The sequence below is a fragment of the Poecilia mexicana genome, unplaced genomic scaffold (genome assembly GCF_051168715.1).
Source record: "Poecilia mexicana isolate PSO_F unplaced genomic scaffold, ASM5116871v1 scaffold_5, whole genome shotgun sequence".
Classification (NCBI taxonomy): Eukaryota; Metazoa; Chordata; class Actinopteri; order Cyprinodontiformes; family Poeciliidae; genus Poecilia; species Poecilia mexicana.
Window position 1 is genome coordinate 6,291,371 of NW_028263374.1, and position 142,197 is coordinate 6,433,567.

Below are 142,197 nucleotides of genomic sequence, written 5' to 3' on the forward strand. Positions count from 1 at the left end.
TTGTTCTTTCTCTTAGATTTGTTAGACAGTTTTTCCTCCACCTACTGATCCACATGTTGTTGTGTTTCAAACCCTGTTCTCTTTTCAACATCTTCCAGCAAATGTGTCTCTGTTTGTGTTGAAATCGTTTTATGGATTGGTTCTGGTTGACTTCTTCTTTCCTGTTCATCCATCCTTGGTTGTGTTGAAATATTTATATTAACTGGTTGTGACTCACAGCTGGTGTCCTGTTCATCCATCTCAGTTTGTGTTGAAACACAACTGATGTTGACTGTTTTCACTTTTGGGCTGTTTAGTTTGTTCTTTTCATAAAAATTAAGCTGTCTCAAACAGCGTTCATAATTTTGTTCAGCCAAAATTCTTCTTTCTATTTCCTCTGATAATGATGCCTTCGTATTTAACATGTCATTAAGAAGAAAATGTATGTTTTGCTGAAGGTCAATCATTGGTCTAAGTAAGGTTTCCTGGTGAACTGGACAGGGATAAAACCAAACCATGGGCATTTGAAAGTTCTTAGGACTTAGATTTTCGCAGTCTGCAGCTTCTTCAGTTTGTTCGTCTGGATTTGTTCGACCTTCATCTGAGACCTCAGGTCCATCCTCTGCCTGGCAACTTACTTTTAGTGGAGTGAATTCTGGGTAAATGTTGGGTGTATGATTTATTGAGCCAAAATCACACATCCAGTTTCCAAATGTAATCATGTCATTCCTACTGATATCATTCTCTCATGATGTATTCTATACCCGCTTGGACTTAGGTGGCCGTTTCTTCTCTGTCTGAATCTTAGAGTGTGATTCTTTGGTGACCGATGGAGTGTCAAGGTTCTCAGTATTTTGCACTGAAATATTTTCATCTGCAGGAGAGCATGACACCAACAAAAATGGAAGAAGCTGCACTGATTGCTTCTTCTTACCTACTCGTGGCTCTGTCTCTCCTTGTTCGTCAAATGAATAATCTTGCATTCCCAAATCTACTTTGTCCTGAGTTGTCACAATGTTTCCCATTGAATCGTTTTGAATTTCATCACTGTCAGGAAAACGTTTCTTATTCTTCTCGTACCATATATTGAATGGCACCGTCTTCCTCTTGTTTCGCCTGGCTTTGGATGGCTGAACTGTTCCGGTCGTAACACTGGATGTTTCAACTTGAAGAAAACGCTGCTTTGACTCCATTGTTCTAAGGTAAAAGATTTTCCTACAAAACTCAGTAAAATTCAGGATCTGAATGTCAGTTGACCCAAACTCACTAAGAATAAAACCACAAAATGAAAACAAACTCCTTCAGTTCATGACAGGTTTCCTAACCTTCCCCGCATTGATAGTCTGTAGGGATATTCCCTCCAACTATGAAGCAATAATTCCTCTCCTGCTCATGATCCGTCATATATTGATACTTCACGACAGCCCGCTCACCTGTGATATAAACGATGATCATCTCTAATAAAGTCCTGCGCGTCACTGCCCTGGCTCATCTCCATTACCATAACCCCATACGCACGCACTCTTGTGAGCCTCCAAGATTACAATTTTGAACGCTGTCTCTTTCTATTTCGTCCACTGTCGGGTTTGCTTGCAGCGCGCACCGTGCAGCCACAAACAGCCGGGTTATTTTCCATAAGCTGCTTTCTGCTGGGGGCTTGTTTCTGTTGCAAAGGGAATCGTGTCTGCTCTACAGAGTCGATCTCCACAGAGGAGGAAGTGGCTTTAAAGCATCTGTGATGGCTTTTGGTCGTTCATACAGATCAATGGCAGTAAAATCCATGGAAATCATGTTCATTCAAATAAATTTCTCCCGCTTTTTGACATTGACTTCTGCGGGAATTTGTCTTTGAACCATTTGTGATATTAGTTGCATTGAGTAAATAGGATCATGTCAGCATGATCAAATCAAATCGCATTTTGTCTTTGAAACCATCCAAAGAAAAACCAGGTCACCTGGAGTCCTGCTGTCAGCATCGGAAGAGCAGATTGAAAGCACTTTGTGTTTCTTTGAGGCTAACAGATGGATAGATGGAGGAGGTGTGGCTATTTCAATGTGGTTCCACAATATTTATGTGAACATAAAATTGGAATAGCATCGACCGGCATGTTAAGAAAAACAGGACAAATCATACATCGTTTGAAACATCATATAGCTTACTACATCTCAGTCTTACCTCTTGACACATTGGCATTATTTTTGAACTTTGGTAGCTATTCTAGAATCTGGGAAGAGTAATTTCACAAAACCTTTTTCAACCCCCAGGAACGGGTTTCTGCAAACCTTCGCAAATATGCATTAAAACTCAGGTAATTAAAACATTGGTAAGTTATTTAAAACTCAAGAATTAGCTCTGTGGAACTGTTAGAACAGTGATTTGGTACTTTAGGAATAAGTATTTGGAACTCCATTAATAGCTATTTGGAACTTGGAGAACAATATTGGGGATAAATATTTTGACCTCTGGGATTGACTATCTTGAACTTTGATCATTTGGAATTTTAGGAATAGCTACTTGAAAATGGGGATAACTATTTGGAACTCCGGATTAGTTATTAGAAACTCTGAAAGTGGCTATTTGGAAAATTAGGAATAGCCATATGAAACTCACAATATGGATTTGGGTCACTGAGAATACAAATCACTGGTGGAGCTCTCTGCATAAGTTTGCGCATCAATGTACAGGAAGTTGTAGCTGACAAGATATAAACATGCATGTTTTGGTGGAAATTATTTGTATCTAGTGTTACAACATTTTAACATTAAGTTTTACATTTTCACGTTCCAAAACAGCACAGTGTTAATGTTTGCTAATTATTGGAGAACAAACATGAATTCTCTCATAATCTTGATTTGCCTATTTTTACGTATAGGTCTAAAGTGAAAAAATGGAAATCAGATAATATAGGTAAAGTTATGTTGAATAATAATCCTGAATCTAGTTGAGGGATACATTTATTTTTATGATATATGATGGCAAAATCTAAAGTTTTATCCAAAATAGGCTGTTTGCTCAGTGTGTGGACAGGACAGATAATCAATAATAATGATGACCAAATTTATAACAATCCCTGAGGGATTGTTATAAATCCCTGAGAGATTTATAACAATCTGATGACACAGGCTTTATTTTATTACAAAAGTGACTCAGGTTGTCCAGGGATTTGAATCCAAACAGCTAAAACTAGTGTAAAATGCTGAGAAAAGTGCTTCCTTGATGGCTTTTTCTTCAAAGTTATCTAATTCTGAGAGTGCCGCAGCTCAACTCATTGAGAACAGGCTAAAAGCCAACGTTTAAAATACACTCATCGCTGATTAGGGGGGTGGCGACTAATTGCACCCGCAGGAAGCTGTGATTTAGAGCAATTGCAATCGCGGCCTCTTCATCTGAGCTGACGAGTGAAAGCTTCTAAATCAAGTGTTTAAAACACTGATGACAAAACACCACAGAAGAGCATAAAGTCCCTAACGTTCACGTCTTCACTCATCTGCAGAACAGCAGCGAGATGTTCAGTCAACAGATGGACTCGGTTTTCAGCCGTCCTTTGTTGCTCCAGCAACCGCACTGGAGATCTCACTAACGAGAACAAAGGTGATATGACACTGGAAGTTAGTTTTGTCATGACAACATGCTTGCTTCTGCGTCTTAACAACAAAAAAGAAAAAAAGAAAAGGTCCAGAACTGTTTTTGTTATGTGGAAAGTAAAATAATGCTCTTCACAGAATCGATTGAGAGGTACACATTTGAAGTTTCAAGATTTATCACCTAAAATGGATTTCAAATTTTACCACAATATTTTGTTGCACTTTGATGTTAACGGTTAAAATGACAAAAACTATTTATTACTTCTTTGTTTTAGTAGTAGTAGTTTATCTGACTACATGGCACAATTTTAGCTCCACAAACAAAGGTTGCTCTTGAAAAACATTCCTATTTGTAATACACTTCACTAGGTCACCAGTCATAAAAGAAGTGTGATTTGTATCATTAAACCACTAACAGTAATGGCATTTAATCAAATTTTATATTTATTAATCCCGACAATACAGACAGTTTTTTTTTTTAAACATCATTAATTAGAATTTATTATGAGAAGAATAAATCCCATTTCTTATCATGATAAGAAATTTATCACGATAAATAATGACTGACACAATAAATGCCCAATTCTAACCTAAAATACCACTAAACAGCATTTAAGCTAGCGCTAACACAAGAGTTACAAAGGGTTGGAATACGTTTTAAAAGAGCAGTGCAGACTAAGTTTTGGTTTTAATGGTGATAAATAAGCTGTGGCAAGTCAAAGAGAGAGGAAAACTGATGAAGGAACAGACGAAAAAACATTCAGGGGTGAGATGAGACGGGCACGCTCAGAAATGACGGTGTGCAGAAGTCAGCCCCGCAGCTGGCCTCGCCGCCTCGTGCTCCCAGCCGGCGTGATGGGGAGCAGGCTGATTGCCACCAGAGGCTTCAGATGAACACAGGACAGAAATGGAAATGCTCACCATCGGTGAAGCAGAGGATTCTCATTTGGAAAAGGGGCACCTGAAAGTAGGCTACCCGAAACACCTGCTGGAGAGGAAATTTTAGACAAGGGCGGGGAGTAAAAGATGCCGAATGAAGGCAGGAAGCGAAGAAGTGCTGGTAAACAAGCTGTCCCAGAGAGCAGAGGTGGCAGTTTTTTCCACTCTAAAGTCTTACATCAGCCTTCCTCTACAACAGCTCACGGTTTCCTGGTTGCCAGCGGCCCCCAGAAGGCTGCTTCGGTCTCTAGAGGCTCCGCTCATGATTGCCTGAGTGAAACGCTGCATGATTACCGGGCTACGCACTCAGGGTACATTAAGGAGCAAAGGTGGAAAGATATTCCCTATCTTAAAATCACAGCAGCAGAGCAATCTGATCACCGAAGGATTACACGGAAACCAACTCATTTTCACCTTCCTACAATAATGGCCTCAGTCTTTTTTTTTTTTTTTTGCCAAAAGTAAAATCACTTTAGAAAGGTGGCGTTGTGATACGTTGGTTTTCCTCCAGAGATCGTTGGATTATTTTTTAAAGTTTATTTCTAGGAGATTTGTAGCTCTAGTCTAGTGTGATCTCAACCCGCTGCTCTTTAGGCAAAAGTACAGTTCAGTTACTATTTTTAAAAGCACCACCGTCTAATTAAAGGGCTGCTCATGTGGCACAAACATCAGCCCGTGTGACGGTTGCTGAAAAGCCTCACCCTGGAGAGGAAAGAGCTTTGAATGTTCTCCATCTTTAAAAAAAAAGTCCAATTAGACTGAATCTTTGAGGTTAGCTCTCTGCAGACAGATCATTTTCTAAATGCAGATAAAAGTCTGGCCACTCTTGCTAACTAGCTGAGTGTCTAGATATGATTAATGTGGCTTTCCACCCTGGGCGCCATCATTTCAGAGAGCAGCATTAGCAATCAAAAAACTTACTGCTTCCACCTGATCAAGTTCTGTTCTGCTCATTGATGCTGAAGTTGGTATCTGATTGAGAGGTTCCAGCTTGGCTCTATTACAGGGACATTTTACTGTTTTTATTGGAATCCGAACTACATTTGAACATCTCATGTTCATTATCTAAAAATACGCCACACCAAATAAACTTCTGAACATCATGTCACAGTAATGTGACAGTATAGTTCATTCAGTTCAATATACACACACCACCAGAGACTCAGATTTACAGATAAAATCGCAAATGTAGAGTAGCACCACTTTCTACACACATCTGATGCGCAGTGCTTTTCCCCTCCAGTGTGTGGAACCAGAAAGTGTGAGACAAGAGGACGCCTGGCATGTATAATTGAACAGCTTTGGACACATCGGCTTCTCCCAGAGGCAGCAGCTCAAAGATTAAAAAAGATGAATGGCAGTGGAGATAATCTCGCTATTCCTGCGTGACATGCTGATGTAACAGGTTGTCAAAATGACAGAGCTAGTAATAAGAGATAAAGAGGGGATACATGAATGGAGGATCCATCAAGGAGCGGGGTTATTTTGAGGAATTTGGTTGGAAATAGAAATGCTGCGAATCACAGAACAAAAAGATCACGATTGAATAACAATGGTAACAGTATGGGATGTGTAAAGTGACAACTGAGCCGATCATGTCCTCATGACTCTGTTCATTGTGACTTGAATACCTTAAAAAATAAAGACAATTTTTGCATCAGAGAGCGTATTCTTTCCCCGAGGTTGCTTTTGGAACATGGGAAGTTTTTTATGATCTGTGTATCTTACAGGAATGCTGCAAGAACTTCAGACTGAAATGTGTGATGAATGAGACAGACAACACATTGAGATAGATCAAACATGAAGCGCCGTGCAAAGTATTTACATCCTTTAACTTTTCTATAAACCAACAAATCTACAGTGCAGTCTATCTAGAGTTTAACATTTTCTTTTATTATTGCGTTATTCCAAGTTTTATTAAATTATTTTCTCTCCTCAACGTTATAAACATTTTGACAATACCGACAATGTTTTTTGAGATTTTTGCTAATTTATCAAAAACCGAGAACCAGTAAATCAGCTTTTGCTTGATACTTTGTTGATGGCAGCAATTAGAGCCTCAAATCTTTTTGAACATGGAGCCACCAGCTTCCAGTCACCTAACTTTATGCAGTTTGACCAGATTTTCTTTCTATTTCACCTCCAGCTCTGTCAGGTTGGATGGGAAACATATTTCAGACACTTTCAGATCTTTTCAATGATTGTTCAATTGGATTCAAGTCTTGGCCACTCCAGTCCGGTGAGCTTGATACGGACTGCCATGTGCCTTTTGTTAAGGAACAGCTTCGGTCTGGCCACATAAATAAAACACTAAAAATACTTAACTTCTGGAGGGTGAGTTTCGTGAGAAATTGTGTTTTTTTTTTTGTTTTTTTTTCCACTGTGTTGCAAATGAAAACAAAAAAAAATGATTTAAGGACCATCTTTCGGAGGATTTCTTCTGCCTTCCAAGCCCTCATAGGCATTTTAAACAATTTGTTCTGAATGATCCTAAAACTGTTTGTAATACTGTAGTTTACACAAAATGAGGCCAAGTTCCACTTTTCCAAATCATTTTTTTTTCTTAATCCAGTTAGACCCTTCCCCAAGAATCATTTACAGTTCTATCATCACAGAACTAAAACACAAATGGTTAAATCACAAACAAAAAAAAGACAGTCACGAGAGTGTGATCTGCCAATTTTTATGCCAATTACCGCATAAAGCACAAAAACTAATTCCTACAGAGCCCTGCGGGGTACAGCTGCACCAGTAAAGTAAACCTCCTGCATACGGAGGCTGAGCACGCTGCTCGAGACTGTATGTTTATTGGAGACAGTGATTTAAACAGCTTTCATTGTGAACCACGCGCTGTTTTATGCACAAATGAAATGTGTGCTGTTTCTTGAGGAACGATTTGTTTTAGACTTGTCCCTTTGTAACACCGGTCCATTAAGAAAAGCAGTCATTTACACATTAAAGCTATATGCAGACCTCATTTAGACACGAGTCAATAAAAACTCTATTATCAGTTAGTTATTAGTTATTATCAGACACATGTTGGTCTAAGACGGAGCTTAAAATCCACAAAATAAACTCAGCAAAAATGCCAGGAAGCAAAACTCTAAAACAGCTTCATTTGATTTATAAAATAAACTAAGCTTTAACTATGAACCAAGCAAAGTAGCAAAAGTCCAAGATGATGAAAGCGTGAAAAGCGCAGCACCCACCGAAGTCTCGCTCTGCTGTAGCAGCTGAATAACCAGCCAACTAAAATACATTTTACAAAGCCTCTAATGGTTCCTGTGATTCCTCTGACTTTGTTTTTAAAGACCTCGCTGGTACTGAAAATAGTTAACTTTGAGCTCGCTTCCCATGGTAACAACTTCCAACCCAGCAAGTGCGGCGGCTGCTATGCATGGTGCATTCGCTGATCAGAATATTTTTATTGTTTTTTTTACTTGTCTCTTTTCTTTTAGTCCAGCTAAAAACCATCCAAAAGCAGTCAACAGATGTCACTGCATCTCTAACGTTAAGTAGAAAAGAGAAGGCGTTCTCATCATGCATGTCTCTAAAGAGTCTTTACAGATGGAAACAACTGTGAGAAGGAAGGATCTCCTATAGAGGGGTGTGCTGCAGTGGATCAGCAGTAGCCTCTGACTGAAGACGCTGTGTTGTCGAGTTACTGTATTATGAAGGTTGTTCAGTCTGTTCTTAATTTTATTCTTCTCCCCACAATTAGCTCTAGAACAGTGATCAGAACAGAGCTTGGCTTTCTCCTGAGCTTGTTAAGTTTTTTTTAGTCACTGGGTCCCATGTTGCTATGCTAGCTGATGATGTCAGAGGAAACTACACTCTAGACAGCAGATTTTTAAAATATAAAGATTTAAGGACCTAAACTAAGCAGGCAACATACACATCTTACATTAACAGTAACATATTTTTGGCACTAATGGAATCCCTACCAATACATAAGCACACAGCAGATACAACATATGCCCCTTAAAGATTCACTTTCCTAAAATAATGGCCTAAATCTCACCACACAGACTGTGGGAGAACCACAGTGCTGGTTCTGTTGGACCTCAGTGCAGCTTTCGACACTGTTGACCATGACATTTTACTGAATCGACTGGAGAGTTGGGTCGGACTCTCTGGTCCAGTGCTCAACTGGTTTGAATCTTACATAAAGAACAGGAATTTCTTTGTTTCAATCGGAAACTTCTCATCAGAGAGGTCAAAGGTCACATGTGGGGTACCCCAAGGCTCAATCCTAGGACCCCTTCTTTTCAATATTTATATGCTCCCGCTGGCTCAGGTTATAGCAGGAAATAAGATTAGCTACCATAACTATGCGGATGATACACAGCTCTACATCACGATGTCACCAGGTGACTCTGAACCCATCCAATCACTGAACAGATGCTTAGATCAGATAAATGTGTGGATGTGCCAAAACTTTCTCCAGCTGAACAGAAACAAAACTGAAGTTATTATCTTTGGACCTAAAGAGGAGCGAACTAGAGTCAATGCTCAGCTTCAGTTATTACAACTGAAAACCAGGGATCAGGCCCGAAACCTGGGAGTAGTGATGGACTCTGACCTGAACCTTCAGAGCCACATAAAGACAGTCACAAAGTCGGCCTTCTATCACCTGAAGAACATCTCCAGGATTAGAGGACTAATGTCTCAGCAGGATCTAGAGAAACTCATCCATGCGTTTATCTTTAGCCGTATTGATTACTGCAACAGCATCTTCACAGGTCTGACTAATAAATCAATCAAACAGCTGCAGCTGATCCAGAACGCTGCTGCTCGCGTTCTCACTAGAACCAGGAAGATAGAGCACATAACACCAGTTCTAAAGTCCCTACACTGGCTCCCTGTAGCTCAAAGAATAGACTTTAAAATACTGTTGTTAGTTTATAAATCACTGAACGGTTTAGCACCACAATACATTAAAGATCTGTTATTGCTGTACCAACCGTCTAGACACCTTAGATCTTCTGGTTCTGGTCTGCTCTGCATCCCCAGAACCAGAACCAAACGAGGAGAAGCAGCATTCAGTTTCTATGCACCACGGATTTGGAACAAACTTCCAGAAAACTGTAAAACAGCTGAAACACTGGGTGCCTTTAAATCTCAACTTAAAACCCACCTGTTTACAGTTGCTTATGGCAATTGATGCCTTCAATGTATTTGCGAGTGACTGGGAGTCATTGCGCGTATATAAAACCCTGTAAATTCTAGACTAACAGGTAACCAATTAATGCACAAAATCCGCGTAGGACAGCGAAAGTCCTAGCGCAAAATTTTCGCGAAACAGGCGGACGGAGCCTGGTGCTGCAAGGCTGGAGGCCTTGTCCTGTTAGGCTGTGATTTTATCTTTTCTTTTTATCTTTTTATTACTTTCTTTTTCTTTCTCACTGTTTAACCCTGTAAATTCTAGACTAACAGGTAACCAATTAATGTACAAAATCCGCGTAGGACAGCGAAAGTCCTAGCGCAAAATTTTCGCGAAACAGGCGGACGGAGCCTGGTGCTGCAAGGCTGGAGGCCTTGTCCTGTTAGGCTGTGATTTTATCTTTTCTTTTTATCTTTTTATTACTTTCTTTTTCTTTCTCATTGTTTAAAATTATGTAAAGCACTTTGAAATGCCTTGCTGCTGAAATGTGCTATACAAATAAAATTTGATTGATTGATTGATAAATCATTTTTTGCACAGTTTTTTTTCCATCTTTTGGCAAAAAAAAAAAAGGTGGTGATATTTTTTTTGGTGGTGGGGGGTCAAAATTTCTTTTGGCAAAAAATGACTTGGGCCATTATTTTACACACAAGCCCATTACATAAGCACGCTACATAGATAGATGTTTACGTTTACATTTTTGACACTAATGGAACCCCACATTAAACTTCACCCAAAGTCTGTTGCCCAGTGAGACGGGCAAATGTGTTTGACATATTTCTACTGCTTCTAAAATCTACACTCTTCTCCTTTTCACATTAAAAATACAACCACAAATGTATTTAACTGTCTGAACTGATGTTTTCTTTTTGTTATTTATTGCATATAGAAAAACAAACCAACTTTAACAATAAATAGCCATTTTCACTGTTTATTATAATAATCCTCCACATTAGTAGGAGGTTAAGTGTCATAAAGCTCCCCTCATTAGCACAGTCACTCCTGCAGTACGAAATGTTAAGTAAACAAGGAGGCATTCATTAAATACCTCCACTTTTCTCTTCATCCGAGGGTTGACATGCCGTGCTTATGTTCAAATACTTCATTATGATGCAAAGTTATTCAAAGAGGCTCCCTAAAATCCTATCAGGCTGTCAAATCAATCAAAGGAAGCTGTCAAGGGAATGAAGTTTCTGTCATCTTCTGTTGCTGGAAGCGTCCAATGTGGCATGATTTGCGGGGTTTAATTTAATGGTCAGATGTAATTAAAGAAGGTTCCAGGTGCAACTTGTGGATTATGAATAAATCAGAACACGCTGTCTCTTGTTCACGTGTTTGGCCTGGTCAAACCTGACCTCAAGGAGTCCGTTCATTTTTTTTGTGTGTAAAAAAAAAAAAAAGTTGACCTCCATCACCTGCTGCAGCAGCGTGGGCACAAAGCAAATGGAGCAATGAGTCTCATATGAAGGTATTTTAATACTTTGGTGCAGTGAAAAATACACTTCATTTTTTACTACATTTAAGATCTTTAATTTCCTGTTTATCTGTGAAAGTCTAACAGTAGTTTTGTGTCTGTGAATGGTAAATAGTCACAATTTACTTTGTTTTTCCCCCCAACATAGGTATGTATCATTTGTTCTGGGCCATTTGGGGGGGGAATGTCAAAGTGTAACTTTTTTTTTTTTTTTTTTTAGAATAAATACAATTTGTGCACATTTTACTTAAGAATTTGAAGAGGTGCAATTGCTGTATGTCAAATGTAAAATTGCAAAGCCCCTCTATGATTTTTCTCTCTGACTTCAACTTCTCAGCTACAAGGCACAAATCTTTTTTCATGAAAAATACCTTCATACTCTCTTCACATTACTTGGATCAAACCTGAGAAGCAACAACAAAAATGGATGAGCAACAAAAAATAAAAAAAATAAAAATAAAAGCAACACGAGAATATACAGCAAAAAGTGCTTGTGCAACAGAGAAATCGAGCTGTTATTGGAGAACTCTCTCCAGATCAGCCACCATGATGGAGACAAAATGTCAGTTAGATATTTGCAGGCCACTGCTCATCCTCAGCTCAATTGGCCTGAGAGAGAGAAAAACACACACACACACCTTCGACCACGCCACACACATAGCGGCGCATGCACTGAGTAAGTTGCTCTCCAAAGACTCCTGCTTATAGTCCACACTAAATGGCTTTGTGGTGAGGCTGAAAGCAGAGATGATGAAAGTCAGGAGTGTAACACGGAGCTGTGAATGTTTGATACCAGGAGATGAAGTGCGTCTAACAAATCAGCCACAGGGTCCTCAGGTCGGTCAGCTCTATTTCTGTCCTGCTCACACAGACCAGTCAACGCACCTCCATGAGGGACGGACTGCCGTCCTTGGACGATTTGTGATTGTGAATTTCCCAGTAAAATGGTACTTTAAAAAGTGTTCATGCCCCTTAAGCCTTTTTCCTTTTCTTTACATTACCAAAAAATGTCCCTGTGTTTTATTGGATTTCATGCGATAGACCAACACAAAATAGACTATAGGAAAAAGATACAATAATGAGAAAAAGTATTTACCACTTTACGGATTTGTTTGCACAACGAAACAAATAAACTCATTTCCATATTAGTTCATCTGCACTTTGCACACAAAAACATTAATCTCTGGGACTCAGCTCCTTCCTGAATTGCAAGATGGCTACATGGTGCTTACACTTTGTATTGAAAGATGCATTATGCAACTGTTATAAAATAGATTTTTACATATTTGTTAAAACTGTCAGCATGTTGTGATAGCATGAGACGTGCAATCTGTGTGAAAAAAATCAAACTCCTCCACCTCCTTGAGCTACTATATTGCCTTCTGAAGAAATTCACCGCTTCCTATAAAAAACGACCAATTGGAGTCAGGGGCTGGGACTTAGTGCTGTCAATCATCCTCGTTTACGCTCTGCTCAGTGTGCTGAGAAACAACTTACCGTTACGGGAAAACAGTTTATCCACTGTTGAGAAAATAAATTTAAAATAAGCTAGTTTTAAAACTTAACATGCCTTGATTCAAATGGCCTAATTATAGTTTTCAAATCAGTAACATATTCTGGCTTTTTGACCTTTATGTTACCTGTAGTTACAGCACATGGTTTGCTAGGATCGTTTGAACTGCCTTTTGTCTGTGGGAAAACAATACAGTAGAAGTTCTAGCTTTCCACACTCATCTGTGAAAAGCCGTAAAAACAGCAGGGGTTCCTGGCTTGAGACAAAGGGTCAGAGATAGCTCCTGGATTGGATGAGCAAAGATACGCCTTATTTGAATAAATTAAAGAAAAGCAGATAAAACTTTCCAATGCAGAGTAACAAATCAGATTTTGCTCTTGCAACTTCTCCAAAGACGTCTTTGCTTTTTGTTTGTCGTTTCCATCTTTTGTCTTTTTCTCTCTCAGGTAAATTCATGTGTTCTTTGTGCTCTGAGGTTTCTGATGTTTTGTGATGTGTTTGTCTGGTGATAGTTTGCATCTGTCTTGAATAAATGCTGATTATTGTGACGCTGTTATCCCTGCGTGATCTCAGTCCTTGCGCACAGCATTTTTCTGAACCCGGGCATAAGAGAGGATTTAACGAGTCAAAAGGTTTTTAAAGTTCAAGACTTTCTCCTCTCTTAACTCCACCGTCATTGGTGGTCATGCTAACTAGCCTTAGCATTCACAACAACATCTGTTCACAAATTGTCTCATGACATACTGTTCTAAAACGAATGACTCCATGCAGTAGGCTGGGCTTGCTTAGACAAATCCTTTTTTTTTTTTTTTTTTTACCAATTGACATTAATGACCCACTGAATTTGCTCTGCTTTCTGGGTTATGAATGTGATCCCATGACTTTGCTTTTTCTTGCTCATCAAGGCAGAAACTTCAACTGAAAGTGCAACAGCAGAATATAAAATATGAAAATGCAGCACCAGTTACAGCTATAAAAAGCATGCAGCACCTACGTTATCAGCCTACAGAGTTACGTCGTGATGGGAGCATTATTTATGCAACGTGTTTTATATGTATTAACAATAATCTTTAAGTACAGTGTGGCCATAAGCAAGGATGGGTGTAACTGTCCAGCATACAAGCCTAATAAACTGGGTTAAGTTTGAAAATACTGGATCAAGTTGGTCCTTTTTTTAGAAGTTCAGGTGAGTAAAAAATATGTAATTTTCTGCCACAGGTAGTGAGAAGCGGGAAAAAATTAATATTCAGAGGCATAAAGCTTTAAAAAAAAACACTAGAGACCACCTTAAGGGAGAGGATAGATAAGAGAAAAAAATCCAAGTAAATTTTTTTTTTTTTTACTAAGTTTTTAAGAAAACACCTCTCTCTTTTTCACATTTTATTTGCACAAATCTTCAACTGATGATAAACAAGAGAAGATTATTTGGTCGGATTTATCGCGTCTACCTTTCAGCCACTTTGCACCGAATGAAGCCAGATCCATTATTCAGGTAGACTTTCCAAATGCTAGCTTCAGGTTTGAGGGGAGAGCATGGGAGCTCTAAGTGTTGCTTCCCATGCCACCTGAATTATTCATCACACGCATGAAATATGGAGCCGAAACAGCCGGCCGCTGAAAGGCAAGAGAGAGAGAAGGTGGACAGAAAGTTGTCCAGCAACAAATTGATGAGGCAAGTCAACTGAATGAGGATTAGAGGTCAGCTAATCAATCTGGCCGACTGGAATCAGTCAAACACACACGCGCGCGCAGGCTTTCTGTCTTCAGTGTTTTCCTCCTTAATGTTGCAATCAAAGCTCTCCGCAGCAGAACAGAGCTCCTACCACACGCTTTCATCAAGGCTTCTCCCTTTTTCTTTCTTTGCTTATCTCCACCTCCACACCGTTGCCAGCAACGCCTCCCTGCTCACTCGCTCCTCTTGCCGCATCTCATGTAGTTTCTCTTCGTCTTCTCTACATCCATTTCTTTAGTTCTTTTTTCTTTCCTCACTATTTTCACAAATTGTTTTGTGTCAAAATCCGCACTATGGGCACCATGTTCAACTGGCTCTGATGTCAGTGTCATTTTCTGCCTGAGGGTGAATAATAAGCAGCTGTGGAAACATCCCAGCTCCACCTAAAATCCATATTTTGTTTACAGATTTTTCCCATATGTTTATATGAAGCCCTCTAAACTTTTTCCACATTTAATCACAAATTGTATGCATTTTATTGGGATTCTGGGTGATTAGATCCAACACTGAAGAGTTGTGTGCCGGGTCCTGTGCAATCCGGTAGCCAAGCAACGACATTTTGTGGCCAAATTCACAAACGTGTCTTTGTGCAAAGACAATAAAGTAGAATATTCTTACTATTCTACAAACAAAAATTTGTAGAGATTTTAATTGGATTTGTAAATTCAATTCTGAATCAACTAGAACTTCTTTTGGTGTTTGTTCAACTTTGTTGTTATAAACCAATCAGACTTTCTGCTTTCATCCTCACCTATGATCACTTTGAATGGCTTGAGCTGTAATTAATGAAGAAGAAAATCTTTTTATTTCCAAATAAATAAATCACTAAAATTAAAACAACTACTTTTGGTGGCAAATGCCCCAGGGTCACCAGTTTTGCACATCTAGAGACTGAAACCTTTGGCTGTTCTTCTTCTCTGCTGAACAAGAAGCTTTCCTGTTACCAGACTCTCAAACGTGATCTGTACGGTTCTTCTAGTGACTGCGTTCACGAGTTTGCTCTTTGTATTTTTTTTTTCTGTGAGATATGCAACATGTATCTACAACCAAACTCTGCTTTAAACTTCTCCACAAACTCAAGATCTCCTTGATCTCCATGATGCTAATCACTCACTAATGTTCTCTAGTTAACCTCGGTTGTAATTGCAGTAAGACAATAAGTTGCACATAAAATTGTATCCAGGTGTTTCAAAATCAGGGGTTCTCTTTTTGCCTTGTAATTATTCTACTTCTGTTGGTACATCAGATTGTGTAACAAATGAAATGCACTAAGGTTTGTGTTTCTTAAGTACAAAATTATGAAAATTGGTGTGAATTTTTTTTTCAATGACTTAAATGCATAGGAAGTAAAGAAAACAGTAAAGAAAAATCTTATTTTTTTTCTTTTCTTTTTCTTACTGTGTGTGGCTGTAACGCAACTGGCAGTTCCTCCCCCCACTCCCCCCACTCCCCCCCCCCTCACGCCCCCACTTGATCACCTGTCCCCCAAAATGTCTGTGCACGCCACTGGAAGCAATTATTCGTAACCAGCTACTTGTTGATTAACACGGTATAAAATCCGCCAAGCCTTCAACCACAGTAATTACCACACATAAACCTCACTTGAAGACGATTTGAAACGGCGTTTTTAAGTCCTGTTGGTTTGCGCGGTGAGACACAAACGCATCCAAGCAGCCGGTGCGCAACTGTGGTGAGCGCATCTGCGGGAGGCTCCCCGAGGAGCGTGGGAGAAGCACAGTCCGTGTCAGGCATCCCACTCCCACAGACACAGCCCGAGGTTCCCAATAAAAACCCAGATTCCTCTGCAAAAAAAAAAAAAAAAAAAAAATCAATATGCGAGCACGCTCTGTGCCGAGCGGCACGCAGAGCGATGCGCCGCTCCAGCAACGAGCACGCATCCCGTAAACGACGAGAAGTTGAACGCAAATGTTAAAAGCGCCGTTTGTTCACGTTTTAGACACTTGAAAGCAAAAGTCGGGACTGCGTGAAAGTTCACCAAATGCAATACGGAAGAAAGAGCTTGACCACAATTATAGAATCATAACACAAAAATCGCAGTTTTAAATATTTTTATGAAGATTGATGTCAACTATCACCACGCTACTTGTTCTCGTTTTAAAAATAAATCGCAAACAAAGCATGAAATATCCGGTTAGGGATGAAAATCGTCTCACCTCCCGCGTCCAGACCGCGCGCTCAGTGATGCATGTCTGCAACCTGTGGGCTGCCTGGCTGGGAGAGTTGATGTGAAGCTGGATCCCGGCTCGGTCCTGTGGTGTTTTGTGTGTGCGTTTTTTTTTCCCCTCTGTGGATCAGCAGCAGCAGCAGCAGAACAAACAGCAGCCAAGCGACCCAATGAGAGACAGAAGAGCTGCAGCATTGTCCGCAGGCAGAGCTCAGGCTCCTGCTGGATCCTCCGGGGACTCTGCTATCAGCATGACTTTCACTGACTGGCTGGTGGAGGAAGAGGAGGAGGGCTACACCATATCTATATTGTTATAAAGTCCAAACCACATTTGCAACTCATTTAGACTTGAGAATTTGAACTTTTATCTGGAATCTGTTCTGTGTGTTTGAACTAATTGTATACCAGGTTTTTAAAAGAAATGCTCATAATTTAGATGTGGAATAACCACAGGAGAATGACGTTCCTGAGGTGAGCTACAGGCTCAGACTCCAAAAAGATAAAAATTTATGTTTAGTCCTTTTCAGAAAAGGTCATTATTAACATGAGCTTTCTTCTCAAAGTTCCTTCCTTCATAAAGCATTAATAAAACATTAAGCCATTCTGTCCATACTTCAAAGTTAACTGCTTTTTTCAGTGCTTAAAAGTTTAAAGCTATTCAAAAGGAAACTGCATTTGAACATTTTAGGAAATCTAAAGTTCCTTCAGAAAGTGAGTTTCAGCAGATAACAGGAAGGCTGAATGTATTACAACCAGTTAAGAATTGAGTAGATTTACTTGAGGAACCTTATAAAACAAATGTAATACTTCAAGTAGTTTTACAGCACTATTTTTTTTTTACTTAAGTATTGCTCCTCTACAAACCTCTAGTTACTTTACCAAAGAAAAAGCTTGTTTTAACCAAAAAACACAGAGCACAGCAAATTGACTTGACTAAGATCTTTTTCTTACAGCTTCATTTCATTCAAAAACTTGAGATGTTTTAAATTGTAAATGAAATGTCTTCTACATTAATAAAACCCAGGAGACAATATACATAGCATTTATTGTAATTCACACATTTACACTCAAGTACCAATTCTTCCCCATATATATAAAAAAGGAAAAATTGTTTTAAAATACAGACAAGACTGGGGGAAAAAAAAGAAACCAAGTTGACATGAAAGGGTGCCACATTTGCTCAAACCCTAATGAATCTGACATTTATCTTCTTCAGGATGCAGACACCCAATTTTGTGAAAATCTGTCCTTCATTTGCTGCCTTCCTGAAAAAGTGTTGCTTCCATCCCCAGTTTTATCCAGCACCCCAAACCCCTTCCTCCTGCTGCTGCTGCTGGTCGTTCCCTGTATTCCTCCGTCCTCGTCTTCCTCCGGTTTTCTGAGGCGGAGCTGCAGGCTGCAGCTGACAGGACGGTACGGACCGGGCGACAATTAGGGAAGCGTGGGAGAGACAGCCGAACCTGTTGCCAATTACAGCGACCATGATCTGGAACGGCGCATAAAGCTGGATTAATGGGCTCCCAGAGCGCGGCGCAACTCACTCCACAGCTCACCCAGCTCCACCATCAGGCACGGAGATAAAACAAGGTGCTTTTATTCATTACGTTTCCGTGGGAACAAGTTATACACAGAAGTAAAAAAAAAAAAAAAAAAAAAAAAAAAAGTGCATTCATAGGAGCAACTTGTCAACTCCAATATTCAAAAACAAACTGTAACAGCAAAAAAAAAGTGAAGTTTTAAAGGTATGACACAAATCTAACCGGAACTGTTCAGTGTGTGTGAAATCTACACTGTGACCTAATCAAGGAGGAGATGGCATGTCTGCCTGCAACTTCAGCACATCAGCAGTAGGAGCTCTTCCCCAGCAGCATGCTCTGAAGCTGCCGAATCCGGCTCTCCTGCGGCAGCGCCAGCCTCTTCTCGGCACGCTCCTCTTCCTCCAACAGCTGCTCAATGTAGCAGGAGGAGCCCAGCAGGATGTGGCCTGTGGCCTGCATGGAGAAGATGGTCCATCGCAGAGCCTCCCTACGGCACAGAGCACAGGCAGAGTGAGGAGGAGAGCGGGGGGGAATAGGACCGTTCCTCGTGCAGCAGCAGAAATACACAGCTCCGACATACATATGTAAACATATATACACCATTTGGATTGGTTGGGTGCAGATTAATATGCATACGGAGCAACAACCAAAAAGTACCTGGTACAGTGGGCCGCAAAAGCATTTGCACCACTTAAACATCTCCATGTTTGTCACATTACAACGGTAAACTAATGGGTTTTATCAGAGACCAACAAAGTAGTGGGTAAGTGTGAAGCTGATGTTTCACAAATAAATCTGAAGTTCATCGTTTTCATTGTGTTAAGCATCCAGCTGCTTCATCAATACGTTGTACAACCAGCTGACTCTGCAATTACAACTGGAAACCAGTAGAGGCGCACTTCTACCAGCTTGGAACAGGTGAAGACATTCTGTTGTCCGTTCTTCGCTAAATAGTTCAAACTCATCCTGGATAAGACTGTCGCAATAGGTTTTGCTGGATGATGAAGAGTCCTAGAAATTGTTGCGATAAATAATGTTTTGAGACTACTTTAAATTAGTATTATGATGGTATAATAACGGGCGTTTTCCCTCTCAAAGACAAACTTTAACTTTGTACAGAACATTCCAGAGTAGAACTGGATAACATTTTGAATATCGTATAGAAAAATTAATTTAAAAAATAAAAATTAAAACATAAGAAAAAAACTACACACAACCAAAATCAAATAAAATGGATCTAAACAAATCAATCACACCTTGAGAAAAAAAAAAAAATATTAGAATGATATCAAGCTCATGTTAACTTATGCAATTAAACAATGATTAATTGTGTACTGCGACAGGTTTAATCCTGGATTTAGAGAACCTATTACGACTTCAAAATCTTGGAATTAGGTCTAAACTTTGACAAATATTTTTGTCCTCCATTTTGTGCTCATCTTATACATAAAATACCAATAAACTACAGTACACTGAAAAGTGTTTGTAGAGTTAAAAAAAAAAGGGGGAAAAAAAGCAGCCCAAAGCCATTTTTAGCCCTGCTTCCTCAACCTGCTCTCCAAAACCTCTCATGTCCTTTCAACAGCAGAGAGAGTATCACATTTGACAAGTCTGCAAACCGTAATCCTCTTTGTCCGAGGCTCCGTATCAAAGCTGGAAACCAGCCGATCCAGGCAGTGGTGACATAACACCTCGGAAAATTAATCTCACTAAAATCTGACCTTTGTTCTTCTGTCAGCTCTCTGTATTGCCACCAATAGAAAATGAGCTGATAAATTCCTGTTTTGTCTATTTAAGGTGCATCTAATAATCCTGGAAATTGGTGCTCAGAAAAATAATAAAAAAGGTCACCAAAACACATCTGGAAAGAGGGGAACTGGCTCCAAAAAAGCAATTTAAAGATTGCTTTGTAGTTTGAAGATGCCAAGTCAACCATTTTTTTAAACAAGCCCAAACTTTATATTGACTCAGTTCTACAGGAGTTCATTTAAAAGGTCAATTCCTTAGGTGGGACACAGCAGCTCATCTTTAAGTTACTAAAGTAAAATATTAGACAGCAGTTCTGAAAAGGCCTCAGAGAGAACATCCCAAGTTTGGAGCTCATGAAGCACCATTGAATCCATCCATTAAAACTAGAAAACAGCACAAGAAATACAACTTCCTGTTTCACTTTGCCACATAGGAAGCACAAGAAACATGCGGATCAATTTGAGAGTACACTCCAAACCAATGCCATGTCGCAATCAGCACACCATTCTTATGGTGAAGCAGGGTGATGGCAGCATCATGGTGTGGAGCTTAATCACTGCAACTCCATTTAATTTTGACCAGAGTTTAGGTTTTTGAGATGTTCCGTTGGATTTGTGTAAACTGCGTTTAGAGTTCATGCTAACTTGAATGACGGATTCATCTTTTGCACTTTGACAACTCAAAAGATGATTTCATATGTAGTCAGGGCACCATTTCAAAAAGGCCTTTAAAAAGGTTATTTGCATTATAATTATCAATGGTGCACAAAATCCTTTCTGTTTTTAAGATTATATAGAGCAATTTCAACTTTTTTGTAAAATCACATTATAGATTTTACGAAAAAAAAAAGGTTTATGTTATAGAAAACCTAAACTTTACACAAAAATATATTTTTTAAAAACTGACGTTTTGAAAAAAAAAAAAAAGTGCTGCAGTTATCAGTAATTTTATGCTGCAACAATCAAAGAGACATGGCAACATCCTGGAGGGACTGACTAGGAACTCCTAATGAAACCCTCGTCAGCTAATCACCTAGCATCACCCATGTGTCACACGAGCTGAACTCCATGCTTGCTTATAAAGAAACTACAGATAGTTTGTCGATCAGAAATCCTGTTTTTTTTACCTGCAATATTCAAATAAAGTAAAATCTCTACTATACTTTTAAGACTCACTTGAGCATCTTTTTGGCTGCGTAGCATCGCAGGTCGTAGGACACAGTGTAAGCACCGTAGAATGTCGCTTTCACGTTAAGGCAGCCAATGAAATCCTTGGGGTTGTTTTTGTAAAGGTCCAAGGTCAGTTTAGCCACATCTGTGCGGGGCTTCTGTAGGCACTCGATGGTCTGAAGTCTGGAGGGGCAGTTCTATAAGGAGGAGGGGAGACAGAAGAGACATCGTTTGGTTGGAAGAACATTTTGTTGGCATTTCTGGAATGGAAACCCCAGTAAACATTCATAAGGAGGAATTCAACCTTTCCCTTTAATTATTTTATTTTATGAAGACGCCTTATGTTGATTATCTCAGTTTAAAAGGGCAAACCACATAATTAAAACTGTTTTTATTCTTTAGGTTAAATATCTAACATGCATGCACCTGGATCGCAACGCCTGACATTTCCCTACCAAACAAACAACTGGCATTTTGAGGCATGGACAGACTGCTGAAGAGTGCCATCTAGTGGCCGTTACAGTGAACAAGAGTCTTACAGGATGTAGACTCCACTTTTGTTCCTTCTCCAGAACCATCAGAACCGTGTTCTCCGGCAGCGTTTGGAAGAACTCCTCGGTTTCCACGCCGGTGCCGTCCTCATCCAGAACCAAGGCGCTGACGCACTGCAGACTGAAAGAGTCGCTAACCTGGAGCCAGCAAAAAAAAAAGCAGACAGTCAGCACAGTTAAAAAAAAAAATTATATATACACACACACATATGATGATAGACTTTATAAATATGCTAAAAATGTACAGCAAAACTGAATTTAGATGCATCACAGGATATTAAAATCCAGGTGGTCTTCTTTGAGAGAGAGTCTGACAAACCTATCAAGACAGACACTTAAACCAGAGGTACAATGGAAGGGTTTAGGATAGAAAAACAACAATTTGAAAGATTTGGGCAGATATCTGATATTAGTATTGCCATTTAAATGCCGATAAACAATATACTGTAAAGATTTCTACCCTGATACCATGAAAATACAACCACATGACTGACATTGATTCTCCGTTTCAGTAGTCAACACCCAACAGTCTAGATCTGAATCACCATCATATGACCAAACGAATCCTCCATCGACTACCATTAACTCAGCACCAGGCTATCCTTGCCACTGCTAAGTCTTCAGCTTATATCTAGCTTTTCCCCATCTTCTCACCTTATTTGTCAGGTCTAGGAGCGTCTCTGCCATGATTCCCTTCTTCACGCTGCGGTCCACATTCGTTACCCTGAAGGGTTTTGGTCGAAGCGTCCGACCCGAAAGCAGCTGGGAGGTCATGGAGGCGCTGGCCGAGACGCTGGACGTCACAACCCTGAAGAAAAAACAAAATGGTTTGAGTGGAAACCTGCTCCTTCAACTTAGCAATGCCTTGATCGTGCAGGCTAATGGAGGACAGGCCTTACTTTGACAGGGAGGATGGAGTCAGAAGGCTGAGAGACTTCATGGCATAATCCATGTGAGCAGATGCAGACCTGCAATTATAAGCAGCGTTGGTTGACATCTTTCTATAAGCTAATGGTGACAGCTCAACTTGGTAACTCAATACTTCAAATAAAACCCCAAATAAAATGGAATCTATTCCTCAGTTCAGAACAATGTTTGACCGTGAAGCCCAAACAGTAAGTTAAAACAGTCTTACATTTTGAAAAATGTGACTAATACCCAGCAGCTGTCCTCAGTTTTCTCTCAAGGGAAATCGTCACACTTTCTTCCTCCAATACCGATCCAACCTCAGTTAGACTCCTCAACCACCAACACGGATGCTCTCCCTGTTCTCTTGTCTCTTCTTCTTGCAACACTCGGTGACTGAACTTTGTGCTGATGACTGCTGAGCTGGTGGCGAGTCGTCAGCTTTATTGAGAAACTCTCCACGGACACTCCCACTGACTTTGGACCACACTTTGACCCAGTAGTACTGGCCACCCAGACAGAAAACTACACATACTGCAATTTTTATTTTATCCTAATGCATTCATGAGAGCTCAATACTATGTTTTAATTTAATCATAAAATAAATTAAATGTTAACTTTGCAGGCTATAACATTTCAAGCGCATTCAAACACTTGGTAGCTTTGGTGGACTTTATATTTGTGATCAAGATCCTAAAGCCCAGAAAAAGGCAAATGGAAAAAAAAAGTGGGTTTATTGCAACAGAAGAAAAAAAAAAGTCCAGTCATCATTTTATACTCTTACTTTAGCGTTTTGTGAATGTTCCCATGCTTTAATTTAAACCTCTAGTCTCTGACTAAAAGGCAAGCGCTGTACAAATCCGATACCGTTCACCGTTTCACTGATGTCATGTTGACTCAGTGAAACAACACTAGTGTCGAGTCTAAACTCATTTAGAAACTCTGATTTTAAACGTGGGATCAATAAATTAAGCAAGTAGTTCCCCGTTTTACTTCCGTTCAAATAATGAGGTAAGCAACCTGTAGTCATTTTTCGCTGATGGACTTCAACTTGAGATTTATGGCGCTGATTATTTACTGTGTCAGAGGTCACGCTGACTTTAACAGTGCTTATGATGGGACGGATCAATTCCCCGCATTAGGTCATGGTTAGTGTACAGTACATGCCAGCTAACACACCACCGCTGTGTCTGTCAGCTGCTATAAAATCAGACAAGGGGTGTTCAGAACACCTGGTTAATTATCATGGTTCACCTGGAAAGGGTGGATAATTATTATTAAAATTAACATGGGTCTAGGTACACGGTACTCTGTCGAGATATTGACAAACGAATCACAAAATATGGATAAAACATGATACAACATTTAGGCAGAGCAGGATAATGGGGAAAGCAAGAAGTAGATTTGACCATAAGAGACTCCAGAAACTTCAATAGAATGTTATTTTAAAAAATACCTTTAAAAGGTCGGAAAAACACAGAAACTTACTTTTCCTGTGTTGCTCAAGCGAAGAAGTTCTTCCAAACGAGCCTGCGTCTAGGTCCGCACCATTTACACGCCGGCGCAGGTTCGCGGCAGAGGAAGTAGGCGGAGTCTGCAGTACTTGAATTGGCACATCAGCTGCCTGACATAGCGCAAGCCGCCAGCATCCGCCAAGTTAAGGTTGCAAAAACAATACCCTATGCTCCGCAAAAAGAAGAAAAAAGAAAAAAAGTAAAGAAAGATTGGAAAGCTCTCGAGTATTTTAGCTTGTAGCCATTGAGGTTATGTATCTGTTTATTTCATGTTATTTTTGGGGTTGCACTTTTTTTTGTTGGCAAGTGAGGACACAATATTTCTTATTTGCTCTGAGACTTTCTCTCCGTTTCAACACCATCTCCCCCTGGAACCGCCTTCACCGCTTACGGCTGGTTTCTGTGTCGGGACTCAGACGTAGGAGCGGACCTGATGTCTGATTAACACCTGGATAGCGTCAATTAAAGGATATATTTCCAGTCTGCAGTTTTCTGCAGATTATTATGTTTTTTAAGTTGCGTATTAAAACATAGGGTTTGTGCTTATGTATAAAGTGCATTTTATACATAAAATTAATAAAATTGATTTTTATACAAATGCATTTTAAAGCAAAAATACATTTTAAAGCACATACAACAAAAATACATTTTAAAGCAGGGCCATGCAGAGACCTTTGGAAGGGCCGGGGCTCAAAGTTAGAAAGGGGCACATTAGAAAAGATCTTAAAACACCGTACAACAACATAGCAACAACCTATATTAATCAAGAATCTAATATTTAATCGGATCATACTATATCATATGTGGGGACAATGCAAAGCAAATGTAGTCTAGTTTCCCCGACAGGCATAATGTTGCTGTTTCTGCTGCTGACAGAGCTGGAGGACTGAATTGATCTGAGACTGTAGTTGTTAAACAGACCATAGAAGAAAAGTTTGCTGGTTATGAAATAAGCAAATGTTATGCTATTTTGCTAAATAAGCCCTACTACTTCTGTTTAACCTCTAACAACTTGGCTGTGTCTGCTTTAAAGATCAGTAAAGCTCAGTCAGGTTAACTACGTAATTGTTTGATGTTAGCATCTCAGAGATCTAGAATTGTAAGACAGAGATATCAAGGCAAAGAAAACTGTAGCTGCGGGTAGGGCCCTCCAGGCATTCAGGGGGCCCTATAAATGGTTGAATTGTAACACAGACCATAGATCTAAACCTGTAGCAGTCATTTATTGAAAATTACAATATTAAATTTTCTTTAATGCATTCAACAGAGAAAAAATGTAAAAAAAATAAATAGTACATTTAGGATTTAATTAGGAAATTTACTTTGTAAAAGTGCAAAGAACCATCTTGATAGTTTGATTGTTGTATTTAAGCTGGGTTTGTTCACAAGTTTTTTGTCGGATGTTTACGCCTCCTTTTTTTCTACAATGGCCCTAATATGTTTGTCGTAGTAACCCTACTGAAATAAATCCTTGTTTAATTAAGAACTATAAAATGATAACTGGAATAGCTCCACGCGTGACTTATTTTTTTCTTTCGCGCCTGCGCATTAAGTCCTTACACGCTTGCAGGCGGAGTAAAAAGTAGTTCCCACCAAATCCGTCTTTAGGAAAAATCACATTAATTTAGTTACTTTCTAAGGTGCACTCGTTAATATACATTATCTAAAGTCACTGAAGTATTTAAAGTATTATACCTGACTTTGAGAATCGATTTTAAAGCATAAAGGTCTGATATCGGAGGAATAAATATTCCAGTATCAATCCGCACAACACTTCCACCCGTCAAAAAGCGAAGAAGAAGAAAGAGTTCTCTCCATTAACGGATTGGTGCTTCCGGCTCAACTTTACTCGTTGGCTTATTAGAAAGCTGTATTTCGATAAAAATGAGGGAAATTCTCCATCTTCAAGCTGGTCAATGTGGCAACCAGATTGGTGCGAAAGTAAGTAAACGTTCATTTTTAAAAATGACACCTAATTCGTTGGGACACCACAACTGAAAAATTACATTTAGTTTGGGCGGGCTTCTAAATTCTAGCTAGCTTAGAAAAAAAGACAGAAAGAAAATACAGGGACTACTAGCTAAATGACAATATATAGCCATGCAAAATGAAATAGCATGTCATTAATCCATTTTACATTGTTTAGCACCGTCTGAAAATTTACATTTAGGTTGAGGCCAAAAAAAGTTAACATAACCGCCAGCCATTGGTTTCCATTACTTTCCCGCTCAACCCGTTAGTTTAAACGTAAATTTTCTTCTCTCTTTGGTTGTAGTTCTGGGAGGTAATAAGTGATGAACATGGCATTGACCCAACCGGGGTATACCACGGAGACAGCGACCTGCAGCTCGACCGGATCAACGTTTATTACAACGAGGCATCAGGTTTGTTCACACTTCGCTTCACAGTGCAGTTAGTGGAGGAAGCGCTTTAGTACCGTTATCACAGGAGGGCCGTTATATCGCCTCATTAGACTTTTCAGTGACGCACTAAACTATGAGGCGTTGCCATGGCGAAGGGGTAGAGCACGCGACCAAATACACGGAGGTCTCAGTTCTGGAGGTGGTCCGTCACGGGCTCGATTCCCGCCTGACGACCCCTGCCGCATGTCCTCCCTGTCTCTCGCTTTCCTGTCTAACCAATCTCAAATGAATTAACACGCAATAAAAAAAAGCTACCAGTTGCTACCATTTTTCCCGAATTATGAGTGCATATAGGTTTCTGACGATTCTTCTTCAAACAGTTTATACTTCACATTTTCCACAAATCATTTTTGATCCATTCATTACAATGTTATCCCGATTTTATTTATCAATCAGTTAATGATGTTAATGATTTTGTGTGAATATTATATGTCTCCCCTCTCTCTACTAGGGGGAAAATATGTCCCTCGTGCTGTGCTGGTCGACTTGGAGCCAGGCACCATGGACTCTGTGAGGTCTGGACCTTTTGGCCAAGTGTTTAGACCTGATAATTTTGTTTTTGGTATGTATTTTCCCATATAAATAAATGAAACTGGATATTTAGTTTGTCAGGCTTTTTATAGTAAGCTGACTTTTTAAAATAAAAAAAATGAAATACTTTTATCTGTAACAGGTCAGAGCGGTGCTGGTAATAACTGGGCTAAGGGCCACTACACTGAGGGAGCTGAGCTGGTGGACTCGGTCCTGGATGTGGTGAGAAAGGAGGCAGAGGGCTGCGATTGTCTGCAGGGCTTCCAGCTCACCCACTCCTTGGGAGGAGGCACCGGCTCTGGGATGGGCACGCTCCTCATCAGCAAGATCCGAGAGGAGTACCCAGACCGCATCATGAACACATTCAGCGTGGTGCCGTCACCCAAGGTTTATATCATCACCTTCCTTAAATAATGGCCCAAACGGGTCTCCTGTCCCAAAATGGTTTTAGTTATTTCTTTATGTTGCCTTACTCATCTTGTTTGCAATAAAGAGGTGGTGTTGTTTTATTTTATTTCATTATTTTATTTATTTATGTTTTTGCCAAGATCATTCTTGTAAAAAAAAAATATTTATGTCATAATTTTAGGGAGGTGATGATGTTCACTTCTGTTCAGATATGATGCTCTGCTTCCTCAAGGTGTCCACACATACTTAAGACTTAAATTCATGTGTCTCAGTGTAAGGCTTTGAGATGTCTTAAATTCACCACAAAATATATATATATATGTATATATAGACTTGTGAGAGTTAAGTTTGCCAGTTCCCTTGCTTGCTACCTTTTTTATCGTTTTTTTTTTTTTGTTTTTTCAATGTCCATGCTGGTGAAGTGTAAATTTGTCGCCATTTGGGTGGACAACATTCGTCTTCTGTTGCCAACCCGTAAGATTCTATGTGTGCTGGGTACAAAAAAAAGACTGTAGTCAGCAGTTTGTAGTACGAGAAGCACAAAGCTGTACATTTCTGTTGTGATACAGGTCTTAAATTTCATTCATAGTCATCTTAAAAAGTCTTATATTTGGTGAAACCTTCAGAAGTCCTCCCAGCCTTAAACTAGGTTCCATTGTTCTGTCTGTATTCCCCTGCTGGCAGGTGTCAGACACTGTGGTGGAGCCCTACAACGCCACCCTGTCCGTCCACCAGCTGGTGGAGAACACTGACGAGACCTTCTGCATCGACAACGAGGCGCTGTACGACATCTGCTTCCGTACGTTGAAGCTCACCACGCCCACCTACGGCGATCTGAACCACCTAGTGTCAGCCACCATGAGTGGCGTCACCACCTGCCTGCGCTTCCCTGGCCAGCTGAACGCCGACCTGAGGAAGCTGGCCGTCAACATGGTGCCGTTCCCCAGACTGCACTTCTTCATGCCGGGCTTCGCGCCGCTGACGAGCCGCGGCAGCCAGCAGTACCGGTGAAGACGCTCAATCCACCCTTAGATTAGGATTATCCCCCACTTCTTTACATACTTAATTCCAAGTGAATGTCTTCTCTTTTCCGAGGGCCCTGACCGTCCCTGAACTCACCATGCAGATGTTCGACGCCAAGAACATGATGGCGGCGTGCGACCCGCGCCACGGCCGCTACCTGACGGTGGCCGCCATCTTTCGCGGCCGCATGTCTATGAAGGAGGTGGATGAGCAGATGCTGAACGTTCAGAACAAGAACAGCAGCTACTTTGTCGAGTGGATCCCCAACAACGTGAAGACGGCCGTCTGCGACATCCCGCCACGTGGCCTCAAGATGTCCGCCACCTTCATCGGAAACAGCACGGCCATCCAGGAGCTGTTCAAGCGCATCTCAGAGCAGTTCACCGCCATGTTCCGCCGCAAGGCCTTCCTTCACTGGTGAGTTAGGGTTAATCAAACGCTAGTCTGTTTGCCTAGAGAGTTCGTTTGGTGAGGTGTGAATGTGCTATCCAACTGACGTGGACCAATAAAGCAAACTGGTCCTCCGAAAAACCTAGGTCTCAATTTGGTTGAATGAACTCTGATACTGTTCAAATTCAAATTCATATGTGAATGCAAGCGTCCCAGAGACCTCTCCAAAAGCTGGAAGCCAACGTTAACGCAGGGCATTCTGGGTAAATGCATCCAAAACAAACACATTAGCAGAAGAAATGGCTCATGGTCAAAGACAGAAGCAAAATCCTACAACCACTAAAACCTGACGTCACTCCATTTGTTTACTTTTCATGAAGAAGGAAGTAGTGCTCAGTGTTTCCTTCTAGTTTCATTCAGTAGTTTTTCCCCCCTCCTTGATCCAAGGTTTTTCAACAGGTTTGGTCTGTTTGACACAGTACAGTGTGAAAGTGAACCGCACCATCTGAAAATATAACAAATGTTGCAACTTTGATCCTCAATCTAACCGAGTTTATCAGGCTATCAGGTGCACTACAACACAGTGGTGTTCCAGTGCAAGCCATAGATGCTAATGTTGTCTCGTCACAGGTACACCGGCGAGGGCATGGATGAGATGGAGTTCACCGAGGCGGAGAGCAACATGAACGACCTGGTGTCTGAGTACCAGCAGTACCAGGACGCCACGGCCGAGGAGGAGGGCGAGTTTGAAGAGGAGGAAGAAGACATGGCCTAAGCAGCTAATGTGGCGGCTTTGCTCCTGGGCAACAATGTTAGATTTCAGCGTTTCTTTCTTTCTTTGTTCAATGTGTCAAACCAATGACACTTAAGGTGTGGTAAATGTCACCAGCTTTGCTTGTTCTAAAAGTTTTAGGATTGCTTTCAGGCCTTGCAGAAAACATGTTAAATATTACATTACATTGCCCTGAATTCTGTCCTGTAGCATTTTGAATGTTTTGTACATTGAAGCTTTAATCTGTAAGCGGTTTGTTTTTATGTGGTAGCTAATTCTTTTAAAATTGGAATTGTGATGATGAGTGTTTTTCTGAATGTTGTAACTTCTCCAGTCTGACCTCCACATTGACTACTCACAGTACATTTCTGTAAAGCTGTTGTGGTTTCATTGATATCAGTACATTAATAATTTGATGGTATGTTCATAGAGTTTAAATAAAAGTTTTTACCGTGGTACTAAGCTGTGGATTAGTGATTTTGTCAGTTGAAGCCATATGAATAAATACTTGAGCAATTCGAGGGGATTTCAATGCTTTCATGTTGAAAATGAAGGAAATAATCTGGACGTTACGGAGCCTGTGTATAAAGGGCGACATCTGCTGGCCAAATGGCAGCATTGTATTTAATCGGAGGGAATTTTTGAGCCTTATGGAATTGAAGTCCAGCACATGCGCAGTAACATGATGTAATGATCTGAAACAATAATAAAACTAAACTGATAGAATATTTTCAGATCCATCACCAACAGCTGAAGTTGGTGATGAACTGCAGAACTCTGGATCCTGAGGAGATGGGGACATGCTCCTTAAAACTATTTTTGGCCCAGTATTTTCACTTAATCAGAGCTACTGAAATATTATGTAAAGTCATTGCATATAGGTACCATACTCCAAATAGAAACTAGTATCCTTTTTAAACCAGCAGTATTTTTACAGTACGTTCTTGTGTTGCTATAAAGGACAACAAAAATATTCTTTTGTTGCCCAGTCATTACAGCACCTAATCGTGCATTCAGGATTCCTTTTCTGTGTGGACAGACCAAGTAGCTCCTAACTCCATAGTGAAAGTAAAATGTTGCATAATTAAATATAAATAGGTATAAACATCTGAGAAGTGTGGCGTGCATTTATATCCAGCCCCTTTTTACTATTAGTTGCATAATCTACAAATCTCCCTGCATGCATAATCCATTACATTTACGTCCCGTTTCTCCATAATTAATTAAAGCTACAGTACTCTGACATGAAATAATCCAATTCCGTGCTCAGCGCAAAACAGAACAAGCTGAACGTAAATCAGGCGAGCAGCTTGTTTCCCCACCGCTGCTTCAGATCTTCCGCTCGGAGCAGGAGCGCAGATGACTCATCCGCGCAGATATTCGCCTAATCAAGAGCAGATAATGCATCTAACTTAAAATAGCAGCGGCATGTTAGCCAAATTTATTAAGTATTAAGTGAACAAAGGGTCCGCAGAAAGGATCTGTTCTTCCCTCAGAGGTCAATATCCTGCCAGGGCCTTTGTCCCGCTGTCGCACAATCAGATACCGCCGTCGGGTGACGCAGGCTCACTCAGCCGGGCTCTTTACGGGCTGCTGATGCTTGTAATTACGCTGAGCACGGCTGATATCAGCACTGAAATAAGGAGGAAAGCGTGATCATCACATTGGATTTAATTGAACAAGTTTTTTTTTTTCTTTCAATTTAAGATCACACATGCAAACACGAGAGACGTCGTTTCACACCACAGTGCAAACAAAACGCCAGCCACCAATGTTCACAGCATCGCGCGGGTACGTGGCACACGCACGTCACTCTGTCTGGTTGTTTGGACTCCAAAGTCAGTAAATGAGGTGAAGTTTAAGTTATTTAGCATAAGTAGAAAAAGTTGCACAGAACAAAACACGGATCGTAGTGACAGGATTCACCCCAAACTGAGTTAGTTTGAAACAAAGATTTATGTTACAAAGTCTTGTTTTTAGTGATTTTTCCCAGAGCCGGTCCAAGGTCGAATGAGGCCTTGAGCAGAATGTGATTTGGGGCCAAGCTTCCTGTCAAACCCACCTTCAAAAAGACATGTTAAGGTATTTTTGAAATAGAAAATGTTTACGACACCAATAACTTTTGTCTTTTTTGTTGTTGTTGTTGTTTTTGTTAATGCTAGTTTTTTTGCTCTTATTCTAAGTGCATTTCACTCAAATATTTTTTATAGTTTTTCCTTTTACAATAAAAATTGTTTTGTTTCTTTTTCTTATTTTTACCTTTTTGTCTGTTTGAAATAAATAAATATTCTCACAAATTTAGAAAAAGAAAAAAAAAATTTGTACACGCCAATACACTGAACATGATTATTCAGGCTTGTTCTGAACTTGAACATTTCCTAATTATTTTCAAACAAAACAATAAAAAAAAATTAAAGTTTAATTGTTCTGGAAATTCCAATTTGTGTTTTAAACTTAAAATGTGTTTAAATTTTATTTTAAATATTCTCAACACAGTAATTCTAAGTATTAAAAGATTTAATCTTTGAAAACTGACGCATTCCTAGTGGTTTCGGAGCCTGAGCTGCGTCTTGCTTCGCTTATGCCTCGGGCCGGCTCTGGGTTTCCGTCCCTCTGGCTGCTTTCATTTCCTCTTGCCGATCCTCGCCATGAGTTCCGCGTTGGCCGCTGCCTTCGTCCTCATGTCCTGGTTCTTGGCGAGGTCTATGAGGACACTGAGGATGCTGGTGGGGACATCCAGGGACAGGGCGAAGCGGGAGCCCTGCTGGGCTCTCTTCGGCACCCGGGATGCGGGGCGCGGGGCTCTGGCCTGCCGCAGCACCAGGTGATGCTCTGAACGGAGCAGTGAGTTCAACACGCCGTCGCGGTTCAGGAAGTCGACGGCCAGGACGTCTCTTTGCGTGTCCTCGTCGAGCCGGGCGAGGGCCGGGCGGCTCACCTGGCCCTGAACGCAGCAGGGCAGCAGCAGAGCCAGGCAGAGACACACACACACACTCCTCATGGTGAGCACGTCTGCAAGAAGAGAGAGAGAGAGTGAGAGAGAGAGAGAGAGAGAGAGAGAGAGAGAGAGAGAGAGACACACACACACACACACACAGAGACGGTTTTAATTTTTTTTTTATTGACCAGAACTTTGCTCTTTCAAGTCTTTCATAAGCGCAGCAGCAGCTCCGTCCCTTCTTGTGCAAGTGACTCCAATTCAAAATTGATTTTTTTTAAATGTACTGTGCTGATGGAATCTAATTTGTGTTGCTTTTTATATAAATAATAATTTCTGCTGAAATTCCTTACTTTCTATTTTTTCTACATACCGTAAATGTACCAAATATTATATATTACAAAGAAAATAAATTCCACTTCCTGACAGTTTTTAATGTATTTGCACACATAAAAAAAAACAACTCCTGAAAACGGATCACAATCAGTGTTTCTCCAAAGTTTTTGAAAAATTTGTTTATATGAGATACCAGGGAAAAAACACTTTTTTTGGACAAAACTGTAATATAAAAGGTAAACACTTCTTAAAAGTTATTGATACTTTTAAATGATCCAATTCATTAATTAAAAAAAAACATATGTATTTACATATGTTTTTCTATGACAAGCTTTTTTGTTTGCGTGTCGAATGAGAGCAGGATGCTGGACCTTCCAGGTTCAGAAAACTTTCGAAAAATGCAAACATGTGACAAAACTATCTTCAACTCTTATCCAACAAAGGTCATGAAAGCAGAGGACACTCAGCACTCACTCAGGAGGGAAAAGCTGACGGCGTAACCAGGAGGCACCTGTTGCTCCTCTTGCGATGATCACCTCCCTGTGAATCTGCAGCGTCCTCCTTCTTCTTCCGGCCTGTCAGATCTTCCTCTCCACTTGCTCGTCCTCAGCCTCTCTGGTCTTCCTCTGAGCCGCTGCGTCCATCCCCTCTCTGTTTATCTCTCACACCCGGGCGCCCGCCCCTCTTTTCACTTCCTCTGTACTCCAATCGCCGTCTTTCTCTTTCTAAAAATAACGTGATGCTAATCGCAGAGTGGCTTTGCTTTTAATTAGTTGGATATCTGCTCCGGTTTGGAGTCAGAGCGCAGAGCCACGTCAGATTGCACATGTTTCATGCGAGATGTTGATTTGACAGCTGATTTCGGGCAGAGAGATGCAGCGAGGGTGTGATTTCTGTTGTGGGTTATATAACCTGTAGGGAAAAGGGTGTGTGGAAGCAGACTTGAAATAAATATGTATCTAATCACTTTGGGCATTTTTATAGATGAATGTGGGGAATTGCAGCATGCGAGTGTCTCAACATCAACAACAAAACTTTAACTTTTTGCAAATTTTTTTCATGTTTTTTTTTTTGCTGGAATTTTCTGTTAAAAATCAGAATGGCGTTTGTATTCTCCCCCCTTCTTACGGTGATACACTTAAATAAATAATAATAATAATAATAATAATAATAATAATAATAATAAAATAATCTAACTGCTTCTGGAAGTGACTTCCATAAGTAAATAACATCTCTATCCTTGAGGCTCAGAAAACATTACCAGCATTTGCAACTATACAAACCGGAGAAAATATTAATGAAATTAAAAGAAAAAAAAATATACCATGACAGAAGAGCTGCAGTTCAAAGCAGCTTTAAATGCTGTGATCACCGTTTAAAACTACTGATCACAGAATCTTTTCAATCCAGTCTGGCGGAGAATGGCCTAGTCAAAGTTTAGACCTCAATCCAAATGTTTATCTTTAGCAAAACGTAATAAATGCTGATTATAGTTTGAGCTATAGATATGTAAAATTGGTATACCAGAACAGACTTGCAGCTGCACGCCTCGCTCTTCAAAAAAGAAAGAAAAAACGCAGTACTTTTATTGTTTTGCACTGTTTATTGAGTCCCAAACAACGCGATGAAATACATTAGTGCGTAATTATAACGTCACAAAATGTAAAAAAGCTCAAGTTCATAAACATCCGGGCACTAATTTTAGAGTTTTTAAATAACAGAAGCCAGAAACACACGGAGGATTTAAAAAAAAAAGCAGCATCAGAGACTAACTCCCGACGAGAACAAGGAGGAGAAGGAAGAGGCTGCAGGCCCAGAAAAGAAACCCAGCGCGTCCTGAGTCACCTCACCTCTACCCCATCAAAGGCCTTCTCCTCATCTCACTAATGATGCAGAACGGTAACAATATCCAAACCCCGCAGCGCCGGGGGATGATCTCAGTAACGTGAGTGCGGTGAATAAACGCAGTGGGTCGGACCAGCAACATGTCTGCCATCGATCCATCAGAACCCGAGGAAACTCCACCATCATATGAAGGATAAAGTTTGGAACACCGGGTTTTATCGTGAGATTTTAATGTTATTGTTCTGAATGACTGTATTATAACTTTTCTTTTAGTGGGAGAGAATGTGAATGAAAGTTATTCAGCTTTATTTTATAACTGCTTCTAACATTTTTACGCTTCAGAAGATTCACTTTAATCTAAATGTTTAGGAAATAGCAATGATTATGAGACTGTCTTGAATTAGAAAAGGAAAAAAATAACCTCCCTGCTCAATCTACCAGCATTAATGAAAATGAAATTTAAAAAATACCACAAGAGAACAGCAGGACATAAAAGCAAAAACTAGCAGTGATGAATCCTCTAGTATCAAAATAACCTCCAGTGACAATTCAAAAATAATTTATACCAATATATATATAATATATATATATATACACACACACACACACGTATAATGTTGACTTAACATACATTCTGCAAGAATCTCCAAATGGTCGTCATGGATGGTGAAACTGGGCACAGGAAGGATTTACTGTAGCGGTCAGTCTTGCAGAGATTCGGAAGAAGCCTCTGACCGAAGACTGGTGCTAGAATGATGGCTAGCTACATGCTAACAGCTCAATTTCCAGGCAGTAGAGACAATATTCCAACGTCTCCAGCAGGACAGTCAGTTGCTGTCAAGTTCTGCTGATCCGCTTCATCGTTAAATCTGTCGGCCGTATGGTTAGAAAGCCAGGCTGATCTGGGAAGTACTTCAAGTATTATCTGAACTTTTGAGATGTTAATCAGATGCTCCCAGTAGTGGAAAAAAACAAACAAAAAAAAAACATAATTGTCCAAAGTAAAGAAAAATAAAATCCTCCAGCTGCACACCGGTTGAGTTTGCCATTTTTGAATTGAGGTCAAGAAATAAAACAATTCACTAAAGCTTTATTGTTTTTATTTGTGTCTAAACGACAACTTCTGGTATGTACAATAGTGGACAGAAAACAATTGTTTACAGAATGTATAAATATTCTCTCGTTGCCCCAACTTGGATACTGGCTGAATTGCTTTGCAAAGTTAATCAAGAATTTATGTTTGTCCTCGCTGCAAGTTTCTCAACAACGTTTCAGATGACAAGTGCCTGCAAAGTACAATCAACACACGGAGAATATTTGAGAGACTCCGACCGGCTGCTTCCCCGACGGGTAACTAAGGTACAGAATGGGTGAGATGAGAGGAGGACCCTCGGGTGACAGAAGAAAAGGTAGGAAGAGGACGAAATGAAGAGCAGCGGATGTTTTCCTAGAACCGGAGCCAGTACATGGCGCTGCGCATCCTGTTGTAGTCCGGTAGCTGCTCAATGGGACCTGGTGGAGACGAGGAGGGGACAGGTTAGAGCGCGTACAGCGACCCGGTTCTGATCCTACAAGAACGGGAAGGGTGGAGAGCTCACCGACAGCAGCCACGGCAGGACACTTATCGTAGATGTATTTGGAGCAGATGTCGCGCACCATCCTGGGAGTTACAGCCTGGGAGATGAGAGGAGGAGGAGAAAACTCTTCAGACGAGAAAGTTGATTCATAAAAAAAAAAAAAAAAAAAAAAAAAAAAAAAAAAAAAAAAAGGATCTGCAGCGTGCTGTGGAAAGACGACTCACATCGATCCGGGCGCTCCACTCTGCCAGAGGAATACGACGTCCGTAGTTCAGGACGTGTCTGCCGATGTCGTCACAAATCGGTGTTGTGCCTACGAGATCGAGTGGTTGTTAGCTTAGATTGATGTGCGGCGTGTAGACTGAATTGTAGACATCCATGATAGCAAACCTGTAGCTCTGGGGCCACATTTAGTGTGTGTGTTTGTGTTTAGCTTTCTATTTAGGACTTTCCCTAGCATATTCTTATTACTAACAGGCCTTATGAGGGTCGAAGCTCTGCTCTAATGTGGTGGACCTCCTTCTTTAAGGCTATGGATTAGGATCGGAGGTTTGGTGTGAACTAACCTTTGGCTAAAGTTTGGAATATGCTGCTAATCTTTAGGGTAAGAATGGAAGTCGGTGCATATGCTAAAAAAAAACATCCTACCAAGTATATGTGGTCTAGTTTCTACTGCAAATATCCTAGTATACTTGAAATTAGACAAAAACTAACAAGCAAACACTCAGCAGGATGAAGAAGCTTGTTTTAAGTCAATAATTCCTTAATGTTAATGAAAAAGTACTAGCTATAGCTATAATCTGCTATAATCTGCCAGTGAAACAAGACATTTTCCCCACATAAGTTAAAATGTCTTGTTCCACTGGTAGATTATTTATCATATGACTAATACTGTTTCATTAATATTAAGGAATTATTTACAAACTCACATATCTTACTATAAAGTTACTTGCAAGTTAGTTTTATCTAACTAGACCACAGATACTTGGTTGGATTTTATGTGTATGTCGTCCTCATACAGATGGAAGCACAAAGTTGTGTCTGTGTGTGCCACTAGGCTGAAGTATTTTTATTATTTTATCATATAAAAATCTGTTTCATCTCTCATTATAAATGTTTTATGTTTTTATTTGCTTTAGAACGATAAATTAAATACTAGTTATGTGGTGTTACGTTGTTTCTAATTTTAAATAACTTTTAAAAAGCTATATATTTTTGAAGATTCATGAAGGTTTTGCAGCTCCAGACTATTTAACAGTAAGTGAAACAAAAATCACTAGATAGTAAAGGCAGCAGGAAAGAGACCATGGTACCATTGAGCTGTGCAATCAGGCTGGCCTTCAGAGCATTTTGGGCTCTAACAACATCACTGTCTGTGACCGTGGTGCAAAGGTTCATCCTGCAGGGACAAAACAAGGTAGGAACCACATGAATTACAAGCACTCATCGTATAACCTGCAGGATTAATCCACCTCTCCGACTCTGGATTAAATGATCTCGGATCGGTTCCTCACCAGGCGTTCTGGGTCCAGTGCATCATGTCGTCGATGTGGTGCTTGTCGCTCACAAAGTAGATGCCCAGCAGGCCGGTGTCGCTGTAGGCAGAATGGAAGGCCTGGAAGCTGTGGCACAGGTTGTCCTCCACTGCCAGGCGAGCCAGACGGCTGCTCAGGTGCTGTGTGTGAGTGAGAGAGAGAGAGACGACTGTCAGACCAAAGACATGCAAAGAAATTGATGACATCCAATAATCCACGACGTAAACGATGCTCAGCAGGTGTGTTCCTCCCGACAGGTCCGGAGGCAGAGGGAAGACCCCTGACTCAGGTTTTTAGACAGGCAATGCTTTACCCCTCCATAATGGCCACTCAGGACATGGAGAGTCCCGAGTGGGCAAAGCTTAAAGGGGATTTTCTTTTTTCCCACCAAGTCATGAGATGTTACTGTTCTCACTACCAGAGGAAAGAAAGAAAGAAAACAGATGTTCGCCCACCTTTCCACCCCCGTAGGTGAGGTCATAACTGCCAACGATGGCGTTGGCGACCATAAGGGGAACGATGTCGGGGCTGGAAACACTGGCGCCCTCCACGGCGATGGCGATGTGCGCCAGGGGAAGACCGTCATCCCGCATGCGGATCTGAACAAGAAAGATTTTACTGTAAACATTCCAGTCAATAAGGATGCAAAGATACTAAAGCGTCACCAATATTTCTCAAAGTCTGACGAGCAAAGAGCCACACAGCTGGTGTCAGTCTGTGACGGCGCCCTGCTAAAGTATTCACACCCACTGAACATTTATTCATTATGCCTTCGCTACAACCAAAAACTCTAATGTGGAAATAATTTAATAATTCAGTCAGATGAAACATGCTGGCCAGACTGAAAGATAAACCTAAATATCTCACAGATATATAACTATTCTATGCTTAATATTTACAGTTATAATTGTCTAACTAAATGTACTTGAGGATTTTTGGGGGATGTTTATTTTCGGTGTCTCACCTCGCTGCCAGTGAACCGGCAGGGAGACAAGACGGGGACGGCGTCTCCCTCATACTGAAAGGAAAGTCCACTGAAATGAGACTTGGCCATGCCCACCAGCTCGTCGTGGTTCACACCTGTAGATGAGGCGTACGTTAGAAACATTAAAACGCTGGGTCCCACCGCCATCAAACAGGAGACGGGAGCTGCGGACCCACCTCCTGCGGCCGCCAGCACCATCCGGGGGCCTTTGTAATGGCTGCTGACGTAATCCACCAAGTCCTGACGGGTCAGGTTCCTGACAGCGATCAACACAAGAAGCAGCGTTCATTTTGGCAGCCATGTTGTCTCTGTCGTCAGTGTTTTTAGCTGTTACGTAAATAATATAGCAGCTGGACTTGATAATGAGCTACGTCCAAAAACAGAGCAGTTTCAGTGGTGGTGTTATTCTAGTGGAAAGAATATTTAACACCAGAGTTTGAACACTTTTCACACTGTAAAACGTTTAAGGTGTTTTCAAACGTTTCCAGCGCCACAATTTGGAGATACAAACATTACAGGTGAAGTAAAAAAATAATAATAATAATTTCACCATTATGTGACATAATTTATTACCATTAATAAAAATGTTTTGTGGTAGTATTCTACGTTCAACAGCAGGAACGAGGTAAACTAATATATAGTTTTCTGTTTGAAATGTTTCTCTCACACATCCTGTAGGCACATGAACACAATAATGACTTAACAAAAATCTCCCCATTTTAGTAATGTTGTATAAGGTATGAAATATAACAATCAATAAATCAGGAATAATACATGTGAATGACACTGAAACAATCTAAGCAAACTGTGTTAAGGTAAATGACCTTTCTGTTCAAATTAAATACTAATAATATTCAAAGTTACAAAAAACTAAATATTTTCACAACGTTTTCTAGCATTTAGCAAATAGAAATAATTTAGTTCATCCTAACAAACCTAAAGCATAAAAAGTTTAGTCTGATTTAACTTCAGACTGAGAAAAAAAATGTGTCTTTATTAAGAGGAAAATAAATCTGGTTTTGTCTGTAATCAGCTTTCGGCTTTTAGATTGATTAAAAGCTTGATATTCAAACTGTGCAGTTTGAATATCAAGCACTTTCATGGACCTTATACAGAATTCAAGCACTTTCCAAACCTTGAAAAAAATTAAATGAAATTCAAGCGTTTTTAGGGATTTCCAGCCGTATGAACGCTGTAAACCCTGACTACGTGAGCAGAGAGCGTCCCATCCCTCCTACCTGGCGTTGCTGGACGGCCCCAGCACGCTCTGTCCTAGCGGCGTCCCCTGGTAGGCTGTGGCGTGCAGCAGGTCCAGACAGACTTCCTGCAGGTTGCTCTCCACCTCCTCCATCTCCCGCAGCACCACGCTCCTCTGCTGCTCGATGTCCGCCTCGTTCAGCGTGCAGTTCTGCACCACGTCTGACAGCAGCTCCACAGCTGGAGACCACGGGTCAGTCAGTGGTCGGGATTTGAGGCGGTGATTTAATGTGATCGTTCTGAATCGCCAAAACATTTCATGGCTTCTAGGAGGTTTGTTTTCTCACCTTTAGGAAGGTCTTTGGTGAAGGTCTTCATGTAGAAAGCAGTGTGCTCCCTGGAGGTGTAGGCACTCAGGTGAGCACCCATAGACTCCACATGCTGCTCCAGGGCGGTTTGGGGGTGCTTCTTTGTTCCCTGCAGAAAATCAATTTGTACACCTTTACTTGGGATCGTTGCATCCTGGCTGATGTTTGGTCTTTGGCTCCCCCTACTGTCACTGGGTTTAACATCACAGGCTAAAGGAAATTTCTGAACCTTGTAGATGGGAAATGATCGAGCCTAAAAGAATCGGGAGAAGCTTCAGCTTAATGTATTACAAGAAGTTCACACTTTTTAGCTGGATTTGGAAAATACATTTTAGAGTTAAACTAAGAATCTACTGTTCATTCTCTAGAGAGTACATGATGCTAATCATGCTAATCATTAACAGATGCCAAAAACTGTTAATTTCATGATCGTTTGACAGCAGCAGGTCTCACATACACTCATATCATCCTCATGACAGCAACAACTACATAAAAAATATTCTGAATGCTGCTCTTTTAGCTTGTCACTTTATTTTTCTTACCCAGAAATCAGAACAAAATTAACAGGTCACTAAAATCTTATTTTCTTATTTCCTATTCTGATCCGATTACACATTTATTTATTTTTTAAACTGCAGCATAAATGCAGTCAAGGAAATGTAAATCATGATGTTTTGACCTCATATCCAACTTTACTGCTGTTGCAGAGCTGTTTCAGACAACAAAATGTAATTAAAAGGAGTCAAATGAATAAATACATACAGTATATTTACATGCAACAAACATATATTTTACTTAATCTGGCCAAAAAGTCTCATTTTAAATGTTGAGTGATGACTCCACCTTGAAAGCCATGTGCTCCAGGAAAAAGCCCGCTCCGTTGTTCTTCTCGCTCTCATAGCGGCTGCCAGCGCTGATCCAAACTCCAACCTGTGAAGGTGAGATGAGGTCAGAGGTTAGGTTGTTGATGTCCATTATGTACGTTAATACTGTCTTGGCTGGGACAGGGGACTAAAAGGACAAATGAATATGCTCTTACGGTGCAAGTTGCATGTCCTGTATCCTCAGATGCAATTCTCAGACCGTTGTCCAGGACAGAGACGTGGGTTTCAGGGGCTCCTGCCAGGCTCTGGGCATAGCTGACCGACGCCTGTCCACGTCTCAAAGACAGCAGGATGGGCTGCAGTTCACAAAAAAAATAAAAATAAAAAAAATTTAATTGTATGTTTGAATTAGGTTCAAAATTATATTTTCGACTCATCTCTTTTCTGGGTGTTACTGGTTGCAGTTTAGAGATACCCCGCTGAAAACATAAACATACCCAGAATATTATGAGCATCTTTTTTTTTTTTTTGTTCTAGTTAGGGAAATAGCTGAGAGTAATTTTTTGAAATTTTATTTTAACTTACTTTATTTACATATAGATGAAGACAACCTAAAACAAACCAAATTTTGTCTTTAGCCTTTTATCTGCTGAATATCAACTGATTAGATGTGCGAGTATAGATTAGATTAGCCAGCTCAAATCCATATTCCATCAAAAGCATGACAAAACACACATCATTTATACCTAAAATTTTAATTTAACAATGTTGGAATTATATATTTTTGTCTCCAGGCTAAATATCTGTCAGTATTTCCAATTATAAAAAAAACATTTAAAAACACTGTTTATGGCGGACTAAACAAGTACAACAATAATTAAGGGACGTTTATTCTTGTTACCAAGAAAGTGAGCTATGGTATTACCCTTAAGAAAATTATTATGATTTGGGGTTAAAACCTTTCGGTTTTCAATGTAAATGAGGGATGATGACCCATTTTAATTACAGAAATGTAAAGGTGCATCAAAAGTAGACGCTGCTCCATTAGTTTCGGCGTAAACATGAGTGGGATTCAATAACATTCTCAGTCATTTTTTTCAAAGTGACTGTCCAAACAAAACATACAGAGCAAAGAGTTAGAATGTGCGAGTCACAATGCTAACGCTGCTACTCAGGAAGCTCTGAGGACAGGGGAGGACAAACAGACGTTATTACAATAACTGACTTCATGGAGGACAACAAACAACGAAAACAACCGGTATCCCTATTGTATAAACTGGACATTGCGTTACAATAAGAAGTTAAAAGTCGTGCAACTCCATTTGGTAATTGACCTTGCATTCACTGTTAGCCAAACGATGCTAACCGGTTAGCAACTCGGCACAGCTAGCTCGACCACCACACCGGTCTGGCCGTTACACTTTTGGTTATTTAATTCAGCAATCGCAACACTGCTCAGCTAAAACATCTACTAATTAAAAGTCTGTCGAAACACTCACACTGCGGGTTTTGGCGAGGACTCGCCCCACGGTGCTCCCTACTCGGCACACGGACGCCGCCATTTCTAAACTCGGTGAGAAGGCTGTCGCCGCTTCACTCTTCTTCTTCCGGCTGAAAGAAAGTGATCTTCAGCTTTTCGAGCGGATGGTACTGCCACCACATGTCCAGTGTGTAGTACTGAACCTAAAAAAAATGTAATATTCCTTAAAATTCCAATTCTTTTAGCGCTGATACTGAGACCATTCTGCTCCAAAAAGTTAAAATATATTAAAATTCCCTCCACAAAAATATCAACGTGGTTTCATTAAACCCCTGAGCTCTTTCACTTTTTACAGTATACTTTATCTGTACTGACAAAATATGGAGGATGAGGGAGAAATCTTAACTGTGAACTGTACTGTGAACTTTTATGTAATTTACTTACTGTCAGTTTTATCAAATCTCCCAGTAAAATAAATTATTTAAAGTGATTGCCTCCTTTCAGTTACAACTAAAAATGCTATGAATTTGTCTTTCATATTTTTCCTGGCAGGAGGCAGGCAACCTGCTTAGTCACTGTAGGAGAGATTCAAGTTAGAAGCATTTAAATAAAACACGTAATGCATGCCAAATCCCAGATTTTATTTTAAGGGAAATAAAATCCCTTAATGGAAGATATTTTAGGCACTTATGGGGCTGCTGGCTATTTTACTGGGCTGTTTGGATTGAACATCACCAGGCGCAAAGAAGCTTGCTTTTTCTCTGTTGCTGTTGTTGGCTGAACTTTTAATACCTCTGCATGTTTCTTTGAGAAATGCTCAAAGTTAGAGCCTCCATCAACTGAAAGAACTGTCACTGGCAGATGAATTGCGACTCTGGAGATTGAAGATTCTGGAGGAAGAGCAGGAGATGCTTCGCTGCTGCTGGTCTTGTTCTCTTGTGCCTTTTGGATAACCTTCGGCAGAGGCTGAACCTTCTCTGGTGCAGATTCCTTTTCTTTGACTGCACCCCCCCGTTTTGAAGATGACAATTGGGAAGATTTCAGTGGAGGAAGAACACATGGGTTTTTAACAGCAAAGCCCTCAACAACCAGGTTGATCCCCAAGTACTGTGGGACTTCTACCGCCGCCTGGAGATGAGGAATGACATCTGAAACACCGCTGACACACACAAACAGGGCTGATTACGCATATTATGCTTTGATCTCAACCTTACCTGCCTATATATGAGCTGAAAGTCCCCAGTGTTTGCGGAACGGTCCACTCTGCGGTCCAGAACCACTCGTAATGTGTCCTCCTGCACGGCAGTGCAGAGCTGGGCGGTCACACAGGTTGAGGGTGCCATTGTGGGGCTAGCGTTGATTTCTATTAACCATGGTTGCAGGCTGAGGTCTGGTCAAAACACAAGCAAAACTGTTTATTGCGATGTAAATTTTAATAGGCATTGTGTGACATGCAAACATAGTTGGACACAAAACAACCATAATTTTATGGCCGCATACTTTAAATTGTGGCTGCTACCAAAATAGCCTTGAATCGTAGAGATTCTACTAGACCTCCAAAGTTGTGCTGTAATATCTAGCCCAAAGATTTTCTCATGCAAACCACCTCATCAGCAGTTTGAGCTACAGTAGCTCACCTGTTGGATCAGATCTTTGCGCTAAACTTTGTGCGCTACAAAGAGGTGTTTTTTTTTCCAGCCATATCAAAGCGCTTTTGTCACATCACAAGAGTCATGTGATCAACAGCCGATGTTACTACTGGCAAAAACAACAAAGAAGACGACAGGAAGTAGTAGGAGGATGATTAGTTGATTTTGGAGGTGAGGGGATTTTGGACTATGTGCAGCTCACAACATCGCACAGCTCATAAAAAGTTGTATGTCATTCTAAAGTGTTGAATCCATAGCTTTCTTGTTACTGCTGTGCCATTTAACAGAAATGGTAAATGGCCTGTACTTGTACAGCATTTTATCAAATCTAGAAGACCCCAAAGCGCTCCTACATTCAATCATTCACCTATTCACAAGCTGATAGTGGCAAGCTACTGGACTGTAGTCTGGGGGAGTCTGACAGGAGTGAGGCGCCACCGGGCTCTGTGACCACCAGAAGTGTCTTTACCAAGGACACAGTGACAGAAGCAGACAGACCAACGACTGCGGGATGAACACTTACCATCCTCGCCACTATTGTCCAATCAAAACATCAAAGCTGAGTAAGCTGCTTTGATTCTTTACACAAAAACAACTTTGTAACTCCCAAAAGGAGCAGAATCAGGTTTGTGTTTCAGGAGAAATGCTACCTTGCTGTCTTGTCATCTGTAATACATAAATCGAGTGCATCATACCTAACATAAAATCAGCGCCATAAAGCTCAAATGTGTTCTTGCGAGACTCTATCAGATCCTGTGCTGTCTTCAGAGCGTGGATTACGGCTGCCTTCATTCCTAGGACTACAACACTCTCCCAAAGAGCTTCCTTGCCCTGGCTGGCCAGAAAGGCCTTGAACTGGTCATCCAACCACATGTTGTGTGGTGGAATGCAGTGATGGCGTTGATGAGAGGGCCTCAGGTGCTTCTGGATGGAGTTATTGCACAAGTGCACCGAGCTGAAGAAAGAAAAGAGAAATCAGATGAAAAGGGGTTGGGGACAAAATGAACCTAAACAGTGGCAAGCACACAAAGCTATGACAGGGTTTGTAAACCACTTCAGGCCTTGTACAAATGTAGCCCGGTTTTTATAAAAACAAATATTTTGCCGAACTTTTAAAAAAATAATATTGTACATACAGGATTGGTTTCACAAAAGATTTTAGCACACAAATCTCTCCTCAGTGTTGTTCTAAACATTCCAAGCCCATAGGGGGCAGTGTTGGGCAAAGCTAAAATCTATGACAGCCAATCAGATTGCTTCAAAAGTTAGGAGGCTCATGGATATATACATAGGTTGAACTACTTTTAAATAGTTTATTAGTATTACAAGTTGATAAAACACACAACAATGTTTTTTCAAGTATGTGAATATATTGGTGCATTACTTGTCGCAGATTGTAATATGTGGGACCTAAATCTCCGTCTTCCCACGTACACACGCAAACACAAATACGAAATTTTCTCACAATTTTATAAAGGTAAAAGTTTTCAATAAATTATTGTTTTTCATTTGTGATATTAAACAGTTCTGTGTGGACAAAATGCCAAAACGTATAAAGTGTATCTGTTTTCCTAGATATGTGTCTACATGTGGACTATGCCTTACTCTTAGACTCAATGAAAAATACTTATACAATTTCAGAAATATAACAGGACATAAGAATAGATAGCAAGAGACAAGCTGTTCTTTGTATTCTAAAAATGTGTCACAAATTCTTACAAATCCTAATTATTTAGACTGCATTCACGCACAGTCTGAGACATTATAGAACTCCAATTATTTTTATTTTGAAGAAAATCGGGGGGATTAATGATTTGACTGTCTTTTACTGAATCGTGTAAAACCTTCTATTGATTTAGAAATACAGTTTTAAACATGATGCCTTTGTGATACGTTGTGTTGATCTATTACAAAAAGGTTCAAAGGAAAAGAAAAAAGAAAACACAAACTAACTACAACACCACTATTTCTGATGATGTGTCACTTTCTAACAGGCCCTACACGTGAGCAGCTTTCTCTGCTCCCTGTGGAATCCATGAAAATTCAGACATGATTAGGTTAAAGTTTCAGAAGCTGCTTTTAGTCCAATTTGAATTTTGCTGCTGCAGATGTCACAGATAATAATAACCCACCCTTAAATACAACATTTGGTGAAACCGCTTCAGGTTACACACAGATGCAAAACCAAATCTCCCTCCAACAGTGATAGGCAAAGGAGACACGCCTTTTTCTGAATTTCACTTCCTGTTTCTCTATTTCAAAATTAATCACTGATGCATAATTTGTTTCCCCCAGTATTAAATTTACTGCCTTACCTGTCCAGTGTATCTAATGAGTACGGCTGGGTGGAAAAGCGCAAATAGCACTTTTTGTAGAACCACACAGTCAGAGGGTTCCAGTCAGTGACCAGAAACCACTGGCGCACGTCAAACTTGGTGTCGTGGACCAGAAAGGGTTTCTCGATGTACTTTTGCACCACCCACTTGCTCTCCTTGATAAGCATTGGGTCTATGTTCACTAGCCTGAGGATCTGATCAAGACGCTTTTCACATTTGATACCTTGAAGACAAATTCAACAGATCAGACGGAATGTTTCAAATACGATGTGTGTGTGTCTGACGGCTTCCAGTGTCCTACCTCTGCCCCTGGACTTTGCCCCGGGTTTGACAATCCAGATGTTTTGTGTGCCATCTATGCCCAGCTGTGGGCTAACCTTCTCAAGTTTCTGCAGCATGGCCTTGCAGGAGCTAACGAAATTTTCACTTTTCTCAATATGAGCTCCGCCACTGTGGAGGAAGCAGAGAGAGAGAGAGAAAAGGCACTGTAGAGATCCTGAAGGGCACGTTTTCCCAGACAAAAAAAAAAATCTCTCAAGCCTAATGAACACTCACTGAGCAACAAGATAATAACTGTTAAGAAACCCTTCCCACTGCTCCTGTGTCAGTAGTGTTTCCAGGCTTTTGTCGATGTCTCTGTGCTCCAGACTCTCCAGGTATTCCTGGCATACTTTGAGCGCAGTAGTAACCGTTTCGGAAGGGACCAGTGGTTTACACCTGAGTTTGTTCTGTTTCTTCAGCCCTGAATGTGGAGGGAGAAACTCAATCTTCAGGCAGAAGATTAGGTCTTAACCCTTAAACCTTTTCAAAATGTCACTTTACAACACCCAAACCTGTGTATGATTGAGACTGTACGTGGAACATCAACACAAAGTTGTACATTATCTTGCGGTGGAAGGAGAAGACTGCACGGTTTTCAAAACAACCTTAGGTTGGTTTAGATCAACGCATAATCGTGTTACACTTCATAAATCCAATTAGGAATCTCCATCTAGACTCCATCTAAATCTGAGCAAGCTTGAGTTATTTTGCAAATAAAAATAGGAACAAAATGAAGTTGGCAATGTATAAAACCAATAATATTTGCACCTATAATTGCAATAAAAAGGTGGTTGTCTGCTAATTGCTAATTCACTATCACATGCTATCTTGTATAGCATAAAATCCCAACAAAATACATTGAAGCTTGTAGTTGTAATGTGACAAAATGTAAAAGTGTTCACAGTGATCAATGGATCATACACTGAACATCCTGAAAGTTCTGATATATTTCGTTCCACTGAATGTTCTGGTCCTTTTCCACGACATATTTCAGTAGACTAGTGCACGCAGTACGCCTGTAGTCCTCTACAGAGAACAACACAGAAAGACAAGTCTACGTTAACAAACTGCAAACAAATAAACGATTGATAAAATAATTGTTAGCTCGAATACAAAACCAGATCTGACCAATGAAAGCGTGCTTCTCATCCTGGGCTGCGAGTTTGTAACAGCGGGGGAAGAAGCTGTCTGGGTCAGCCGTGTCAAACCAGTGGAGGTTCCTTAAGTTCACACACAACCCCGCCTGTTGGAGTAAAAAGGCCGGTGATGAAGGTGAGCGTGAAGGGCAGAGGTGGAAAGTGTACAAAAATAACGTACTCAAGTAAAAAGAACGTAAAAAAAAAAACGTGTTGTAAATCTACCTTTGTGGTGAAACTGCCTGCTTTAGCAAAATGATTGATAATCTGTTCTTTCTGCAAGTTGTTTGTGCTGATTGCGTCTCTACGGTTTGTCCAGTAGAAATAAACCATCTCGTTCCGCACAAGGCGAGACTGAAAAAAATTGAAAATAATAAATAAAAAAAGAGGGATGGATTGAACCCTCAAGTAAGTTCTGCCACTTTTAGCGACCAATTCTGCATTTACCATGAGACTGTGCAGTCTATCTGGCTCCTTCTCTTTTTCAGTTTCCTCTGAGTTGTCTGAGGAGAAGGCCCGACATTTCAAACAGCGTTCACCACAAAAGGATGTTTCGATCAGATGCTTTCGGCTCACCTTCTTCCGCATCATTCGATCTGCTGTCACTGTTCAGACGCTGCTGGACCTGCTGCGGCATTCGTTGTTCAATCCAGCCTCTGGCCTTCAAAGCTGCCCTGATGACAGGATACGGGCCTTGGATGGTGAATATCTTGTGCATCTGAAACAGTGGGATCAAAAGTTGTGGTTTCCTTCTCCGAGCAATGACAGTTTTGGTCTCGAAGAAGTCGCGGCTGACCTTAATTGCCTTCTCCACCAAACTCTTGGCTAACTTCACTCTGCCTGGGTTGATGTCGGGTAATCCCACTTTGATCTCAGGATGATCTGTTGGCACACAACACATGTACGCACTTATTTTTTTGTAGAATTTCGGACAAAGATCTAATGGTGCAAAGCCAGCTAGAAAATACAGACAGTTTTGCTGATTAAATGGAAGAAATCTCCATAAGTAATTTCGGCAATAGAAAATGTGTTCATGTTGGATAATATTTCTAAAGGCCTGGACCAAAAGAAAAAAAGATGAATTATTAATTCACAGCTTCTATGTTCAAACATTTGACTCCAAGTCCTGCTCATGACCATATGATTAATTCAGAACTGTTGATCCATAATCTGTTGCTTGGAGGTGTAAAATCAAATGTTTCAAGTTGAAAATTTTCCTTGTAGTAAAATAAACCAGACCAAAGTAATTTATCATTTCAAGGTGAATGGTGTTGCTTTATTTTTTTTTCCAGGAATAAAATCTGAAAAGTGTAGCATACATTTTTTATTCAGGACCTCTGAGTGTGTACCTTATTACTACAGTAAGTCTTTTGGTGCATACTAACCACTGAACACTTAGTATTAATTTTGCTGTACATGTCCAATTGGATTTAGATCTTTAGTTTACTTACTTATTTATTTATTGGCAATTTTGTTCTTTGAAATTTGCTGAAATCCATGTATCATTTCTCTACCACTTCACATTGAGGCATTATTTTTGCATTGGTTTATTAAATCCCTATTCAATACATTAAAGACTGTGAACAATATAAACAAATATTTTTATTTTGCAGAGTTTTGTATTCTGAACGTCAGTCACAAAAAGATTAAATGTCGATCATTTTTTGCTCGCTTGACATTTCTGTTGTCCACTTACTGTGTTCCTTGCCATCCTCCAGTTTCTCTAGGCTCAGGATTACAGCATTGGCAGTATCGGTGGCCTTCATGTTGACATCAACTCTTCTTCCTCAGGGAAACCATTTCATGTGTTTCATTAGCTCCCACTGTCTTGCAGCTTTGGGACTGAACAAGACCGCATAAAGGTGAGCACCACCTGAAGATAAAACGTTTCCGCAAATACAATAACACATATTTGTACGTTTTAAGCTCTCTCTGACAGCCGGTGTAGATGATAAGCCCCTCCCTATATTCTCGCGCAGCATTAAGTGGGTCAAACTACTTTGTTGACAGCTTGGCTCCACCCAAAAGATGTGGGAAACTTTCATTAAGCTACGGCAATAAAAGGAAAGCAAACCTAATTACCAGTGTGTTTATGAGACTTTTGCTATGTATTTATTTGTTTATTTATTTATTTTACATAAGCTATGGAACCGCCAGGGCTTCCCTAAATTGTCTGTTAAAACAGAGCACATGCTGAGCCGCTTCTAAACATTTTCTGTAAAAACTGTTACAAACTCCACCTGCCGCTGTCAGCAGAATGTTCCGTGGTGTTACCAAACACTATTAGTTCAGAGATGTTCCTCTCACCTGCTCTATTAACCTTGTACCGAGTTTCACCACAGGTATCCCCGATGCGCCGGTGTTAACTTGTTTACTGTTACTATGGCAACCTCCTTACAGTTACTTGCTAGACATGGAGACGAAGAGCAGTCCATTGTTAAAAAAAAGGGCGTAAAACATTAAACGGAATTAATTTTTTCTGATTAGACGAAATAGTTATATAAAGCAAATAAATGTTTTTTTTAAAAAACCATCATAGGAATATAATGAAATAAAGGAATAAAAATAAAATACCAAAATTCAGCCATTTCCTGATGGAAAAAAGAGTGAAGGAAGCGAATGACTATTCCTAGCACTATTTGCTTCATCCTACAACATGTATACACAGAAATGTTAACACCTATACGATTAATTCATTCTACCTATCAATTTATACATATAAAATACATTTTTCGTGTTCAGGTTCTAATAATTTACAATATCACTAAAAAGTTCATTTTTCATTAATTTAATACAAAGGCGAAAACACATTTTATGCATTCAGTACTCGTATTGGAAACAATTGTTCAAGTCAACTTTCTACCCCGTTTTATGAAAATCGTGAGTGTATATAATTGATTTACAGTTTATAGTTTATAAATGCTTAATATCTGTACTGATAATTCCCCCTGCTGTGGTGCTAAAGAACAGGTGAAGGGATTTGATTAAAAGTATAGTGGAAAAAAAACTTTTTAAAAAAGTTTTTTGTCATACTTTTAAAATCTTTTTTATGGGTTCAAAGGATGTTTTCAGGTTTATATAGTATTTATTTCTTTTATTATAATAAAAATAAAAGAAATATATTCAATTGTGAGTTAACCTTTTGTTTAAGAAACAGTCACTCGTTCTTTTGTTTGTTTTTAGCTGAGAAGCAAAGCCAGCAAATACCAGATAATTACTGGTATCTTGTTTCTGATATTATATCTTATATTATAATATTATATCACATTATAATTTTGAATATAATACATTATACTATAATATATAAATATATTGTGGAAGTTAGCAGAAGAAGACGCATATTATAATCTGACATTATAAATTCTTTCTGATATATTTATATTTTCTGATATTATATTTATATTTTCTGCTTAACACTGTGTTTTTATTGTAGCAGTTTTTCTTCAAAGTGCATAATTTAAGCGTCATTCGATGATAATTGTCCCGAAGTCGTCATATATATATGGAGGACCGCCATAGATTACAGCGGGTTATAGTGCTGCACGGTAGACAGGCTCATAAATTACCATAGCAACCAGCGGCGGAGGATTTACGAAACCCTGATGTAGTTTACAGCCGCCATATTGGATCCGGGGCGGGCAGAGTTGCTCTGACAGCTTCAGTGTCCTACCCAGACGAAATCCGCGCACTATTTCTAAACACACAGTAACTCCCAGCACCTTGAGTTTGACATTTAGCATAAAACGTCAATAGTGAAAAACTGGTAAGTTTTTTTAAGGGTCTTAATAGGCCGCGATAAAGACCTTTTGTTTAAAAAAGTCACTCGTTTTTTTTTTTTTTTGTTTTTAGCTTGGAAGCAAAGCCAGTTTTAGCTTTCTGAGATGTGTGGAAGAACTGCGTGCACTCTAGCTCCGGACGAGGTGAGCCGAGCCTGCTCGTACAGAAACCGGGGCGGACAGCGGAGACAGCCCCGCTGGAGGGATGGAGACGCGGACAAATACAGACCCTCCTACAACAAGAGTCCCCAGTCCATGAGTCCGGTTCTGGTGTCGCAGAGACATTTCGACAAGGTGACTTCAGCTTTAGTGAAAGTAGATATTCGTGTAACGTTTACACTTGCGCTAAACGTTACACGGACTTCTAACAAGCGGGTCCATTGTTTCCCTCAAGCTGAACGGTGCCGACCCAGATAACTTTTGGTTCCCGCCTTTAAATGATTCCGAGCCTGTGCTGTGTACCTCACTTTTTTTTAAGGTTGAGTAGACTGCGTTTTGTGATAATTTATTGTTTGCAAAATTCAGTACAAATTCTAATCAAGTTGTATATAAATAGCTTCTGAGCTTTTTCCAAAGCATATTTGAATAACTAGTCCATCTGAAGGAACTTTTTCTTGAAAGTTTTAGTTTTAGATGTAATGTGTCCAGAAATATAACTGTCCTTTAGGTTTTTGAGTACTTTGTTGTGTTTTATTTGGATTTTATGTGGTACACCATCACAAAGTGGTGGATAATTGGAAAATGTGAAGGAAAAAAAAAATATATATTTTAAATGTTAAGCTAAGAAAGTGACATGTATTCAACTCACTTAAGTTGAATACATCTAAAGATATATGTATTTTATTACCATTCCTCTTTACAAATTAGCTCAAGCTCTGTCAGTATCTATTCAGATATTTCTTTTCATCTCTCAATTGCATTTAGATCTGAACAATAATAATAATGTACTCTTTGAATATGCTAAGCCATCCCTATAGTGAGGGCTGTCCTACTAGAAGGTGCTGATTTATGTCGTCCCTAGACTGCTCCTGTGGATGAATGTGTTTTGGCCTCAATGCGTTGGGGTCTCATACCCGCCTGGTTCAAGGAGAGTGACCCCAGCAAGATGCAGTACAGCACCAGCAACTGCCGCAGCGAAAACATTCTCGAGAAAAAGTCCTACAAGGTGTGCACTTCAGTGGAAGTCATCCTTTCCTGTTTTGTCGTCCTTTTATTTTTTTGAGCTTGTCATCTTGACCTTTTTTCAAAGGACCCCCTGTTGAAGGGACAGCGCTGCGTCATCATGGCTGACGGATTTTATGAGTGGCGGAGGGTGGAAAAGGAGAAGCAGCCTTTCTTCATCTACTTTCCTCAGAAAAACGGCCCGAGCCAGGAGCGGAAAGAGGACCAGCAGCAGGACGTCACGACGTCTTCAACTTGTAATACAGTCGTGTCAGAGAAAGGGGAAATCTCGCATGACCTGGCAGAGGTTTGCATTATCTTCTGTTGGAATAAAAGTACTTCAGATTATTTATTCGTCTGGAACAAAATTACAGAAATCGTTGGAAATCATAGTGTGAGGGAGATAGGTGTTCATTTTGGAAACAAAATGTAATTTGAAAGGAAAGTGAAGCTCCTGCTGAGTGGACCGGGTGGAGGTTGCTGACGATGGCCGGAGTGTTTGACTGCTGGACACCACCAGGCGGTGGAGAAGCTCTTTACACCTACAGCGTCATCACTGTGAACGCTTCACCGAATCTCCAAAGCATTCATGACAGGTTAGTAGTGGCTGCAGTTTTTCTCTTTTTTGTATGCAACAAAAAAAAAGGTTCCTACACTGTCTTGAAAAGTAAAAGATTTTTTTTTTAGTGTTTTGAGGAGCAAAAATGATACAATAGAGGATAGAAAAGCATTCAGGTTTCAGAGTCTTCTCCATTTTATATCAGAAAGATGGAAGATTTGGATTTCCATAAAAGAAATAAGATACTTGTTTTCAGTATACTTGAGTGTTTTTGCTTAAAACAAACTTAAATTTAAAAATTTGAAATTTAAAAATGTAGTTAGAAACATACTTTAACTAAAGAATCAAATCATATAATAGTTAATGCTTGAAAAGTTGGTATTATCAAGCATTACCTATTAACTATCTTTGATATTGTCAAAAAAAAATAAGCACTCAAAATTACAGATAAGGAGTTGAGTTTTCTACATTATCATGTTTAAAGATGCACCCTCTCCGATTGGATTTTGTACCTGGTTAAAAACACGGACCTTTCTATTCAATCATTATACATTGTTTTTTTACACAAGAAAATTTATTTTTTGATTTGAAAATTCTGATCAACATCACTTATTGTTAGAGACGTACGATATATCGGCGTCAACATCGGTATTGGCCAATGTTAGTCTTTTTTTTTTTTACTTATTCAAATCAATTAAGAAAAAAAAATTGGAAATGGAAATTTTACTTGTATAACCTGGATAATAAAATTTAAACAACTACTTGTTTAATTTTTTTGTCAGGATGCCAGCCGTCCTGGACGGAGAAGACGAAGTGAGAAGATGGCTCGATTTTGGGGAGGTGAAGTCTCTGGACGCCATCAAGCTGCTTCAGTCCAAAGACGTTTTGACCTTTCACCCCGTCTCGTCTTTTGTCAACAACTCGCGCAACAACTCCCCAGAGTGCCTCCAACCGGTGGATCTCAGCAGCAAAAAGGTAGCAAGACCAACAAGTGACTGTCTTTGCTGTCTTTGAATAACAGCCATACAGTCAGACAAGAGCATCTCAGTAAATTAGACTATTATTAAAAAGTTAATTCATCTCAGTTATTCAATTCCATCCACGCCATGCCTCTTTGGTGCAGAAATTCATGCAAAACCAGAGCTTGGAGTGAAATTAATGCAACACTTGATGGGAATAAATCTTGTGACATTTGCATAAAGTTTTTCAAACGATAACACAGGGAGTAGTGTGACACTTCTTTTTAGTCTCACACCAAAAAAAAAAAAGGAATATAGACCATCTTTCCTGGCTGACATGTTTGTATCAAAACACTTTTTATGTCTTGTAAAACATTTATAGAAATTTGAATTTCGAGAGTTTCTTTCCCCCCATCAGACTGATTTGCCTCCTGGTTTTTCAGGAGATCAAGGCCACAGCTAGCAGTAAGATGATGATGAGCTGGCTGTCGAGTGGCAGCCCGGCTAAAAGGAAGGAGCCCGACACGAACGAGACCAAAGTAGAACAAGACAGCAAGGCTAAGAGTCGATGCAAGCCTGCCGGAGGACTTCAGCTGTGGCTTCAGGGAGCCAATAAGAAACCAAGAACAAAATAAACACAAGAAATTTAACTGTTAGAGATCATTTCAGTCTTCATTTTTGTAAATGAAAATGTTTGTGTATTTCTTATGTTGATGCCTTTTATGTTTTTTTGACTGCCCAAGATTTAATAATAAATACCAAGAACTCTTTTCGCTTAAGTCAAGATTTTTTTATTATCCATTACTTGAAACGCAAAGACATTTTGAAACAATGTAGATGTTGTGCATTACCATATTCTAATAATGATGAATGCCAAAGACTTCCATGTGTCTTTTTAAGAGTCAGAGTTACAGTATGTGTGCTATTTTAGACTCTACGATGAATTTCTAGCTCTCAGTATAATACAAACCAACAGTTAAAGATCCAATCAGTTAAAATAAGATGAGAAGCACTTAAACTGTTTGCCGCCACAGGCGAGTTGGCAGAGTCGGATATGGAGATTTACAACAGCTTTCTTTGCCTTCCCTAAACCATGATTGAGAAATTCGCAATTATACACAAAGTCTTGTAAAAGAAACATATTTAATAATAGGAGTTATTTCAGAAAAAAAAAAAAAAATCCCTCCTCCCGGTTTATCTGGCATGCTGTATTGATGCAGCTGGTTCCCATGTCAAATGATGTGAGAACGGTAAAAGATTACAAGATGAACCTTCATTTTTCCAATAGAGGAGCAGCGCTTAGATCAAAAGTCCCAACCTAAGCTACAATCACATTTATTGTGTGGCTTGAAATGAGTCGTCTCCATAAATTTAAGCTACTGGGTATGGCAGCATGATTGCAAAGTGAGGGAAAATAACTACATATTTGTCAGATGGACTTTTTTCCCCCCCACTTGATTCTCAATTATATGCCAATTTTTTAAGAGTCAGCCACCATTATTTTCATCTAATTCACTTGTTTAGTTTCACACAAAAGCCCTAGGTAGTAGGGGGATTTCTTTTATGCGGTCCAGGCTGTATATATATCACTGTAACAAGTATTAGGGAAAATATGGAGCAGCAGTGTTTCCTCTGTTCGTGCAGCAGTGGTGGACCGAGAGAAAATAACCACCACAATTACAGACATTTTGATTATTAAAAAACAACAACAACAAAAAAACAACAAAACAATATTTGTCCAAGTCAGAAATTCAAAATACGTACAGAAGTAATGCTTTGATTTCCCATTTTAAGTATCAAAATACAAGCAGTTGGGAGCACACTGGGAGTGAAAGCAGGAAATACATGAAACGGAAGGAAATTCAGCCCCAAACCACCAAGGAGGAGTAAGAGGGGCAAAGACTGGGGAGGAAACAAGCTTCAAACAAATAGACACCTAATTCTTTCCTTAAAGTGTTCTTTGGACTAAAAGACTATTTTATAGAAAATGTATTTTGTATATATATATTTATATAAGGAGGTGGGTGCAGCATGTTTGTTTGTAGTAATATACTCTTATGAGCAGGAACGCTGCTTGTATGTTGGACGTCAGGGCGTAACACAGCAGGGCCACGGGGCAGGGGATAAATAGACAAGGCAAGACAGGGTGATGCGGGCGATGACGAGCCCCTGATGATCCACAGAGGCCTCAGCAGCTGCAGGTCTCTGCTGAAGGCCTGGCTCGCTCGTTCCTGTCCAGCTTTATTGGCTCGGGGAACTCGTTGTACAACTCCACTTCGGTTTCCTGAGATCAGAGCCACAACGAGTGGAGGGAACATTAACTAAACTACAACAAAAAGGAAAAGCTGATGCTTCACAATGATGGTCATCGTCCTGTTACCTGTTTAAGAGCGTTGCGTGCGATAGTCTGGAAGGCCTGCTCCACGTTGATTGCCTCCTTGGCGCTGGTCTCGAAATATGGGATGTTGTTCTTGCTCTGACACCAAAGCTGTGCCCGCTTGGTTGGTACCTGAAACGCAACAGCAGCTAATGTTATTGGTTAAAATAAATAAAGAAATAAAATATGGTGGTGGTCGATCTATTGGAATGCCAAAAATCCTATCTTTATGTGATCAGTGAACACACTACACCAGGCCACACGAGCTACAATCAGGGTTTCTGCAGGTTTCACCAACTCAAATTTAAGACTTTTAAACCATTATGAATAGGATTTAAGACAAATATCTTCACAGAAATGTTCTTCATCCAACTGGTGATACTCGCAATAAAAGCTAGCTAGATAGCAAGGGTATATTAGCCGTGAGTTACCGATAGCTTCAACCACCTCGAGTCACAGAGAGCAATAAAGAATCTAACAGAAAAGTCCAGCTAGACGAAAAAATACCCAACTTTCTCTGTCCTATCATGGAACATGCTGGATTTGGAAATCTTTCCGTGCTAATTAAAGGCTACAAATCTTTGAGAGATGCTCCTCTAGTCATGGGCGGACTTTCCCAACTTACCCCAATGCACTTTTAAAAAACTAATTTTAATAAAATATTGTAGCCTAGAAATATTTCTATAGTAAAAACATCATTTTACCTGTCTGTTCTCCAGGTCAATCTTGTTGCCCAGCACCACAAAAGGGAAATTCTCTGGGTCTCGTGGGCTGGCCTGGATCAAGAACTCGTCTCTCCAGCTGTCTAGGGTCTTGAAGGTGTTGGGTGCGGTCACATCGAACACCAGCACACAGCAGTCTGCTCCACGGTAGAAAGCTACACCCAAAGACTGGAACCTCTCCTGACCTGCTGTGTCCCAAATCTGAAAGGCAGAACAGTTACGGTTTCTTAAAGCTTGCATTCACCAAACAGATGTAGAGAGCCAGAAGTAACTTCAGTACCTGCATTGTGACAAGTCTGTCATCCACCATGACTTCTTTCGTCAGAAAATCGGCGCCAATCGTGGCTTTGTACTGGTTGCTGAACTTCTTATTCACATACTGGTTCATTAGCGAGGTCTTCCCAACTCTACAGTAACAAAACAAATATGAAGCCCATATTACAAAAACATTAGGAAAAGGAAAGTCACCATAATGCCAGGATTGCTGAAACCAGGAAGTGGGAGAGTCGTCTTTAGAACCAACGTAAATCTTCAACAACTATTTACCCAGAGTCTCCAAGGATGATGACTTTGAGTAGAACTTTCTTCCTTGATGTCATGATTTCACAGCTGTGAAGACAAAACAATTAGAGGAAAAATTAAAACAAGAGAAGTAATTAGAGTTCCTACATGTTCTCCTTGACAAAGGTTTGACTTTCAGACTTAAATCTCCAAAGTTAGTTCATTTTTTAACTTGGGATGGATAGAGAGACAGTTGCTGTCGTGAGACTCTAGCTGACTAAACATCACATTAGCATATAAAATGCAAGTTCATAACACTTGAAATAGATTAGCCCAGCAATTACTGCACTCCAGTTCGGATCTTGATCAGTAATGTTACGCAATCGTCATATGCTGTGCTGCTCAAACCTGAACACAGGCAGTCAGTGTTTGGATTTGGGCCAAACACTGTACCTCTTCTTTAAAAAATTGTCTTGAAATACAAACATAAGTAAACAAACATATTTTAACTGAGTTACTAACGTGATGCTAAAAATATCCGAGCAACTGACTGGACTGGAAATACAAAGAAAGCTTTAACTGGAAACACTGAAACGACAAGTGATCATATATGAAGGTTCATACAGACACAGAGAGCAACGGTTTCTCCACCAAAAGCAAGAAAAAAATTAAAAGTGATCCCTAAAACAATGCGTAATCTTCAAAACTCTGGTCCTTGAACAATGAAGGATCCGTCTTTAGCTCTACTCCAGGAAAAACAACCGCAAAAGACTTTAAGGTTAAAGTTAAGAACAGATGCCAAGGCGCATTAATGGGATTAATTTAGTAAACTATTCTTCACTTTGTGTTGTAATCAAAAATGAACTCAGTGAAAAAAATTCAAAGCTGATTTCTTTCTGTGTTTAGTCCTTAGAAAAAACTAAACTCTGAATCAGCAGGTAAGACCTCAAAGAAACCAGAAACTGGCATCTCTAAAAAGCACAACAACTCATCGCTGTGAAGATTACATTTGTTTCAGTACTGTTATTTTTCAGTTATGATAACTCATAACCTTTAGTAATAATAAAGGTATAAATAATTACATTATGATATTGATGGTTATTCTGATTGTGTGTTGGACACTTTTGACAAATAGCAAAGACACAAACTATTTCATACCTGTACTTTTCAAAAGAAAAAAAACTTGATGGTGAATAGTACATGAAACAACAGGAACACAAAGCAACTCAGATTTTAAGTGAATTTTTCAGCATTTTAGTGTAATAACACTAATATATTGTAATAATAAATGCACTGAGATCAGGTCTTTCCCAGCCAAAGATTCATGTATCAGATAGTTTTCTTTGGGATTTCACCTGCAGATTAAGATTTTTCTCCTAACAATAAAACATAAAAAAATAAAAAATAATAAGTTTTAAATGAACCAGAAAAAGTAAGAATTACAAGATAATCCACACATATCGAAGCACATCTTTCTCTTTTTTCAATTCATTTATTTATTTTATAAAACTTGCTTATTCTGATCTAACTGTAATCACACTCACTTATACAAACAAAGTGGCTCATGCCAAACAATACAGTAAAATATATAAAAATTATGTATGATTAAAATTAGAAAGCTCCTAGAGCAGGATGATTTGTTTTAGTAAGTCCGGTAAATCAAATGCAACCCAAAGCTACGTTCAATGTTTCATTTTAAAATGTAATACATAACCTCCCCCCCCCCCCCAACTTACAATGCGTCTAAATTTTATAGTAAACAAATCAATCCTCCAATCATGGCAGAAGAGCTGCTTTGGTAGCAAAGCAACGAGTTTCAGGGAGACATTGCATTAGACTTCTGACTTCAGTCTAGCCCTGTTGCGCAATACTAACCTCCTCATAAAGCTGTAATTCTCAAAGTCCAAACTCCATTACTCTATTATTACAGTGGGGTTAAAGCCATCACTGCTATCAGGTGACGCGGTTAACAAGCCCAAACTGAGAGGAGTCACAGATTCCCAACAACCCGTGTCCTAAACTTTGATATACTAAAAGTTGTCCGCGTACAGCCGAAAGGCAAAACTAGCATAGAGCTATCTTTGCAGCTCGCATAATCTGAACCCCATGACACAGTGTCAGGAACTGATCACATGGCTTTAAACACACGACTAACGGAACCATGACTTGGCAGGCTGCGTTAGCACAAGTGCTGCTGTTAACTGGAACATAATGGGTTACAACCGGCATCAATCACAACTGACCTATTTGGTTCTATATGTTTTTCATATGATGTTGATCCACTGCATCACGAATCTAAAGGTTATAAACACGGGAATGTAAGACTTGCAACACACTTTCTGATAGTTAGCATTGTAAACAACTGGCAAAGCTACACTGCAAATGACTATGGTAAGCAAATGACCAGAAAGAGAAACACCATAGACAACTTCTAATCGGTTCTATTACATATGCGTAATAAAGAAATCTGCTTGAAACTGTTTCATCGTCGATTTTACAACACGACATAACCATCTAGTAAACAATTAGGCAACATACCGCTGGCTAAAGCAGGGGAATGTTAATATTTATGATAATTAGAAAACGACAGCAATGATATATTGTCAGTAATAAACAGACTGAGTCACTACAAACTAACCTGGGCGACGAGCCGTCAGATTAAAAGATTTTTTTTTAAATTTATTTATTTTACAAAATTCAAAGGTAGACTTTTTGTTTCGCCTGTGATGGAAGACCTAGCTTAACGCGCAGGACGGCTAACAGCTCCGACAAATATGAGACAAAACAACACGTTTAGAGCGACGACAGCTGTCCGAAAGTTAGGCTCTCCACTAAGCCCATATGTTAAAATCAATACTGTCAATGTTGGAGTAAAATGACTAAATATGACGGGCGATTTAGGTACTCACTTTTCCTGTCAGGCTAAGCGGCTAGCTGCTAGCTGAACGGAGCTCTCTTCACTTCCTCCAAAACAAGCTGCGCTCGTGAGGTCTGACGTCGCGCGTTGGTCACGCCTTGTTGCACAAGAGCCAATAGCATGCACACATGTTGCGAGCAAATCACATAGCGAGCAACCCAGACTCAATAACTCAATCAAACAATCAATCAATCAATCAATCAATCATATCTTTATCCCAGACACGAAAAGATCCATATTTTCCTAAAATAAATAAAGAAAAAAAAGCGCGAGCATGTAATATTATTAATTAATAGCAAGTTAAACAAATCTCTAAACATCTGAAGAAAAACTAGAAAAGAATATAAAAATGTTTAATGTATCTAGAACGTTGGTGTAAACTGTATAGTCCAACGTACCGTCTAAAACCTTTACAACCTAAATAAAACTTGTTCAGAGCCGCAAATGTTACATAACATTTTAGAGAAAAGATCACTCATAATTTTGGAAAAAGTATCTCATGTAGAAAACCTAGTGACATTTTTGAAGACCTAATATTTTATTTATGTTTCTAAGAGACACATACATCTTTTGCAAATCTTTTTTATGTCTAACACTACCAATCTATGGGATTGGTTGTGGGGTCTTTATAAACCCATACTTTCCAATATAATGACAAGAAAAACAGATTTAAAGAAACGTACGTTTAGTGTCAAGAATAGAATAGAATAGAAATAACTTTCACTGCTCCTCAGTTCGGGCAGTGAATAACACAGTTATTAACTTGGTATCAGGTTAATAATAGTTACGGTGTTCTGTCAGATCAGCATACATTGTCAGATAGTCAGTCATGTATATGCAGTCATTACCATATGATTTTATTTAATCAACAACGTAGAATCATGACGTAGATCATCATACACTTTGTTATTAACAGTTGTATGGCATCCTGACTTAGCGGTTAATGAGTTTTACACGGGCGTGTGTTGTAATTGACTGCAGCTGCAGCCAGACCTTCTTTAAATACACTTTGAAACCACGACAACGCATGTATATCTATCTAGTTATCATATTATATGATAATATTAAAAATTTAATTACTTATTTTCGTCATAACTTGTTGCGTATGCTGAACTTTCAACTCCACTGACGGTCGGACTTCTTAATGCGCATGCGCGGCCATGCGTACTAACTGCATGTATGCTATCCTGACAGCGTATGGCTATCTGACAGAACAACGGCGTCAAGTTAATAACTTGACTGTTATTAACTCTGACGTTAATTGTTACTTCGTTAATAACTGTCACTTCCAACTGTGGCAGTTCCAACTGTAGATTGCAACTTGAGGTATATAAACATAGTAATAAGTTGAAAGAAAAAGCAGTGTTGTACATTATTTAGACCATAGGCGCATTCTATATGAATACGCCATATGTTATTAGATTTAACTGAACTCATCGAGAAAAATATCGTTCACCACTCCCTGCCGAAACCCGGGATCGAACCAGGGACCTTTAGATCTTCAGTCTAACGCTCTCCCAACTGAGCTATTTCGGCGCAGGTAACAACAGATTCACACACAACAGTTTTCATAAAATAAAAATACGTCTGTGTGGAATTAAGTTTATAAATGTTTTTTCATATTATAAAATACGCTTGACATGACTCTCTGGCGATATAGTTGGCTTCTCTGGTTTGTTATCTGGTTTATTTACTACTAACTCCCAGCACGCTGTTGAGTGCGCAGTGACGCCATCACGTACGACTGAATGAAGCGTCATCCTTTCTGATGTAGAGAGCGGCGCGGCGGCCTTTTTTCAGCTGCGCTCCGTTTTCCACTGCAAACCCTCTACTCCAGCTTCAGCATTTTAGTTCTTATTTCCCCATTAACGATGACACGAAGGTCGGCGTTCGTCGCAGTGTGCTTGCTGTTTGTGGCCGCTTTGAGCTCGGAGGTTTCAGCGGACGGTTTGGTGAATGAGGATGTGAAGAGGACGGTGGACCTGAGCACTCATCTGGCTAAGATCACCGCGGAGATTGTGCTGTCCAACCATGGGCAGTCCTCCGTCCAGAGCTTTATATTGGCCGTAGATGCAGACCTGGCACCTCACATGGCATATATTGGAGCTTCGGTGAGTCCAGCGTTTGTTAAAGAAACAGTACCGACACCGCATCATGTCACCCGCTAGCTAGCGTTAGCTTGTGATCTTTTCTAAGCGCAGATCACTGGCATCAAAAAGCAGGTCGCTGCCATTTTATTATTTAGGTTTCAACTGCGCAAGTATGCGCTCATATCATGGAAGTGTGTTTTTATAGTAGGCATGAAAGCAAAGCAAAAAAGACGACCCTGTTTGGTTATTATTCTGCAAGCTAGGAAGTCAATTCACCATAAATAGCGAGTGGTTGCAAATGTTAACAGTTGTGTACTAATAAATGCATGACATTTACATCAGTTCACAGACTGTAGTGTAATAACTAAACCCCGAGAGAATCAATGGAAGCTGAAGAGGCTAACAATGCTAGCAGGTAGCCTTTAACTTCCGCAGGGCTCCGCGCTCTGTCAGTGGCTGAATGACACGTATGCGCTGGGCAGGTCACTTCCGTGTGTGACTCCGCACAGCTCTGCCCCCTTTTCCTGTGAATGACTGTCACCAAGGGCGTAGGAACGAGTCTGTCATTGGGGGGGACGCATATCGGAAACCTGACAGATGAGTAAATAGCTTGAGCAGAAATGTCAAACAATTATGCCATCAACACATCAGTAACGCGTTACTCTAATCTGACCCTTGTTTCAGTAACAAGTATTCTAACACATTACTATTTACAATCCAATAGTCAGATTAAAGTTATGCATAATATAATGACTGTCATTCCAGGATGAACACTCACTTTAGCATTTGCCTCACAACTAGCAAGCTACATACTCTGGTAGCACAGAGCCGACCAGATTCTGATGTATCTTATTGGTCAAAATGCATTGATATAAATTGACTGGCAATTGAACAGGTTCTACTTATTTCTAAAACCAAAGTAGAAAACAGCTCATAAAATAAGACACAACAGTTTTAAACTCAATACAGCAGTTTGACTAACAAAAATAAAATCTAAAAAAACAAGTTTTGTTCTTCTTGAACATCTCTCTACATCAGTGCAACAGTTTGATCTACAAAATAAACAAAAATTATACTTTTCACGTCTAACAGACACCTTAGCTCCTCACTGTTAACTCAGTCTCACTTTCCAGCCCTGCATTCAGTAACTTACCAAAGATCCATGAAAAACACCAAGGCAAAAAGACTAAATGTTTTTTTTCTCCTGTCATTTTCAGCCGCAAACATTTAACTAAAATATCTACGGATATGTGTTTCTGCATGGATTCATGGATTTACAACAGACACTACAGTAATGTACAGTGTCAGAATGTGAACTAAATATAAAACGTATGTTTTTATCATACAGAATGAGAATTTAAACAACTTAATTTTCAGATGTATACATTATTATACATCTCAACTCTATTTACTGTGTAGCAAAAATTTTCACTAATTTATTTTTAAACCTCTCCTCAAGCACTTTTCTTATTGTCTTCTAACCATTAACCTTATGGTGTGGAAATAATGAAAAAATATTGAAAGTTGAAAGAAATCAACCTGACATCAGTCTCCTCCTGTTCTCCTTTCTGGTTCTATTATAATTAATATAATTTTTATATCTTCACACCCTGAAACGCCAACTGGCTCTCCGATGTCTTCCCTGACCTGCTCCTCTCATAATAAAATAGTTTAGTTTATTTAAAAATTAAAAACAGTTAATACATATTTCAATAAACTAAATGAAGATCTCACCAGAGCTTCTTCACCTTTCTTCAACATCATTCTAGCACTGCTGTTCTCCTAAATATATAATATAATATAGTATAATATAATATATAAATACATGTTAAGTGGTCGAGTATGATCAGGTGTTGCTCAGTTTAAATAATAATAAGGCTAATTTTGCTGCTGTTTCAGTCTAAATCATTGTGACTAGACTAGCTAACTGTTAAAGTTAGTGGTAAAATTTTGGACATGTGACTATTCCAGAATTAAAACGGCTTAACCAAAAAGATTTAGTTCTATATATGAAAGTAAACTGACAACAAGATGTTATAAACGAGCGATATTCATGGCAACATCCCTGACAGACAGTTTACCTCCTTCAAACGGAGTTTCTGACTCCATCTGCTGCTGCCTTTACTCTGAGCCTTTCAGAGTGGGGAGGGGCAGGAAGCGCTCTGCTGAATGCGCTGTTATGCGCCTTCAAAATAAAAGCACGGGAGTGGAAGATTTTAAAATTCTTCGCAACTGCAGTGAAATTATTGGGGGGGACGAATGTGGCTCTCTCCAATATTGGGGGGGACATGTCCCCCGTGTCCCCCCCGCTTCCTACGCCCATGACTGTCACAATAACTAATTTTGTTGGACGATAAATTGTGCCAGAAGTTATTGGGGTGAACGGTAATACTGTTATTTTGAGACCATTTTCAAGTAATATAATGGTAATGGTATAATAATGCAAGACTAAATTATCAAAGATCATTGAATTTAAAATTTTAATGAACACTTAACACTGGAGCTCTAAGACATTTCAATATCCTAAACAAATAAGCAAAACAACAGAAACAACGAATAAAATGAATTATAAAGTCTCTGCAAACAGTTGAGACCAAACACCGAAGGAGACTGAAGATCTTTGTCATCCATTTTTTGGCAGAAAGAGGAAAAACAATAAATCATGAATATGGAATTTATTGAGCTTGTTTTAGTTAATAATGTGATTAATTTATTTGTTGTTTATTTCGACAGGCCTAGTTGCAAGGCTCTGTTTTCTGACCGGACACCATGACATCAAGCTGGACATTCTCTCACGTTTTGTACCTTAAATTTTATTACAGGTGAAGGGCGATGAAGAGGAGCATGGCACACTCGAACTTCAACAGACATCAATCCAGGGACAAAGGTAATTTGATCCCCTGAACTGCAAGTGTTTCAAGTCAACTGTTTACACACACTCCTAATCAAAAAGAATGTATTATTAATTTCAAATATTTCAAATAAAAACAGAATCAGATGTTCCTATCACTATGCTTGACAATGTTTTTAAATATGAAAACCTTACCTTGACTCCTCTAAACATTGCTCCTGTCATTGTGACCAAACAACAGTTTTTTTTATTTTTTACGTTGAGTATAAAGCTCTTCTACAGAAGGCATTTCGATTGTTCACTGGCCCTGACCTCAAGCTTAAAGAAAATATGTGGATTATGGAAGGAAACAACAAATTTCAATGAGCTTTTTGTTTTAGAAAAACATCAAATTGGTTCATAAGATGCAGTTAAAATGGTTCCAAATGTTTGATGGCTGCAAAATACACGTTTTTGAGGTGCAACTCAGTTATGGATATTTTAAAAACTTTCTTAGTGGGGGTTGCATCAATGTATTTGAGCCTGTATGCAGATTGGAGAAAAATCACAGTAAATTCAAGCTTCTATATCAGATGTTTCATGAAAAGTAAAAAAAAAAGGATTGAAATTCATGATGACTGAAAGCAAGCTTCTATCTGGTAACTAATCCAAATTTTTCTTCTTCTTCTGTCCCGTGTCAGAGGGGAGTTCTACAAAGTGCTGCTGCCCTCGACTCTGGCCGCCGGTGCTCAGCTGAAAGTGAAGACCGAGATGATGTTTAGCCACGTCCTGAAGCCGTTCCCTACGCAGATCACGCAGGCCGAGCGTCAGCTGGTGGTTTTCCAGGGCAACCACTATCTGTACTCCCCGTATCCCACTCGCAGCCAGACCACCCGCGTCCGTCTGGCCTCGAAGACGGTGGAGAGCTACACCAAGTTGGGCAACCCCAGCAAGACCGACGAGATCATCGAGTACGGACCGTTCCGCGACGTCGCTCCGTTCAGCGAGGTATGGCTCCGCCCACCTTTGGTCAGCTCGCCTAAAAAGGTGCCAGCAATGCCGGCGACTTAGGTTTGGTTTTTGTTTTCTCAACCCGTCAGGATGCGTTGAAGATCCATTACGAAAACAACACACCCTTCCTCACCATCACCAGCATCACTCGCACCATTGAGGTGTCTCACTGGGGGAACATCGCCGTTGAGGAAACCATCGATCTGAGGCACACAGGGGCCATTTTGAAGGGCCCTTTCTCGCGTTACGACTACCAGCGTCAGTCGGACAGCGGCATCTCCTCCGTCAAGTCCTTCAAGGTATAAATACCAACAGACAAGCAAAGAAAATCCTTCAAACATCAACATGTGAAAAGCTCAGGCCTTTCTACTGGACATAAAGTCAAAACAATGTATAGCTGGTCTGGTGATAATTATTTCTTAGATTGAAAACCATCTGATTTAATTCTCTGTTTCTCTTGTTTTCTCTGGTTTGCTGATGACATACGGTGACTCCCGTCTTTTCTCCCCTGCAGACCATCCTTCCTGCCTCGGCTCAAGACGTCTACTACCGGGATGAGATCGGCAACATCTCCACCTCCCACCTGCAGGTTCTGGATGACTCTGTGGAAGTGGAGGTCAGACCGCGGTTCCCCCTGTTTGGAGGCTGGAAGACTCACTACATCATCGGCTACAATCTGCCCAGCTACGAATACCTCTACACCCTCGGTGAGTTCTGGAAATACTTAGTCGCTTTACTGCATAAAACTGAGATGCTGACATTTTTAATTTTTTTTTTTGCATAATTTTCCATTCTAGGCGAGCAGTATGCACTGAAAATGAGATTAGTTGACCACGTCTATGATGACCAGGTCATCGACTACATGACTGTGAAGATCATTCTGCCAGAAGGCGCAAAGTAGGCTTTTTTTTTTCTGAGTCAAATCTGTCCGGTAGGTCAATGAGATGAAAATGAAACTTTGGCCGACGTTAATGTGTTTTTTTTTTTTTTTTTTTTTTCTTTTGTATGAATCAGAAACATCCATGTGGACACACCTTACAAAATCGACCGCATGCCAAACCAGCTGCACTACACGTACCTGGACACGTTTGGCAGACCGGTGTTGGTAGCTACTAAGAACAACCTGGTGGAGCAGCATATTCAGGACTTTGTGGTAAGATGATGGACACAACTGAATTAGTGATCTGGTTATGAAGCATTAGTTGTTTTTATTTATTTATTTTTTCTGTTGTAGATGAAAACCTTCCATTTTTAGCTGCACCTTGACTTGATGCATGTAACAACCATGAAATAAAGGAATGTTAAAGTAGCTGTAGTGTTTAACAAAACTAGACTAAGGTGTGAGTGGTTGTACCCTAACCTTACTCTTTTGAACGTGTAATTATTCATGTTCAGAAACATGGTTGTCCACCAGTCTGATTAACTCGTCATTCCCTTTCATCATCTGCAGGTTCATTATACCTTCAACAAGATCCTGATGCTGCAGGAGCCTCTGTTGGTGGTCGGGGCCTTCTACATACTCTTCTTCACTGTGATCATCTACGTTCGGCTGGACTTTGCCATCACAAAGGTATTAAAGACCGAATGTCATAACGAGTTATGTTTGTGGAATTTCTTCGTTCGCTTCGTTCATTTTACTCTTCTGAAGACTCGAGGCATCGCCATATGGCGCTTGGCGTTCCTACCAGCTGAATAAAAAGCCCCATCATTCCAGCGGTGTCTGTCGTTTGTTTAGGATCCAGCGGCCGAGGTGCGGATGAAGGTGGCCTCCATCACGGAGCAGGTGCTCACTCTGGTCAACAGGCGTCTGGGTCTGTACCGCCACATGGACGAGGTGGTGAACCGCTACAAACAGTCCCGCGACACGGGCGCGCTCAACAGCGGCCGCAAGACCCTGGAGGCCGACCACCGCACCCTGACCAGCGAAATCAGCTCGCTGCAGGCCCGCCTCAAGACGGAGGGCTCCGACCTGGCCGAGAAGGTGCGCAGGTCGGCTGTTGACAACTGGGAAGACCGTCGAACCACCGCGTCGCTCACCAGACTGTGTTCTTTTTTTTGTTTTGATTTTTCAGGTCGGAGAGATTCAGAAGCTGGACGGTCAGGTGAAGGAGCTGGTGTGCCGCTCCTGCTCGGAGGCGGAGCGGCTGGTGGGTGGTAAAGTCAAGAAGGAGACTTACATTGAGAGCGAGAAGAGTCTGACCAGCAGGAGACAAGAGCTCATCAGCCGCATCGACAGCCTGCTGGACGCCCTCTAAGGTTCACACCCACCAACATGCTGCTTTCATCAAGTATTGGTATGAAAATGACATGAAATGTGACACGTTTTACATGTTTTTCTTTTGTTTTGTTTGTTTTTTGACCGTCATTGCATCCAGACATGGACTATCAAAACATCTCATTTTATGCAAGTGATGAGTTTATCTGGACATGTACCTCTGTGCCTGGTGATAAACTTGTGGTTCACTGTCCGCTCGGGTTCGGAGCAGCTACATAACGATGTTTGTTTTTGATCCTTTTTTTTTTTTTTTTTTTTGAGCTAGCCCTTAATCTCTGTTCCACTTGCCTCAGATTTCATGTTCTGGTCTTTCCCTCTGAAGCATGCATGGCTTAAGGTTCTTGAAATGGCCTCACATCTTTTCTCACTCATACTGTATTCTGAAACTAAAGATTGTAAATGTTGTTGAAGAGGATGCTTTTTGTTCTATGCTGACCTCAGCTGCAGTTTTTGCCCCCGGACTGATGTTTTAAAATTTGAAGCTCTGAATCTGCATCAAGGCCAACGCTCGTTTTTGATGTTCCCGACTCATATTTTCTACATTTTGTATGATTTACTTTTTTTTTTTTTTTTTGACTCTTTGAGATTAAAGACTAAAGGAGATTAGATTGTGTGGAAGACAAGACATGGGAGCTTTTATTTTAGGAAGGGGGCATTGATATGGATCTCAGTTAAATTTGGAAATAAAGTTTGGAGAAACTCATCTTTGTCTGCTTTTCTTATTCTTTCTAGAAACACAGTACCCTTCATTCACCACAAGAGGGCGTACTGGTGCAAAAAAACGCCTTTTTGAAAAGCTAAAAACCGTCTTTAAAAATGTCAGTTTCAGATTTTTTTTCTTTAACATCTTCAGAAAAGATGAATCCACATTTTCGTGGCAGTTTCTGGCTCTCATGATGAAGCTCCTGTAACTTTCTAACTCCAACCCCACCAAATAGTTTGGTAAAAAAAACCTCTGGGGTGAGGACAAGTGCAAAGAGGGTCAGCTGAAGGTCAAAGCTTTCCCTCCAAGGTCACCGGGGGTCCCGACAGGTCATTTCCTGCTCCATAATAACAGCCCGGCTTCTCTCACAATGATGGCGCTCACGCATTGTGTGCACCGTACAATAATCATTCTCAAAACACGGCGGTGAGAAACCACAGACAATGTCCGTCAGCACAGATGCTTAGCGGTGGCGAAAGGTCACACAATGGCATTTTTGTTTGTGTCTTTGGACTTGAGTGGAGCTTTCTCTGATTCAGAGATGACTTCTACTTTCACAAGCTGCTTGGATCACATCTGCTCTCTACTCTAGCATGACATAATCAAATGTCTGTAAGATGGATTGGTCAATTTATTAAGAAAAGTTCAGGTCTGAGAGAGAATGACAACTCTCCACATTTACATTCCATGTCTCCAACTTCCTTAAAAGTTGCAGACATGGAAATGGTGCCCCATGAGTAAGAGTACCATTTATAATGTAACAAGACCACCATGATGCATAACAGTACTAAAAAGCCCTGCGGGAAAAAAAACAACAGAAATGGATCCGTCTGAAGTAAATTAACCAAGACAAATGTGAAACAACCAAAAGAAAATACACAAAAAAAAAAACAAGTTAAATGAGATGCAAAATGAAAATGGACTGAGATCGACCAAAGTCAAAACATCTAAAACAAACAAAATAACTACAAAGAATCTGTAATAGAGCAGCGTAGAAACAAGCCAACCAGTAACCAGGTAACTCCAGCGTTATATGTTTGTTGGGTTGTGTGTTTTTTTCCTTTTGGTGAATGGGATTTTATTTTTAACATAATGCTAAACAGATGATTGCGTACACGTAAATGTGCCAGAATCCTGGACTTAAACGTTTTTATTCTAAACCAACAACCTTTTGTCATGCCTGTTTTTTGAAGAATGGACTGTGGGGAAGATGAAAGCAATTATACATTAGTTTTTTAAATCTTATGTACTAAAAGCATGCATAGCCTTAAAAGCTCTGTTGTCACATTTACAACCACAAACTTTAATTCATTCTAATGCGAGTTTATAAAACAGACCAACAGAAAGTAGCTGCATGGTGGCTCAGTGGGTAGCACTGTTTCCTTAAGGTCTTGGCTTTGATATCAGCCTGGGCTCTATTTGCCCCAAACATGACTGTCCCATGAGTTGTTTGTCCTGTGTAGTCTGTGATGGACTGGCGACTGGTCTAGGGTGTACCCAGCCTCTCACCCAGTGACCGGTGGAGGTAGGTACCAGCTTCCTTGTGGCCCTAGACAACTGATGGATGGAAAAGCTGTTTAAATCTTGGGATATTGTTTTGTAACATGACCCTGCTTGATACATTCCCTCAACCTTCTCCCTGACATGTCTGCTGTGTTCCTTGGTGTTCATGATGCTGTTTGTTCTCTAATGTTCACTGCATTTATTCTGAGAGTAAAGGGAGCGGATAATCGGGTAACTTATGAAGGCAAATACTCACTAGATCCTATTTATGGACATCAGAGTTAATGGGGGTTAATAAAAATGGAAAATGAAAAGCACCTGCACCATAAAGAGACCCAGCTGAATGTCAGGGCGTATTTCGGGGTTGTGCTACTTTGCTGAAGCCACCTCAGATGGCTCCCTGCATCCCTAACAGGCCACTGTCATGTTGTGGCTGACTGGAGGCCTTGCAGTCCTTTCAGTTCTTAGCCCAGGATATGATTACCGGTCGCACAAGCACTGCGGTTTATCTGTTGCTGTAAACTGAGCAGAATACAGTTTAAACCGGAATTCGTGTGCAGCACTGTATCCTGATGTGGCCAACCGAGCATGTGTGCGAGTCTGAGGTGGATGCTGGGGTTTGTGCAGGGCGTGTTTGGGACTGGTTTGGGCCATGTGGTTGAGCTGCTCATGATCCCCTCAGGCACGGGCTTGATTATTATCTTCCTTTCCTGAAACATGGTGTTGATGCAGCCTGTGTTTTGCCTTTTATCTGCCAGAAATCATGAATATGCAAAATGAAAAAGGAAATATGGACAGGGTGTAAACTAGACATCAGTTGAGTGTGCGCTGTACAACTTCTGGGCCCAGTGACGCGGTGGTGATTGATTACATTCGGGGCTCACCTGCGATGCTCTTCCTCTTAATCTTTCTTGCTCTATAGTAGACACACACAATCACACACCGACACACACAAAGAGAGAGGCAGAAGTCACCAGTCAGGGAACAATATCCTGCTTAGAAGACCCTTCACAGCACACTCTCATAAATCACTGAGACAGAGCCACCACCCTGACTGTCAGCATGTTATTATGCGCCCACTCTCAGGTCTGCATTCTTCACAATATAAATTCATTCAATTCCCCCAATCCTACTCCTCTGCCATGAACGCACGTCATGAAAAAAAAGAAGAAATACGAGTTCAATCTGAACACACACACACACACACAAAAAACCCTTCCTCACCTGCACTGATTCCCTCTGGCTACGCTCAAAGTGCACACCATCACAACGGCGGCCCTGTGTGCCCCGAACCCACCGCGGCCTTCTGCAACCGGCCATTCCTCAGTGACAGGGTGCCGGGACGAGGGGGATGAGAGGCTCTGAAGGGCGAGGGTGAGGAGTGGATGAAAGCCTCCGCGGCTCGGCAGCCTTGTGCAGGTGGCAGGTGTGATGCGGCCGGGTGCAGAAGCGCGAGGGCGAGGAAGAGGAGGACAATGAAGGCGTCTGTGACCCTCGGCGCAGCTGCAGGAGGAGGGGAGGAGCAGGGGCTGACAGACGAGACAGTCCGACAGGAGAGAGGAAGGGGAGAGGATGGCCCCGGTGAGCGCGGAGATGGAGATGGAACTTCAAACGGAGGATTGGGTTTGTGGGTGTAGAGAGACACATTCTTGTCTGGCACGGAGTAGGTAGGGACATGAATGGGTGGGGGGTCAAAAGTAAGGCTTGGGTGAATCAAGCCCAAGTCTACAGACGTATTCCTCCTGTGCGGATGTTACTGCGCCATGCGCTTTCCCCTCAAAGCCTCTTGTCTCTGTCAGTGTGCATACTGATGTCAACCACTCTCTCTGTATGGATTTGTATTGATGAGACAGTAATCCTCTCCCCTAGCTGCCCTTGTGTGAAACTGTCCACAGCTCCCACTAAGGCCCACTGATCTCTGCCACATGGCGCCCCATCAAAGCATCGACGGTCATGCCTCTCAGAGCACGTTTTGCCAAACATGCGCAGAGTGGCTCGCACACGGTCCCTCGGCACGGAGGATAAGCCGCAGATGAAGGTCTCTAGCGCCACGCCAGACTTTGTATCATCTTGGATCACGCAAAGACGGAGTGAAACAAGGCTGGTCTGTGTTAAAACAGACACACGCCTGTGCTTGCTTCCTACTTTCTCTATCGGACCTGATTAGAGTGACAGGGGCACTTCCCATTGGCTGTGAGAGTGGCCCTCTCCTTTCCAGGGCAGCCAATTTCCCCTACTCCAGAGCTGATAGGAAACTTTGATTGTCCACTCAGTTCAGGAGAGACAAAGAGATTTTTCCTCCTGCAATCCACATATCGCTCCATCACATCTCTGCCTACAATACCCTCACTCCCCTCTTCACTTGCCTTGTCCTCTTTCCCTCCACCATCTCTCCTTCTTAGACTTTCTGGGCGTATTTCTATGAAGCTATAGCCACTTTCTGTTGCGGGCTGCAGATGGTAAGTCCATTAAACAGGCACTGACTACTTTGATGGGCAGGAAGTTTCACTTCATGTGGTGACATCTGCATCCTGTGACAAAATCCTACCCCCTGTGCATGATTTACTCTGTTGGCTAACCACCATCCACTGATAGCATTCCTTGATGAGATACATTTGCAGACCTGCCGCATGCAGAACAGTGCCATGGTCTTGTTGGGTGTGAAGTAAAACAAGCATGGATTAAAGATTGGGTCACGCTTAGAGAGGCTTCTGAACATATCTGGGTGGGTAGGTGGGGGTGAACAGGAAACATCTCTCCCTTTCTCCCTCCACCCGAAGCTGGCGCTCCATGAGAACACACTTCCTGTCAGGACTCCTCAAACTTCCTGTCCAGCCACCGGGAATCCCAGCTGGAACATTCCAGCTGTGCGCCACTCCTCCCTCTCTCCTTCCCTCCCTCCCTCTTCATCCAGTTTCTTTGTTACAGAGTTCATTGGCAATATCCACTCACATTTATTCCAAAGCAGGAAGAAATCAAGGTGAAAAAAACTCAAATCTCCCATTGGCAATTTTTACATCTGCAGTCTGGACAGTTAAACAAGCAAAAGAAGAGAAGAAAAAAAAATTACATTCCAAAGGAGAATAAAACAAAGTTTGGGTAGGAACAGAAGCCGAGCAAGTCACCAATAGAAAGACCTGAATCTGTGAATAGAACCAGATAATGTGAATCAGAGTGGTAAGACAGAATCAGAAATGTGAAATCAGCTATCAACACGAATGTGTTTTCTACAAAACTGCCTTTTCTAGCTGAGGAAAAACAGTAGCCTTTGTAGCTAGTCTTATTCCATTCATCCATTGTCAATACCCTCTAATCCTCGCAGGTGTTGCCTATCTCCAGGGTCATTTGATAAGAGGCAAACTACACCCACAAAAACAATTTAGAGAGGCCATATAATCTAACAGCCATGTCTTTGGACTGTGGGAGGAAGTGGGAGTACCTGGTGACAATGCAAACTCTCTGTAGAAAGATGGGGATTCAAACCCTGAACTGTTTTGCTGCAAGGTAGCAGTGTTACTACCATCTGAGCCACCATGATGATCTCTTATTTGTTCCATAAAATGAACAATACATACGACATTTCACATACAAATTATAAAAGTAAATATATACAATAAAAATAGATTAGTGGAAGTTTAGCAGTCTCATGGGACGACGGATGAAAGAGTTATGGAATCTGGTTGTTCAGCAAAAAATATGACAAACATTGGGGGTGCTGTGGTGGTTAAGCACAACAGGCCATTGCAGGTTCGATTCCTGGCCTGGTGACCTTTGCTGCTTGTCTACACTCTCTTTACCATTTTCCTGTCTTAGCACTTTCTAATAAAGGCCACTATAAAAAAAACTTTTAAAAAGATGAGGAACATTGAAATTGAGGAAGTACCAATGGCAGTTGTATGGGGACAGGTGGAGACAGCTTCATGAATAATCTCTGATTGTAATCAGAGGATGACTGATCTAAAAACACAGAGGTCAAACGTTGTAAAGGAAAAAATCCTTAAGAATTCCCAGAAGTCGCGCTTTATTTAGTAAAAGGTTCCTGAAATATCTTTAAAGGTAGTTCAGGCCTTTAACCTCTTACACCCTCAAGGGGTATAAATAAATTTAAACTTAACATTTTGGGCAAAACCTTTATGCGGAATAGTTTTTGAAAGATCAAAGCCTCTTTTAGCAGATAATAAAAAAAAAAAAAAAAATTTAAAGGCACGTGGAGCCTTTGTTTACAGAGCGAGCCGAGGTCCTGTTGCAGCTGGACCCACCGGTGGGTCCGTCGGGTTCTAGGGGTTAAGGGAGAGTGGAGGGAAGAGAACTCTGCTGTTCAAAGAAGTCAGAAGACCTGTTTGCATTGGGCAACAGAAAACATGTGGCAGACGGTCGTCCTGTCAGATTAGACCAACGTTGTTGGTCTTCGTTTAAACGCATGCGTGGATGAAGGTTAACGCAACACTACACCCTGAAAACACCATCTCACATATGATGGTGGCAGATGCAGCAGGTTTTCTGTTCAGCAGGAGGATGGAGATGCAAACGACTTGAAACCGTTCAAAAGCACATTAACATCTCAGAATGATCTAGTCAAAGTCCAGTCCACAATTCAAAATCTGTGACAAGACTTTGAAATCATATTTCACAGATAATTTCCATCCAAATGGCCCAGCTGGAGCTGATGTGAAATGAAGACTGAACAAGCATTTCAGAATTCAGACGTGCAAAGTTGGTGGCAGCTGTAATGCATAGTCAACTCAGCAAACTTTCCAGAAATGTATTCATAAAATACTTTGAAAATTATGAATCCCTTTCCTTTCACTGCAGGATTACTACTTGTGTTGGTCCACCACATCGAGTCCCAACAAAAGGTTTGTGTAAAAATATTTTTTCTACGTACCATATCTCGAAAAACGTGTCAGTCAGTTCAATCACGGAGTAACGTCTCCTGACCGAGCCCCGCTGCTGAAGTTCATGTCTTTTTCGCCAGGGGTCGCTACATAACAGCGCATTCTATTCCCTCTGCAACTCGAGTCTCGCAGCTTCAATCACAAAGGTTCCTACCTTTCCGAGGTTTGCAGCCCCCTCATTTCTACGTGCACGACTTTGTGTGAAAGCGGGTAAAGGTTTTCTGGGCTATTAGTCTAATGGCATGAAATGAAAATGGCACAGGCATGCTTATGAATGCGCCCTGACACCGGGGGCCCCATATGGCGGAGGAAAAGAGCAGGTTTGGTGACTTTGCGTATGACCTTTTCGGAAAGAGAGCTAATCCCGAGCTATAATAGACTCCGGGACCGATATGGAAAACTGCAGGCCCGTTATCTCGGTTGTCTAGGAGACCATCAGAGCACCGGAGCCGGTGGAGATGCGGCGGTATTAAAAGAGAAGCGTGTGTGTGTGTGTGTGTGTGTGTCTCTTGGAAAAATATTTTTGTGTTTTTTTTCACCCCCTTCTTTTTTTTTCTTCTAATAGTGTCGCACAAATATGCTGAATCACATCTTATAAACCCGGAAATGCTTATTTTATCCCTTCATTTTTGTTTCTTTAGTTTTAAATTCAGAATAGCAAAGAAAAAGGTTCGCAGCGCCAATACATCAATGGGGTTTTGTCATTATTCCTTTAAAAATGAAAACTCACTCACCTGACATCAATTATAATTTTTTTAAAAGGTCTGATATGATTTAAATGGGAGCTGAAATTGGCACAAAATGCCACTGCAGTTTGTTAGAAAGATACCAAGAAAGAAAGAAAGAGAGAGAAAGAAAAAAAAGTCAGGTTCATTTGGCCTGCAGATAACAGGGCTGGTAAAAACCAATGGTGCTTGTTAATAACGCCTCCGTCCTGTTGTGGAGGTGAAGGTGGTGCTATCATAATTAGATGTGTTTATTAGTGAGGAATCAACTAGGAAATTAGGCCTTATCATGTTATCTTCACCCCCCCCCCCCCCCCAACACACACACACACCTCGGTGTTGGATAAATGAAAAGTTTATAAATCATTACCGGCCAAATTGACAAGGCGTCGTCATATATTGCCTAGCAACACAATAAGCATCCCAAAAGGTGACCTGAAGAAATCAAAGAACTTCATCTAACCTAAATAAGATCAATCAGGCAGATAGGCTTCGCATTATAGTGACGCGTGGTTAATATTGTATTGATGTGCAAAGTGCGTCTGGCCAATAAGCTCCGCGTGTGACGCCAAGTAGAGTCTATTGGTGTAAAAAAGGAAAATAAAACGTGCAAATATGTCTCTTTCCCTACACGCCTATCTGTCTGTATCAACCTGCAGCATCTCTCCCCCCCACCCCCCCACCCCGCCGACCCCCTCCACCAAATGATGCATTAGATGCATTGAATGTATTTGTTGTGCGAGTTTGAAAAGGCGGCGATAATCTGGGAGGGAGAGATAAGGAACACCAATTTATTCAGCAGCACTTTGGACCCTGCTTCCAGCCTCGGTCGGCGCTGACACCCCCAGCAGTTTGCTGATAACGATTAGGCCATTTATTATCTTCACGGAGAACAAAGATTGCGTGGTGCCGATGAAATATTACCCCTGGTAATAATCAGAAGGAGAAGGCATCCATAATGCGGTGTGCATATATATATATATATATATATATATATATATATATATATATATATATATATATATATATATATATATATATATATATATATATATATAATCCTTAAAATATAATATATATATATAATCCTTAAAATATAATATATATATATATATATATGTATGTATATATATATATATATATATATATGTATGTATGTATATATATATATATATATATATATATATATATATATATATATATATATATATAATCCTTAAAATATAATAATAATAATAATAATAATAATAATAATAATGTTTTTGCTGATGTAAAAATTTTTCACAAAAAATTTATTTTAAATTTAATCTGAGCTAGACGTCATTGATATTTGCTGCCTAAAAGTCAGACCACAAAGAGCCCACAGTTGTATTTTTAATCTAATAAGATTCTAATTAAGGTGGTAATGTTAGAGGCATCAACGCTAAACTGAACTATTGCTTTAGGGATAATTAGATTCATGTTGAATTCAGGGAAAGAAAAAAAAAAAGGAAATAAACAAATAAATCGGATTCCCCCCGGGTCACCATAAACTATAAACTACATCACACCCAGCCCACATCTTTAACTTTTATAAGTTAAGTGAATTTTATGATTGTGATGATGAATTATGTTTGTTATATTCACACTAAACAAAAATCTATTAGTAAGTCACATCTTCGCTCTGCTGTTTTTAAGCATTTCACGGTGATTCCGGCAGGCTCCACTTTTTTTTCTTTTCTTCCTTTCTTTCTTCTTTTTTTATCGTCTCCTTTTTGTGTGCGTGTGCACTCTGGGGAGCACGAGGCCCGAGTAACAGAGGTCCTCGCGCCCCTTGCACCTGCCTGGCTGCGGCGCCGCGCACGAGTCCAGGTCGCGTGCAGGAGATTTTAGGAGCTTTGCATGTTTTACAAAGTTTGCTGCTGCTCTTCTGCTGTGTTGGGGGGCATAAAGCACCAAAAGGAGAGGAGTGACGGGGGAGGGAAGGAAGGAGCAGGGCGCATTTTTCTCCTTTAACACATTTAACAAAGTGGGTCGGAGGGGCTTGTGGGGGAGGCAGAGCCTGAAACCACACATAGCCAAATCTCAGTGAGTTAATTAAGGCGCAGGGAGCTGTCAGAGTTCTCTCAATTTGGGTGACCGTCAAACTGAGAAATGAGATCAAACATACACGAATAAAGCAAACAATGAGAATTCAACCTACAGAACCGGTGCAATAATTAGCATACCTTTTATTTAGGTCGATTTCAACCACTATTTCTGGGTAGAAATATGCAAGTTTAACATATAAAAGAGAAATACATTAAGTTAATTGTTAGCAAAACTTTCCTAACTGAAATCCCGTGCTCAAAAGAAACGTGAATTGATTTGTAGCTAAAATGTTGCTGAAACTGCAACCACAGTAAATGACTTCCCCATGGACAAGAAGCTAAACTTGCTAGCTAGTCTGGTTTAGCTAAAGCACGATACACCCTGAGACTTCCCAAACTTTCTAAAGCACAAGCCTTATGAAGGTTCTGCAACTTTCACCAAATTTGATTTTTTTTTTCTTAATACAACCCATATAAACATATCCTTACAGTAGAAGGATGCCACCACACACAACCAGTTGACAAAACCAACATCTCCAGTAAAATTTTAATCAAAAAGTAGCGTTTCTTACCAATATAAATCAACATCCATGCCTTTCAACAATTATTTAATATTATTTTTAAAAAGCATGAAAACTAATATGAGTTATAAAATTGTACAAGAGTTAATTGCCTCATATTTAATTTCTCCACAGTACGTTTTTATAGTGTAAACAATTACTAGCTAGAGGGCCTTATGAATGACTGCTGGGTGGCACAATCTTTTTTTTTTTTAATAAACTATTTCTGCAGCTGCAATAAGAATAATTTTTAAAAGTGCTTCAAATAATTTACGCATCATGTAATAGTTGTGCAGCCATTATGGTTTCCTTGTAGCTTCCTTTAGCTTAATGTTATTTTAAAGGGGTATTGTCTCCAACAGGCCTTTGTACAAACAATAGTCACACACTATAAAAAGGAGCTTTGGAGAGTGATGAATACTAGTCAGTAAAATTATTAGCATTTTACTCAATCCTAATATTCAATAATGGGTTAAATTCTAATATGGGCTTCTTTATTTTGATAAGAAAACCATCCTGAACATTTTAATTATCATTTAACTTCAGACGTGGCTTCAGTGAGTTGTAAGGCATCCAGCAAAGAATGGTGAGACTGTTATGTTTATGTCGGTTTTATTAAGTAAAACAACTTGGTAAAGGCTAAGAGTTATCAAAGGACTTATGGTTAATGATATTTCTCCGTTTGAGGAAGAATGCAAGTAAGCAACTTTAGCCAGATGTACAGTAGCACATAGCTGTGGTTGTGAAAAACAGTCATTTCAATGCCACCTTGTTAGAACAGATTTTCAAAGTTTACCACTGTTTCAGTAACATTTCATGCCCTGACCGTAAATCAGTCAGGGAAAACAAAAATGGTCTGAATAACTACACAGAATTTAAACTAGTGACACGACTGTAATGAATTGGATGGACATTGTTGCATTGATCCATTAGATCAAATTCTAACAGTTTTAACAGTGTGACGGCATCGTGACGGTGTATTTTACACAGTTTGGCACAAACTCAACAATAAATTTACATTTATCCGTCATTTTAAACACACGTTTTCATCTAAAGTCAAAAGTAGGATGACAACTAGTGCGCATGTACAGGAAAAAAATAAAAAAAATTAAAAAGAACGATTCTTCATTGTGAATCGATGTGACCCTGTTGGCTCTCCTCTCATGGATCAGGTATAACCATCCGCTGTCAGTGTCTGTATTTAACCGAGACCCGGAAGACAAGCCGCTGGCTGGCTGGCTGGCTGACGTGCCATTACGTCGGGTTGTGTGCCCGTAGTCTCTCTCTCATCCAGCCACACAAGTTTTCAGCTCTGCACAGAGAGGCTGTGACAGAGCAGACAGGAGGGAGAGTCAGAGCGCAGCGGGGTAGAAGCACCGCTCTCTGCCCGGCGGATATTACAGCCTGTTCGGAGACCGATAACTTCATTAAATTCCCTGAACCAACGGGACAGGTGTGGACACTTTTCTTATTTATTTATCATTATTAATTTTTTTTATACTCAGCGTTATTATTTTTGGAGAGTGAACCAGAGGGAGCCGCTTTCACTGGACGCGCTGTGACTTCAAAACAGCAGCCCCACGTTTTCTCTCAGTGGAAAAGGTAAGAGATGTGTTTTAACACCGCAAGGCTGCGTTTTCAACAATTAAAAGGAGGAAATAATAATAATAGTAATGATAATTAAATATAAAGTTTGTTGAGAATTATTTGTAAAGGAGAAACAAATAACTGTAATCAATTAGGTTGGCAGGTTGCATGTTTTTTTGTTTGTTTTTTTTTCTTAATAAATTTACCCTCAAGACTTACTGTCGCAAATATTCCAACACTTACTGACAACTACATTAAAAATCATTATTAATTTTATACAATGAAGGGAAAGAAGGGGCTGCATTTTTGTCTTCTTCACAATTCGGCGTTTTTAATAAATGCAAGCAATGCAATTCAACAAAATAAGAAAAAAAACAAATGCATTTGAAATTGTAAATATATCCCAACTACTAACTCCGCTCACCGCAACAATGACGCGCCTGGCGGGAGTGCGCACTTTCTAATATTTCGCTGTATTACCGTGCAACACACATACGGCCAATAACAGCGCTTTTTTTTTTTTTTTTATGCGGCGCGCCCCGCGTCGCCTGCGGGAAGGGAGAAGGTGCTCCGCTCCTGGAACAAACCCCCTCGATCGCGAAAATGGTCCAGTTAGTGTGTCATCAGCATTGTATTAGCGGCGACAACAGTATTCAATTGTCACGCATTTGAAACGCATAATGACTGCGGCGGTCCTCTTTCATCAGCAGACAGAGCAATCACACCCGTACAATGGTGGAGCCGAGGCAGGGGGCGGGCTGGGGGTCTCCGCAGGCATGCATGGAGCAAGGAGCACACGCACACACACACACACACACACACACAAACACACACATGCGAAGACTGACACCTTGTTATACCCTTTTCAAATACCTGATGGTTGATTTGTGTATATTATTCAAGCAAAATGCAATGGCGCCACCAAGGGAGGGGTGAGGGGCGCAAAAGGCCACCACTGTAAATTGGCACATTACAGCCCTGATCCATGCAATAAGTACAATATTTTTATGAGTATAGATTTAGAAGTATATAAAAAAAACAAGGTGAGGAGATCTATTGCTTTCTTTGTTCATTAAATACAGATTGTTGCAAAAAGCAAAATATGAACAGTTTTTCATGTCTGCGCTTTCTAAGGTAGGAAATCAAAGATTGAATCTGTAAGGAGACAAATCCTTAACTATAACAGAGTATTTTTACATATATATAACCTCCAAATGGCAACAGTATAATAATAATAATAATAATAATAATAATAATAATAATAATAATAATAATAATAATAATAATAATAATAATAATAATAACAATAATATAACCCCATATAGTCACTCCTTTTGAAAAGTCTCTGGAGGCATCCCTGATTTCACCAGTGACCAGTGAAACAACCTGCATTGTTTAGAACGTTTTGCAAAAAGAATGTTGCAGAACTTTTCTGCGCTTTCTTTTCTGCACCCTCCATGACCTTTGCTTTCTCTGAAATGTTGTTTATTGTTTTGCTCATTCTTAAATAAGGGAGTGGAGTGGTGCCCTCCAAGCAGCATCCAGTCCCCCTCTCACAACGGTTTTATGGTCTTGTGTCTGGGTGCTTGTGTCTATAAAGCCCTCCCCAGCGCCCTGGCTCAATCTAATTAGCCGTGAGTAAAGGAGACAATAATGCTTCAGCTGGTTTGTGTCATTCTCTTCTCTCTGCCTCTGCTTATCTTCACAAGCCCCACTGTGGCTCTTCACATAAAGATACACACACACACACACACACACACACCTACACACACACACACACACACACCTCTCTAAGCAGCACGCAGAGCCGGGCGCTGCAGTCACACACACCTCCACTCCGGATAATGATGCATGACCGTGCCCAATGGGAACAAACAGGTAGATAAAGCCAATCCCATTTAATAACGCCGTGGATCGGAATGATAATCTTGTTGTTCATTAGCCGCAGCGGCCGCAGCATCCGCAGCGGCCACACGGCGACGCGGCCGCCGCGGAATCCCCCTCACCGCCACTCGTGCAGGAGGCGTTATGAGGAAGAAGTGTCCTCCGGCGAAGGCGTAGGACAGGGTAGCATCCTTAGGTGAAAACAATAATGCCGTGTCCTTGAGAGAGACGGAAAGCAGCAGCGTGTCCCTCCCCTCCACTCACTCCACACCCTCACCTCCGACACACTCCCCCATCTTTTGTTGGGGTGCATATACAAATGGGATTAATGAAGGTATGAATTACAGAGAGCTAAATCCTGCTGAGTAATCCATTTGGCAAACACACAAACAACAATGGGCATGCGGCAGCCACTCTCCTGAGCCTGGGCCTGTGGTGTTTAACGCAGCCCAGACAACACAGGCTGACCACTTGGCTCGGTGACACCTTACAGTATCCATATAAAGTGTCCTTTCACTGCAAAACCGCAAGACCAACGGCATCAGCAGCCACTCAGGATCCAGGATCAAAGAGAGGCGAGCCATTAGATCCTACAGGCTCAGCGATTAGCCAAACTCAGGGTCGCTAAATTCCTGTAAGTAATGCTTTACTGATGACTGATCATCTATGAAATACATTCAGTTACAGGACAGAATATGAGGGTAAGAATGTTCTTATGCTCACACCTGCCTAATTTGACAATTTTCCCCCTCCCTTTCTTGAATGCAGGCTACCATAGACTGATGAAACAGAGACTGTTGGATTAAACTAATAATGTTGATATAGTTTATATATATTTTTGGGTACATTTTTAAAATGTCTTTTAAACAACAACACCTTTAGTCAAACTCCAAACAACAATTCCAACTTGCTAGGTTAAATTTGCTACATTTCTACTAATTATTTTGTTCATTTTTCTCCTCTGGTTTGTTCTCCCATCCTAAAAAGAAACAGATAAGTGGTTTAAGATTAAGTTGTAAAACATTAGTGTAACTGTAAGAGGTCCTGACAACAAAAGCAAAGCTACCATGTCAAGATAATTACTTCAGCTCAGCTTGTTAGGAAGCTGCAGCTAGTTTTGCTAGTTTTGCTAGTTTAGCTAATTTAGCGACAATACCAAACAAGCCAATGCTTGCTAGCTGTATGCAAACCTAAGTTCTTGCTTTGACACAGAAACATCCTTGAGAGAATACTCTAACTTCATTCTCATATTTTACCATTTTAAAATTTACAACCAGTAGGCTAAATTCCAAGATTTAGACAAGCAGATAGGAACTATATGGCGTACTAAACGTAAGGACAGGAAGTCCTCTGACACCGTGATTCCCCAAATTTCAAGCAAAAATAAAAATATAAGAAGGTCATGACCCCAACTCTTGTTTGAACATACAGGTGTTTTTACCAAGCCAGTTAAAAAAATGGTACAATGACAACACAATAAGCATCAACAGCTATCATATTAGCCACCATGTTTGTCCTGTTCTTCATCTTTACAACATTTCTAATATCCATAAGCTTTCTAATCGTCATTTTTGGTATTTCATAAGAGTACCTCCTGACCGCAAAGTTATGTTTTTGTGACCTCAAGTGGGGCCTCGACCCCAGCTTTGGAAGCTACTTCTCTAGCAGGTAGAAAAACGTCCACTGGGCTGGTATGAAACATCCAGGTGTCATGAGTTCTTACCTGAAAACGTTGGGTACAAAACAAACAAATGATCAACATTCAAATGGGCAAGCAATGTATTATTAAAAACTCTATTTTGAGTAGACATGGCAAAAAAAAAACAAACCTTAAGGTTGTGAAACTATCAATCCATTGTAATTTATATGTAAACGAATCTTGTTTGTTATGGAACCAAAACTGATTGTAGTGCAAGTCTGAATGCGGTTTTCTTTAAGTCAAAGTCATTTTAAAGCTTTAAAAGTTACGAAAAATAAACTGATCTTATTCAACCATTATTGAACATTACATTTAAAAACTTATGCTCAACTAAAATTCTAATAATTCATATTTAATACTCTACAAAATTCTTTTTTATAGTGCAATCTTCATTGCTGCCATTGCACACACCCACACTAATTTGTTGATTTTAAGAGTTGACAAGCTCAAAGGGGCCAAGCTCATCGGCCCCTTGCCCCTGGCAACATGCCAGTGATTTAATGACTGCTGACTGACACACACACGTACACACACATTCACACACAACGAACCAGGAGTGTATGATGGCTGCTCTAATGACCTGAACAGAGGCGTCGTTTAATGGAGGGACTTCTACCTGCTAGAATGTCCACAGGTACCTAAAGTCTCACGTCACTCAGTCCACTGCACATTTTCGGACGTCAGATCAAGGCGTCTGTGTGTCGGATAGTAAATGCCCGGGAAAGCCTCCATTTTTTTTTTTTTTTTGTACGTGTCAACCACAGTCGCGAGCAACCAACCGCATGTTGCGCATTTCAAGTTTTATCTAACGCAAAAAAAAAAAAGAAAGAAAAAGAAAAACAAGCTAAACACGCCTATCGGGTTAACGTAGCCCGCCATTTTTTATTTGTTCTGAGTAGTTTTGAGTCCTCGCGCAGGTGAGGCCTCGCGCCCATCTTCTGCGGCCTCCCTCGCGGCGCCCTGCGGGCGCATATGCAGAGTGGCTCCGACTGGCTGGACCCTGTTTTCTCGGGAGGAATGTCCCGCTCCTAATTAAAGACAATTAGGGCGCTCCCCGCACAATGCAAAGAAACCCAGTTTAAGGGGGTCATAAATTCACTCCTCCTCTGTTGGTTTAAGAGGTGCTAAAATCGCTGTTTATTTACATAACAACCCTATACAAACAATAGCACTTACTTGTTATTATTATGATTATGATTAGAGAGCTATAACACACCCAATTAATCGCATCTTGCGTTCGGATAGGAAACGAGTAAAACAAGATCTCTGTCCTCTCGACTGCTTAATGCAGGAAAAGGGAAATCATATTAATACTGTGCAAGCAGAATTTCCTCCCTACGTTTGACGTCTGTCTTTAAGCTCTTAAAAACGCTTATTGGTTATTAAAAAAAAAGTTCACTCCGTTTGAGCTTCTGGCGAGAGAGAGTGAGAGAGAGAGAGGCAGAGAGAGAAGGAGAGAGAGCGAGAGAAAGACAACATAAAGTGGGCTGCTGATTGATAAGTCGTTTAGTTTTGTGGGGGTTGAGGAGAAATAGAGAAATTTAAAAGCAGGGAGAAGAGAGAGCGAGGATGCGGCGAGCCAATTGTGGCAGCGCGCTCCGTGATTGGCGCAGAGCGACGCTCCACCCCGTCCTGGCTTGATATGGGAATTTACTGGCGCCAGCCGCATCAGTCTGCGCCACATCTCATTAATGAGCCCGAGCTCTGCACGGATCAAGAGGTTTAGCACATCCAGCCTGCGTTTTGTGCGTGTATGTGTGTGTGTGAAAGAGAGAGAGAGAGATAGAGAGAGAGTGTGTGTGTGTCCCGTCAGCTGATCGGAACCGCAACAGGTAGCTACTTACCGCAAACGGGACAGAACTTTTCCCTGCGTTTTATTTTTGTCTTTTTTTTTTTTTGCAAACACGGGATGTGCTTTAAGACTCACACACACACACACTCTCTCTCTCTCTCTCTCTCTCTCTCTCTCTCTCTCTCTCTCTCTCTCTCTCACACACACACTCACAGCTGTGCTCTTTACTTTGCCAAAGCCGCAAGGACCCGCTAAAGCTCACTTCACGTGTCACTCGATACGAGTAGATAAAACACGCAGGACGCTCCTTGTTTTCCGTGGAAGGAGGGATGCAGAGGTGAAAAGTTAACGCTTTGCTCTCATCACTTTGCAGGTCATCGCTGAAGGAGAAGGAGGAACGCAGCGCTATTTAAGGATTCTATTTCTAAAGCCGACAAACAGCTGGGAACTATACACTGGAAAGAGGAGAGCGAACTGACCGATCAGGAGACGGAATCGGAGGGGTGGGGGGGTAGAAAAGAGAGAGCCGAGCCATGGAGGTCGCAGCGGCGGATCAGTCGCGGTGGATGGCGCACCATCATGCGGTACTGAACGGCCAGCACCCGGATTCCCATCACCACAGTCTGAGCCACAACTACATGGAACCGATGGCGCCTTTGCTGCCCCAGGACGAGGTTGACATGTTTCTGAACCACTTGGACTCCCAAGGGAACCCTTACTACACCAACTCCCGGGCGAGGGTGACGTACAGCCAGGCACACGGTGAGGACGAGCGCGGGTTTATAGAACAATACGAAATGTAAGGGAACTAGCGATGAAAGTAAGAGGAATTATCACAAAAATAAATTATATATAGTAGTATGTGTGTCACTCAATATAATAATAATAATAATAATAATAATAATAATAATAATAATAATAATAATAACGATTTCATTAAAATGAATTCAATAATAATAATAATAATAATAATAATAATAATAATAATAATAATAAAAATTGTGATAAAATTGTAAAAAGCTCCTCCTTACATTTCTGGGCCAATTCACTGACATAAAAGGGATTTCTAGCAAATGACAGCGAGAGGAAAGGGAAGTATGTCACTTAACCCCTCCGTGTTGGGGCAGGGGTTCTGCAGAGAGAGAAAGAGAGAGAGAGAGGCACTTCCCGGATATAAAATAAAAACCGCAAATTTACTAATAACAATCTTTAGTCCGAGAGCTGCAACAGGGAGGAAAAGATAGCCAGCCTGTACTGTCCAGACCTGGAGCTGCTTTGATCTGCGATCAGCGGGACTTTATTGTTTTAACAACTATGGGGCTGTTGTCATTTTAGTGAAACGAGGCCTATATAATTAGATAGTAATTAGATCTACAATTTAAAACCGGCCTGAACGTTTTATTTACGTCTGGAACTAAATGTCGGATTTGAGTCACTTTGAGGCTTTAGCTGGTGAGATCTTTTATTTTAACTTTTACAACTTGTCTCAGGATTGTTCTGCTCTTAAAGTTGTGGAATAAAACGTGACATAAATGCTGATTGTATTACAGAGAATTCAATAATAATTTTGTAAAAAAAAAAAAAAAAAAAAATCTGTATTTTCAGCTCGCCTCACTGGAAACCAGGTTTGCCGGCCACACCTCATCCACAGCCCCGGCATCCCCTGGCTGGACCCCGGGAAAGCCGCCCTGTCCGCCGCGCACCACCACAACGCATGGGCGGTCAGCCACTTTAGCAAACCCGGCCTCCACCCCGCCAGCTCCGGATACCCGTGCAGCAGCAGCGCCGGCACGGCCTCCGTGTCCTCGCTCACCCCCGCGTCCCACTCCAGCCCGCACCTCTACAGCTTCCCCCCGACCCCTCCGAAAGACGTCTCCCCGGACCCGGGCCCCACCTCCCCGACCTCCACCAGGATGGACGAGAAGGACTCGATCAAGTACCAGGTGCCGCTGACGGACGGCATGAAGATGGAGAGCTGCAGCCCGCTCCGCGGCGGCCTGGCCTCCATGAACGGCCAGGCCGCGGCTACTCATCACCCCATTCCGACCTACCCGGCCTACTCTCTCCCCACGCCCCACGAATACAGTGGCAGCCTCTTCCACCCGGGCAGCCTGCTCGGCGGCTCTTCCTCCAGCTTTACGCCCAAATGCAAAAGCAAAGCCAGGTCGAGCTCAGGTGAGTCTCTGATGTTTTCGTTCCTCCGCATTATTATCAGATTATTAAGCCAATTAAAACGATTTATATTCATATTCACCCGATCCAGCCTGTTACGGAGCGCACACATGTTTTATCTGGCACGGTAATAATGTTAGAGTTGTTGTTGTTGTTGTTAAACATGCGGATATAATTGTGTATGCATTGCCTTTAGGGTATTTGCATATTTTGCCTGAGCTCAGATTTGGACCTAAAATCCCTCCCTGTGCAGTTTTTACATTTGTTTGCCACTCTGTCAAAAAAGAAAAAAAAAGAGGAAAAAAAAACTTTCATTTCTACGCAACATTTCCTCTTTGACACCTCTTATCTTTGTTCCGTCTCACTCTTTGCAATTTAACTTTAACGGGGGGGGTGGAGTGGGAGGATGGGGGCTGGGGGTCAGTTCAAGAAGCAATCCACTTCAGGATGAAAGCTTTCAATCAAATCACGGCAAGATAAAAAAAGGAAGTTGGATGCTAATTGTTCAACTAGTCGATTATTCGTGAATATCTCAGATTCCTCTGCGTGTTTTCAATGGAACAAATCATTGTGCAATTATTATACGAAACTGACAGAACTTTGCAGCGACTCATCCGGTTCTTTTGGTTACCCTCCGTCAACCACAAACCGCCTAATTGCTACTTCTTCTTCTTCTCTTTCGTGCCACAGACTATTTTCTTTTTCTTTTTGTCTTTTAAACGTGGCCTTTTACTGCGCTTCGAAAATAAAGCAGTCACGACGCCCTGGCTCCTGCCATATCCTGTATACCTCCAAGTGAACAAATCACGACCTCAACCCCCCTCACCCCAATCCCCCGCCCACCGCTCTCCACAGTCCTAACAAAGCCCAGGCGACAGAGTCCTGCTGTTTGTGTTTTTAAGCATGGCCTTGGCCCAGTACGTCCACAGTGGTGGACCCGCTTCTCTGTGAAGATGAGAATGCATTTTGTAGAGCATTGAGTAATCATCATCGGCGCTGTTTTTTTTTTGTTTTTTTTTTTTTCATTCTTGCACTTAAAAGTCTCACGGTGTTAATATTTTTTTTTACTTGCATGTTTTTGGTTTAGGGGAATTGTACGACTCTGTGTGCTCTCCACTAATGGGAAACCAAGTGAAAATAGTGATAGAAAAAAAAAAACACAACTCTTGTAATGAGTCAGTAATTTCCCCACATTGTTTCACTTGTTTTCCATTGAATTAACAAAGAATGCCTTGCAGCATTAGCAGCTTGTTAACTACTAATACACCAGTCAGCTAGAAGTCAGATATGACTACGCTCATTTGTAGGTCAAATTCTGGCAAATCTTATATATTTTATATTTTGGATGCATCAAAAAAGAGATGCACTGTGGGACAGCTTTTCATATTTCTTTGAGTTTTGACAGTCTGATTCCAACTTTGACCTTTCCCACTATTTTTATTCTAAGGAATAATGAATATAACACAGAAAATGTGCTGCAGGTTCCTTGATAAATGGCATAATTAAATTCTAACAAAAGAAGGTAAAAACAAAAGGTCCACCTTAGTAATTTTCATCTCTGACTAGATCATTTCTGCAGTTGGAAAAATCTCTTTCGTTTTGTGATATTCGGTTGTCCAGAAATTGGTAAATTTTCTCTTGATTGTCTCTGATAGATGTTTGGCTGGTTAAGTAAAGAAAATTTAGATTTAAAAAAAAAATCTATTCATTAAATGTATTAAAAATCAAAATTTTTAGTCCATAAATGCCTAAACCTAAAACATTCACTTTGCACTGAGCTAGAGATCAGAACTGGCTGATGTTTTTTCTTCATCTGTTTTTAATAAGTGATCAAAACATCAAATATTGTTTATTTTTTGTTGCTATTTGTTTAGTGCATCAAACCTAAAGACGACCAAGATTTTCTGTATATAAACTACTCAACAAAAATATGTATTTTAATACATTTTTTTCAGCTTCATAAAAATCAGATATAGACTAAAGGGACGTGAGATTCGACACGTAAACTGATACAATCTTGCATTATCCTGTTTTCTCTATCAAAGTACCTTCAGATCAGGTTTTATCTTTTATTTTTTACTGGAAAAAAAAAATTGAACCATCAGAACTGGCAAGTCAGATTTCAAAGAAAATTGGCAATAGGTATCAGCAAAGGAGAAGCTCGATCGGTGCATCTCTGCTGTTAACAAATCGTTCTGGATGCAGTTGTGCAATTTATCAGCGCTGTCATCTTTCTAAACTACACCTGGGAAAATGCTGGCCGCCCGACAATCTGGAGTGAATATGAGCTGTTGTGGCAGGAGAAATGCTATAGTGTGACATTTAAAACAAGCCGTCCAGTCTGTGCCCGAGTCAGTAACACAAACATATCTGCTGTACGGCATTCAAAAAAAAAAAAAGGCCTCTTATCTGTCAAACTCTCTGCCCGGTGCCTGTAATGTTGATTGACTGTTGTACAAAATGCCACAATGACATTTCAGCTGTCAGCACGAACACCTTGCAGTCCTGCAGCTTCCTGTCAAACTGACCTCAAACCGAGAGCTCTTCCCCCATCTGACTTTCTTGTGCTCGGTGCTTCTTCACCCTTCCCATTTTCTTTTCTTATTTCGACACAATGCGTTGCATAAAACAGAACATAGAAGTCACGGTTGATGAATATTTGCAGCTTTAATGAGGGCCTCTTCAGTCTGGTCGCCGGACTTGTGAAACACTTAAGAGGAAGGAGAAGGGAGGTCTAAGAAAGATGCATTTCAAAAGGAGAGCCTAGCTTTGTACTCAGGTCAGATTCCATTGTAGAGCAAAGGGTGGGACTTTGTGTGTCGCTGGCTTTATAACAGGAATAATGAGATGGTGCTCTGGGGAAAAATAGGGATTCTTGAAGTGAATTGTCGGTTTAGCAATAGGCTGTTTGAAGTCAAACCTGTAAGGGAGAGACGAGGGCATGGACGGAAGATTAAAAAAGCAGATTTTTTTTCTGTCTCTCTCTCTTTTTTACCTACAAAGAATGAGCATTTGTGGTTTGAAACCAGCTCAAAGTCATTATTAGCAGCCAAGTGACATGCAAGCCTTTCGTCAAGCCCTGCGACACTGTCTGCCACATTTAATACCTCCAACTCGCACTAATGCTTCCTCTCATGGGTGCCCACTGAGTTGATAAATAATGTAGTCCTAATTTGATGGTGTGTCTCATTCTTCTTGTTGGACACCTCTGGACATGCTCTCGCCGCCTCTGGATCGGTTTACACGGAGCCGTTTGTGTCCGTGACAACCGCTCACACTTTGCTACACCTGCACGCCGATGCGGACATTGTCCCCGAAGCCGGGCGGATTTTCTCTTCATGTTACAGTGCCATCTGGGGTCACCCGGCGCGGGATGGCTGCCCGATAGCGCCGGACAGCTGCCACATGTGCCGCCTCTGACAGAAGGTGAACTTTTTAATTATATAAAATTTCCTTCCCTTGTCTTCCTCCTGAACTATATGCAGAGGGGCGAGAGTGCGTGAACTGCGGCGCCACGTCCACCCCTCTGTGGCGGCGGGATGGCACCGGCCACTACCTGTGCAACGCCTGTGGACTGTACCACAAGATGAACGGCCAGAATCGACCGCTCATCAAGCCCAAGCGGAGACTGGTGAGTCTCTCGACTCTTGCTCTACGCCCCGAAGCTGTGCTCCGAGAGCCGGCTACCCAAATATGAGCACAAAGCAGATGCCGGCAGCACAATTCCAGGAAAGTTATATTTTCCCTATGATCTTCCTGGAATTGTTTGTCCCTCTCGCCCCCCGACGATCCGCCTTCGCGGCCTGTTACAATACTGCTACTATTGCCATTGTTCCTGCTATCGTTATTGCTGGTACTTCTGATACTGTTACTGATACTGATGCCCAGGCTGCTTGACTTAACACCATGATGGAGTCAATGGAGCGGTGGGAGGAGGATGCTCACATCTATCTATCTATCTATCTGTCTGTCTGTCTGTCTGTCTGTCTGTCTGTCTGTCTGTCTGTCTGTCTGTCTGTCTGTCTGTCTGTCTATCTATCTATCTATCTATCTATCTATCTTTGTGCCTTCCTGTACATGCTGCTTCATCATCCTTTCCTACTTGTAAATAACCAGTTTAAGATCCATGCTCTTAAACCATTGCATATGATTATTACATTTTTTTCTCTGTCTTTGAATCTGTTTATGAATTATGGCACTAAATAGTCATGAAAATGCTCAAATCTCATGTGTATCTTAATTTATTTGCATTTAACAGTGTGCAATATTTATATTACACTGTTTCACTGTTTGTTTTGGTTCTGATTCTCGTTTGGGTCAACTGACTCTATTAAAATATGACAGATTTGAAACTCTGACCATACTAAAATAACTCTAGTCAACCTCCTGGTGGTGGACATCGTTATTTATGACAGTATTTAGTGGTCAGACTCCTTACAGTAGACTACGAGGAGATAAAAAAAAAGTGGGTACAAAACGTCTTCTTGTTGGATATGAATAGAATGTTCTGCTGGAGAACAGGACCATTTCCTAATGAACACGTGTCTGCCACCCCTTATTTTATCACTTACTTATCTTGCTATAGTTGGGTCAAATTAATACCACTAGCATCACTACTACGAGTAACATCAGCAGGTCAATGTTGCTTCAGATTTTTCCAAAGGCTATAGTCCTGTTCAAAATGTTCTCATAAACATTAGCTGGTAATTAGTCTCACCATTAGACGATCTCTGAAGATACTTCTGATTGGCTCTTTTTCTATTTATTTGTTCCCCCCTCCGCCTCCATCACCTCCACTCCGTTCCTTCTCCGTGAAAGCTCCATTAGCCCGCATTTTCCACTGCCCATGTGGCCGTGCAGCATTTTTGCATTTTCAGCTCAAGTGTTTTTCAGAGTTGTGTTCAAAGGGGCATCCAGTTGTTTCCTATCCGGATATCTGGCCGGGCCAGATAAGGAAGTCAGGCTCCCGGCTGTTTCCGCCTTCACCCGGCGCGCAGCATTCTCTGCGGCCGCGGCTGACATATACTGTAAAAGAGATTATCACAACACTGAAGGAGCCGCTTATGTGTGAAGAGACGGGCCGAGAGGGGCGGCCATTGGAAAATAAATGGATTTATGGTCCTCCTCCTGTTTGTCATTCTGTGCGGACAGAGGTAAAATGTTAATGCGCGGTTGTTGTTTTTTTCTATATTTGTTTATAGAAAAAAACAAACAACAGAAACGCGTATTTTGTGGATTTAAAAACAAAAGAGCGAGCATAGATGTTAGTGAACCGCCAACTCACCTGAAATTGATTTAAAAGGGAAAAACCTGAATGCTGCGTGTATTAAAAAAAAGAGAGAAAGAGAAAGAGAAGAGAACCGGAGGGGTTCGTGCGTGTTCGCTTAATGTTTCTCATTATGCCTGGAGAATTGATCCGCAATGGATGCGGGAGCGCATTGTCGGTGAGGACACCGGCTCCGCTTACACAACCTGTAGCGCAGCTTTTCCTGGATCAGGGCGCGCGCACTGGGACCCAACCGGGTCCTCCAGTACAAACTGGTAATAACCGGTTACGTAATGCAACGCACAAATTACCTGCAGCGACACGCTGAAAAAAAAAATAGAATGTGCGAATAAACGGGCAGATATTTGCGGAGCAAAAATACATAAATATATATTTTTATGCATTATTGTAAGAATGTGCGGTACCATTTCCTCCTCCCAAACTTATACGTAATAGCTTAAAAAAAAAGCTATGCCCATGTATATGTGGTCACCACATATAGGTTGGCTTCTCTATGAACCATGGAGATAAAGATGATGGACCGTCACACACATATTAATCTAATTAACTGCATGTTATTTTCATAAGTATCGTATTTTCCTCTAATAGTGACTCTAGATCTTTTTTGGGCCCGCTGACATACTCACCTCACAAACTAATCGGAACTCCAAGAGACAGAATAAATATTTTTTTGAGGTCACATACCAACATTTCAGTGCAGTAAACGACTATTTAATGCAGAAAATCAATTTCAATCTCTGCTTGCTGTCGAAAAAGTCAATATGAAACCATGAACACCGCAGAAGTACGAGGGGTGTCAAAAATGATCAGCACCCAAAGCAGGGGGATCTGAACCGCCACAAATGGAAAGTGGTTGTAATACACGGTGCAGAAAATTATATGCATTTAAATGACTTTTATGCACGAGTTGCTTCATAATATATGAAAATTAATGTAACAACAAAAATGCTTAAAATGGTTTAATTAGTACATGAGCATGAAAGTGAAAAAAATTCAATAGGAAGAAATGGCAAGGTGTGTACAAAAAGTGGGCATGAAGGGGAGAAGCTTCAATTAATAATAATAACAATATTCATAAATTAGAATATTATGGCTTAACTGATGCAGTGTCTATATGGGAAATTATGACCACAGGTGTTTTTGGAGCATGCCCTCAAAACACTGAACAGTTATGATTTTTTTTTTATTGTTATTTAAGAATTTGTGTCTCCTTCATTTTTATTTAAAACAAAAAAAGTTATCTTGAAAACATTAAATTTTGTTCACATTGTTGCTTCCATCCAAATTTAGCAAAACAAAGACATCGATTTGACCAACTCCAACCACATTTAGATGTTAACAGTGGTGTTTTTAACTAGGCATCTTTCTGTTTGCACCAGAGGTTTCTAAAATTGGGGTCAGGACCCCATTCGGGGTCACAAACCAACAAATGTGAGGTCCTGGGTTCCTCTTCGTGAGTCAAAGTAAACGGGGACAATTAGTTTAAAACCACCTTCAAAGGAGATGGAAGCAGTGCATGCAAGTAGATAATTAAAATATATTTACAGTGTTGATGTGTAGAGATATTATTTATACTGTCGCAGTCAGCCGACAGGGTCAGAGGTTTACTGTCATTTTGCAGGTTGGAACCACTTTAGAGAACAGACACTGTCGTCTTAACCACATGTTGCCCAGGGGTGTTGCGCCCAAACCGACCTGTTCAGAATGACATAATGGAGCATTATTTACAATGTTTACGTTCACTCTGTCTGCTCTCCTCAGTCTGCTGCGAGACGTGCAGGCACCTGCTGTGCGAACTGCCAGACCACCACCACCACCCTGTGGAGGCGCAACGGGAACGGAGACCCGGTGTGTAATGCCTGCGGCCTCTACTTCAAACTACACAATGTAAGTAAGCTTAGAGAGTGGACACACACACACCCACACACAAAGACTTTCACCCAAGTGTGGAGTTTTGGGTGGAGGGGCGAAGGTGGTGCTTAACCGGTTAAGTGGGCGGACAGCGTGTATCGATTTAGGAGTGTGCAAGCAGAGCCTGCTCACCCTGTCGTGCAGAACCCACACCGGTTGTCTCTTTTTATTAATCCGTCGTTGTTTCAATGGGGGGCGTTACTCCCCGGAGAGGCTGCCGGGTGGGACTGTCATTCAGTGTAACGGCGTCGGTTACACTGATGAGGATTTGTCTGAGGCTGCTCCTTTCACACCCAGCCTGTCCTCGTCCCCATGAATTCATATTGACCGGGAAGGTTCTGTTTGGCTCAGACAATTAGACAAAAGCTAAAATAAAACGCCCCTGACTGGCCCCAGAATGCAGCCAGTGGACATGCAAAGCAGCTGCTCATTATTTATGGGGTTTACTTTACACTGGTACGATTCATGAAGGGCAACTGCCATGACAGAAACGCCGTGTACATGATAATTGGCGGCAAGTGAGAGATTCCGGCTGACATTTTCGGCCGAAGTGGGGAGGCAAAAAACAACCTTGAAGCACAATAGTGTAGCATTCACACTGTCAGAGCGGCTTTTGTTTGGCATGCCTTGAGCTAATGTGCCCGCTCCTCAACAGGTCAACAGACCCTTGACCATGAAGAAGGAAGGCATCCAGACGCGCAACCGCAAGATGTCCAGCAAGTCCAAGAGGAACAAGCGGGCGGGGGACGGCTTTGATGAGCTCTCCAAGTGCATGCAGGACAAGGCCTCGCCCTTTGGAGCCGCACCGGGCCTCACCAGCCACATGACCCACATGGGTCACCTTCCGCCCTTCAGCCACTCGGGACACATGCTGCCCACCCCCACGCCCATTCACCCGTCATTCGGTCACCCGCACCACTCCAATCGGTCGCCTGTCTGGGCCGAGCCTCACTGAGGTCGTCCCTTTCCGCCCTAAGGGACGCAGGACCCACCGCATCTCCACAGACACTAAACGGCAGACTTGTGTCCTGTACAGCGGTTGATCGGAGTGCAGCGGCTTTCAGTTGGACTGAATGACCGAGGGCCTTGTCAGGCCATGGCCTCGCCGAGAGGGGGTGGCCATCGCGAACTTTTGTGGACTCTGTGAAGAGCTAATGCGACGAGGGGGTTTGTCCGTTCCACCCACCTCCTCCGTCCCCCGAGGCGAGGGGGGCTGACAGGAGAGGAGTGAATGGAGAAGCTTGTCATTCTTTTTTGTTTTGCTTATTTTTACTAAGTCACTTTGGTACCCACCTCTCCCTGACCCTGTAACAGGAGACTCCAGAGAGGGCCTGAAAACCGCTGTTTCTCACCTCATGCTCATACCGTCATACTCCGAGATACGTGCACCTCGTCCATCCCTGCGCTGTTGTTCAGAACTGCCGCCATCACACACACACGCGCACACGCACACACACACACACACACACATACGCACACACACAGAGACGGACTCCTTGGTGCTGGAAGCTGTCTTACATGCAGAACTGCTGAAAGGCAACAACCAACCAGTGCTCTCTTCACATGCTGGATTGTGCACCACAGTGCTCACCTGTTTTTCATAACTGTTTTATGGGAAAAAGAAAAAAGAAGAAAAAAAAAACACACCCCAACACAGTAAATAGAGTGTTTATAAATGCTTAATTGCTATTATTGTTGTTATATTTGATGTTATAATTATTGCTACGATAATTTATTTTCACTCTTTAATCTTTCACCGGACACACATGGAAACGTATGATTTTAATTACATGGTTATTACGTAAAGAAAAACACTGACCTGTCTTGGGCGAATAAAAGTCCCTGAGCTGTACGTTTTTATCATTTTTTTCCATCTCACAAAGAAGAGAAAATAAAGTTTAATACTGAAGTAATGTATGTCTCCAGAATTCTTACAGATGTACGTCCTAGCAAGCAGAGTGGAGAGAAAAGAAAAGATGAGGACAAAAATACAAAAAAAAAACTGAAGGAATTTCACATGGGTTATTTTTAAAGAGGCTGCGATTTTCAATCGGGTCGCTTTGCAAAAGTATTGACACCTTTTGAAAGTGATTTGGTGTGATTGTATGTGCAAAAAGCAAAACAATGAAGGACGCATTTTTGAACTGGAAGGTTAATCATAAATTTATTTCCAATATTATAACAAAGGAAAGAGTGAACACTGTAGTGTGTATTTGTATTCTGTCCATACTTGGGTTGTGAAGGTACAAACTTTGAATGGAGACATCTATGACAACAATTCTTGTGTTGTCTAAACTGTCTAAATTTCCCAATTGGATTCAGGTCTAAACTTTGACAAGGCCATTATGACTCATGAGTATACATTCAGTCCATCGTAGTTTGGGCTGTTAAAGGTCGTAATGCTGGAAAATGAACATCCGATCTGGTCTCAAGCCTTTTGCAGGATCGAACAGGCATACTTCCAAGAGTTTCCTGTGCTTCGCTCCTTCCATCTCCCCATAAACTCTGACCGCTTTCTCTGTCCCTGCAAAATAAAAGCATCCTCATAGCTAGGCGGCTGCCACCATGTCTCACCATGGTGATGGTTCAGGCTTTTGTGCAGTGTGTGTTAATCTGACAGAAGACCAAAAGTTCTTCCACACGTTTCTTTTTGCTACTTTTTCAACAAAGGACAGATTTGTGGACTCCATAACTAAAAGTTGACTAAAATCTCCAAGCTCTTGATCTCAGTTTAGTTTGGACGGCCGTGTCTCGGTAGGTTTCACTCCATTTTCAGACGATGCTGTGGACTGGGCTCTGTGAGATGTTTAAAGGCCTGGATGTTGTTTTAAACATTTTTCTTCCCCCGACCTGCTTGCAGTGTTACTTGGTCTTCGTGGTGCTGTTTGTTCTCTAAAAACCTTTCGAGTCCTTCACAGAGCAGCTGGATTTACACTGGGATTAAATGACACACGTGGTGAAGTTCATTTACAAATCATCATGCGTCTTCTGAAGGCAACTGGTTGCACTGGGTTTTATTTGAATGCAAAAGCAACTCACATTTTCCAGAATTTCAATGTTTCATCTTCACTGTTTGAACCAACGTTATCAGATAAAATCCTAATATGTTACAGAGAAGCTTGCGGTAAAAAGATAACATGCTATAAATACCTTTACAAGTCTCTGCCTTTTGCCTCCTCGCACGATCTTGCTTTCGGATGCGTCTCCTAATGAGTCCGCTTCCATGTTGGGCCTATTTTTTATTTTTTTTTCGAAAGCAAGCGTGTTATTCTAAAATGTTTGTGTGGGACGGTATACACGGCTATTACGCTGAAGTTCCCCCTTCACAAAGAGTGCTTGGTCATTAAAATCATAAGCGGTATCAGATGCATCAAGAGAAGCTCTCTGATCCCTAAAGCGTGGTAATGCTTTGGTCAGGCTCCTCCTCTATCTGTGATGGCTCGTTGTTAAGAGAAGGCCTCTTTGTGGAGCGAAGGCCCCAGGCTGGACCATTGTGCCCAGACAGCAGGCTCCAGCGAAGGGCTCCGGAGTCACACACAGTCATGCATATGCGCGTACCCTCATGCTTACGCACATGCAGCCACAAATTTACACCCCTTCGTTTGATGAAACTACGCGTGCAGGCGTCCCCCGTTTTTAGCGTTCAGAAGTCCCAAACGTTCTGTGTGAACTCGCGTGTGTGAAAACTACTGAGTCATGAGAGCCGTGTTTTTCTCACTCCCAGCGTCTGTCAGAGAGTAGCCCCCTTTCTCTCGCTTTTGGCCGTGGCGACTGGAGTGAGAGGAAGGACAGCGGGGTCTTTAGTGGGAGAGCGGAGAGGAAGGAAAGGCAATCAGGCGACCTGAGCAAACACGTGGGGGTCTGCTCAAACCCCTTCACACACAGATGTGCTCGCAGCTGAGGCTGCCAGGAAGCAGGCGTCGACTCTGTTTCTCCCTCTTTTTCTTTCTCTTTGTTTATTTTTGTGTGCTCTCTCTTTCTCTCTCTCTCTGTCTGCTCTCCCATGTTTTCTGTTTGCCTTGTGGTCTCCTCCTTTCTGTTTCGCCTGCCCCGTCTCTGCCTCCCATTTGGCCGATTACAGTAAACTGAAGGGGGCGAGGGGACGGATTGGAGAAACTTTGAACACCGCCAAGCAACTAATGAGTCTGCTCGATTAGGGCCAATTTTAGGTCATCATTGCCGAGTTCAACATGCCCTCACACGCCCACAGCACAAACCGTCCGATTAAACGGTCTAAGCTAAAAGCGGACAGCTACCCCTTCCTGAACCCTCCGCCCTGTTGACATCTGCTGGGGTTTTCCAGAGGTCTGGGCTGTTTAAATCGTGAAAAAAAAAGAGAAAAGGATTTGTCCAGGGACTTTTATAGGTACTGTTTTTGTTATCCAGCGTAGGTAAAATGCTGCGTCGTACGCAGCTGTCCACTTCAGAAACCCTGACAGTATGCAGGACCGGGTGGCTGCGTCCAACCATCTGAGAGAGGAAGGGATCCTCTTGATTCACCGGCTGAGCACCGGTGAAAAATGCAACGCACGACTGGCAGCAAGCGGTCTGGCCATCTGTGTGCAGTGTGGGTCTGTGGGAGCCAGGCCGAGCGCCGAGGGCCGCGACTCCAGTGGGCTGTGAGCCGCCGCAGCCAAAGGGTCCGCTCGGCTGGGCTTTGGCCGGGCTCCCAGAGAGCAAGCACTCTTCAGGGAGGCCATCCGCAGGGAAGGAGCAGCCCTCCCAAAAATAATACAGCGGTCTGAAACACCAGAGACTCCCACATCACACATGAACATGCAAGTCCACGCACAGATGCGGACAAATTTATTGGTCTAGCAAAGAAGAAGAAGAAAAAAAGCCTTAGAATAGTTTCGCTTTGAGTGTCAGAAGCAAAATCTCGCATTGGAAAGATTAGAGAAAACTTTCAATTGGACATCTATTAAGTGAAATAAAAGAAGAAAAAAAAAACCTCCATGTCAAGATGTAAATGTTTTTTTTTTTTTGAGTGAGCAGTAGTGCCCCCAGAAAATGTCGGGGGGCACAGCTTTAAAAAACAAAACAAAAGATGTATCTGTGTACTTTTCTGTGACGTGACAGAATAATGTTCTGTGACATAAACATTATTCTCTGGCAGCATTTTTTAATACAGGGCTGTGGCCCCCCGGACCCTTCCCTGAAGGTGCCACTGCTGGTGACACAAAAAATTGATCTGATAACAGAACAATAACAACAAATGTAGCTGAAGCATTTTTAGTCGATCTCCCCCCCCCCCAAGTTAACCAACTGTTCTCTGATCTTCCAGTTAATAATCCATAATGTTCTGTTTAAATGCATGAGGTGTAAATATGACACGATGCAGAGGGCCTGGCCGCTCGGCTGAATCACAATCCAGATTAGTTTTACCTCCATGCTCAGAGAGCAGGATGCTAAGTGAGGGAAAGACAAGAATCAAAACTTTTTGTTAGATAACTTCTGAAACGAGTGACCTCCTGGGGTCAAGGCTCTCTGACAGCCATTACGTGTCGTCTAGCTGACAATCGGTTCTTTTGGAGGTAGAGTCTTTAACTAGACTGATTAGATGAGACTAAAATTTAGCTAAAAGTAGGTGATGCACAAAGCGAAAGATAAATATGAGGAAAAAATAAGCATGGTGGAGGAGATGTCATGCTTTCTCCTCCATAGACCCTGGCAGCCGGTAACCTTGGTAGAGTTTATGAGCTCTTTGAAATACCAGGAAGAATAGAAAAAAAAGATGACCTATGCAAGAAAGCTGAAAATGGCTTATAGGTCTTAAAGCGAGATAGTGATCCAAAACATTTCGAAATTGACAAGGAAATGGTTCAACAGACACAAAATTAACCAACTGAGCACTGATAAGAGGCATGCCGTAACCGTGCAACTGGCGATGAGGAGGAAACCAGAAAATAATTTCAAATGGGTATTTTTTTTAAATTAAACATGACATTTTTTAAAAGTTTTACTAGGAGATTATGTTGCTGACTTTAACACATTTGTGTTGCCAGGGCAATAAAATGTGTCACCATGCACATATTCATGGTTGCAATGTTTTAATGAGGTGGTAGAAGGCTGTGCATTTTTCATGTCAGCGATAATCAAGATTGGGGTAACTGATGGGAAATAAACCTTTGATAGAAGTATGAGAAAGTTCTTTGTAAAGCTTTAAAGAGTACAGGCTTCTGGGTCCTTTTAGTTTGTTGATCTGCTGTTTTAAAAAGTATTTTATATATATATATCCATATTTTCGGCCTTGAAATGTTTTAAAAAGACATGCAGGAAACTATATTTGGACACCTATTTCCATCCGTTAATTTAGTCTCACTTTGGCGTATTACAACCATAAATGTCAACGTATTTTAATGGGGGACAGACCACAACAAAGTAGAATTAAACCTTTACAAATAAGAATCTGACTGCTGTGATATCCCTTAGCACAATTCAGAGGAACTAATGCGCGTAAGTAAACCTGATGCACTAATACAAGGTCTCCATGGCGACCCATGGCGGTGAAGGCACCTGAACACTGTGATGAAGTGCTGAAGCACTGGAATCACACGGCAGAGTTAAGAAACATCAGAGTTATATTTAACCTGGTTGAGTTATTAGGTAAGTTGAAGCTCATCTATTCATTTCCTAGGTTGTTGGTAATTCATGTAGGTCTTCATTTTAAACAAAATGATCTTAAAATGGTCTTTATAAAGTTGTAAAAGAAGCTGATTATCGTAAATGTGATCAGTCATGTGACAAACACATTTGCTACAGTGGCTTGTCATATAATGACCCTTGAATCTCCACATTTTGCCACGTACTACTCACAAACAACACCATACTTGAGGTGGAAGAAAAATAAAACAAGGTTTAAAGCAGATCTTAAAAATAAGAGGAGTTTGAAAAGAGTGGTGGACAGCTGTATTCAGCTGCAAGAGCCAATACGTTGTAGTCTTTGTCTCATTGTCTCCATCAGCTTTACGCATCTAGTTTTTGCTTCTAAGGTCAGGTCAGCCAAAAAGGTCAGTCAGACTGGATGAAGACAATCTGTGAGTAATTTCTGACATTTTGCCACAGATTCTGGCTGCATAACTTGCTGTTTGGTCGATCAAGCAAACAACTCATGACCAATTCGCCCCTGTCCCGCCCAAAACATGTACACAAATGACAAAAAGATGGAAATAAAATTAGATGTTATTAGCTGCAAAGTTTTACGTATCATACCGATACCGATATGTTAAAAAAACACACAAATATCGGCTGATGACATAATCTTGCTGGTACATTGTCCACGTAGCTCAAACCACTTCAGAATTGGTCTCTTGGTGAGCAGAGCGCCTCGTTCCACCACCTTACCTCACAAACTGCAAACAAGGCTTCATTTCTTTTTCACTTTTCTGATTTTCCAGTAGCAGATCTTCTATTTATCATCTTGACACTCGCTCCCACTTGAGCTGTGGATTTCTGCAGCTCCTCCAGAGTTCCTCCAAAAATTTCAATTTGAGCTCTAAAAAAAAAAGGGATTCATTGTTTTTATTCTTTCTCCACGAGTTTCTCCCAGAGCTGTCAGGTGTGTTTGTTGATCTTCATGATGCTGCTACTTGACTGAAATTCTTCTAAAATTACTTCTGACAGTATCCAGAAGTCATTTTATTTCCGATAACCCTTTTATTTAGGGTTATCAGAGCAAAAGTGGGTGAGTACAAAATAATCATTTTTCAGAAAGCCACATCTTTTCCCTTATGCATCGTAATTCGGCACTACTTTGTGCTGGTGTAGTGCATAAAATCCCAGTGAAAGGCACTAAAGTTCAAGGTTAAAATGTAACAAACCTAACTGGTGTGGAAACGCTGAAGATGAGGCATTAACATTCACACTTGGAATGAGTTTTATATTTTGAATACCGAACACTATTTTCACCACTGTCCACCCGTTCAGATTCCTTTGCCCTTTATTTTGGTAAAGCGAGGACGTTGTATGTTTTTTTCGCCTCCCTGGGCCGACGGCTGCGCTGAGCGAGGAGGCGTCCCCTCTTGACTCTCCTCCTGAATTATGTGACACAGAAAAACATAAAGTAGGAAGTTACTTATCTCGACTATCAGAGTGGCATTCCTGAGGAGAGATGAAGAGGAGAGATCTTCGGTGCGTCAGTGGGGTGAACATGGTGGCCACCTAGATCAGAGCACCGGGAGGTTTTACGACTTCAACCTGGAACTGGATGTTTTAGCTCATCTTCCACTCCCTGCCTCCTTCTCTTTCTCCCCTCCGCTCTCTTCTGTTTATACTCACTGACTTCCCTCGCCGCCACCGCCGCCTCCCTCGCTCCCTCCCAGAGCTCGACGCGAGTGTCCGATCTCCTCGTCCTCCTCGCCATCCATCCACTCCCCCCACCCCCGCTTGCTACTCCCACTCTTTCCTCGTCCCCTGTCTCTCCCCCGGAGTATTTGTTTTTCCATCAAATTGAATTAGCGGAATCAAAAGGTATTCCGAACATCCCCTTGCAGAGTTGAGTTAGGGAGAAGGAGACGTAGAAGATGAAAGGAAGTGCAGCGCGGTTCAAACGCAGGTCTCGTAGAGTGTGTGTGCTGTAAAAACGGGCCGGGGTGGAGGGGACGGAGGGGGGATTTGACCTTTGCCTGGGCCTTGCTGGTAAAGCATCCCTCCTTCCTCAGACCCATAGAAGGATATTAAAGCCGCAGGACAAGAAAGAATTTAGATAAAAGGTGGATTGGAGGAACCGATCTGAGCCATTAGAAGTCCTAAACCCATGTGGCCTTAAGGCGGGGGTGTCCAAACCTTTTGTCAGGTGGGCCGAAATCATTTCATTAAAAGTACTTAAAGGCCCCCTCCCCCAAAAAACTTAAATCAAACAAATAAAGTTGTCAATTTTATTATTATTATTTTGTCCAAGATGGATTTTATTTATCTCAGATCCAGAACTTTAACAGGATTTTGCACGTTTACTGTGTCAATAGAAAGGAATCTGGTTTTCAATTTCTTTTGGGCTCGACTGAGCAAATTTATTCTCTGTCGTAAAAACGGAATTTGGGTCACTTTCTTTCGAGACGCTTGATATATTTGGCTGTGTTTAATAAATTAAGTTAAATCTGATTTGGGTGCAGCGAAGACCACTTTTTAGTAAAAGTCTCTGGATAAACGTGGTTCTACTCATTATAGAAGCTCGGATATAAAAACATGAATACTTTGTGTTGTAATGAACATTTTCCATTGTAAGAAGATTATGTCGGTAATGATTTTACCCTGACTGAGACAAAAAGTCTCCATCTGAATCAGGCATCCATGCTGGATGGGTTACATCTGCATCATTCTTAAACTACAGTGTCCTCACAAAATCAGTCCAAGGGCCTCAAATGGCCCCCGGGGCCGCACTTTGGACACCGCTGCCTGAAGAAGAACTTGAGCAACACCATGACAAAGTATATCTATGAAAAGCTCCACTTGTAATGATTATCAATTTTTCTTGCTATCAAGTGACCCAAAAATAAACTTCCTCTTATGCCGGATGAAGAGAAATTCATAGAAATACCCCGAGTCAGAATCTTACAGGAAAAAGGAGTGTGTATTCAGTAAAACACCTGGTCCGGGCTATTCATGGAAACCTCCGCAGACACACCAAAAACTGACACTTGAATAACCCTGAGCACTTCTAAGATTAGTCGAGCGCATCGTGTGGAGCGATGATGTGATCAGCAGAGCCCTGACAGGAATAGACATCAGTCGCAGCATTTCTGAGGTGAGAGCTGATCATCGACGATTATCGCCGTCCCGCTGAGAGGAAGGAGGCGCATCCTGACCCGCCCGGAAAAAAAAAAAAAAAAAAAGAAAAAGCCAGATCTCATCGATGATCGATATCGCCGTATTATGAAAGTTGGTACGAAAGTAGCGCTTCTTGATCTGGTGTAATTCTGCCTCTGTTCAGGCAGAATGACCTCTGTCGACCTTTACACCTTTCTGAATGTCTCTCCGCCTCAGAACCGGCGCTGAGAGACTCTGAGCCGCCTACAGCTGCGTCTCAAGCTTGACTGAAGAGACGGCCTCTGAAACACGTGGAAAAAAAAAGAAAAGAGAAGAAAAACAAGAAGTGAGAGATTCAAACAGGAAGTACTTATGTGGTGCTATTAGGACCAATTAAAACCATAGATGTTTGACAGGGACAGTAAAAGGAGATTGATTGGAGCGGGTGCAGCACTTAAGAGCAATTCTGTCATCACAGAGCTCGCCACTGATTATGCTGTAATATTTAATATTCATTTTTGTCATTACACGTCTTTGTTCTCTTCACATCGCCTCCTTCAAAATGGCGACACAAACGGTCGGGAATTCAATAAACATTGCCTTCCCTGAGATTAATATTCTCTGCTTCTGCTGCATATTGGCACATCAGTGGTTTGCCATCGAAGTAGAAAAGCGAAAAAGGGAAAATGAAAACATTCAGAGCTAGACCTTCTTGCTATGGTTTGTGGTCTTCAAACGGATTCTCAGTAAAGTGCAGTAACACTGAAAGAAGCTTATGAGTTGTGCATGAACTCACAGGATTTTTGTGGTTACTAAAGTTGTTCTCGTTTAAGACGATCTGCCTCTGTCACTTAGTGTTCTCTGGCTCCATTGTAGTGATTGCAGTGCTGCTGATTTGGTAAAGTTTATGCGTTTCCTTGTAAAATAAATACTTCAATACCCTGAACTTAAGTGTGTTTACCTGATTTAAATAGCAGCCTTCATCAGGTTAAGAACCGCAATGTGCTTCATTGAAGAAAAGTTATATAAAAACTACAAAGGAAGAGAAAACAGAAGGTCGTCAAGGTAAAGATAAAACAGCAAAAGGCATAATCATACCACCCTCGTAAAGTTAAAATCAGTCTGAACAAATGAGTCATAATAGTTGCTGCTGAATCAACACCAAGACAGCAATCATGCCTCAGTTTAGACCTTGCATGACCATGCAAAAGTATTCACACCCCTAGATTTTTTTAAATTTTTTTGATAATGAGAAAATGTTGCCTAAATATTTAGTCTGACATTGCAAAAGTAAAATCCAGAGCAACCAATGGCATGAAAGAGTTAGCTAATTTGTGAATAGAGAGCATCGGTGTGTATTTTAGGGTGCATTCACACCAGCCCTGTTTGGTCCACTTCAATCGAACTCTGGTTTGTTTGCCTAGAAAGTCAAGTTCGTTTGAGGAGGTGAGAATGCATAATCCAACTCTGATGCGAACCAAAAAAGCGAACTCTGGTCTGCCTGAAAACCCAGGTCTTGTTTCGGTTGAAGTAGGAAGTCCACTACAGTGCAGGGGATTCTGGGTAAGTACAATCAAAACAAATGTATGAGTCTAGCTCTAGAGGGAGGAATGGGTTGTGGTCTTTTACCAAAGACAAAGTCTACAAATCAGACGGTTCTCCATTTGTGTTTACATTTTGTGAAGAAGGAAGTTGCACTTGTGTCTCATTTGTTGAAGAAGACATGATTGACTGAACTAAAACTAACACAGCACATTAGACTCAACAGTCACGTTGAAACATGGTGGTGGTAAGATAATGTGGCTGGGATGCAGTGGTGGCGTCGGGGCAAACACAACCCACATATGGAGACCTTAAGTCTTTGATGTGGATGTCACAGGATCAAATCCCCTCATCTCATTGCCTACTTTCCTGTCTAACAACTCTCAAATAAAGGCCACTAGAGCCAATAAATCCTGTTTTAAAAAAACATAATGCGGCTAGTCAGGGTTAGCAGGAAGGTGGGTGGAGCTAAGTGCTACATAGTTTTTGAAGAAAAGCCATTTCATCTGGGCAATAACCCAAAACATGCAGCCAGAGCTGCAAAAGACAAATTCAGATAAAACATTTACGTGTTAGAAAAGTCAAGTCAAAGTTTGGACTTATATCCTATTGGGGCATGATTTAAACTGTTTGGAGCATTTGACACATCAAGAGCGTCCAACGCGTCCGACAAATAGGCCGGCAATGGAGATCAACCGCTACAGCAATTTTGACGCGTCTGATACGCCCTCAACGCGCCTCCACATAGACTTTAAACGTAAACCAGACACGGCTGACGCATGAAATGCTAGGTGTAGAGCAAAATTTCAAGGATCTAAATTCAAAGTGCACAGGCGTTGAAGTTGAAGCGTCAGATGAGTCTTTGATGCGTGTAAGGCGTTTGTTGTGAACGCACCACGAGTGAGGTACTTGATGCCATTGACCTAGCTTAGCTGGCCATGAGAGGTTGAGCAGCTAAAGTCTTTTCTCTGCCTACATCTCCCAGAATGCTGTGCGGTTCTGGATCAGAGTTCAGTGAATTGACTGAATGTTCTACCTGACATATTATCTATTGATGTTAATCATGTTTTAATCACAGTATTCTGTTGATGATTTATTGCCATACATTGTTTTCCTTCTGTTTCCCAATATGCTTCTTTGTGTTGGTCTACCAGACAAAGTCCCAACATAAAACTTCCCCCCAAAAAACATGGAAAGACTCAACGGATTTGAAATGGTTGCAATTAACCTGTTCTGGACGTTTTCACAAATTCTTCACTGATAGATTAAAGTGTGCAATCAGAAAGAAGCAGCTGTGAGGACACAGGGTGTGGACATGCCCACCGCCCCTCCCTCCATTCACCCTGAAAACCAGGCCAGTCTCCTCTCACCAGGGACGGGGAGCATTCAGCATGTCCACCTGGGGACAGGTAGTGTTCAGGTCTCATTCATGCCCGGCTCTGCGCCTCCTGCTCACCTGCTCCGATAGACAAATTCTTCTCTGCTGTCTGAGGACAAATGGGCCCATTCATGTTGAGGCTCCCACTGACATAGTGAGTCTGGGGGGTGGGGGGGGATACAGTACCAATGCCTGGGAAGGCTCTGGGGAGTGGGCGTCTGGATCTGGCAACCTCTTCGCCGCCCATATAATGTCGCCCAGCATTCCCAGCCTCTGACCTGCTCCCCTTGCTTTCACCGGAACGTAACAGGAGACACGCATGAGCGGGTGAGTCAAGGGCATTCTGGACCGTCGCCAGGAGTGAGACGATAAGACCCAGGTGCCTACACCTGGGTAGATCCTCCGGATGAGGACGGGGGAGGTGGGTGGAGGATGACCAGAAGGAGAATGGGACAGCAACAGAGGACGGTAGGAGCCCACAGAGACCTGATGTTCTCTGCTCAGACTCCCAAGCTGTTCTGCACGCTATTGTGGACGAACCATAGATGCTCAAGAGGTGGATTAACTGACAAAGCCGCCCTGAATTTATCCACTGTATTTTGTTGGCTCTTATGGGTGAGGTTAGAAATTAGGTAGGGCTGTCAATCGACTAGAAAATTTAACCAGCTTAATCAAACTCTAGCAAAGAGCCATTTGTGTTGGTGTTGTACACAGCTTAGGGACGGTAAAAATGAGATTTTCAATCATAAATTTACATCTCAGATATAACATTTTAGGTACAAAACAGGTGTTTTATTAGTCAAGTTTTTTTTTACTTTTTTTTTGCTTTAGTGTCAAAGTAAGTAGGGCTGAAAATCTCCAGCAACTTAAGAAACAAATTTAATCACACAAAAATTATTAAACCAGGTTAAATACAGTTCAGGGTTTTCAGAGACAGTTTTTTGTTTGTTGCAGGGAATAAAGTAAAATTGATATTTCAAACAACTTAAAGCCTCTTTTCTAACCTTTTACATTGGAATACTTGTTAATTTGTTACTGATAAGGCAAAAAGAAAAATAATTCACAGTAAAATTATTTTTGCATTTTTAACTGAAAACAACAACAAACAAATTGTTGAGTGCTTCCGACTTGATAATTTTGGCTCTCTGTGCAAAAAGTTTGGACGCCACTCATTTACATACTCGACTGCAGAAATCCACGTCTTCAAAAAAATTTTAAGAAAATGCTTCATTGTCTCAAACCGAGCACCTCGGTTTTGCAGGTCTTCATTTCGTTGCTTTGAAAGATGTCGTTTTGTTTTAAAACGTAAATTATAAGAAACCATAAACTGGCGGGTTAAACGACCATCGCTGTGTTTCTCAAAGCGAGTGACGCTCGGCGGTGAGATCATCTGAGATGATAGGTTCCAATATCATCTGCGCAGTTAGTCATAAGGTTTTCCTCATGTAGACGTACAGTCATGAGAAAACACTATTGGAAACCACAACACTACGAACGAAAGGGAGCTTCCCTCGCAGGAGCCAGGCGGCCAGGCCTCATTTAACCTCTGCTCATCTGGCCACTCATGCAGAACCACCACATGCAATGAGGGCATTCCTAGATCAGTTTGTTGTTGTGCTTGTCGTCACCATGGCATCTTGTTATGTCTTGTGTTCTGTTTATTTGGTGAGTAAACATGGACAGGCATGCACAAACACAGCTAGATACGTGTCCTAGCTAATTTTAAGGGAAATAACTCGTGAGAAACTGTCAATTTAATTTGACGCAATGTGCTGTGAATGAACTCTGCAATTTAGTTCAATGAGTGTAGACAGGAATGGCTGTAATAGTTTTTTTTTTTATGTGATTGGTTAATTCAAGTTGATAAACAGTATCAACCCAGTCTGCGAGACCTTAACGCTGTCCAGATACGCAGTACGTTCTCCGAATGTCTCCCATTCAACTTCTGCTTAACTTCAGACAAGTTTCAGGATCGGACATGTGTGCAACCTCCAGTGGAGACAGAAATTATCAGGGGCATCGCAGACGCAAGCGCTCGCTCACGGACTGAAGGCCTATCTTTGGAGGATCGGTATGAAAAAGACGTTGTGCTCACTCATTGGCTCGGTGGGATGTTGCAACCCCGGCACCTAACTGGTCCTTATCTCCCCTGAGCAGACTGCACATCTTGATATGCATCTGTCATATTTGTTGGGAAAAAAAAGACACAGTGGTAAGAGCACGATGAGTCAAAGAAAAAAAAAAACAAAAAAAACAGAAAGAAAAAACAACACAGTGACATAAACTCACTTCTCTGTGGTTTCTGCATGATCGCGATGATTCGTCATGTCTGCGCCGTCTCCATGTTGGAGAACATGAAAACCCGTCCACTGGTTCTTTGAAAGCGATGCTGAGTTTTTGTATTAGCAGCTTTTATGGATGTATCTGCGGTAATTTGCAAAAGTCCCTTTACCATGTGAACTTTTTTTTTAAATTATTTTCCCATGTTACAAACTTCATTGTGCTTCATTTGGATTTTATGTGATAAATCATCACAAAGCAGTGCTTGATGTGGAAGATGATATAGCTCTCCTTTTACGCCAATACACTTAAAAATAAAACAATCCAGTCAAACCAGATGCGTTCAGAAGACACCTGAGCAGCAGAAAGAGTCCACCGGCGTTTAGTTTAATCTCAGTAGAAATCCAGCCGTTCCACGAAGGCCTCAGAGGTTTGATGGAGAACATTAGTGAGTAAACAGTCTCATGAAATCCAAGGAACACAGCAGACACGTCAGGGTAGAAAGTTATGGAGGACCAGGGTCAAAGGTCATCGTTCTGACAGTGGGATAAGTGTGGCAGAACTGCAAACCTACCAAGACACGGCCGTCCACGTAAGCTAACAGGTTGGACATGGGAAGTAACAATCATAGTAACTATGGAGGAGCTGCAGAGATCCACAACTCAGGTTGTCGAAAAGACAACTATTATAAAACTGGCCTTCATAGAGGAGTTGGAAATAAAAATACTGCTGCCCACAAGAAGCTAAGTTTAAAATTTTCTACAAACTTCCTCATGTAGGGGACACAGCAGTCCTCATGTATGTGTTTGAGCAATATCAGCAGCAAATATATTTTTAGTACATTTTCAGTGCTGTGTTGTTCAACCAGTAACAATGTCCTTTTTGTTGCTAAATGAGACTTTTCTTTTCCTTACTGCCAATAAAAACAAAAACAACTTAACTGGCTTTGTCCTACAAAACAGAATATTTTCCCCCTCTGTAAAACTTTAAGATTTTTTCTCTGCACTAAAATCTAATCGAAACAGGTCTCTCTTGTAAATAAAGGTCAAATAGTACAAAAATAAATAAAATGTATTTTCATTGTATGACACATAAGATGTCACTTTCCCAAAGCGTCAAAGGTTCTGTGGCTCCAAACGCTGATAACGTATAGATTGACTTCAAGAATCACTCTTTGGAATAAAAAGCTGGCTGACGCATGAAATCTGTTTGATGCGTTGAAGTTTGGTTTTTGCAGATTGATAAAAGTTGTGGGAAAATTTTATTGCGAGGTGGCACTCCTGATCTCTTAATCTGCCAAGATCTCTGCGCCGGTGTTTTTGTTCCTTTTTCATGTACTGCCTTCATGCCATCATGTTAAAATTCACCAGAAGAGCAGCTTGTCGTCATTCCATCGCCTCAGCGATAGATAAGGCCCCGACCGCTGGTCGCCACAGCTGCTTGCATCAGCTCCGTCGGCTGGTGCCGCTGACGCTAAACAAACCTGCAAACGTGCGGGCAGGATCGGAGCAACGCTTCTTTTCCAGGAGGTCAGCGCTGGTCCGCGCGTTCACGCCGCTGATTGACACTCAGCCTGCCAAATCATCATCAGCTGGCACAAACACACATAAAACAACACACACCGACATCTAATCCGGCTAATCCGTCCAGCCGGTTCAACAATTGCTAACGCGGTTAATCACCCATGTAAAAAATACAGACGAGACCAAATTGGCTGATAGAGCTATTCCATTTACTCGTTTGATTAAAACGTTTCCCCGCTGCCATGGTTCACTGGAGATCATCTTGGGTAAAAAAAAAAAAAAAAAAAAAAAAAAGAAAACAATGCATTGAAATTAATTAAAGCCGACGCTTCAAACAGCTTCATTCAATTATTTGGTACAAATAACAAGCTCCGACGTACGATAGCTGCAACACGCAGACGCATCGAATTAGCTCGGAAGGAAAATGGGGATTCGGCGAAGCGCTTAGACGTTCAGACAAAGGCCTGCTCTCCAAAAAGAGGGGAATGCGTTCCTGAAAGGCAAGAGAAAGCATTTTACTACATCCTTTCAGCTGGTGTAAACACCAGCTGGACACGTGCTCGTGAAATTTTGGGTCAGAGCCCCAGAACCCTTGCTCCTCATCTGACCTGTGACCGCTCAAAGTGAGGAGCACTTATACGACGGTGTGGACGCCTCCCCTCTGCCCCCCTCAAGTCTGAGCCCTGAGAGGCAGAGTGAGACAAAGGAAAAGTGTGGCGGCTGAAGGGAAGCGCTCCGATTCGTTTCCTTGGCAGCTTGACAAAACTGCGGGGAATGCAAATGGAGAAGGGAAAGAGAGGTGATCAAGAGCTCAAGATGGGACGGAGGGAGAAAAACGACACAGCATATGAGTGGAGAGAGGGGAGTGCTGGATGAGCCGGGGCTTTCAACCGACTGCCTGTTTTATTTAAGATCCTACTGTTATAAATATGCTCTCCAAACGCAGCACTTCTGCAAAAGTATTCATGCTTCTTGAGCTTTTCTCCCCCCACATTTTCGCATGTAACAAGCACAGACTTTACCGTTATTTTGTTGGGATTTTTTTATGCGACGGACCAACACAAGCCAGTGCAAAAATCACAAAGAGGAACAAAAAACTAATGTAGTTTTCAAAATGCCTTACAAATAAAGGTCGGACATTTTGGTATGGTTTCGTATTCAGGCTCCTCAGTTAGCAACTTTGCATATCTTCATCCTTTCTTCTTTAAAACTAAGCTCAACCTCAGTCTGATTGGATGACAATTATCTACAAACCCCCAGCTTTCTCATTTTGACAAATATTCCCAGCTGGATTAGAGTCAGGGCCTTTGACTAGGCCACTCTAACTCATGGATATGCTTTGGGGTTTTTTGTGCCTTCTCTAATACTTTTGTTGTGTCCCCGTCTACAGGGCACGATGGCTTTCTTTCACCATCGGTTTTCCTCTTCTCACTCTTCTATAAGTTATTTTAAGATCAGTTAAGAGCATGACTAATGGCTGTCCTGTGGAAAGAGCTGTGCTCGTCGTGTCAATGCTCAGTAGATTTGAAGCTGCGCTCTGCTCTGCATTTTTGGATGATGACCTGTTCTATGAGTGACGCTAAAACCTCGGGATCCCGTTTTACAGCGTAACTCCAATGGATTTTCCTTAGAGGTATCAGAATAGGGGCGGAGAGGTAAAAAAAAAAAAAAAAATCAATGAAAACTACAACATATGTCTTCCTGTAAGTAGCAGCCTGCGTACACACATTCGACTGTGGGCACATTGGGAGAAACAAACACACAATGACAGTGGAGAGGGCAATGGGCTGCCTCTGCCAGGCACATTTCACAGTGGCCCATCATGGCTAGTTACAGCAGGCCTGCGGCCAACCGCTGCTTATGTTCTGGGTAAACACTACCGCTTCAGTTGCATGCAGTCTCTGGCAGTGCCAGCCAATTTACAGCCACACATATGAGCTGGATGATTAATGGTTTGTTAGTGCTGGGGACGACACTGTAACTAAGCCTCAGAGATAAAAACGTTTGACAAAGTCATTGCAGCTCCTTTCATCTGTATTTGTCTGTTTCGCCTCCTTCGCTGGTGTGCTTCCTTGGAATATTTGGTTTTTAATTTAGCAGTGATGTAATCTTCTGGTTTTTCATATCTGCAAGTCCTTCACTGTTTGTAGGGCAAGCACAGAGTTACGCACTGTAGTAAAGCTGCAGTATGTAACTTTTATGAAGAAAAAAAAAGTGTTTTTTGCATATTTGTTAAAACTGTCACTATGTTGTGACAATTTAATACGAGACAATATGTGGGGGAAAAAATAATGAGCTCATCTGTCTTCTCCCTATGGACCTGCTGCCATTTGCACAAATACACCACTCGGTCAGAAACAACCAATCAGAGCCAGGAGGAGGGACTTAGCGCTGTAAATCAATAATTCACAACAGTATGAATGCTAAGGCTAGCTACCATAGCCACCAATGACGGCAGATGAACGGTTTGCCATTAGCACATTGAGACGAGGCTCGATGTACACAAGGTTGATTGACAGCGCTAAGACACTCCTCCTTGCTCTGATTGGTTGTTTCTTACAGGGGGCGGCGCATTTCTTCAGACAGCAGTAGCATACGCAGGAGGAGCTGGAACTTTTCACAAATTATCTGTCTTCTTTTATACTGTCACCACAGGGTGGCACTTGATAAATACATAAAAAAATAAAATAAAATAAAAAAAACATTGTTTTTGTCAAAGTTACATACTGCAGCTTTAAAGGGGCATTTGGGTCTAGCTTAGAGGTTTAAAAGGTGTGAAGCTGTGAAGACAAGATAGGTCGACTCTGGATTCAAAAGTATACCCTCTGGTTTATTCAGAGCCCTGAACCGAGGCCACATGTTTACACAACCCGAAGTCAGGTCATGAGTCATTTGTGCAGTTATTCAACAGTTTGAATATAGTTTGGCTTCATTATATGCCCATCATGTGACAGCAGTCAGCAAGAGAACCCCCCCACCCCACCCTCCACAGCGCCGTAGCTCCTCTTCCCTCGCTCTGAGTCTTTTCTCTGAGCCTCCCCCCCCCCCCCCCCTCCCCCCACCACCCCCAACAACCTTCAACTGGCGCCTGTACGGTTAGTTAGGGAACGCCACAGGACATCATGTGACGAACAAGCAAACGCACACGGACACGCTGCCACGTGCGCGCACGCACACACAGCGGACAAAAAACTGCGAGCACGGACACATTCATTCGTCATTCCCCCATCCATTGACTTCTTTCATGTGGGCTGAGCTGAATGAAGAGTCAGCCGCCCCGACAATAGAACCTATTCTACTGGCCGTGTTGAGGCCGCGCGTCCGTGTGTGTTTGCCCCAGCGGTGGCCAGACGCACCTTGAGGCCAAAAGTTATCGCTGACTGCAGCCAGAGACTTGCTAAATTTAAAAATTTTTTGCAAGATGCTCTTTTTTATGTTGCAAGTAAATTCATGTTAGTTTTGCTTTCATGTTTGAACGGTGTGTCCTTGATGATTTTGTGGCTATTAATATTTCCGAGAAGGAAGACAGCTCACCATTCAAGTGCTTTGATTTATGGAGGTTGGGGGGTTTCTCCCTTTTTGTGACAAATGGATGCTAGAGCAACAGAAGATATTAATATTTCAAAACACGGCCATTATGAGATAACCGCCTGTTGATCGTCGTATTCATTGCTGAACCTCCTTTACCTAGAACATCCAACACAGCGTAGCTCCACTGAAGCTCTGTCTTCCCCTCCTCTCTGGCAGACCTCCAGCATCTGAAACTCTAGATGGTGCCGGTTCGACCTTTTACACAAAATTTAGGAAGCCATTAGCGACATCAAATCATTATTGTGGGGGAGGAGGGAAGAGAGAGAGAAAAAAGGAGAGATTGAGAGAGAAAGAGATTGGAAGGAAGAACAAGAGACACACAGAGAAACAGACGGAGATCAGATTTCTTCTGTTTTCAGTTGCCCAATTACAATAATGTGCAAGGGCCGATTTTGCTAATACATATTGGAATGATACCCAGAACACAAAACAGGGCAAATCACCGACGCAGAGGTTAAACTTGATACATTCAGCCTACCGGCGAGCATGCGAGGAATGCCATTTTTACGGGACACGGACACGAACGAGCTTTGGATAGCTGCCTAGATGTTCAAATCAGACCATAAAGGGCATATATAATGACTTTTACAACCTGTTCAGTTGTTTACAGTTTTGTAACACGTCATGTGTGCATCCGTTTCCATAAACGAAGCTGAAGAGATGTAAAAAAAAAATTGTGAAAGAAAAAAAGCGAGTAGCCAAGAACACTGCCAAAGTTTGCTGAACAGTGATGAGATTATGTTTGATAGCAATGTCTCCTGCTCCAATTTGAGTTAATAAAGCCAAGATTTATGAGGCAATTCATCCGGTGAGGAGGACGACGTCAGAAGGAATGTTTTCTGAGAGCAGCAGCTTCGTGACGGTACCTTACAGAGAGGCATAGAAGCAACATTATGTGACAATGTCTCTACTTTTAGAAAGAATGGAAAGGCAAATTAGTTTTTGTGACTATTAAATATAATGATAGTCGCTACGTAAATCCTAGCACAAAATAAACTCCTCAATTAAACAACAGCAACCTGTGGCTGATTTCTGTCAGCATTTCTACTGCTGTCACTTCTTTTCCCCAACTTTCCCTTAGCGAGTCTCTTTAGTCCACTGTCACCCCGATTCTAATCCGGCTCAAATGTAAACAGACTTAGGTCTTCATTCCTCGCTTAAACCATATCAAATGCATCAAAGGAGAGGCTCGCTGGTGTCCCTGGCTGCAGAGGGGTCAGAGCAGGGCCACACGGGGCCACACACTCTACTCAATTAGTCCAAGAGCCAGCCAGTCTGTCCAACTAACACCACGTTAGTTTCAGCTCGATGTGCGTGCCACACGGAAAGAGGTTGTGAGTGTTTGTGCACATCCTTAGCTTTATGTGTCTACATGTTACGATTTCTGGATGTGAAACCTTACTTGTGTCTGTGAGGCTGAATGTAAATGGTGCTGTGTGCTGGGTTAATGGGTCAGTTCATGGTTATAAGGGGCATGAATGTGTGCATATAATCAAGTGTGTGCGTATGTGTGCGTGTGTGTCCTGCAGAGACATGAAGTCTAAAAGCTTCAACAACCAAAAAGGAAAATATGTGAAAGGTTGTCTGCAGGCTAAGGACAATAATATACTCTGTGTCTGCAGAAACATTATTTCTCTGGTTAAGCCAGAAGCCCTGGAGGAGTCCTTGATGGCCTTGAGAGTGCATCTCTGATCTCAGTGGAAAAATTATTAGTTTTTTCTCCCTGTTTGAAGTCCCTGTGAAATCAAATTCAATGTCAAATGACAAAACTTTTAATGTCACGTGTACCGTCTGTACTTAATAAGAGAGCAGTTGTTTTGCAGACATTCTTAATGATATTTTAAAGTTTATAATTTCCTGAAAGAACAAAACACATATTGATAACCCGCCCTGTCTTGTGAGGCCACAGTCGAAGGTGGTGAGTGCTGGTTTTGGCCTGCTGGAGCCAAACAAGTAACCAATGAGACTGGACTGGTATTTCACAGAGCAGCTTTTAGCTTCACTTTGTAATATGTAAAAATAACAGCTAAATTTAAACAGGTCCATTAGAAAAAAAATAATTTATAATTTTACAAGAGGTTATAAATGAGTCAAACTAGATCGTAATGACCCGTTGCACACCAGCGCAGAGCTTGAAAGCCCATTAGTGAGTCTTGGAGGCTGTGTGCAAAAAACCTTTTTTTGTTTTGTTCTGATGCAAAGACTGGCACGACGTTGAGCAAAGCAACGCTTGCTGTGGAAAAAACTAAATTGGTATGAGCTTTAACCACAGAGTGCTGTGACGTACCTTAGCAGACAGTTGTGGCATCGTGAGTAAATCCAGCCCAACCAAAAGTTGTGGTAAATGAGAAAGAAAACAATTGTGAACACACCTTAAAAAATAAAAAGGTCAAACGGTTGGAAATCTACCCCTTGAAGAGACAACCACAAACACTAAAAATAATTTTTAGCACAGCTTATTAATATGCAAATACAGTCACATATTGCATCAAGCAAGAGAGAAGTGAACTCCAACAATCCTGCGAATGTGATAAATTGATTAATTTTGTTGCTGATGAAGACATTTCTCTCTCTCTTTAGAGTAGCTTGTCTGGAGATTTTCCCTGTTTACAAGGGATGCTTTTCTCCAGATAATATCGTAGCATTTACCCTTTGACCCCTATTCTTAGATGATGTAGCGTCCATGCTACATTTATATGTGAGAACGAGCTACAGCCTAAGCTCTCATTGTTCACCCATCTCGCTTCATGACGGAGCAGCAGGAAAAGGAACGGCGTCGGGAGTCGTCAATTACACAGGTTTTCCTTATCGGACTCTAAAGATGAAGATCTCGTAGTTTTTGCAAGGACCTAATTGGACACAATCTAACAAATCAGCGACAGTGAAACTCATGAGGAAAATAAATAATTACTGAAATCACCCACTCAATTGATAGAGATTGCTGCTAATAATAATTCAATTGAATTACCACTGAAGTCGTTCCACCCCAATCAGCTCCCTTATGCTCAACATATTTTGTAAACTCCAAAGGTCCCAGTGGGGCAGAAGGGACCCTCCTCCCAATCTGAGTCCCAAGCCCATCACTCTTCCTCAGGCACTCAGCTGTCAATCCGGTCCTGATCTGGGAACCCTGTTTTATCTGATCCCTCAGAGTTCCCTGGAGGATCCGCGACGGAGGGCAGAGGCGGTGGGCCGCCCCAGCCAAGCCAAGCCACGTCTGCAAACCTCCCAGTAAACAGCTGCGTTAAGAACTCGGCAAATGAAGCACGATGTGTGAATGTGTTTTGAAAAATGTCTTAATATGTAATGAATGGGGGGGAAAAAAGCTTGTCAGATATGTTTGGCGATGGTTATCATTCATCTTTTTTTGGCAGAGTGAGGGTCAGTAAATTTTGCAGCCCTGTGTTTTAATTTGTGTTTTTTAGAACCAGTTTCTCGTGTTGTTGGGTTTTTGCACCTGAAACCAGTTTCAGACAAAAAGTTGTTGTTTTGTTTTTTACACAAATGCTTTGGTAATTTCCTGTGTCCGTTATTTTTACAACTTTATCAACAGAAAATGCAATGACGTGTTTTTCTTGCGTAATTAGTTTTGTTGCCAATAGTTTCTCTCTGATTTAGCCAACCTGTTCATAAAGCATTAGTCCAGATAGAGTTTAGTTGACTTTGAATAGTTTTTGTCATGTCTCTCTTAATTCTTTTTGTCATTTATTTATAGCATGATTCATTTTTCATTACTTGACTTCTTACCCAGATGACATATTTCAGTATTCAGTTTGCTAGGCAAACAAACCATTCCTCGAGGTTACATCTTATCGGCCTGAAGCCCTTTTGATGAACAACTGAAACGAAAAAACCTTTCGAGTCTGGGAATGACTCAGAAATATTTCTGCTTTCTGATCACTTTTGCTTTGGAAATCACTAAGAAAATGACACAAAAAAATCCCCCAGATCATCTTCGAGAGACAAAACTACATTTCTTCACACAAACACTGACGAGCTCAGGTGAGATTTTTCCAAGCCATCCAGTGGGAGTCAAATATGCAACAAATTCCAACATAAAGTTTAAGATTTTTTTTACAAAGAATTGGCACATAATTGAGAAGTAAAATAATTAAAAAAAAACTCTAGAGTGTTTTTGTGTGCAATCTGCCTGCTAAAATTTCTTGGGGTATAAATGTTGAATAAAAAGCATGATTCTGCCACTAACGTGTTTCACCATAGGGATAATGATGGCCAGAGTTAATGCATAGGCAACATTGACGTCATCCAACCTTCTTCCACATATTTGATGTTTCCTTAACTTTACTTGTGGCAAAATGTAAACTATACTTTTTATACATCTCTTAAATAATGACTTTTTAACTGCCACTCTTCCATAAAAGCTCTTCTTGTTTCCAAAAGTGTTTGGGTGTGAAAAGAACAGGTGTAACCCACATAAAATGTGGATGCCTCTTTAAGAAACAGAGGTTAGGGAAGCTAGGTGGTCTACCTAGCCAATAGGAAGTTTAGTTTCCAGTGAGTTTGGACCAATCAGAATTCAGACTGCCGCTGCAAGACCCGCCCTTCCGCAGCATCGAGTGTGTAAGCGAGAGAGATCCGGAAACGATTAAGCTGGGCAGCGTGAGAGTCTCTGTTTTAAAACAGTTATCCAACTAAACAAACGCTTTCCCAGATCATCCGACTTCTAAGCTGGACGCGTGAAGTGGAAAAAGAAAGAAAAGGAAAGACAAGTTAACTTTTTCTGCTGAACACCGTTAGAGCTGACTCGTTAGCTCTAACGGCCAACGGCTACTGGTTTAGCCCTAACGGCTACTAGGCTGACGGTTTAAGTTCATCTTGTTCTCCGTTCAGTTGAAGTGCCTCACGGGTCCGGACTGAGAGCCACCATATTGTTGTCCCTAACGTGTCGCATTGAGATCGGTCAGGTTTTTTGTTTATACTGGATTGTTCCTGAGTTGGATTCCTCCTGTGACTTTGATGGCGAGCCTTCCCACCTGGACTTAGAAAGAACTGGATTCCTGGATTCCTTCTTTCCCATTTGGAGTCCTGCTGCACCCCACGGTGTGGTAGGCCGGTACCACTCACATCTTCACACACAGTTAGTTATGAGTGAGACCACTGACTGACATTTTTCTTTTTATTGTTTAATCCTGGAATTTCTGATCTCACCTTTTGGACTGGTTTTTATTTGGTACTTTGTAACAAACTGCTGTGTAGGAAATTCTCCTCATGTGAATGGTGTGGAGTTGAACCTAATTGGAACTGGAACTGATTGATCTGTTGCCTATTACAATTTAGAATTCAGATTACCAGGGTGCACCCAAAAGATTCAAAACTGAGAACTAGCACTTGGCCAAGTATTTGTATTATTTTTTTTTGTATTTTAATGTGTGTAATTTTATTTTCATAATTGTGTGTCTTGTATAACTGTTTGTTAATTTCATGGTTTATGTCACTAAAGCCAGTTGTTTTTTTAAAATTCATTTAACTGCCTTTGTGTGTCATTTAAACACCCCACTATGCTCCGATAGTCGAACCTATTGGCCCATTCATCTAATATATAAAATACCCTTCTCATCTGTGTTACAGAGGAAGCTTTGGCGAGCCAAGCCAGGAGCTAGAGTGTGTGTTTAAGTGTCAGACATCTTACCCCTGTTGTTCGCACGTCCCAAGTACTTTTTCTGAAAAGAAAAATGGATGTGGTACTCCGGGAATCCGTACAAATTTCCCATTCTGTGGTTGTTAGTGGTTTAACAGGGTCAGAGACAGATGAGGAAGTGTCCACCTTTCTCCAGAAGTATGGGTCCATTAATCGTTACATTCGCTTAGATGATCCTAAGTCAGATTTCCATAAAAACATGATTATTGAGTTTTCACATGAGACTGCCATGCAGACATTAGAGCCATTGTTGCCTCTTCAGCTTCCAAGCACGACTCAAGCAGGCATTGTGTATGAGTTAAAGGCTTTAGGAAGTGTCTACACATTAGATGCCAGAAGCAAAGCTACTAAGATGTACATGGAACAGCTCTCTGAAATTGCCAGGCTGAGTGGAAATTCATTAGGGGAAATGTTGAAGGAGGAACTTAAAAATCTGGTTTCATCTGCAGAAAGTATTTTTGCCCAATCACCTGAGACTGATCCAGAATCCTCAGCTTCACAGAGTCCAACCCCACGAAAAGACTCAACTAGCCAAAGAGATGTTTCATCTTCTGAAAACCCTCAACCAGTGACGCCTACCAAATCCACGATTTTGACACCGGCAAGTGATCCAAGTGAGCCTTATATCCCTTCCATTTCCAGTAAAAACCTGATTGATCTCAACCCCCCACAGACTTTTTCTGTTTCATCTGAATCCACCGCTATGCCCCTAATCGATGTTAACCCACCTGCAGTTCAGCGAGTGGTGGTTGAGCATGTGGTGCGCAGCAATGATAACTCACCCCAGTTTGCTTCACCCAGTAGACTCAGAGCTTTTTCAGGCAAGAGTCCACGTCCAAGCCATGAAGCAGATTATGATACATGGCGTGCAAGTGTTGAAATTCTTGTCAGAGACCCATCTGTGTCAGACTTGCATTGCACACATCGTATATTAGACAGTCTTCTTCCTCCTGCTTCTGAAATGATCAAACATTTGAGCCCACAGTCTAATCCCTCAACTTATCTCAAGTTGCTTGACTCCGCTTACGGTACAGTTGAAGATGGTGACGAGCTTTATGCTAGGTTCATGAGCACGTTCCAGAATGATGGAGAGCTACCTTCTGTTTTCCTGCAGAGACTGCACACTGCTCTAAGCAAAACAATGAGACGTGGTGGTGTGTCCGCTCATGAGTTTGACCAACAGCTTTTAAAGCAGTTCTGTAGAGGTTGTTGGGAAAACACTTTAATAGTTGATCTTCAGTTGGAACAAAAGAAAGAAAAACCACCTACCTTTGCAGAACTGTTGCTCCTTCTTAGGACAGAAGAAGATAAACAGGCTGCAAAAATGACTCGCATGCGACAGCATTTTGGTCATGCTAAGTCTGGCCATAACCCCAGCAGGCAGCGTGCCATGTCACAAGTGCATATTGCACATGACACTAATGATTTGATAAATAAAACTGATTTTGAGATGCTCAAGCAACAAATTGCTGACCTCAGCATTCAGGTGAAGAGCATGGTGTCCGCGGGCCAAAAGCCAAAACAACCTAAGGAACAAAAAGCAAAGTCTGTTCCTCTAAGTGTCACACATGAAGCCCATGTGGTGAAACCAAAAACAGCCCATCAGCATCCCTCCACATTTAAAGCAAATGGCAGACCACGTCCCTGGTACTGTTTCCAATGTGGAGAGGATGGCCATGTTGTTTCAGTTTGTGATAAAGCACCAAATCCTTCCCTTGTAGCAGCTAAGAAAAAACTGCTAAAAGAAAAGCAGGCTGCTTGGGAAGCCTCTAATGCTTCTAATAGTGAGACACATTTAAACTAGTGTCGGCTCCCATAGAGGGACGTATGGGAGCAAAGTTACAAAACTCCAGTCCCAAAACCATGAAATCTGTTGTCAAGAGTGTTGAGGTAGAAGGGTCAAAATTACCACATGGCCTTGTGGGAACTAAAACCACAGCTCAATTATCCATTGCAGGGAAAGACACAAACTGTCTACTGGACACAGGTTCACAAGTCACAACTGTGCCCCAGTCCTTTTATGAAGAACACCTTTCTGATCTGACCATTCATTCTTTAAATGATTTGCTTGAAGTGGAGGGTGCTAATGGCCAGTTTGTTCCCTATTTAGGATATGTTGAGCTTACCATCACCTTTCCTAAAGAGTTTGTTGGCTCTGATATTGAAATTAATACTTTGGCCTTGATTATTCCACACCTCCGCTCTACAGCCCATGAACAGGTGCTTATAGGCACAAACACACTTGACGTTCTTTATGCTGATTACCAGAAACTTTCACCTTTTCAGCCTTTGATGAATGGATATCAGGCTGTTCTCAAAATACTTGAGATACGACAAAGGGAGTCTAACCACAGCCTTGGTTGTGCAAAACTAATAGGCAAGCTGCCTAAAGTCGTTCCTGCAAGACAGACCGCTGTCGTTGAGGCTTTTGCTCATGTTGATCGTTTCAACATTCAAAGAGATGTCATTATTGAGCAACCATCAGCTTCTTCTCTACCGAATGGGTTGCTGGTTTCAGCGGTTGCAGTAACTTTACCAAGCAAGCGCTCATGTCATCTTCCTGTCGTACTGAGAAATGACACCAATCATGACATTGTCATTCCCCCCAAAACTATTGTGGCAGATGTTAATGCTGTAGTACAAGTGTTACACAAAGAACATGCTGCCAGTGAGCTAGACTGTTCTCAGTCTCCAGCAAAGTCTTCCCGAGAGCTAAGCTTTGATTTTGGAGACTCACCCTTATCCACTGAATGGAGAGACCGAATAACAAAAATGTTAAACACCATGCCAAACGTTTTCTCTCAGAATGACCTGGATTTTGGCCATACTGATAAGGTAAAACACAGAATCAAGCTCAGTGATGAGACGCCTTTTAAGCAAAGAGCCCGCCCGATACACCCCAATGATGTGGATGCTGTGAGACAACATCTACAGGAACTCCTAGATTCTGGAGTCATCCGGGAATCTGAGTCCCCATTCGCTTCCCCAATCGTTGTGGTTCGCAAAAAGAATGGTTCTGTTCGTCTGTGTGTAGATTACAGAAAGCTGAATCTACAGACCATTAAAGACGCCTACGCTCTTCCAAAACTGGAAGATGCTTTCACTGCACTTGCTGGTTCTAAGTGGTTCTCCGTCCTAGACCTCAAGTCAGGTTACTACCAGGTCGAAATGGAAGAAGCAGACAAGTATAAGACCGCATTTGTGTGTCCAGTTGGATTCTGGGAATTTAACAGGATGCCCCAAGGAATAACAAATGCGCCTTCAACCTTCCAAAGACTGATGGAAAAGTGTGTTGGTGATATGAACCTAAAGGAAGTTTTAGTGTTCATTGATGACCTGATCATTTTCTCATCATCACTGGAAGAACATGAACAGCGCTTGCAGCGTGTCCTTGAACGATTGATGACATATGGTTTGAAACTGGCACCAGAAAAGTGCAAATTCTTTCAAACGTCAGTAAAATACCTTGGCCACATTGTTTCTGAGAGAGGTGTTGAAACCGACCCAGAGAAAGTTCAGGCCTTAAAGACCTGGCCAATCCCCACAAATCTTAAAGAGCTTCAATCCTTTTTAGGATTTGCTGGATACTACCGACGATTCATTCAAGGGTACTCTACTATTGTAAAGCCCCTTAATGAACTAACTTCCGGTTATCCACCACTCAGAAAGTTGAACAAGAGACAGAAGGTAAATGCAGGTTCAGAGTATCGCGACCCAAAGGAGTCCTTTGGTCAGCGGTGGACATCCCAATGTCAGGGAGCCTTTGATGATATAATAAGAAAGCTATCATCAGCTCCAGTCTTGGGATTTGCAGACCCCCAACTTCCGTATGTCCTACATACAGATGCCAGCACTGTTGGCCTTGGGGCTGCATTATATCAGGTTCAAGATGGTCAATCTCGAGTCATAGCTTTTGCAAGTCGAGGACTTTCCAAGAGTGAGAGAAAGTACCCAGCTCATAAGCTTGAATTCTTGGCCCTTAAGTGGGCAGTCACAGAAAAATTTTCTGATTACCTTTATGGTACAGATTTCACAGTAGTGACTGACAGCAACCCACTTACATATATTTTAACATCCGCAAAGCTTGATGCGACGGGGTACAGGTGGCTGTCCAGTCTTTCTACTTACTCATTCAGTCTTCAGTACAGATCGGGTAAGCAAAATCTTGATGCCGACGCACTCTCTCGCCGACCTCACGATCCACCAAAGGATGATTATGCATCCAAGAAGGAAAGCGAGAGAATCCGGCAGTTCACACTGTACCATCTGAGTAACCTTCAAAATCCAGAAACTGTTTCCCAGGAGGTGATCAAGGCTATTTGTGAACGTCATATGGTCACTTCATCAGTACCTGATGTTCAAGCTACCACTCCTGGATTGACTTTGGTTGAATCCCTTACTCACCAGTCCTCAGCAATTCCCGACTGCTTCCTGCAGGAGCAAGTAGATGGGTCCCCTCTTGTCCATTCATTTTCAGAAGAAGAGTTGAGGCAAAAACAAACCTTAGATCCTGCTATCAATGCAGTCGTTGTACTTTTGGAGTCTGGTGAAACTCCATGTCCCAGCCTTAAGCTGGAGTTACCAGAACTACCCTTGTTACTCAGAGAGTTGTCTCGGTTGGAAATACAGAATGGAGTGCTCTATCGTAAGCGACAGGATGGTCCAAACATCTCATATCAGCTCGTGCTGCCTGAGGAGCTAAGAGCTACAGCACTTAAGAGTCTTCATCATGATATGGGCCATCTTGGAGTCGAACGAACAGTAGATTTGGCAAGAACCAGATTTTATTGGCCAAAAATGTACATGACCATAGAGAAAATGGTTAAAACCTGTGAGCGATGTATTCGCCGAAAAACACATCCAGAGAAAGCCGCTCCACTAATGAACATTAAGACCTGCCGACCCCTTGAACTGGTGTGCATTGACTTTTTGTCAATAGAGCCAGACCGCTCAAACACAAAAGATGTTCTTGTAATAACTGATCATTTTACAAAATATGCAGTGGCTATACCAACTCCAAACCAGCGAGCACAGACCGTAGCAAAGTGCCTCTGGGAAAACTTCATTGTTCACTATGGTTTTCCTGAAAAGCTCCTTAGTGATCAGGGTGCTGATTTCGAATCAAAAACCATTAAAGAACTCTGTGAACTTATTGGCATGAGGAAAGTGCGCACAACCCCTTACCATCCCAGGGGAAATCCGGTTGAAAGATTCAATCGCACTCTTCTTCAGATGCTTGGAACACTTGATAAGTCAGATAAACTCCACTGGAAAGACTTTGTCAAACCTCTGGTACATGCTTATAATTGTACAAAGAGTGACGTGACTGGATTCTCTCCGTATGAATTAATGTTCGGGAGACAACCCAGACTGCCCATTGACTTGATCTTCAGATTGCCCACCAATGCTAGTAAGCAGACTCATTCCCAGTATGTTGGCAATCTAAAATCTCGGTTGGAAGAAAGTTACCATATTGCTACTAGTAATGCAGCAAAGAATGCAAGTCGCAATAAAGCCAGATTTGACCGGCGGGTGATTGAATCAACCTTGCAGACAGGAGACAGAGTTCTCATACGAAATGTGAAGCTGCGTGGAAAACATAAGTTGGCAGACAAGTGGGAGGAGGATGTTTATATTGTCCTCAAGCGAGCTGGAGAAATGCCAGTTTATACTGTCAAACCTGAAAGTAAAGATGGACCAGTGCGGACTCTGCACAGAGACTTGCTTCTGCCATGTGGATTCCTGTCAGCAGCTGCAGAACCTGAAACAGTCAAACCTCGTCCAAACAAGAGACCAAGAACAAGACAATGTCCAGTCGTCGAGAGTGAAGAGGAGATCATCTCAGATTTGGATGATGTACCTGATTGGACATTCTTCCCTCGTATTATATCAAAACCTGATACATATGTTGTAGTGCCTGAAACTCACAAGTCGAGTGAGCCTCCTTGTGCAGCCCAGAAAGCAGCAGAAACAGAGGAGTCTGTAGTTTCCCTCTCACCTGATGCTCCAGCAACTCAGTCCCTTGTAGGAGATGGAAGTACTGGAGATATTCACGGTGCATCAAGTGTCAACTCACCTGAAAGTGTCAACTCACCTGAAAGTGTCAACTTACCTGAAAATGTCAACTTACCTGAAAATGTCAACCTACCTGAACATGACAACTCACCTGAACAAGCAGAAGTTTTGCCTGAACTGAACTCAGTTAACAGATCCCCCCAGTGTTTGGATTCACAGCAGTCTGAGGAAACTCCTCCAGATAATGAAATAAGCTCAGATGCAGCATATGATGATGGGTGTTGTGATGCAAATGCACCTGTTACTGCCCAGCCTGAACCCTTAAAGTTTCAGACTGATGGACTTCAAGATGGTGAAACATCCCTCCGTCGCTCTCAAAGAGTGCACACAAAGCCTAATAGATTAGAATATGTAAAACTTGGAAATCCGCTGATAATGGTGGTGAATTCTCTTTTCCAGGGTCTTAGTGAGGCATTGACTAGCTCCCTGAATGGTTTTGAGAATGTACCCCATAATTCCGTCAGGCATGTGTAAGCCGTGTGACACAGTGTCACATTGCAGATGCCCAGGGACGGGCATACCCTTCAGAGGGGAGGGTGTAACCCACATAAAATGTGGATGCCTCTTTAAGAAACAGAGGTTAGGGAAGCTAGGTGGTCTACCTAGCCAATAGGAAGTTTAGTTTCCAGTGAGTTTGGACCAATCAGAATTCAGACTGCCGCTGCAAGACCCGCCCTTCCGCAGCATCGAGTGTGTAAGCGAGAGAGATCCGGAAACGATTAAGCTGGGCAGCGTGAGAGTCTCTGTTTTAAAACAGTTATCCAACTAAACAAACGCTTTCCCAGATCATCCGACTTCTAAGCTGGACGCGTGAAGTGGAAAAAGAAAGAAAAGGAAAGACAAGTTAACTTTTTCTGCTGAACACCGTTAGAGCTGACTCGTTAGCTCTAACGGCCAACGGCTACTGGTTTAGCCCTAACGGCTACTAGGCTGACGGTTTAAGTTCATCTTGTTCTCCGTTCAGTTGAAGTGCCTCACGGGTCCGGACTGAGAGCCACCATATTGTTGTCCCTAACGTGTCGCATTGAGATCGGTCAGGTTTTTTGTTTATACTGGATTGTTCCTGAGTTGGATTCCTCCTGTGACTTTGATGGCGAGCCTTCCCACCTGGACTTAGAAAGAACTGGATTCCTGGATTCCTTCTTTCCCATTTGGAGTCCTGCTGCACCCCACGGTGTGGTAGGCCGGTACCACTCACATCTTCACACACAGTTAGTTATGAGTGAGACCACTGACTGACATTTTTCTTTTTATTGTTTAATCCTGGAATTTCTGATCTCACCTTTTGGACTGGTTTTTATTTGGTACTTTGTAACAAACTGCTGTGTAGGAAATTCTCCTCATGTGAATGGTGTGGAGTTGAACCTAATTGGAACTGGAACTGATTGATCTGTTGCCTATTACAATTTAGAATTCAGATTACCAGGGTGCACCCAAAAGATTCAAAACTGAGAACTAGCACTTGGCCAAGTATTTGTATTATTTTTTTTTGTATTTTAATGTGTGTAATTTTATTTTCATAATTGTGTGTCTTGTATAACTGTTTGTTAATTTCATGGTTTATGTCACTAAAGCCAGTTGTTTTTTTAAAATTCATTTAACTGCCTTTGTGTGTCATTTAAACACCCCACTATGCTCCGATAGTCGAACCTATTGGCCCATTCATCTAATATATAAAATACCCTTCTCATCTGTGTTACACAGAGCAAAGATGTTAGAAATGATTCAGTGACTGATGTCACTTTAGAAGTGACTGCGCACAAAGGATGCAGGTAAAAAACAATGCAAGGTTTACCTATTTGAAATTATGTGTAAATGTTATATTTAAGTGCTGCGTTTCACTGCATTCTTGTTCACTGTTTCTCCTCAGAGTATCGTTTTGCTAATTATTGTGATTATTCTGATTATTGCATCAGAAGGAAATCGTGAACGCAGAAACAACCGAATCTCCTCAAATAAAATAAAAATAACGAGACGACGATCAGAAGCAGCACTAGAACAGAGCACCCGCTTCAGCGTTTTGTCGGTGCCTCCGTGTGTATGACATTGTATCAATGTGTCGCCCCGTCGTGTTTCCCTTTATCGACAGATTCCATCATGTAGGAATAACCTCCGCTGCTAATCATCCTGAGCCTCGTCCGTCAGACGCAGATTCAATTGGGGCCTTTTAATTAATAATGCTGTTTATCGGGGGGGACATCAGGAGCTGGAACAGAGGTGGGGGGGGAGGGGGGGGGTGGTCGTCTTTGTAATTGGGACGCCTGATTAGGCTCTGGAGGAAGCTTTTAAGCCAGCAAGGTTATCAGTGCTCCTCCCTCTGCTTGTCATCGTCTCCTCAACGTGGGCTCTGCTTTTCCTTTGCTTTCGTCATTTTGATCGCATTATCTCTCTCTCTCTCTCTCCATCTTTTCCCATCCCGGCACCTTTTGCTGCGTTCAACAGGTGTCTTGCGTTAAATTCCTTCAGTGAGCTGCCTGCAAGGTGTATTAAATGTCTTCTTTCCATTTTTTCCTCAACGATTCAACGACTCCCTGATGTCCGGGTCCAACCTATCGGAGCAGACGGTGAGGCTCAGCACTCAGCCAGCTGGACAGCTCCGGTCCGGCCCGATGTGAATGGAGACTTATTGATCCCAGTGGGCTGTGGTTTCCATTCCCACCCTCCAGGACGCCTTCTACACATTCTGTTTGTCCCTCTTAATTACGCAGACACTGTAATGGATCTATGCAGCTCTCCTGATGCTAAATGGCTTCCTCTCCTTCTTTTATTACCTATTCATTTGATCCAATTTACCCACTCCCCCTCCTCCATCTTTGCCCCCACCCACAGCTCCTCTGTGCTCAGGAATCCCCGGGGTATTGCTGCTAACGGCACCGCTTGTCAGCCCGGCCTGGTGTTGGCATGGCTTGTGTTATTTTTGCTGTGCAATGGTGTGTGCTCTTTTGAAACGATTCAAATTGACCAATAGTGCTTGGTAACAATGAGTAAACCCCCGCGCCCCCGCCCCAGCCACCACAGTCGGCTGATGCTTCATGCGGTCGCGACTTGTGTTTGAGTTTCTATTTTGTAATGGACATTGCATCACATTCTCTCCAACATCCGATGCTCAGCATGCACAACACACACTCATATCTTCGTTTCGAAGTATTTCGCATTTTTGAGCTCTGTGATCAGGATTATAAATCATCCGATGTCAGATTATTCGGACATTGTGGGATTGCATTACCTGCTGACAAGTTAAAAGCTCGGGAAAATGTCCGCCTCTAGAAATGTGAGGATCAAGTGAGAAGCCAAACCAGGCTACTCCAAATCTTTCTCATCTCGTCAAGTCATTTGCACGTTTGACTCGACTCACAAACTATATGTACAGTGAGCTTGAGTGACTTTTCCAGAAACGTCTGGCCAGTACCTTTACGCCCGGCAGAAGGAAATCATCAAGCGCACAGAAAGAAAAAGACACTTTTAGCTTAAAGCAGTTTTCATTATGACTGCAGATGACTAAGAACAAAAACAAATGAATCACTTCTGGATGAAAACAAACCACATTTTTTTCCATGTAATAAAACCCATTAATGTCCCATGTGAAGAATATCTAGCAGCGAGATAACAGCGTTAGGGTCTGTGTTGGGGAGTTGTGTGATCTTTGTCTGCTTGTTTGCAGAAGAGACGTAAATCATCAGAGAACAGTCTTAAATTGTGTCACAAGACAGAGCCAGATAAATGAACAAGGACGAGGAGGAGGAGGACAGCTTACATACCAATCTATTTATGACAGAGGTTCTTCAAATGCTTAATCCAACACCTTAAAGCAAATGGCTTTGTTTCTTTGTAGTAGATAACTCTCAACACATGCAGAAAAATGTGGTACATCTTTTAAGACAATTTTGACAGGGGGAGAGTGACGGTGAACTGTTGAAGTACAATGATAAACATCCAGTTTGAGTTCCAAATTTATGTTAAATACTTTCAAATAACAGATTAAACCTTCAGGTTAGACAGTTTGGGATTCTAAATAATATTCTACAAAAATGTAGTAGGCAGTTATTATGTTGTAGTTGAGGTCTCTCTTAGTGTCCTCATTAAGTATTAACCCACATTAACTGGACCTGGACGTTGAAGCTAAAGTCCAAAACTAACTTTTGCCGTGGTAAAACAACTCCAACCTAAAAAATGTCACAGTGGTTTGTACAAAAGGGAGGCTATGAAACTTTTAGCTGTCATCACATTTGTGTTGGAGGTTTATTTACTCAAAATCTGATGATGGTTTGCATGGGGAGGCGGGAGTAGGAGGCGGTGCGTCGCCAATGATCTTCCTGTGTGAAACTAAGAATAGAAAGTGTAAAACATTTCTGTGCAGATTAATTACTTAATGGTAAAGTACGGTAGACAAAAATCCATAAACTAGTGTACACTTAATCCACTCCTGTCTTTTACATCACTCTACTTTTATATCAGACAATTTCTGTGACGGGAGACACTTGACTTGTTTCTTTCTCTGTACGTGTTTCTTACAGGGTGATCATTGGTGGAGCACTGCCTGATTCCTCCATTTCCTGCTTACATTCATCAACATCGGCATAAAAAATGCCAATAGAAGCCTTTTTCTGTGTTAATACTAATTAAAGATGCCAAGTGAGTGACGCAAGGAAGTTTTTAACCTTTTATGAATACCTGACTCAAAAAACGATCGCTTTAATAACTATAAACCGTCACTGATACTATTTTGCTGTTCTTATGTTGCTCATACTGGAAAAAAACAGAGCCAGACTAAAATCAAAAGGGCAGAAATGTACAGTTTTTTTGTGGGGGGAAAAAAGGGGAAATTCTCTGTTTTTGTTGTCTTTTAAGCCAGAATCCAATTTGGTGTAAAACACATTAAAATGTGATGTCATATCTTAAAGTGATCTGATAAAGATTTTAAATAACGCATTAATGGCAGCCCCAGGACTATTATTAAACCACAGAAACGCAGCTCTGGTGTAGTCGACAGCCCTATCTATTCAAAGTGAAACCCCAGTGATGCAACACAAAAATACCCTTCCATCAGTTGCATGCAGATCAAAAGGAAGCACAAAATGGTGGCATTGATGACAGCATCAACGCTGTTATCTATGACTGATTATTTGGTGTTTAGTCACCTTAGGAAACGTTCATTTTCAGGTTACCCTATTAAAGAAAGCACTAACCTATAGATAACCCTGGGCATCAGGACAATAAATGCATTCTTTGTGTCAACGTGTGATTTGTCAGTGACATAACCTGGTATGATAAAATTCAGTGGAGTTCAAATCTGCCCTATGGGACTGAGCTTCAAGTCCCACACACTTGAAGCTCAGTGTAACTAAAAAAAAACAACCTGACTGACACAAACTGCTCTCTTCTACTTTTCTCACCTATGTTATCTTCGCATGGTTCCAGGATAAACAGAGTCCTGGTAAACAGGCTTGTTTGTGGCAGACTATTTATTTATAGACACACGTATATAAATATGCTAAAGTTTTGGTGAATAACTATTTTCTGCTGCGTGTGAACGGCCGTGTCTTCTTGTCTTTCCCATTTTTAAGAGTGTTTAAAATAAACTGGCCTCTGTATCACCTTATTTGCACTCCAGGAGGCATAAGGATTGCCTTCTAAGGGTTCCTGGACACTCTAATCAACATAAGTTATGTATAAATTATAAAATTGGCTTCCAATATTTTTTATTGGAAGAAAAACTGCTGGAGAAGGTTGGAGGAGATTATGCTTCTGCAACAAAAGATGGATTTAGTTCAAGGTTTTTTCCACATCTTACATATCAAAGTCACAAAAGAAAAAAAGAAAAAGAAAAAAAATGAATGACTATTTATACCAACTAATAGCTCTCCCTCGCGTCTTACCTACCTCTGTTTTGGTTTATTGGGGACTTGTGGTTGGGCCAGGGCGCTCCGTCCTGCGGCCCATCCGTCGGTCGGTTCCTAATCCAGTTAGAGCGCATGGGGTCTGGCGCTTCCCGTCTTGGCTGAACAGGCTGTGCTAAATGAGGTTTCCACTTGCCCTGGGGAATCCAACTTTAATGGACGGTGGTCAATGAATGCAAGAAGAAGAGAGGCAGGCCAGAGCAGGAAGCAGTGCTCAGAGGGAGAGGAGGAGGAGGAAGAGCAGTGACAGTAATTAACAGGTGAAGTGATCGGCGGATGATCCAATAAATCAAATGGGGACGTACAGCGCCTCGCACAAGTGCTCATGCCACTTCAGCTCTGTCACATTTGACACTTGACAATCACCGACTTTTCTGTTTTGTATTGACAGTTTTTTTTTTTCTGATAGAGCAACAAAAACTAGCAAGTAGTTTCAGAGGGTAAAAAAGAATGTTTACACTTTTTCTTTTGCAAATAAAAATCTGAAAATCAATACTTTACATAACCAAAGTTTAGGTAGGCATCTAGCAGATTTGCACACTGCTTCACTAATTGTCTTTATAGAATAACTCGAGCAGTTTTATCCAGGATTGCCCTGTATTTCACTCCATTTATCCACCCAACAACTATGACCAGCTTTCCTGTCACCGCCCAAAGCGTGATACTGCTACCACCATGCTTTTGTTAGGTAAGTAAGTAGCTGAGAAAACAACAGTGGTGTGTTTGATTTATACAATTTAAGATTTTTGTCAACTATTAAAACAGAATCAAGATTTCGTTAAAGAGGAACATCGTTGTCGATTGAATTTGTGACGGCAAACATCACATTAAGATGAAATGAATTTATTTTGAGTTTACTCCTGTCTTATTAGAAAATTATCAATTAAAACTACAATATTCTTTTTTTTCGCCGTCTAGACGGACACTTTTCAGTCAAAATTAATATTTTTATGATGGAAAAAAAACTGTGAATGAGAGAAGCTGTTTGAAAAGTTCAGCCATCATAAAACACAGTTTGTGAGCAAAGAAAATAAAACAAATGATAGATAAAGACATGATCCACAGACTACATTGTGAATGACATCACATCCTTTATGCTTTTATTTAACCCTGTTTCAGACAAATTATGATAAATAAGAACTAGTTGTAACGAGAGCCGTGAAATTAGTTCAAAATATTTAGATGATGAATCAATTCATTTCAGCCTAAATGAACTGAGTTTAGATTAGTCTGGGATGAACCTGCAGAACTTTAGGTCTGTCACATAAAATCCAAATAAAATACATTTTAAAAATGCGGTTGTAACGTCAGGTTTGAAAAAATTAAAATAAAATCTAGTCCTCTGGATGCTCATTCACAAATGTGTATTGTGAATTAAAAAGAAAAAAGCTGAAGGAGAATCCTGAAGTCATCCATGTCTGGCGCATTTATGATCTTAAAAGGATTGAATGTAGAGTTGGAAATGCTGTAATGCTTTTAGTCACACAACACCGAGGCGACAGAGGTCTACGCTCTGCTCGGTCCACTTCCTTTCTCCTGCTATTAGAAAAAAAAGCACTATTGTGTGTATGGAAGTATTTATAAGCTGTAGCCAGTGTTGTGGCTGCCTGGAGCCCTTTGGTACGGTCAGAAAATAGTTCCATCTAAAACTCTCTCTCTCCCTCATGCATACACAACAACAAACAGCCCTCCACTCCACCCTTTCCCACTGGGTCCACTGGATGGGCAGCGCACTCAGGGGAAATGAGGCAACACATACACACCCCACATCCACACACAGATACCTTAAGCAAACATTAAAAAAAAAAACACACACACACACACACACACACACACACACACACACACACACACACACACACACACACACACACACACACACACACAGCGGTGCCATTCAGGCCTCTGTTCTCCTCCCTCCATCACAGCTGTCAATCTTAGGGAATTTCTCATTGCATCAGGAGACCTCGACCCACCTTTTAAGGCCTGGAATATTTGGTCCTGCCTGTTGTCATGGGAACCATCCAGATGTTGGCCTCTGATTAGCTGGCAATGGTCAAATGAAATCAGAGGAGGTGCGATAAGATCGGTAAGCGACAGAAAACTGGGAGAGAGGTGGCCGCGAGCGGCAGAGGGAAGAGGGGAGGCGGCGGGGCGGGAGGATAGTAGAAGTCACAGAAAAGAATGGAGGTGGGCATGGGGTGGGGGGACTGCACACAAGTACCGCATTCAATGGGAGCGCTATTCTGTTCCATACAAACACTTTAATACCCAACCAGTGTAGACCTCGTCGTGTTTTCTGAATGAATGCGTCTTATGAACAATTGTACGCAGAGGCAGCGGGAGAGCTGAGACTTTTCCGCCTTGTCCTGCGAACCAAACGCAGAAACATCTGAAAAGCAGATGCGCCTTCATTGAGCCGATAACTCCAAACGGCACTTCTCTTCCACCCCTACCTGTCCAACAACAAATCTAATCGCATCCAAAGTCCCATTTCCTGTCAATGAAATTACATTTAACATTTCCCTCAAGGTCCTTGTCCAAAGTGACCCCAAACTCACTGCGACTGATAAGGGTGCTAACTAGGTAAAAGCGCTTCCCCGTGTCCGCTCAGTGAAAAGAGCCGAGGTGCAGGGAACGGGAGGGGAGACGAGCGGGGGACAGGGGCGGGGTGGGGCCTCGGCCCTGCCCCTGCTCACTCCATTTTCCAATAAAGTCCGGCAATCAGATCAGTGCTGCTTTAAATGGACGACTCGATGGCAGCAGGCTGCATTAGCCCCTGGTGTTCTCCCAATCCGATTAGATGGAGACAGTGACAGTTTCCAGCTAGAAAGGGCAGGTAGCACACACACACACACACGCTCACACACACACACATACACTTAATTTTAAAGCAAAGACTTGATCGAAATAAAGCTCTCTAAGAGAATTAACACAGCAGCATAAAAGGACGCGTGCAGACGGGATTTCTTGTGGCGCTAATTGGATAGTCAGAGGCAGATGTCATTATTGTTATGTGGTCAGTCACTTGATGTTTTCAGGTTATTGGGCAGTCATTTGGGCATATTAGCAGCTTCTTTGGGGCAGAGGTCGCGCCCTGTGGCTACTTTACGAGTCTATCAGTGCACACATAGATGTGTTGCGTGACTGTTGATGTGCGCCGATGTGAGCGCCTGTGATTTATGCACACAAAAAACCCCAGACTCCCTCCATCTCTGCCCCTTTGCCTTAAGCAGCAGCCTTTTACGACCATATAATTGCCCTTAATTGTTTTTATGTTAACAATGGGGTACTTTCCGGCGAGCCTGACGTGACAAATAAGCTGCTAGCCCCAACAGGCAGCACTATAAAAATGGTTGCCATTCTTCAGATGGCTTAAACCCAGGGAACGACTGCCGCTCCTGAAGACTTACAGCGAAGAGAATGGTTCCTCAGTGTGCTTATCAGGTAAAATAAACCGTCACGATGCAAAGTAAAGGCTGGGTTACATGAGACTGCGTGTGTGGGGTAGAGACTGGAAACTCTGCTCCTTATCCCAGTCCAAGAAACAGAGGAGTGAGACGGTACTTAACAGATTTAGACAGCCAGTGAAGCCCAACACCTGGACATACAAGAATAAGAGGGAGGAGACTGTTGCAACTTATGTTAACATTTAAAACTCAGCTTATGAACAGAAAAAGGGAAAACCTTGACATTGGATAGTTTGCACAGGTTTAGTTGCACTGGATTAGGGTTGGTCAGTAATACAGTGTTGGGGCTGCTATCAATAACGATAATAAAAACAAAGTTTCTGAAGTCGACTCTTGCTTTCACTGTTGCCTGCTAATTAGTGAGGATATTGGCTACTGGCTGTACTAAAAGTCAGCATGAGACATCATCAGCTAACGCACATAATTGCCCATCTACAAATATGTACATATAAAACTACACATTATACATGTATTTTACTTATTTAGTCTAGTTTTCTTAGGCATAATTTGGTTTTTAACTCTACAGAAAGTTCACCTAAGTCGTTTCTCCACTGTGAAGTGTCAGTCTATCTAGCTGGTTAATGTCTGGTACGGTTGTGTCTCTATTAATCACAATGTGAGCATGAATATAGACAGGAACATGGAGGGGTGTGTGGAAACGTGGCCAGGCTGTGAGCGCAAAGGACCTGTGGTCACGCTCTGATGATGTCATTGTGTGCATGTATGTTGGGCGACCAATCTATTGGCACATTTGTTCGTTCTGGGTTTCTCCATCCAACTGACGTTGTATGCGCTCTTCAGTCACAGCTGATAAAAAGGTTTGGACCTCAAGGTTTGACCATCCACTTGGTAAGTACTACGGTCTGAAAGTGGTGACTGAGATGTTCTTGTTGACGAAAATCCACACAGGTCAGTCAACGAATGAAGTCTGTTGCCAACCAAATTGTTTGCAAAAAAAAGTTGCTATGTTGAGAACAGAACTTCGTCTGCCATTTCTGTTATGTGGAGGTATTATTATCTTTACAGTGACTTTACATTTGACTCACAGGTGTAAACATTCAGGCCTACTTCACAATAATCCAGATAGTTGGCAAAACCTTATTCTGTAGTATGTTCAATAGATAAAAGAGAGGTCCACTTTGAAATGCACAACCTCTGCTTTCTTAAAAAGAAAATACAACATTAACTTTTTCATGGGATTTTATCAAGTTCACTTCAAGTGTAAGATGAGTAAAAAAATACTTAGTACATATTCTTTTTGGTCTACATTTGTACCCATAAACAACAAGCCACAAATAGTTTGGAAGAAAATTTTGCTCCAATTCAGAATCTTTTGATTTAAATTTTGATGTATTACTGGAAGAGCAAATATTACAGTTTTATTGATGGGAATCTGGGACAGGGTAAGATACAGATTGACTTCAAAAATGCTTTTATAGTATAGTTGTGATATGGCAACACACAGTGATGTATAATCTTGTTCACTTAGTTAACACTGAGATCCATCAAGACAAGAATATCTTTCCTCGTTTAAAACGCTGACTTTGTGAAGAGGCTGTCAGGGTTGGAGGAGAAGAGGGAGGCAGTGAAAGAAAAACGCAAGTGTGAGTCCAACTCTGATCAATACCAACACACAAACCCCGTGGAAGAATAAAAACATACGGGAACAAAAAGCAGTGGACTGACTGGATGCTAGGAAAAGTTTGTCTTCCACTAAAGGGAAATGTAACAACAGTTCCTTCTGTGTGCGGCCCATGAACATCGAAGCCCAAAATGTTTGTACTCATAGAATAATTACATTTCAAATCATTTTCATTTACTTATGAATTTGCTTCTGATCGGTAATGAGGAAGGCATATCGCCAAAGACAATAAAAAGGATTTTTACTTACATGATTATAATAAAATGGTTCGTGAAAAGTATTTATGCACTTCATAGTAACAAATGCATGCTTTTACTGGTATTTTGATCGTTTACCTTCACTGATAAGTTCCCGGTATATTATACTGGGATTCTTGTATTCTTTTCTTTTAGTTAACAATTTTAAGCTGCTTTAGCGCATAAAATAAAAACAAAGCACTTCAGAGTTTTCAGTTGTGATGTGACAAAATCAAAAATGGTATAAATATGTTTGACAAGGAAATGCTATGGTGGTGCCATTAAGTGAAAAAGTCAGGCACACCAGTGGCACCAGTGCAAAAAGTGAGCGTGGAGCCCAGACAGTGGCAAAGCCGTTTATATTCAGATCTTTTTGTTCTCTGTGATTTCAACGAGTTCAGCAGTTCCACGTTTCTGTGTGATAAACCCTCCTGGCTGCTTTCAGACCAAGTGCAACACATCACAAAGAGCAGCCTGTAGATAGAGAGATTTAAAATGAGTTTACTCGGCATAAGTGAGAGCTGATAAAAGCAGACTACAAGCTGTTTTTTAGTGTTTTATGTTGGAAACACATTAGCGCCGCGCAGCGCTACCTGACGCTTTCTGATCCGCCGGTTGATGACGGACCGCAGATCAGCTAGTTAATTTAGGCCAGATAAAAGCCTCTCATCTCCGCTGAGGTAGATTACTGTAATAGCAGCCTTTCACATCTTTTGATCTTTTTTTTTTTTTTTTTTTTTTTTACTGCTGTGTTGCTTCATTTGCATGTGTCAGAGATACAGCTTTATTTGGGACAATTTTAATGGGAACAGGAGGGATTCTAGACACTAAAATCTGAGGCAGATTACCACTGACCCCCCCTATGATGTTTCACGCTGTTGCTTCACATACATTTATGAGCAAATTATCTGGGTGCAGGTATCCTGCAAACACTGATTGAATAAAATGCATGCAGACGTATAATCTAATAAAGCACTCAAGCAGCTTCCAGAAAAGGAGACATAACATACGCAGACATGACGGGGACACAAACACACAACAAGGCACAAACATTCCTTCATGCCTGCACCTCACTGACAACACGTTGGACTTCTAAGCTTTTTCTCAGGCCTCGACCTGTCACTCTCCTGTCTCTACCCGGCTGCTTTTCTCCCGCAGATATGGTCGACGCGGACGTGTATTTTGTCCAGATCATGGTGAGATGAGATGAGAGAAAGTGGGAGGTATTGTTCTTCCTGTGGCGCTAAGCCTCTGGGCGATTACCCTGTCAGGAGAGAGAACTCAGCTCCAGCGCCGACTGCCACGAACCAGTGCTAAATCCCAACTGATCGCGAAAAGAGGCCGATTTTACACTTTAGATTCCTCCCATCTCTTAATGCGGCCGATGAAGCAGCGGATCTTCGCCTCTCCCTCATCTTATCCTCCGCTGCTATCCTCCTCAGCCGGTGGCGTCAACCCCTAAGCTTGCGCTGCGGGGATAAGACTCAACGCCTTGTCAGGCCAGATCAATGTGATCTTACAACGCAGTCCAAGAGAGGGGGGCCCACATAGCCAAGCGTGGCACAGCCACGGCGGATGGCCCCTTAAACAAGCTCGAGCTCGGCTCAGGAGCGATTCTTGCCACCACTTTGTATCTATCTCGCTCAGATAGATACTGCAATCTAACAACAATCTAGTACACAAAACCTGCCAGCTGCATCGGTTAAATCTGACTACCTTACACATACCTGTACTATCTATCACCTCTTTCCTCTCCCTATCTACCAGTTTATCATAAGGGTCGATCTCCCTGAATGCCTCATTGAACTCCTCCATCGGTTTATCTTATCTGGTTTCTCAGAAACACTCCTCAGGACAGTTCTTCAAATTCCTCCCAAAGTTGTCAAAGCATTTCTTTTAACAGAGTGAGATCCCCACAGGATTTGTCCCCTGAAGACGTTACAATCATGAGTGCATGTATATTTGTGTATGTGTGAGAGGGAAGCAGAGATTGTTTACAGTGCCTGCCAAGAGTATTCACACCCTCGGCACTTTTCCCCCATTACTGCAAAGTTAAATGTATTTAACTGACTATAAGGAAGTGCTTAACTGTGATGCTGAAGGGATGTGGCACGGAGTTGTACAGTGTTTTATGAATAAAAATCTTAACATTCTGATGTGCATCCTGAGTCAGTGCTTTACAGAACCACCATTCGTTCTTCTTTTTGGGGTATATATGTACCAGCTTTGACATCTAAAGGTTATAGAAGATAAACTAGAACCTCGGACTGGACGACATGGCTGAAAAGCATATGCAGTTGATGTTGATAATTGTCAGCATCGATAATTATTTGTCTTGTTTTTTGTGTTAAGTGTCTGAAATACTGCCGAACCTGTAGGGTGACCTTTCCTGTTTTACCCACAGTCTTCACCACTCGTATTGTTGTGCCTCGTATTTTTAAGCAGCTATGAGGCAAAGTGGCAAAATATGAAACTGCTGCTGCGCAAGTTACCCAACAGGTTGTTGCTAGGTAACCAAAGCATGAGTGAATTAGTTGATGCCATCAGTCTTGATTAGCTGGACATTAGAGGTTGAGCTGCTAAAGCCTTTTCTCTGCCTAGATCTCCCAGGATGCTGTGCGGTTCTGGATCGGAGTCCAGTGAATATTCCATATATTGACTATTGAATATTCTATCAGATGTATTATCTATTGATATTGATCATGTGTTTATTGTTTATTTATTTATTACCCAACCCTGCTTGAACCCCAGTCTTGAACAGTGAAAATGGAGATGGCAGTAAGCCAGTAAGTGAGGTCTGAGCAGATTTCTGACTAATAGTGGTCCTTTCAACAGAGTCTCCCGCCTGAGATGTTAATTGTTGTAGATCCTCTTATAAGGAACCTCTTGATTGTTGCGCTCCAATCAGGCTAACCAGGTAGCCATGTCTTTGAAGGTTTGCAATCACGAGTGAATGATTATGTTGTAAAATAGGAGAGCAAATCAGGAAAACTACACAGCCCCCCAACCTGCACTCTCCTTCGTTTAACCTTTCCTCTCCCTGGTTGTAAATTGTCCAACTAGAGCGATCACATTGCCTTTTATGAGGTGAGTTGGATCAAAACAACTGTGAGCTGAAGGACA

General features: G+C 41.5%; 9 protein-coding genes and 1 non-coding gene across 14 annotated transcripts; 4 read left to right on the forward strand and 6 right to left on the reverse strand.

Moving 5' to 3' along the window:
• Positions 1-17,597: 17,597 nt before the first annotated feature.
• Positions 17,598-24,122, reverse strand: cidec (cell death inducing DFFA like effector c). 2 transcript variants are annotated; one of them, XM_015012969.2, is made up of 6 exons: positions 23,973-24,122; positions 22,478-22,546; positions 22,233-22,386; positions 21,567-21,716; positions 21,034-21,224; positions 17,598-18,596 (listed from the first exon to the last, which is right to left on the reverse strand). In XM_015012969.2, the coding sequence occupies exons 2-6, from the start codon at positions 22,528-22,530 to the stop codon at positions 18,413-18,415; spliced, it is 732 nt and encodes a 243-aa protein (XP_014868455.1). In that variant the 5' UTR covers positions 22,531-22,546; positions 23,973-24,122; the 3' UTR covers positions 17,598-18,412. The 2 variants fall into 2 exon arrangements, with proteins under 2 accessions (XP_014868455.1, XP_014868454.1); XM_015012968.2 differs by lacking the exon at positions 23,973-24,122 and adding an exon at positions 22,714-22,732.
• Positions 24,123-25,779: 1,657 nt separating this feature from the next.
• Positions 25,780-30,003, forward strand: LOC106933602 (tubulin beta-4 chain-like). The gene is made up of 7 exons (XM_015012952.2): positions 25,780-25,939; positions 26,274-26,382; positions 26,873-26,983; positions 27,095-27,339; positions 28,045-28,367; positions 28,456-28,800; positions 29,404-30,003. Exons 1-7 carry the CDS (start codon positions 25,883-25,885, stop codon positions 29,546-29,548), a joined length of 1,335 nt encoding a protein of 444 aa, XP_014868438.1. The 5' UTR covers positions 25,780-25,882; the 3' UTR covers positions 29,549-30,003.
• A 1,195-nt stretch (positions 30,004-31,198) lies between these two features.
• Positions 31,199-35,625, reverse strand: LOC106933605 (uncharacterized). Its single transcript, XM_015012956.2, has 2 exons — positions 33,294-35,625; positions 31,199-32,557 (listed from the first exon to the last, which is right to left on the reverse strand). Exon 2 carries the CDS (start codon positions 32,544-32,546, stop codon positions 32,169-32,171), a length of 378 nt encoding a protein of 125 aa, XP_014868442.2. The 5' UTR covers positions 32,547-32,557; positions 33,294-35,625; the 3' UTR covers positions 31,199-32,168.
• Positions 35,626-35,747: 122 nt separating this feature from the next.
• On the reverse strand, positions 35,748-42,808 carry uqcrc1 (ubiquinol-cytochrome c reductase core protein 1). Its single transcript, XM_015012951.2, has 13 exons — positions 42,650-42,808; positions 41,366-41,506; positions 41,170-41,256; positions 40,306-40,435; positions 40,000-40,198; positions 38,938-39,017; positions 38,741-38,856; positions 38,232-38,375; positions 37,756-37,916; positions 37,555-37,640; positions 36,466-36,554; positions 36,263-36,338; positions 35,748-36,176 (listed from the first exon to the last, which is right to left on the reverse strand). The coding sequence occupies exons 1-13, from the start codon at positions 42,710-42,712 to the stop codon at positions 36,112-36,114; spliced, it is 1,437 nt and encodes a 478-aa protein (XP_014868437.2). The 5' UTR covers positions 42,713-42,808; the 3' UTR covers positions 35,748-36,111.
• A 465-nt stretch (positions 42,809-43,273) lies between these two features.
• On the reverse strand, positions 43,274-49,947 carry ttll3 (tubulin tyrosine ligase-like family, member 3). Its single transcript, XM_088006008.1, has 12 exons — positions 49,765-49,947; positions 48,649-48,980; positions 48,505-48,575; positions 48,298-48,426; positions 48,065-48,179; positions 47,858-47,962; positions 47,171-47,357; positions 46,917-47,065; positions 46,595-46,838; positions 44,975-45,234; positions 43,845-44,020; positions 43,274-43,758 (listed from the first exon to the last, which is right to left on the reverse strand). Exons 1-12 carry the CDS (start codon positions 49,836-49,838, stop codon positions 43,333-43,335), a joined length of 2,268 nt encoding a protein of 755 aa, XP_087862134.1. The 5' UTR covers positions 49,839-49,947; the 3' UTR covers positions 43,274-43,332.
• A 1,660-nt stretch (positions 49,948-51,607) lies between these two features.
• hmces (5-hydroxymethylcytosine binding, ES cell specific) lies at positions 51,608-55,306 on the forward strand. The gene is made up of 7 exons (XM_015012953.2): positions 51,608-51,835; positions 51,922-52,142; positions 52,870-53,013; positions 53,098-53,316; positions 53,451-53,605; positions 54,351-54,543; positions 54,971-55,306. Exons 2-7 carry the CDS (start codon positions 51,954-51,956, stop codon positions 55,160-55,162), a joined length of 1,092 nt encoding a protein of 363 aa, XP_014868439.2. The 5' UTR covers positions 51,608-51,835; positions 51,922-51,953; the 3' UTR covers positions 55,163-55,306.
• LOC106933604 (ras-related protein rab7) lies at positions 55,296-61,144 on the reverse strand. Its single transcript, XM_015012955.2, has 6 exons — positions 61,037-61,144; positions 58,173-58,235; positions 57,907-58,033; positions 57,609-57,827; positions 56,908-57,036; positions 55,296-56,811 (listed from the first exon to the last, which is right to left on the reverse strand). Exons 2-6 carry the CDS (start codon positions 58,223-58,225, stop codon positions 56,716-56,718), a joined length of 624 nt encoding a protein of 207 aa, XP_014868441.1. The 5' UTR covers positions 58,226-58,235; positions 61,037-61,144; the 3' UTR covers positions 55,296-56,715.
• Positions 61,145-62,507: 1,363 nt separating this feature from the next.
• trnaf-gaa (transfer RNA phenylalanine (anticodon GAA)) lies at positions 62,508-62,580 on the reverse strand. The gene has a single exon. It is a non-coding gene; the product is annotated as a tRNA-Phe (tRNA).
• Positions 62,581-62,799: 219 nt separating this feature from the next.
• rpn1 (ribophorin I) lies at positions 62,800-69,953 on the forward strand. Its single transcript, XM_015012964.2, has 10 exons — positions 62,800-63,155; positions 65,957-66,021; positions 66,666-66,972; positions 67,065-67,274; positions 67,490-67,682; positions 67,773-67,872; positions 67,990-68,128; positions 68,426-68,545; positions 68,711-68,956; positions 69,048-69,953. Exons 1-10 carry the CDS (start codon positions 62,916-62,918, stop codon positions 69,228-69,230), a joined length of 1,803 nt encoding a protein of 600 aa, XP_014868450.1. The 5' UTR covers positions 62,800-62,915; the 3' UTR covers positions 69,231-69,953.
• An 11,041-nt stretch (positions 69,954-80,994) lies between these two features.
• On the forward strand, positions 80,995-97,950 carry gata2a (GATA binding protein 2a). 4 transcript variants are annotated; one of them, XM_088005416.1, is made up of 6 exons: positions 80,995-81,307; positions 87,041-87,429; positions 88,273-88,842; positions 92,325-92,470; positions 95,888-96,013; positions 96,693-97,950. In XM_088005416.1, the coding sequence occupies exons 2-6, from the start codon at positions 87,201-87,203 to the stop codon at positions 96,990-96,992; spliced, it is 1,371 nt and encodes a 456-aa protein (XP_087861542.1). In that variant the 5' UTR covers positions 80,995-81,307; positions 87,041-87,200; the 3' UTR covers positions 96,993-97,950. The 4 variants fall into 4 exon arrangements, with proteins under 4 accessions (XP_087861542.1, XP_087861539.1, XP_087861541.1 ...); XM_088005413.1 differs by having other exon boundaries at positions 88,273-88,841; positions 92,312-92,470; XM_088005415.1 differs by having other exon boundaries at positions 80,995-81,158; positions 88,273-88,841; positions 92,312-92,470.
• Positions 97,951-142,197: the final 44,247 nt, after the last annotated feature.

Coding starts and splice junctions, on each gene's coding strand:
- cidec (XM_015012968.2), bottom strand. Junction 22,387..22,477: donor ACTCCATCCTCCCTGTCAAA/GTAAGGCCTGTC, acceptor TTTTTTCTTCAG/GGTTGTGACGTCCAGCGTCT. Junction 21,717..22,232: donor TCCTAGACCTGACAAATAAG/GTGAGAAGATGG, acceptor TGCTGGCTCCAG/GTTAGCGACTCTTTCAGTCT.
- LOC106933602 (XM_015012952.2), top strand. CDS start 25,883: ATGAGGGAAATTCTCCATCTTCAAGCTGGTCAATGTGGCAACCAGATT. Junction 27,340..28,044: donor GCGTGGTGCCGTCACCCAAG/GTTTATATCATC, acceptor CCCTGCTGGCAG/GTGTCAGACACTGTGGTGGA. Junction 28,368..28,455: donor CGCGGCAGCCAGCAGTACCG/GTGAAGACGCTC, acceptor CTCTTTTCCGAG/GGCCCTGACCGTCCCTGAAC.
- LOC106933605 (XM_015012956.2), bottom strand. CDS start 32,546: ATGAGGAGTGTGTGTGTGTGTCTCTGCCTGGCTCTGCTGCTGCCCTGC.
- uqcrc1 (XM_015012951.2), bottom strand. CDS start 42,712: ATGGCGGCGTCCGTGTGCCGAGTAGGGAGCACCGTGGGGCGAGTCCTC. Junction 38,857..38,937: donor GGTGCTGGCGGCCGCAGGAG/GTGGGTCCGCAG, acceptor CCTCATCTACAG/GTGTGAACCACGACGAGCTG. Junction 37,641..37,755: donor CACTGGACCCAGAACGCCTG/GTGAGGAACCGA, acceptor TTGTCCCTGCAG/GATGAACCTTTGCACCACGG.
- ttll3 (XM_088006008.1), bottom strand. CDS start 49,838: ATGAAGGCCACCGATACTGCCAATGCTGTAATCCTGAGCCTAGAGAAA. Junction 47,963..48,064: donor TGAGAAGCACGCTTTCATTG/GTCAGATCTGGT, acceptor TGTTCTCTGTAG/AGGACTACAGGCGTACTGCG. Junction 47,358..47,857: donor GAACTTTCAGGATGTTCAGT/GTATGATCCATT, acceptor CTCCACATTCAG/GGCTGAAGAAACAGAACAAA.
- hmces (XM_015012953.2), top strand. CDS start 51,954: ATGTGTGGAAGAACTGCGTGCACTCTAGCTCCGGACGAGGTGAGCCGA. Junction 53,317..53,450: donor TCTCGCATGACCTGGCAGAG/GTTTGCATTATC, acceptor GTAATTTGAAAG/GAAAGTGAAGCTCCTGCTGA. Junction 53,606..54,350: donor CTCCAAAGCATTCATGACAG/GTTAGTAGTGGC, acceptor TTTTTTTGTCAG/GATGCCAGCCGTCCTGGACG.
- LOC106933604 (XM_015012955.2), bottom strand. CDS start 58,225: ATGACATCAAGGAAGAAAGTTCTACTCAAAGTCATCATCCTTGGAGAC. Junction 58,034..58,172: donor ATCATCCTTGGAGACTCTGG/GTAAATAGTTGT, acceptor TTGTTACTGTAG/AGTTGGGAAGACCTCGCTAA. Junction 56,812..56,907: donor CACGCAACGCTCTTAAACAG/GTAACAGGACGA, acceptor CTCTGATCTCAG/GAAACCGAAGTGGAGTTGTA.
- rpn1 (XM_015012964.2), top strand. CDS start 62,916: ATGACACGAAGGTCGGCGTTCGTCGCAGTGTGCTTGCTGTTTGTGGCC. Junction 68,129..68,425: donor AGCATATTCAGGACTTTGTG/GTAAGATGATGG, acceptor CATCATCTGCAG/GTTCATTATACCTTCAACAA. Junction 68,546..68,710: donor TGGACTTTGCCATCACAAAG/GTATTAAAGACC, acceptor TCGTTTGTTTAG/GATCCAGCGGCCGAGGTGCG.
- gata2a (XM_088005413.1), top strand. CDS start 87,201: ATGGAGGTCGCAGCGGCGGATCAGTCGCGGTGGATGGCGCACCATCAT. Junction 87,430..88,272: donor GACGTACAGCCAGGCACACG/GTGAGGACGAGC, acceptor CTGTATTTTCAG/CTCGCCTCACTGGAAACCAG. Junction 88,842..92,311: donor GCAAAGCCAGGTCGAGCTCA/GGTGAGTCTCTG, acceptor TGTCTTCCTCCT/GAACTATATGCAGAGGGGCG.